Raw genomic sequence first — 144,179 nt, forward strand, 5'->3', positions numbered from 1 at the left:
GGGTTAAAGGGGATGGATAAGTGAGGATAAGTGCATTCCTGGAACGTTAAATATATTGGCACTAAGAGGGGAGTTTTTTTTAAATGTGTCTATGTGTGGGAGTAGCGCATTGAGGGGCCAATCCTCAAGATGTAGGAGAGTTGCAGTAGGGCCACGGCAATTAGCCGATGGGGTACCCTTGTGTCTGTGATATGTGGCATTTATTGCCGATATATGTATAATCTCCCTCTGAGGAGACGGAAAAGGGAACATTCGTTGGACTACAGACTATAAACGCACAGTGATTAGTGTTTAGGATAGTGTATCCCTCAACAGACGCTCCTGGCCCCCCGCGAGGTTGTGTGGTGTGGTGGGGTTGTCTGTTGAGGGCATGAGGTCCAGCTAGTGCCTTAGCGAGTGCTGGCCCATTTTAGGTCCCATCAGTGGTGCATCTGCCAGAAGCTGCCTATAAGTAGCGGTCTTCGAATCTAGGTTGTAAAGGGACCTAAGTTTATAATTTCCATTAGGAGTATGCTAAGCCAACCATAAAATGGGGCTTGTTCAAGGATGGAAAACCTTGGCTTTCCCTATACAAAACTTATTGATGGACTTAGTTAGTTATGTAGAGCATGAGTCCTCTACAGAAGATAATTTAGGTGATGAGAAGAGTAACCAGTTAGTGGTTACCCCATCCTCTAATTGATGGCATGGGCCAAGGTTTGCCTTGGTGTGGTCTCTACCCACGAGAAATCATGTATAACCATCCATCAACCTAGAGGGCATGGAATAAGTATGTTGGAAGCTATGGCGGTCATGGCATCAACAAGTGATTATGTTAAAGCTGTAGTGCCATGGGAAAAACTCGACACACAGTGGAGTGCATTTATGGCTGAAACATCCCATGTGGTGGGGCATCGTGCCAAAATTTTAAGTATCACAAGGATGTTAGAAGCCCTAGATGTAAAGGGAAAACCATTGCTTAAAAGACACAGTCCCCAGGTCCTAAGTGCTAAGGATAAGTTTGCTTTTGATGAGGGGCAAAATCTCCTAGATAAAGCCATCATGGAACTGCCTAGGAAGGGGCAAGATATGGAAGATCCTTTAAGAAAGGATCGGAATGACATGCTAAGAGCTATAGGTCGCCCTAGACCACTTTATGAGATGACAGAAAGGGACATTAAAGATAATATTAACCTCCCTACACTAGTAAAGATGGAAATGGAAGAGGTTGGAGACCCTAAGACACTAGGGTTAGGCCATGATTATGAGGATTTTAATGGCCAGTGTTGATCCTGAAGGAAAGGACTAAATACCCTCCTCCTTATAGGGATCTCCCAGTGTTTCATGGGCTGGTTAATGAGGATCTGATGGTGCATTTATGAGAATATGGCCTAACTTACCTTGCAAGCGGGTTTAATGATATTCATCGGATGCTCATATTCTCAAGTACCCTAAAGGGAGAGGCTAGAAAATGGTACTGGAGCCTCCCAAGGGGATCTATTAAATCCTTTGAGGAGTTGAGTGATCGATTTTTAGATGAATATGAGAAGAAGGTGCCTATGACCCAAGTTTTAGGGCAGCTGATGCAAATTGGGAAAGAGTCCTATCCTTCTGTTAAAGAATATGCTAGAGCCTTTGATGATATTCTGAGGCTTTGGCCGAGAAGAGCTACTACATTGTCAGGTGATGTGCTATGTGAGCTCTTTTTGAGTGGCTTAGAGATTAACATGAAAATGCAAGTGGGACTGCGAAATCCTAAGTCGTTAAGGGAAGCAAAGATGCATGCCATTGATTATGAGGGACATATTCAAAGATGTTGGGAAAATTTTTGGAGTTTTCCCCACTCAGTATAAGTGCATCCTAGCTTCCAACCATTTCTACAAGGAGACAGCTCACTTATTGATACCAAGGCAGCCTATGAGAGGAACCTTGGTAGCCAAAATCTCCAAGCAAAAAATGGCAATAGTAGGGATATACCCCCTAGGGATAAAAAGATTCCAAGCCCAGTAAGTCCCATCAAGGCTTGCAACACTTCCATGAGAGGTAGTTGTGACGGTGGAATTGATAGAACCATTAGGTCTACAAGCTTAGATGAGCGTTCTAGTTGTGCTCCTAGTAAGGCTCTTGAGAGACCTTTCCAATTTATAGATGAATCATGCTTTCGAGTAGATGCTATTCCTTTTAGTAAAATCATGGTTCCTATGGCTAAGCAATTGTTGCAGAGTGGATGAAGGCAAGTAAAGACATCTCGTGTAGAGAAGATGCGGCATGCCAAAGGTCCACTTGTACTATATAGAAGCCATAAGGCTGTGAGGCCATCTGGTAATGGTGATAAATCCACAGTGAGTCCATTGGACCAATGTGGGCAAATGAGGCAGTCTAAGAATATGAAAAGAAATATGAGATGGGTTTGGAGGCCCAAAACCCCTAAAAATACTGTTGGTGTGTCTGCAGGGCTAAGAATTGCATGTGGACATGCTTTGATGGATTCCCAAGAGGATGTGACTAAAGGCCATAATGCGACATCTAACAATAGGGACCGTTGCCCTGAGATGCATCTATGTGATGGGTCTAGGCTTGAAGCTCTATCTAGTTTGGATTGTATCATTGACATATGTAATGGTCCAATTAGAGAAGAGTTGAATGATCATAAATCCATGATTCTCCATGTAGGAGGAGTTACTGGAAAGTTGGGACAAGCGATCCGTTTGAATGATGACCAAGGGGATGAGATATATCAACCTAATGGTGTCATTCATTCAGCTCATAGTACCCAAGAAGAGATGGCCACCCCCTCCATCTGATCTCAAGCACTTCACTTTTAAGCTTGTTTCTATTTCAACATCTGCCTTAAAAGATTTGAAGTGCTCAAACACATCACTCTTTTCCTTCATGAAGTATACCCATAGCTTCCTTGAACAGTCATCAATAAATGTGACAAAGTATTTGCTGCCACCAAGAGATGCATTCTGTGTAGGCCCCCAAACATTTGTATATACTACATCAAGTATATTTCTGCTCACTTCTCTATCATGCGAGAAGGGTTGTCTCGCCTGCTTACCAAACTGGCATGCTTCACACACTTTATGCAATTCTGTAACTCTAAAAGAAGGCAACCATGTAACCAATCCTTTGGACCCTTTGCACATTTGCATGTCCAATACATTTATGCCATATTTCAATATCTGCAACTATTCCTTTTCCTTTAGCATATATTCCAGCATCTAAAGTAAACATTCGGCCAACTCTACTTCCTTTTGCGACCAACTTGCACTTATCATTAAAGTCTTCTACAAAACAACCTTTTGCATTGAATCGGACCTGCAATCCCTGCTCTACCATTTGGCCAACAGATACTAGATTCTTTGTAATTAATGACACATGTAATACATCTGTCAGACTCTTTGTTTAGCCATCATACAAGGACAAGGGAACCTTTCCAATGTGCGAAATTGGGTGGCATGTGAATCATCACCCGTCTGCATATAACCTGGATTTTGTAAGTCTTGCATCTCTCCAAACCATTCAACATGACTAGTCATATGATTAAATGCACCTGAATCAACATACCATACATCATCATGTGTCCGCTTTCCTGTAACTGCATTCATCATATGCTACATAACAAACAGACGCTCATTTTTGTCTTCATTATGTCGTGAAGATGATACATAGTTTCCTTGTTGCAATTTACCACTGCGAATATCATCCTTCTTAGCATAACATTTGGTTGCAATATGACCTGTTTTTCCACAATGATGGCAAACAATAGCAAAATTTCCAAAACCTCTATTCTGCCATCCACCTCTTCCTCTAGAGCTCCTCCTGCCTCTAAAGTTTCCTCTGCCTCCAGAAACCTACATTTCACCAAATGTTGATTAAACCTGTTTTGCTAGTTATCACCGGCATGTCCCACCCCACGGCCTCTCAAAGAGGATCTTCCACGTCCCCTTCCTGAACTCGAGTAAAATGCTTGGACATGTTCACCATTTCTTTCAAACGAATCACCTTGCATATTGATCTCTTCAGTAATCATGAGAGAGATCAGCTCATCAAAATCTGAAAATGGCTTCCGTACATATACTGAAGTAACAAATGATTTCCATACCTTCTCATTGTTAAGGCCACTCAGAGTGGATGAAACCAAATCATCATCATCCGGCATTGCATCAATTGCTGCTAAGGCATCTGCAATGCTCCTCACCTTCAACACATACTCATTGTCAGGCATTTTTCCTTTCTTCAAGGCATTCAACTCTTACTTGAGTTGAATCTTTCGTGCCTTTGTATTTACTGAAAATATGCTCTCAAAAATTGTCCAAGCTGCATGTGAAGTTTCTGCATTCCTGATATGTCCTAGCATAGTATTATCAATGACTACAAATAGCCAGTACATCACCTTTTTATCTTGCTCATTCCACTCTTTCTATGCTTTCAACTCATCTGCAGTCGAAGGGATATCCAACTCTAGCTCCTTTTCTTCACCTGAGACAAACTCATAAAGGCCCTTTCCAATAAGGAATTTCGTCACACGGAACTTCCATGAAGGGTAGTTGTTCTTGTTGAGCTTCTCAATAATGGTATTTCCATTGTTCTCTGCCATTATCACAAACAAGGATACAACACAGCAATCTAGTCTTCTGTAATCTTTCACAACACGTGCACAGCAATACACCAAGCAACCTTTTTCACTGATTGCTCAAAAGTACATGTAATCTGCAACCTGTATGTTGATAAACCTTATGTTTGCTTCCTGCAAACACCTCAAAAATTATAGATTCGCAATCTGTAACCTGTGCACCCACTTTCGGTCAATACAGCCAAAATCACAGTGTACCCTGAAACTGTTCCGCAACCTTGCGGCTCTAAAATGGGGCCTAAAACGGCCTCAGACACCCAAAATAACTGAAAAATGCCCTAAAGCCCTAGTTTGCAAAATATACAGTAATCTGCTCGCACACCAAATCTCACAGCAATCTGAGATTTTTGCTTGACCCTGCTTCCGGTGCCTCCACTGGCACTATCCAAGAGAGAGAGTGGAAGAATGGGAGAGCTTCTTACCCGTTGCTTGCTTGCTCGAACCTTGCTTCTTCTCCTTCACTTCAGCCTTCGAAATCAACCTCTCTCAGTGGTGCGGCTCTGATACCATGTCAAGAATCGCATGATGGGGGGATGTGCTTGAGCTGCTGCGCCAAACACACACTGTATACACAAGAGGAAGCTCACTCAAGAACGCATTAAAGGGAGATGGAGGCCAAAACGTTTTCTTACCGGTTTCTCTTCTTCTTCCACACACTATACAATGTACACAGAGTATAGATAAGATACAAAATAAAGGAAAGTGGCCTTCTAAGTCAAATAGTGCATAACTAACTACACTAATCGACTGCTGGCGCTATGTCTTTGCTAGCTGTAGGTAGGTGTAACAAACTAAATATAATAAGTGATAAGTCAGTGACCATGTGAGTGTCATAATGATCAACACCGTGCTAAGTGTAGACGTGCAGACTCATCTAGCCAGGTGGTCCATCATCAATGTCCGCACGTGTTGAGCTTTCCATCTCAACGTCTATTGGGTAGACAACACTAGCTTATCCTCATTTAGTGGGTCTCTAATAGGTACAAGTTTTGTGGCTAAGAGAAATGGTGCATGTGTAGTTGCCATCTACAAAAAGAAGAGGGAATACCCATTAAATATATTTATCAAGAAAAAATCAAACCCTTTAAAACCTCAATTTGATTGCCTCTTCTTTTACATGCTTTAACCTTTACCACACAATTGTTACTTTGTTTTCTTATGCTCAAGAATCTCCAAAACCATTTGAAGAAGCATGACACTACAAGATACAGGCCTCATACCAACGTTTAAAGCAACAAAAATGTTCACCAAAAAATTTTCCCCCGTCGTCGCTAAACACGTCCATATTTGTTAGAATACTAAGAATGCATGTTATGGAGGATCACTAATGAGCAAATAGAAAATCATAATGAGGCAAAAGCATTGACAAGGAAGAACAACTAATATTATCCAAGCATAATACAAGTACAACTGATTGATAATGACCGATAGAATGAGTGTGGGAACGAGTGCCTTTTATAGGCTTATAGTAGGTGGTATTGGTAAGTGGAAATAGGTGGAAAGTGATCATGGCATTCAAAACCGTAGTTTTAATAAACCGTGCATACATGACCTAGTCTAAGGCTTTATTTTATGTATGTTTCTTTGCCTTATTTGTCCCATACAAAGAGGCTATGGTGGATGTGATTGCACATTTCTCAACACCCCTCCTCAATCACAACTGGAAAAGACACTGAGTATACAGAGGCTTTCGTGAGTAGAACCTTGCTAAGTGTAGACATGGAAGAAACAAAAACAACCATACAAAGCTAGAGGTTGTTACAAGACCTCACTAAGTGTGTAGAGGCTGTAGTGTGCAGAGGCTACATGAAGAATTTAGGAGCTTATGGTGGAAACATAAGGCAAGTCCACATGTTAAACTAAAAAAGTCTATCATCAAAAAATGAGCTACAAAAGAGGGACTGTTGAGTCTTATCCTTTTGATCTTAGAGTTCTTCTTCTCCTTCTTCTTCAATGTTGTCTTCATTTTCTTTGACTGTAGCAAGATATGCTCTTTGAGACTTTTTCTTAGCATAGAAAAATTTCTCAATATGCCCAAATTTCTTACAAAAGTCATAGAATATGCTCTTCTTCCCTTTCACATAGAGGAGTTGTTGGCCTCCTCTTGGGATGCTTGTTTCTCCTTTGTTCTTGATCTTCTTTTCCTCTTCCAGGAGAGAGGCTTTGATGTCCACAAGTTTCACCTTTGGCATGTTGATTAATGTGGTAGACACATTATCAAACTCAGGTGGAAGACTTTTGAGAAGTACTCCAATGCAAATATCTTCATCCATCTTCAAGTTGATTCTTGCAAGTTGTGTCAACAAGCTTTCCATATAATTCAAATGAGTTGCAAGTGAGGTATTACTTTGCATGTCGAGCCTAAAAAATTCAATTAGTAAACCATATTTTGAGGATTTTGAATGAGCTCCAAATAGGGTTTCTAATCGATCCCATGTCACGTAAGAGGTTTCACAATCATCAACATGATGAATGTAGATGTAGTTCAAGCTTGATAATAGCTTGAGCCTTATCATCATTTTTATCCCATATAACTAAAAGTGCAGCTTTCCTTGGTTTCTTCACTTGACCATTTGTGATTGACCACAAACCTTTCTTTATTAGGATCAGTTTGATCCTAATTTGCCATGTGTATGGAATCCAACACCATTGAATCGAGATGTCAATGAGTCCTTGCCCATTTTGAAGAAGTTTATGCAGAATTTCCTTCCTCCACAATTTCATGAAAAAGCCATAAAGCAATGGGACCTTCTTCAGCAAAACGGGATCGTGAGCCTATTCCTCAGTACACCGAGCGCTTTTGGAATGCATTACTCCAGTTACGCATGCTTGAAGACGTACCTGAAGCGACACACAAGCGCAAGTATATGTATGGATTACTTTGGCATTACTACGTTGAAGTTAATATGTTCAAGCCTGCAACTCTTGAAGACGCAATTTCATTAGCTCATGACACTGAAGACAAGCTGTGAGGAAGAGACAAGCGTCCATAGCAATTCCAAGCCAATGGTAACTATGGATCTAAGCAATTCAACTCAAATTTTAGAAGATTTAATCAAGGTCGTTTTCCTTCATCATCTTTCCGTAAGATTTGGGCAAAACCACCTGCTTTACCATCGACTACTAACCAAAACCCCAAGCCTATTCCACAGCCAAGCCCTAATGTCCCTAGACTTCCCACCATTGCAAACAATGTAACCAAAGCCAAGCCTATAGTGTGTTATAAATGCCACCAGCCTGGATATCTAGCAGCAAATTGCCATTCGAAGAAGCCACTTGTCCATATTAACTATCTTGGAGCAATGGAAGATGACGAACATGAAGAAATGCCTGATTTCACGGAAGATGAGGACAACATTACTACTCCTTCTTATACTTTACCAGGTATGCCAACTCCACATTCTTTATTGACAATGAAATGTTTAGTGCATGGAAAGGAAAAGATTATTTTGCATGATGATGGTAGTACTCATGATTTTATTTCTGCAAAGCTAGTAAAAGAATTGAAATTACAAACTGTACCTACGCATTATCGCATTAAAGCAGCATTCTTAGGCACTAGGTATAATGGTACACATGAAGTGCATGACTTAGAAATTCAAATTGGTTAATACACTGAAAGAAGAAATTTTCTAGTTGTACCACTACAGTCCAGTGGCATTATTTTAGGTATGCCTTGGCGTCATCAGCATAACCCTAATATAGATTATTCCACACATTCAATTAATATTAATTTTCAAGGAAAACATATTACATTGTATGGTATGCATGCATTTAATGATTTTCCACTGCTTTCGCATACTCAAGCTAAACGTGCATTACGCAAAAGTAGTAAATCTTATCTCGTTTGGGTGAATGAACTCCAAGTTAAAGAAAATCATATGCACCCTAGGCATAAAGAATTTCTTGCACACTTTAAAGACTGTTTTGCCGAAGATCTACCACCTGGCTTACCTTCTTCACGTCCAGAAGACCATAAAATAGATTTGATTCCTGGTACCCAACCACCTTGTAAAGCACCATATAGGCATAACCAGATAGAGCAAAAAGAAATTCAAAGTCAAGTTGAGGAATTACTAAATAGAGGATTGATTAGACCTAGTAGTTCTCCATTTGGTGCACCTGTTCTGTTAGTAAAGAAGAAAAATAATACATATCGTATGTGCATTGACTATCGTGCTTTAAATAAGATCACTGTAAAGAATAGGTATCCAATTCCTAAAGTCGATGACCTTATGGATAAACTGCAAGGTTCTGCCATATTTACTAAAATAGACCTTAAATCTGGTTATCAACAGGTGAGATTAGATAAGTCTGACATATTCAAGACTGCATTTAGGACACAGTTTGGTCATTATGAATTTTTAGTGATGCCTTTCAGATTGACTAATGCACTTGCTACATTTAGTAGAATGATGAATCGTATATTTTTAAAATATCAGTATTGTGTTATTGTATTCTTTGATGATATTTTGGTGTTTAGTCAAAATAAGAAAGAACATTATAAGCATTTGTCCTTGGTTTTTCAGTTATTAAAAGATAATCAACTGTATGCAAATCCGAAAAAGAGTGAGTTCTTTAAAACAGAAATTGAGTATTTAGGTCATATTGTATCATCTGATGGAATTAAAGTTGACCCTAAGAAAATAGAAGCAATATTGAATTGGCCTGTACCTAAAAATGTGCACGAGTTATGATCATTCCTAGGTCTTGCTAGTTTCTATAGGAAGTTTGTGCGTAATTTTTCATTACTTGCTTTACCATTGAACAAACTTCTAAAGAAAGGTATTGTTTATCATTGGTTCGATAATCAACAGAATTCCTTTGACTTATTGAAACATGCATTAACCCATGCTCCTGTCTTACAATTGCCTGATTTTAATAAACATTCTTTTTAGTAGTGACCAATGCTAGCGGATCTGGAATAGGAGCCGTACTTATGCAGGACAATCATCCCATAGCCTATTCTAGTTGTAAACTGAAACCCTCCGAACTGAAATATTCCGCATATGATAAAGAATTATTAGCTGTGGTACAAGCCTTAAGACAATGGAAACACTACTTAATGGGCTCTGAATTTATGATTAAGACCGATCAACAAAGTATTAGACATTTACTTAGCCAACCCCAAATATCTGACCGACATATCAAATGGGCAGCCTTTATTCAGAGTTTTCATCCCATCATTCAATATCAACCCGGTAAAGAAAATGTAGTGGCTGATGCATTAAGTAGAAGACCTGCCATTCATAATATTTCTGTTATATCATTTGATTCTTTAACTCCTATGAAAGATACTTATCATCAGGACATTACTTTTCAAGCTGATTGGAATAAATTAGTTCAAAATAACTTGATTCCTATTGATTCACTATCTTATAATGATGGATTAATGTTTTATGAAAAGAGATTATGTGTTACAGTTCCATTCATATCTTTTGTTTTGAATGAGATTCATTGTCCTCCATATGAAGGTCATAGAGGTATCATATCTACTTTACGTACATTAACTGAAGATTTTTATTGGCCGCATATGGACACTGATGTATCTAACTTTATTTCTGAATGTTTGATTTGTCAAAGAGTTAAGAGACATCATGGTAAACAGTATGGATTACTTATGCCTTTGTCTATTCCATCGAGACCATGGGAACAAATTTCTATGGATTTTATTACTGGTTTACCTAATACTAAATCTAACCATGATATGATTTGGACAGTAGTAGACAGGTTTAGTAAACAAGCATATTTCATTCCATGTAAGAAAACTTTAATAGCATCACAGGCAGCACAATTGTTTTTGAAAACTGTTTTCACTAACCATGGATTACCAAAAGTTATTATTTCTGATCGTGATTCTAGATTTTGTAACAACTTTTGGATTACTTTGTTTGCTAACCTAGGCACAAAAATCGATTTCTCATCTGCATTTCATCCTGAAACTAATGGGCAAATAGAAGCTACTAACAGTACTATACTAGATCTTTTACGTGCTTACACTATTTCTAAACCACAGACATGGGATACACATTTGCATTTATTACAGTTTGCATATAACAATACACCACACACATCTACAAAGAAAGCACCGTTTGAAGTGATTTATGGTTATAGATTGTCTACACATGTTGCATCTTTATCAAATAGAATTCAAAGTGCTGATGATATTGCTAGTATGCACAATACTATTTTTGATGAGGTTAAAGACATGATTGCCAAAGCCCAGCAATCATATACCAAACAAGCCAATAAGAAAAAACAAGCAATGAATTTCAAAGTTGATGACTATGTTTGGTTAAGAATAGAAAAACGTAGATTACAAAGTGTAGATAGACATCCAGTTGTCAAATTAGCACCTAGATTCTATGGACCATTTAAGATCATTCACAAAATTAATGACAATGCATTCAAGTTAAAATTACCACCTCATTGGAAAATTCACAACACATTTCACATTAGTTTATTACGACCATTTAGAGGCCAATTACGTGTACACCCTGTTTATGAAAATCCACCTTTGTTAGACGAAGAAACTGAAATACTTGAACCTGAAGCTATCATAGATACTGACTTTATGACCATTAGAACTGGCCGAAGATATTCTAGATATCTAGTTAAATTTAAGAGCCATCCTGTAGAGGAAGCCCAATGGATGCACGCTAGAGACTTAAATGCTTTCCCCACTCTGTTAGCTCCACATTGAGCTAATAGCAATTGAGGTCAATTGCTATCCCACCCCGGGGGTATGATGCCAGGAGGCATATTTCACGGTGGATTCCGTGAGGTTTTACGGTGGATTCCGTAAACTTTGTTGACCGGGGCTCATACACAAAGTGGATTCTTTGTGCGAGAAGTTGATGGGGACGCCTATCCTTTTCGGGCGTTTCATTAATTTAGTGTGTACATGGGTGATTCCATAGCGGGTGATTCCGCAAAATGCATATTAAATTAATAAACGTTTATGAGTTTAGAGTGCGCACTCGTAATAAATTAAGGTTAGGATTGATTTCTAACCAGTTGATTTATTTATGTAGCTGAAGACTGCTAGGTATTCACTTTTGTCGGTTTAATTGTATTATTTTACTAATGATTGTGAATGCTTCAGTTGATGTGTAGAGATAGCAGCAGTGGCGGAGGAAAGCATTGGAGGATAGCGAGTATTCGATTTATCATTTATATTTTGATGGGTGCATACCTTAGACATGGCGCCTATATTTTGTCGCACCTATTTATTGAGGCGTTGGATATTTATTTATTATTTTGTATGCGCATGGGTGCACGATTATGTTATTTGTACTTGGACATTGTATTGGGTATGCTAGACTCTTTGGGCACCGCCCGTTAGCTTTATTCCTATTTTGTGCTAAAGTAAACTCAAAAGCTAAAAGTTTGCTATTTTGTAATTTGGGCTATTATTTTGAGCTTGAAGATGATTAATACATAAAACACATGCTTTGTGGAGCGCTCACACAAGGCATGCGGGGAGATTGCACCCAATTGGTCTCTTGTTTATGTCGTGCATGCTTTCTTACCTTGAGTTTTGTGCAAAAAGTAGAGTTCTTTTGTTCTTGGGGACCTTCCGGCATTCACTACACAAGTGTACAGCATCTGATCTGCGCACCAGTTTTCTGATCAGGCCATCTGGGCAGCCATTCCACGCGCAGAGATAGGCGATGAAGAGCAAAAAGAGAGGATAGATCAGCCATCTGGTTAGTTGGGGGGGTTGTTTTTAAGTGCCATAGCCCCCCTCTCCATCAAATGGAATAATGGCACCTCCTCTCAGCCTGCGCGCAAAAAAAACGCCCCCCTCCCCCCCCCCCACCCCACGAATTTGTTTTTTGTTGGGGGCCCCAAAGGAAGCCCCCAAAAGGCATAACCTTTGGGACTTTTAAAGTCCATTCTCACTTAACCTTGGGTCTCGGCCTCCCGTCCGGCCTATCTCCCGCGTTCGGCGTTCGATTCGCGGTCCGAAAAATCTTGGGCATTCATCTTGAAGTCCCCCACTGCTCTTGAGCATCTCCCAGAGTCTCTCTCTCTCTCTCTCTCTCAATGCCAGGGTGAAAAACGAGCTCTTGTATGGTCTCCTGGCCGTTAAACCCCTTCCCGGCCAAGGTCTTGCTATCCCCAATCACTCACTTGCTGACATTAATCATTTCAAACACTCCTTTTTTCCCGTTTACCATTATTTGTGCCCTATTTTACCTTGTTTTACAGCAGTAAACCCTACACTTTTTCAATATGATTTCTTAATCCTAATCTACACTAAATGCAACAAGAATCGAAAGCAAATAACTGAAATGATTTCCCATTCTTTTGCAATCATCAAACAACCAAAATAACCAAAATACTTACTTGTATCGAAGATAAAAAAACCCAAACTTCCTATCTATCTCAAGCTCCGTTTCAGGGATGAATCCCTTACTTTGATACTCGATATGAGGCACGCAAGTGCTCAAGCTTGAGTCCGTGGTCCCGGCAACGGAACCAAAATGTAGAGGCGATCAATTGCTAAGACCCACGGACCGCTTATTGCTTCAAGTATTCCAAGCCGAGCACTAATGGCTACCTCTCACATAGCCGACGTGCTATCCATCTCTACGGGTGTAGTGAGCTTACCTCCATGCTCGATCGAGTTACCTCCTCTCCCGAACACTTCGGTAGCTCCATGATCCAATTGCAAGCTTCACGCAAGCTCCATCCTCAAGCTCCACGCTCCAAGCTCCATTGCCGCGAGCAAGAGAAGAGAAGAGAAGAAGAGAGGATAAGATGGAGAGCTTCTCCTCCACGGTCCCTCACCCTCACACACTCACTCCCTCACACTCTTACACTCCCTCTCTCAAGCATAAGCTCAAGCAAGCAAGCAAGAAGAAGAAGAAGAAGAGAGCTACTTTTGGCCACACACAAGAATGAGCTTCTCATTCACTTTTTAACTTTATATAAAAAGCCCTAAATCCCTTTTGGACTATCATCCCCTTATCCCCTTTTTTACATGGCCGGCCGTGGCCTAGGTCCTTTTTTCCATTGTCCTCCTATCTTCCTAGCTACTTCCTACCACCCATCTACCTTTACAAATTGCACGGGTGAGAGCCTGTGTAGCCAACGCTCTTAAATTAAATCATGAGGCGCCTTGCGCTCTTTTACAAAAGTATTGACTTACCCTTTTTCTTGTGCACCTTTTTCCTTAATTTAGGATTATTTTGCACTTTTTGTGTTTCTAGATTCTTCTCTGGCATGCCTTCGTCCTCCGTTTCACTTTTGCCTTGACCTTGTCTTCTACTTCAGATTTTTCAAATTTTCCACCTTGTTCGTTTGAGGGTTAACATTCGTGGCAAAATGCCGCACTTAGGTTTTGACCGATTTTTTTTACTACCATCGCTATTTGCGACGCAAATAGTGACACCGCTAATATGCATCTCAACTAGCCGTTGCTATTCCCCTATATCCTTGTAGTGTGACATGACACTCAAATATCTTCAAGAAAAACAAATACAAGAGCTTTAGATGCAATTAAAGGAGTGTGACTCAATGCCTAAGAAGCTCCAAGATTAGACTAAGGAGAGAGAGACCACCATGAATGAGATTCAAGACAAACTCAAGGAGCAAGACTTAACTATCAAAGACCATAGGGCATAAGCAACCAAATTGAGCATGCAGCTAACAAAAACTAGTCACTAACTCACACTTGTAGTCAAAGTGATCCAAGGAATGGTAGAAGCAAGTCTACATGAATGACAAAATTTGGAGCATCAACAGGATATAGAGCTAATGAAGTACCTCATATGTAGGTCTATAAGAGACTATCTCCACCAGCTTGATAGAGGTTGTAAGCATAGTCTTTTGTCTCATACTTGGACAATCTATATGGTGGTTTGTTGATGGGTTTTGTGTTGGGAGCCAAATTGATTGGATGGTCCACTTTTGGAGGCAAAGAGGTAGGTGGCTAAAATATGTCTTTATACTCTTTCAAGAGCTTTCATAAACAAGGATCTATCTCTTTTGAAGAAGAGGATTGATGATTTTCATCAACTTAAGAAAGAAAAAAAGTAATTAATATGCAAGACATAGCATTAATCTCTTTCTTGAGCTTATTAAGGTTGATCAATTCTACTTGTTTTCTCTCAATACCATTGAGAATAGCTTGCTATCCATTCCAAATGAACTCCATTTTTATGCATTCAAGAAGATTTACATGGCTCAATTGTTTGACTCTCACTAAGCTCATCTGTAATTTAAAAATTTATATATCATAATGCTAAGTAGCTAAAAAAGCCACATCTTTTTTGCAAAAATTGTCACTCATTTGGGATATAATTGAAAAGCGTATCTCCTTCAATGAATCATCCAAATGGAACCCACCTAGATCAAAAGGGAACCCATCCATAAGGTCATAGAAGTCATCATGAATGTCCTTTTCAAAATCGCATGACTTATCACTAGTAGATGTTGCCTCTACTTGAAGTAAATTCCTTTCATGAGACCCTTCATTTGAATCTTCTACAATGATCATATTTATATTTGCATTCTTTGCCTTGCACTTGTCCTTCTGATCAAGAGACCATTTTTCATTGCATTTGAAGCATAATCCTTTGGAATGCATATCTCTCAACTTGTCACTAGATAGCTGCTTGCCATGAGCATTGTTAGATGAGTTCTTAACCACAAAATTAGTCCGCTTTGACACTTTTTGCTTCAACATTAGGCCTGAAGATAGCACTCCATTTTGATGGTTATGCTATAAGAAAAGTTGGGAACTTGCTATAGATATTAGAAGCCTCTCTTCTTGCTATTGGCTAAAATAGTGCCTTAATCTAAAGGGTTGATTTATTCAAGAAACACCCCTTGTTTTGGGATGAAAATTGGTCATTTAACTCCAATACTTTTGTTTTGTACCACTTAGTTAACTGGATTACCTCATGAATGATAGCAAGCTACATGGCCCCTACCTTTGATCAAAGCACCATGCCAATACCAAAAATTTATTTGTCCAACTTGGTTGATGTCTTCTTTCATACTGATTTGTGTTATTATGCTGAGAGTTGTCATAGTTGGGAGGTTCTTCATGTAGAGGCAGTTCATGATTCACTAATCCATGTGGTACTCGACTGAGTTGAGGATAAATTTGCTTGTAGAATGGGTCACAACCATGTGGTTCATCTGTTGTAGGAGAAAGGCGAGAAGATTCATGATGACCTTGATTCCTTAGAGAGACTTGTAGTTTCCCTTTCATGCTATACTTTGAATGGGAATACACTTATTTTTTATTTAGATCTCTTTCCCTAGATGGGATTCCAAATTCATAAGTAGATAAAACATGGTGATTTGTTTGTTTTATAAAAGTAGAACCATTGGGGGCTGGAGTAGTAGTCAATTTGCCACCCTCAATAAGTTGATTGCAAAAATCAAATGATCAAATTTTTCTTCCATGGTTTGCATTTGCTAATGAATCCCCATACTCAAGCTCCCAACTTCATGTGAAATTTGAAGTTGCTCATTAAAACCATGGGGTATGTTTATGTGAGGCTTGTGTTAGCCATATGCTCTTGAATATTTGATGCATTATAAGAGCTTCCTTTCCCATTTGACAAATCCTTGTCACCCCCTTCTATGCATTGATTCATGGCTTCAACATACGGATTTGGCTCTCCACTACTTGGTTGTACTTCCCTATTATTATTGTCAGTCCCCAAGTCTTTCTTTTTGTTTTAAGCCATAGATGCCTTTGTGCAGTCTTGTAAGTAGTTGAATAGTAAAAGGTTAATATCTCCCTTGATATTCCACTAACTTGAGAAGTGAATGTCTCAAAACGAAGCTTAGAAAGTGGAGAAAAGGGAAATTTACTAACCTCTCAATTTGGATATTTTTTGATAGGTGAACAGACTAAAATAATAACCCCTGTCTATACTGTCCTAGCAATAATTGTCAAAAGAACTTGAATATCTCTCACAATATTGAACCTAGTAAAGAATACGATGGATCATTTGAAAGCTGGTATCAAAATCTTCAATCTATAATCCTAGGACCATCGAAGAATCCATCTTGTTGTTTCAAAACTGACAAAATTCATATCTATCCTGTTTTAACATTATGAGCTTAGTAGCGCTCTATTTTAGGCTATTTTCCCCAAATTTCAGTCCAAAAGTATCCAATTACTCAGCCTTTCTTTCCACAATAAGCTAGTCATCCATCTTTCTCTCCAACATATGCTAAGCATGATAAATTCCTGATTTATTGATTATAAGTCATCTAATTTACTTGATAGCTCCTTTGAAACTTCCTTTTTTTGTTTCAAATTCAGTTGGCCCAAGTGAAGCATCTTCAAATCCTTCTCCTTTCTTAGGGCACATTTAAGGTTTTCATGTTTCTTCAACTCCACTTTTAGTCGAAGATGTTGTGTTCAATTTGTTGATGAAATGATCCTTTTTTAGCATAGTCTATGATCTCTTCCAATAAGAGCTCTATCTTAATGAGCCGGATAAGCATTGTAGCCTTATGCACAAACCTCTTCTAATTAGTTCTCCTTTAGCATGTAGGTAAGAGTCACCCTTTACATAAACAAATTATCGAAGATGCTTCATAATCTAGATTGATTGTTGGTGATTGTCACATCCTTAAAGGACATGCACATATACATACACATGCATAATTTACACGAATGAATGTATTTTATAAATCCATTCATAGATAACATGCATATATGCACATTTTCACATATGAGTTGTTATTATCATGGATATTGATTTTTGCTCTCACATAAACATACCCACTACTTGCATGTGTGCCCTCACATAAACATCTAATTCTTGCATTAAGTCTCTTTTACCTTTATCAAAGTTACTACTAATAATATAACTTAATGGAGCAAATTTTGAAGGGCATTAGGATGCCTATAACTACTTGACTTCCACTATGAGATTTTAATATTGGCTAGGAAGGCTTAGGCTTTGAAGTATTGTTTGTTCCTTAAAATGCCCACTATGCTCAAGTGACTACAAATTTAAAGCTTAAGGTTCATCTACCACTTTCGTACTTCTTAAATATGTTTACTAGAGGTACTTCTTTCCCATAGTATATCATGTAGGTGCCTGAGGCCCTTGTGATTATGTCACTTTGTCATTCAATGCTTTTACTAGATTTCCTCACATTTGAAAAGTGTACTTAGATATGTGGCTTAACTTACACATTTGGAAGGATCATGACACTAGCTCATGTGATGTTTTATGTTCTCTGTTTTTCCCTCTCTTTACATTGCAAGATTGTTACTTCCCAAGATGCCTTATCATTAGCTATGAGAGTAGAACTGTTGGCGACCTCCAGTTCCATTATTACTTTTGAGAGAGTATTTTAAAAACAATCTCAACTGAGCCAAAAGGAGAGGGCAAAAAGTTTAAACAGTCTTGAACTCATTCTTTTAATGGAGGCCATGCTCATAGCCATGAGCTCTAAATAGTCGGGCTACGCCCATGACCCTATAAACTCAAATTTAAGCCAATCACAACTAAGTGTTGATTATGGTCAATATTATTGGCTTTTCCATATAACTAATTACGTCTTAATTATGGTCAATATTATGGGCTTTTCCATATAACTAATTACGTCTTAATTATGGTCAATATTATGGGCTTTTCCATATAACTAATTACGTCTTAATTATGGTCAATATTATTGACTTTTGGATCTTAATTATTCTCGGTGCTAGAGACTTTCAATTGATTAACTAGGCATGTAATGGGAGTGGACCCACTCCGGTGAAGGACGTGGCAGGGGGGAGGCCTCCAAGTAGGTGGGAGCATGGGTGATGTGTGAAAGAGAGGGAGAGAGAATGGAGCCTTGCACCGAATCCCGACCCCAGGCATGCCTCGTCTCTCAGGCCTCCAGAAGCAAGTGCTGAGCCTGTACCGTTCATTCCTGCGGGTGGCGCGTTCCAAGCCCCCGGAGGTGCGCGCCAACATCGAGGCCTACGTGACTGCGCAGTTCAGGAAGAATGCCCACTCCCTCGACAAGAAGGACTTCCAGCAAATCGAGTACCTTCTTCGCCGTGCCGCCAAGCAGCTCGACACACTCAAAAGCGCAGACACCACTGGTTTCAAGGTCTTCGACTCGTCGTAGCTCAAGGTCTGTGATAGCTTCTGTCCCGCACAGTGTTTTTTTTTTTGTTTGTTTTAGTGTTTTTAAAAAAAGTTTGCTTTTTTGCTTTTTGGATTTTTTGTTATGTAATTACACTCATTTCTATGCTTTTTCCACAAGTAGAAAAGTAAATGCCATCCTGCAAGTTATTTGACGAGCAATTCATAATGAGGAGGAATTAGTATTGTTGCACCCACAATTACTAACAGATTGACGGTAGGAAAGAAAAGTGCCAAAAAGAGGCGAAAGTGTTTTGACATCAAGCTAAAGAGCGAAGGATTGAGCATGCTTCAAGGAACCACGACAGAATTTAGTGCAGAGGAAGCAAAGTAATGAAGTTGCTGTATACACAGAGAACTTAACAAAAGAACCAGAGCAGATGAGCTCAGCAATAATGAACTTGGGAAATGGAATCCATACCCTAGACTCTCTCTCTCTCTAGTAGGATCCGATATGCTTGGTTGATATGATAATGCCATGGAGAATAGGTGGCCTTTAAGTAAGCACAAATAGATTGGTCAGTCATAATAAGGCCATAATGCAGGTTGGTCAGGCTGAAATATGCTGCCATACAAAAAATGAACTGCACCCAAATATTGAGCCTATAAAGTGTCCCTACAACATGTGAAACATACTATACTAACAACGTCTCTTAGATCATGGGTGATAAGTACAATGAGATTTACAATGATGAAAGGCCCACCATAGAACATACAACAATGACAATTAGGTAAGACCATGGATACCCAATTAGTGGGGTGATCAAGCTACCACCAAGGTGCCTCAGAAAGACGTTGATGTTGAATAAATGGGAGTGTGATTATTGTAAAGAATAGTCACTAAGCTCTTTTGTACGGTCTCATCATTTGGAGTTGTCTTCTCCTCCCCTCTCTCTCTAGGTTTCACACAAAGCTTGCTCTATTGGTTTCTTTAAAATACCTAACATGGCACCTCCCGCTACGGAAGAGAATCACGAACCCGGAGAGAAAAGAAGTTTGAATACTGAAAGAGGCCCCAGTTTTGGGGCCTAATGTGCAAGATTATTAAGGTAAATTGTGCATTTCAGTTTGTGTAATTATTAGTTGCTGTAATTAAGTGCTTGATTAGGTTCTACCACCCTATTCGAAGAGGAAGATTGGTCTCATGGTTCCATTGTCAGGATACCGCTCAATCCCTTGATTTGGTGGGCCCGAGGAACATGATTGCGAGCCAAAGCTTTGTGTTAGTGCTGGTTTTTGCTCTTAGTTGAGAAATTACAGCAATATGTCTTCCTATAGTGAGATTAATTAGTGATGATGCCTCAGTATGAACATTCACATAGGAATGAAGGAAATGTAATGCGTGATCTTAGACAAGACTCAAACCATGGACAAGCTGAAAATGTTGTTGTTGGGCAAGATGTAGGGCCTTCAAGGCATAATGATGCTGATAACTAGGAAAGAAAAGAGGAATTTGATGACCAATTCAAGAATCGGATGAGGGCAATAGCAAATCTCTTTGCTGAATTGGCAAAGGATCCTAAGTTTACCCGATTTTTGAATGCTCTGAAGGACAGCAAGGGCAGGAAGACGAAGACATGTTCTATACCTTTGGGACAGCAAGGTGCACCAAAGGTAATGCCAAAGCCTTCACTTGAAGCATCCCAAAGATACTAATGAAGCAAAACAATTGGTACCTACGGAGCAAGGAATGCAAATGCAAGGCTATCATGGAAGTGTCAATCCAATGGATTTAGGACAATTAGGCATGCACGCTATGATGGAGCAATTAGGATAGTTTGGTGGAAGCATGATTTTTCATGCTATGGTTTGACAGGGACTGCATACTAGAATGTATGGCACAAATCCCTATGGTATGCAATAGCCAAATGCATGGTGTGCAAGGCCTAATGTATTCGGGTATGGCTGGAAATGTTCAAAATTCTATATATGGCAGCATTGGCTTGATGCATGGGGCACAAAGTAGCATGCTTGGTAATGCATCTGCACCCCCAAATGCTTATGGGGCTCAATGAATGAGTGGTGATCATGCAAATGCTGTGTTTGGTATTGGTTTTGATGTAAATTCAGCGAATGCACCCTTTTTGTAGTAGCCAATGTATGACAACTTGACACCCCAAGGGGTAGCAAAAGACTATGATGAAGGTGGAAAAGTAGTAAAGTTGCACAAGATAGGTTGAAAGCTTTGACTTTCATTCAGCAATTTGATGCAACCTATTTAGGGTGAAACTTGATGGAGTCCTCGAAGAATCAAAAGGCAACCACTTTTGTGAAGGGGAATGCATTGCAATGGTGGTCCACTCTTTTGATGCAAGGTAGAGCACCGTCAACGTGGGTACAATTCAAGCAAATGTTTGCATCAAATTGGTTGACAAGTACCTTTGAGGTGGACATCATGATAGCTTGGAATACTTTAGATGCTAAGGAGCGTAAGAATTTGGAGCAACATAATAAGAAGTTTTGGGATGCATTGTTGTCTATTACTTCTTATTGGCCTGTACCCCTTCATAAGCAAGTGGAAAAATATGCCTGTGGGCTGTCAAAGAAATCAAGGATTTTTGCATTAAATCCACTGTCTCTAGCATGTCTCAGCTCATAGAAATTGCTCCTACAGCAGATACTTTCTATGTGGGAAGCATTTGGGCTTCCTAGAGAGTGGGGAGAAGTTGAATAAGAAGTTTAAGGCTGAGAATAGGGGCACATTTGAAAATCAGCGTGAAAAGAGGCTAAAACAGCAAAGAAAGACTTGAAAACATTGGTGCAACGTAGGGAATTTATGGTTGCAATTAAATGCTTTATTTGTGAACAAGAGGGTCACATTGCAAGGTATTGTCCCAATTGACAGTAGCAAGTTGAAAAATCAGAAAATTAGAGAGATCATAAGGGAAAGAAGTCCAAAAGATCAGTGGGACTGGTATCTGATGTTGTTAATGGTTAGCCCAATGATGATACTACTGGGTTGTGTAATGCATGGGGTAGAATTAGGGATTAGCATGCATTGATTTTCTTTGATAATGGTGCACAAGACAACTTCATCTCTGTTGATATGGTAGCCTATCTAGGCATTAGAGAGGATAAGATGGGACCCATGGGGGAAGTTGGAATGGCTTGAAAGGCCATGTAGAGCTTCTTACACCACTCATTGGAAAGCTTCGGTTGCATATACAAGGATATGTGGATAGCGAAGATTTCATCATTGCTTCACTCCAGGGTTGTGATGTGTGGCTTGGTATACTGTGGTGTCACCGTATGCATGCAATGATTGGTTCTCGTGCAAAAGAGATCACTATTCAGCATAAGGAAAAGATACTTACACTTGATGTAAAGTTGAAAAGAGAATCTATCCATGTTGTATGTGCAAGTGTCATTTCTAAAGTAATGAAAATCATCTTACTTGGTTTTTACTAGATCCATAGCACTGTAGTTGTAGCCCTATGACTGCATGAATGCATTAAACTTATGGTACCATTCCCTAGGTGCGTGCTTTAAGCCATATAGACTCTTTTTTAGCTTGCACACTAGGTGTTCCGTGCTAGGGTCTGCAAAGCCCTTAGGTTGCTCCATGTAAATCTCATCATGCAAGTCCCCATGTAAAAAAGCCGTCTTGACATCCATCTGGTACAAGTCCAGGTCAAGCTTTGCAACCAAGGCCAAGACTAAGCGTAGGGTGGTCATCTTGACCACAGAAGAAAAGACTTCATCAAAGTCAACACCATGCTCCTGCTTAAAACCCTTAGCAACCAATCGAGCCTTATATGCCGGCTTGGGATATCCAGGGGTACTTTTCAGCTTGTACACCCACTTGCATGGCAAAGCCTTCTTACCCTGAGGCAAGGAAACCAAATCACAAGTTTGATTCTTATGCAATGAGTCAAGCTCAGACTGCATAGCCCTCTCCTAAGAGTGACAATCACCCCTGCACATAGCCTCATCATAGGTGAGAGGCTCTCCTGTATCTGTAACCAGTACATAATCCATAGAGGGCGCAAAACGGTCAGGAGGTCGTCGATCTCTAGTAGAATGCCTCAATCCAGGCTCTGCTGCCTAACCGACATCCTGTCCAACATTAGCATGTCTAGCATCTAGACCATGGGTATCAGGTGATGCTGCACGCTGTCTAGCTGGCCATGGAGCGGGCTGAACGGGAGCAGGGGGCTCCTTCTGAAAGATAACTCTATGTACCTCAACCACTTTCTCAGGCTGCATATGCATTTTGTCCTCATGAAAGATGACATCATGACTGCGGATCACTTTCCGCGCCTGCAGATCCCATAGACGGTAACCCATCTCTCCTGCATCTCCATAGCCAATGAAAATGCATTTGACACTTTTAGGATCCAGCTCATCGCATGCAAAAGCTGCAAGTATGTAATCATCATCTGAATCAGTGGCCTGCATGACATTAACCTCTTCTATCTTCACACTGGACTTTGCAGGTATAATACTGTGCTCAAAAGACTTTTCCTGCACTTTTTCTTTTCCCTTTTCCTTGCGCTTATCATCGCGCATTTTATGGCACTGCGGCCTAATATGTCCTGCTTTCCCATAATAATGATAGGTAAGATTAGATTTCCGCCCACGGGACTTACTGCGACCACGTGACTTGGACCTGGACTTCTGAGAGTCCCTGCCCTTATGACCATTATCATGCCTGCCATTTCTGCCACCTCTAATGGTCAATGTATGTGAAGAGCAGGAAGCATCATTGTTTCTCCTATTGATTTCCTCAGTCAATAAAGCACTCTCAACATCTTTGATTTTCAGCCCATTAAGCTTGTTCGTGTATATGGCAGTACGGAATACATCCCATGATTCAAGGAAGGTGCCAAGCAGAAACAACGGGTGCACGTTGTCTTTGAACTCAATACCTTGTGACAACAGACTGTTCATGATAGCATGAAACTGACTGAAATGAGATAAAAGGGAGGTCCCCTCCTTCATGCGAGGGTCCATTAACTGCTTCAGCCAATACATCTGTGACGCAGGACTCTGCTTTGCATAGAGCTCCTGAATCTTCTCCCATAAATTCCATGCACTTTGATTCTCATCTTCAACAACATTATGATGGACCTCTTCTGAGAGTGACAAAATAATGGTAGACTTGCATAGCTTATCAACTTCCATCCAAACATCATCATCCATATCCTCAGGTTTAACACCCTTAAAACGCAAGGGTTTAATCTGCAACTTCTGCACCAAAACCTGCCATATTTGGGACTTCCGATACCCATAGTTGGTACCATCTAACTTGGCAATGTTAAAGAGAGCTGTATCTTTTAAATGACCAGCCATACTGTCCCAAATCAAAGCAAAAAAGTAAAATTGCAGGTTGCTGTAATTAGCAGAAAATGCACTAAAACCATTGCTAAAACTGGCTGAAAGGGTGGATTTCACCAAGAGAAGCACTTGTCCACCAAATCATGCATGTGTTGTAGACGACCTTCTTTTTGAAAGGTGGGTTGCCCAATTGGTTTGGACCAACTGACCATTACACTTTCAGCCTTCACTTCTTTAATTTTTGCATCCATGCTTTCTCTATCTTCAGCTTTAATTGTTGCATGAATTCATCCTGCATAAATATTCGAAGGGCTTGCAAGAAAGCATACACTGATTCTTTAGTTTCATCACCAACATATTGTCTTTTCCTTTTAAATTACATTAATAATTACATCATGAAATTCACGTTTGGCAATTCCAAGAATTTCGCCTAAGGTGAACTTAATTTTACTTTCCAAAATTCGTTCTTCTAGGACTTGTTTGAGATCGGTTGCAGATTCTATGTCAGATTGCAATTTGTAGCCTAAGTGCTTGCATTTCTTCTTTTCTTCTGCTTTCTTTGTTTGTGGCGCATCTTCCATCTCTCGATCTGGGGCTGTATTTTTAGCATGCTTTGGTTGCTCGGGCATTCTTCTAGTTACCCGTTTTGGAGGGCCAGAAGGGGAAGGGCTAGGTTCATCTTCTCTTCTTCTCTTTTCCTCAATCAAGACTTCTTTATGTTTGACTTTAGCCAAATTTGCAAAGGCGGAAAAAGAATCTACCGGTTCTTTCTAACCAGTTATTCCTCGAATGCACTGATTGGCGTTGGTCAAATCTTCTCTGCCACCTTTGTCGCATTCCATTTGTTCTAATGCCTGCATCCATACTTTAGATTAAACATCAGCTTTACATGCTCTCAAATTAGATTTAGTTGGTTCAATTTGTAGCCATAAGTAGCTGCATCTGTAGGCATTCTTTATAGCTAAATCTTCTAATCTTTTCTTCATTCCACCATTGCCAAAATTTGGCTCCAGTGGAAGACCAGTTTCAGCTGCATGAATTTTTCCGTCTTTCCAAAAGATGAGCTTTTGTGCTTCAGTCTCATGGAAGGCAGTACATTTCCTTTTGTCATGTTGTTGGCTGTTACATTAGATACAATGCCTCTTATAGCCTTCTCTCATGGGTCTTTGAGTTGATATTCGTCCTTGCTTTTCAACTTTGACATCCACCTTCTCTACTTTGGAGCTAATTTCTGTAAGATTCAGATGAAGATTTCACATGCTTTTAATGAGCTTATCCATGACATCATTTTTAGAAGGAACAGAAGAAGAAAGAGTTGGTTGATTAGTCAAAGGGATAGGGGGTTTTAGAGGTAGAGCAGGCTCCAACAATGAAGTTGTTGAAGTTGAAGTAGAGCCCAATCTTAGTCGCATCTGCTCTCTTCGAGCAATCATGTTAACTGCTTCAATAACATCTGTCCATGCAGTCTTGACTCCTGTTTTGGAGGTAGAATCCTCTAGACGATCAACAAGCTTCTCTCGCAGAATGGGATGTGCAGCCTTAAGGAATAATTCAATCTTTTGACCTTCCATGCTTTGTTGGTCTTCAGTATCAAGTTGCCAGCTAATCCTTTGTTGGGTTTCTCAACCCAATTAGTGAAACTTTTCTTTATCATAAGGCCCGAGTCTTCTAAGAAGAATTCTTCACGTAGGGCTTTCTTAAATGCAGCCCAATCCATGTCTCATTGAAAAAGACTATGGATTCTCTCTTGAAGACCATGCTTGGCTAGTCTGATAAAATAGCGACTCCATGCATGTTGTGGTACACCAAAGAAGAGCATTTTCTCAACAGACAAGCGAATTAAAAGAGAGACATTTTGACCATTAAATTGTTTTAATTTCTGCCCAACTTCTTCTAGGGCCTTGATAACTATGGAATCAATCTTCTCTTTGTCTTGCCTTTGTTGTTGTTGTTGTTGTTGTAACATTTGGATTTGTTGTTGCTGAGTTTACTGAAGTATGCGCACCAACTGTTGTAGAGTATCTCTTGAAGAATCCCCCATCTTGACGTTTTCTTACACCAACCTTCACGTCGGGTTCACCAATGTTGCAATGCGTAGGGTTAAAGGCCACCACAAGGGTTTGGCAAGAAAACTAGACAAGGAAAATGGAGATGTGTCTCCAAGAGATAAGTAGATTACAGTGAATGTTTAAAGGTTCAAGAGGTACTTTACGGTCAATCACAGGGGTTTGAGAGATAAGATTGTATTGGGGTTCTTAGACTTTGGAGATGATAGAGATAAGAGAAGGGTTGAAGGTTTCAAGCCAAGTCCTTGAAGATGTTAATAGAGCTTTCAATTGCATGTTCATAGCAAGGATCCCAAGCGTATTACCTCATAAGTTCTGACTCAAATCAAGCTTGTTTTCTTGACTGTAAGAGCGATCGCAAATTATGAGGTCAAGTGCAATATGCTGTCATGTATCATAAACAACTCTGTATCCCATTATTCAAACATGATGCCATAGCATGAGTCAACTTTTCATGATTACATTCAGTGTAGATTGTTAGAAACAAAAGCTTATGAGTCAAATACAAGGCTTGTAGGCAAAGAGATTTGCTTCAAGAGAACTTCAAATAGAGATCCTGGTAAGCTTAAGTTACCACAGCCAAGAAATAAAGAGAAAAAACTCCTATTAATTCTACTCAAAGCATTAATAAATGGTCTACAAACATTGCCCTGCTATAGAGACACATGATACTTGCATATATTTGACAAGATGTCTTCTGTAGAGCAAGAAATGAATTAAAAGAACACTGCTGTAGCTAAATCTCTGAATATGACTGAAGATATCAGCCCCAAATCAGCCCAAAAAGCTTCCAGAATTCACCTCTGATGAATGCATAAACTTTCCCTAACACGGAGTGCATAGAACTTCCAAATACAAGTGTCTATCACATCATATGAAGCAAGAGAGAAGAAAAAGGACCTGCTGTCCACAGAATCACTGTGTGGGCTGCCTAATGCAGCCCATATACATGGCATCTACCTTCCAAGAAGACACATTGATGAAGTACAAAAGCACCTATAATCAAGAACATGTAACAAGCAATAGGTAGCTTGCAGTAAGCATATAGAAGGAGTGAAGAAGGAATTCCTGTTGCCCTGTCAACCCTGTTATTGGCTACCTATATCAGCCCCAAGCATGTACATAGAGCAATCAAGATGCTCTCTTGAAACCCCTTCCACAATGCCGCCGCCCACACTTCTTTGTTTGGGCTGAGATATTCAGCCCACTTTCTTCACATAAACAAGTCAAGAAGGCTTATTGACATACCTCTCTTCAAGCTTCCATAATGGTAGATTGCAGTAAGCTTCCAAGAGCAAGAATGAGCCCTTTGTGACAAGATTAATCAATAAAGCAGTAGATGAGCTTCAGCCCTTTAGATTACAGGTTTGGAAGACCAATAGCAGTCCCTATTCAACTCTTAAAGGACTCATGAGAGTGAATTTAATGTCTCTCTTGACATGGGAGATCAGACTCAGCATATAAAGGAATACATAGGTCTAGATTAAACCCTTCTCAAAAATCCATAAGAGAGCTTCTAATGAGTATGGGCCGCTGCCCTTAAATACACAGTTCAGCCCTGTTTTACACAGCCAAGAGTGGCCTTCCATTCTCATCAGTGCATGAGAAGAGTAGCACTTACATGTCAAGTGGAGTCTTCTGTAGTTGCTTGTGGTTGCATGGCTAGTTGCTTGTGGTTGCATGGCTTTCTCTCCCTTTGATGTGGCAGTGAAGGAGCTCTCTTCTCCCCCATCTAGGATGCGCCCTGTTCAGTCCTGAGATCTGCCCGAAAAATGCGGCGCTGATCACGCTGGCCTCTTGCCTTCTTTTTTGACTTTTTTGCAAGTATCACAAGTAAGATGTAAGTCATATACAATGTTCTATGCTTACAAACATAGTAAACTTCATGGACTTAAGTGATTCTTCTTTCTAATGAACTCGTGAGTCATGTTTTTTAGAGTAACTTCATTATTGACATATCTAGTCAAGGCCTTATCCAAGCCATATGATTGTCCATGATTACATATACCATGTCATATATAGCATGGCTTACAAAACTCGTAGCAACTTTATGTAAGCAATGCAAGGAAGGTTAAGAGTAAGTAATCAAAATCAATCATCTTGTCAAGGACACATGACAAATTTATTGTATTTTAAGGCAGAGAACCCCCATCTTTATTACACCATGCCATATGCTGGTGGACTTAGGTTTTTATGATTTGTTGCACTAGGCAAGTCTCTATGTTGCATGTCTAGATTTGAAGTGACTAAGTGATATATGTAAAGGATAAAAGCTTTATGTTTAGACCATGGGCAAAGAATCCCATGACAACGTAGCCATGCAAATCATTGCTTGTATATGAAAAAGGATACAGATGGCAGCACCATCATACTTGTTTTGTATGTGGATGATATGTTGCTAGCTGGGAAAAAAAAGACTAGGTTGGATACTCTAAAAAATGAGCTGAAATCAGCTTTCTCCATGAAAGATTTGGGGAATGCAGAGCATATTTTGGGCATGGGAATTCATAGAGATAGAATGCAGCAATTGCTGTTTTTATCTCAAGAAAAGAACATTGAAAAGGTACTGGACAAATTTAACGTGGCTGAAGTTAAGCCTTTTGGGGTATCCTTACCTCCGTATCTCAAGCTTAGCAAAGCCAACAGCCCAAAAGATGACGTGGAAGCAAATGCTATGAAGGGAGTTCCTTATGCATCAGGTTGTGGCTCTCTTATGTATGCTATGGTTGCTACTCGTCCAGACATTGCTCATGCAGTGGGAATTATTAGCAGATTTATGCCAAATCCTGGCAAAGCAGATTGGGAGGTTGTCAAGTGTATTCTTTGATACCTTAAGGGTACACAAAGAAAAAGTATTTGCTATGGGCAGGGTGCACTTAGTTTGTAGGGTTATTGTGATGTAGATATGGCAGGTGACTTGGACACTCGTAGGTCCACCAGTGGGTATGCCTTTACAGTTGCTGGTGGGGCTGTTTCTTGGTGTACTAGGTTGTAGAACACTGTTGCACTGAGTACCACTAAAAATGAATACATATCGGCTACTGAAGCTTCTAAGGAAGCTATATGGTTGAGCAGACTTACAGATGATCTCAGTATGTCTATGGGTATTTTAGTTTTGGGACGTGATAGCCAGAGTGCTATGTATTTGGCTAAGAATGCCATGTATCATTCACGCACAAAGCATATAGATGTGCGATATCACTTCATCAGACAGATTCTGGAAGATGGTCAAATCACATTGACCAAGATTAAAATAGAAGATAACCCTCCAGATGTTCTCACTAAAATTCTAAGCAAAGCTTAGCACGAGCATTGCATTCAACTAGTGGGAGTTGGTTAGCTAGAGGTTCACATCGGACCTTTAAGTGGGAGGTTGTTGGGATAAAGGCTTGGTAACCTCCGTGTATAGTATACGCACATTGTACATGTGAATGCATCATTCATGTGTCCTAAGTATAAATACATTTTATTCTTTGTGTACTAACACATTGTTGGTACACTCTAATTGACTTGTACTTTCATTCTGCTCATTCATTCTTCAGCTGCCATACTCTCACTCGCTGACTCCTGCTCGACTTCTATCCCTCTCAGCTTTGCTCTTATTTCAATAGGCAGATCTTCTAGGTCCCTCCGGAGTGGAATCCAGTGGTAGAATCCCCCAATCCCGTAAGGACCCAAAGGCGCTCAAGGAGCTTTGCTGCGAACAATGAGCGTGCCATTTCCATGGCTGTCCGGTTCCTACGCTCTATGACTCCTTTCTGAGAAGGAAAGTTGGTAGAGGTGAGTTGGTGGGAGATGCTATCCTTCTGTAGAAACTCGGAAAACGCATGGGAGATGAACTCACCACTGCTATCACTCCTCATGTAACCAACGCGACAACCAGTTTGGTTATGAACCAACAGCACCCAAGCAGAAAAATATGTGAAAGCATCTGACTTATGCTTGAGAAAATACACCCACATGTATTTGGAATGATCATCCACTATCAAAAAGAAGTACAGCGCACCGTTCAAGGCGGAAGTGGATGTCGGTCCACAAAGATCAACATGAATCAATCTAAGAGATGGCTTAGCATGATGTGAGGTTTGTTGAGGGAATGGGGTACGATGCTGCTTCCCGAGCTGACGAGCTTTACAAACATCTCGAGCTAGCTTCAAGTGTGCAAGGCCCTTAACCAGCTCATGGTGTGACAACTCATAAAGAGAGTCATAACGAAGATGCCCTAAGTGGATCTGCCAAATGCGCTCATTGTTCGTAGGCTCCCAAGATGTGGCTAAGGCCTGGAAGCTATGGAACACGGAGCCCTTAGCTGTCGGCTCGGTCAGAAAATGTGTCATGTAGTATAGGCCATTAGGCTATGCCTCATCGCGAGCAATCACTAAACCAGTCTGAGAGTCAAGGACCTCGACTGTGGACGCTGTAAAGAAGACTGCTCGCCCTAGTTGACAAAGTTGCTAAACAGATAACAAGTTTACCCCGAGGGACATGATATATATTGTCTAGCGAAGCCAGATTTGGACCCCTATCAGTGGCAAATCTGATGCAACCTTGTGCCTGAATCTTGACTGAGGAGTCGTTTCCTACGTGGACCCGTCTGGCTGCAGGGGCTTGGAAATGGAAAAAGTCCGCTATAGGAGTCATATGATGTGTAGCTCCACTGTCCACAATCCAAATAGGAGCTGAAGTGCTCAGTTGTGACGAGTGGGTCTTTGCAGTAACCTCGTCAGGAGGCAACTCATAGATGTGGACGAGACTCTCATCGGATGTCTCTATGGAGACGATGTGGGCCTTTGCAGACCAGTTAGACAAGCCCTCTGGAGTTGAGAATGTTGTCGACTGAGATGGCTGAGCGGTGGCCGTATGAATCTGACCTTTAAACTGCCCCTTGCTATCACCCTATCTCCCTTGCTAGGGGTTGCTCGACTGAGGGGTAGGGGTTTGTGACTTAGATTTTGGTCTGTGCCTCTTGCCTTTGATCGATATCCGGTGCCAAAATGGCCAGCCTTTTGACTATGTTGACAATACCTATTCTTTTTAGGTACATTCTGCCACCCTTGTTTAAGTTGTGACTGGAAGTTTCCTTGTGATTCCGTGGTTTGATTTTGTTTTTGATTTTAAGTGGAGGTTTGATTTTGTTTGCCCTTCCCTTGTAGCCCCTGCTAAGAATGAGCAACAATAGCCCCCTCTGAGGGAGAGTTCATATGAAATTGATCGAACAACCATGCGTAACGCAACAACTGACGCTCAAATTCATAGAAAGTAGGCATGGTAGACTTTGAAACTATACATTCCACAAAATTGAAGTATTTCTTGGGGAGTTTGTTCAGAAAGAATGTGACTTGATCGTCAAAGGACTTGGGAGTCCCCGTAGTGGAGAATTCAGCAAGAAGTCGTTGATACTCAGCCAATTTGACTTTCAAGTCATTCTGGTCAGTGATTTTAAAGAGTTGGAGCTCATAGTCAAGATTTATACGACGGGTCCTATCTTGAGCCGCACAACGGTCAGTCAAGTGTGCCCTTTGTTTTGATGCTAAGTCAAAATGCTGAAGCTGAGAATGAAACTCAAGCAATAAGCCTTGTATCAGCTCGACAATAGCGGAGGCATTCCTAGCCTTCCATGAGAGGATAATCTCGTATGGAATAAGTGCGGGATAGGGTTGGGGTTCCAACCCCTGCACTAGATCCCATAGGTTTTGGGAGTCAAGGACATGCCTCATCAAGTTTGACCAAGTGATAAAGTTTAACCTGTTAAAACGAGTCTTATCATTGAAAGCATGCTTGGTAGAAGATGAGATGGAACCATGAGGTGTCGTGAAAGTGGGATAAGATGGAGGTGGAGGGTAAGATGGTGGTGGTGGGTGTGTTTGATAAGAAGAATGAGGGGGAAAAGGTGGGTAGGCAGAAATAGGTTGGGAGTGTCCAGTGAGTACCGATTGATGCGGAGGCATTGGAACATGAATGTTTCCATAAGGTGTCGATGGAGGTGGAGACACTGAGAAACGAAAGCCCTGTCCAAAGCTTTGGCTGGGGCACAACAGAATGACCAAGAGGTTCACTAGGTAATGCTATAGTGGTAAGCTGTGGTACCAACTGATCCACACTTAGGAGAGACTGGGGGGATACCCAGGCTGCAATGATCTTGAAAGTGTGTGAGAAGTAGGTGGAACACCACCCGATGGAGGAAAGGATGAGGTCCTAAAGGCGGTGCCTATGTTTCCATAACCCCTCGGTGCGGTGTGATGTGCAAAATGAGGTGTTTGATAGGGGAATGTAAATGGTGTAAAGGAAAGTGGAGAAGCAGCGGAAGAATGTGGTGGGATGGGTGCACCGGTTTTGAATTTGTGGTGTGAAAGATGCAGATGCATTTTGTTCATTTTTACCATTTAATGGTTGAAAATGAAATGATGATGATGATGATGATGCACCATGCAATGTAGAAATAGGAATACCACCGATTTTGTGAAGTAGACAGAAAAGAAAGTAGGTTAGAAGAAGAGGTACCTGACTTTTTCTTATAATCCCCACGACGTGTGTTAACATACAAGAATTGGTCCTTAAGAGAACCTTTTTCGTAGTCAATAGACTGGACTGTTTCTTCCACATGATCTCTACCAGAATATTGCAAAGCAGAAGAGGTAAAAGAAGAAGGAACAAAAAACGAATCTAAAGTACCTTGCATCGGAGTGGATGGAAGAGAATGAAAGAAAGAAACATACTCCGGGTCTTGTTCTCCAAGGAGGGGGGCCCATCCTTGGTGACATCGTCAGATTTACGCGCAACATTTGAAGAGAGAAATTCATGCATTCCTTCATTGAGTAGCTTCTCCTGAAGGGCAACCCTTCGATCGAGCTCCTCAATCTTCTTTCATCTGTAAGCTATGATCAGTTTGTATTCTTCAGAGGTCAGCTTGCCTAGCTTTTTTTCCATGTAATCAGAAGTGTCTTCCACCATGTCCGAACTTTGTGGAGCAAGATGATTGGCCCACTCTTGCTCGGTTCTCGACATAGTTGGTTTTGGAGATTGAATCGGTGTTGTTGTGTTCGAAGTCATTTGAACCTACTGTTGTTATTCCTTCTTGTGTAGAGCTTTCGGATCAAAGGCCTAGGTTTCTTAGAGAATACCAAGCTCTGATACCATGTAAAGAAATACTCTGACACAGAAACAGAAATAACGATCGTACGACAAAGCACAGACCGATAAAAGAACACAGTCAGGGTTAGGGTAACTCAGAGACAGTGAACACAAAATAATTGAAGTGATATAACTGTTGAATATACAATGCCCATGTAGTAAACATAGTATGCAATGAATGAATACTGAACCTCGAACTCATGTATCTCAAGGATCAGGGCAGGGGCAATGAGCTGGAGAGTATGTTGTACTTTGAACGGATCTTGAATCGTAGCAAGGCAGCCTCCGAATGTCGAACACTAGTAAACGCAGTAGTGAGAAGCTAGATTTGATGCAGACGGTAGTGAGGAGAGAGAAAGACTAACAACGTAGGCAGGACAATTTGCAAGAGAGACTAAAAACGCAGGTAGGACAACCTGTAGGAGAGAGAAAGACTAAAATTGCAGGCAAGACAGCTTGCAAGAGGGAGAAAACTGCCAAACGCAGGCTGTGGACAGCTTGGGGACAGCCTATAGAGGAGAGAAAACTGCCAAACGAAGGTTGTGGACAGCCTGGCAACAGCCTGCAGAAGTTGGGCGACAGCTAGAGGGGAGAGAAAACTGCCAAACGCAGGCTGCAGATGACATGGCATGCAGTATGATAGCAGATCTGTGCAGGAACAGCAGTCGCCTGACTGGGATCAGCTCCAAACTGCGAGAAGAGGGCTGGAAATCAGGTGCTAACTGATATAGACTGCAATGGACAGCTTCGGCTGAGATGTCCTCCGCGAACGGGGTGTGGGTAGCAAGCTGAAACACCTGAAATTTGCAAAAACGAGATTGAGGATTGAATGGAGCGCAACATATGTATTTATAGAAAGTTTGGGCCCTCCCAAGTGGGTTTGTGCTTATGGGACACAGAAACTCTCTAGGATCTTGTTTCTTTTAAATAAACAAGGTTTTTTCATTAATTAAGCATGTTTTGGGGCTGTTTAAGTAAAGCTAATGCATTTTTAGCTCAACAGCCTTTGTGGGATTTCATGCTAAGTTTGATTATGTTATCAATGGATATATGTACATAGCATTCACAGCCAAAGACCCTTAAGTGGTCTTATGAAGTAGGTTTGCCAGACCAAACCTCTTCAGGAATGCCACTTTCAATTGCACGATGTGGAGATTAGTTGCAAATATGTATCATGGTTTTAAGTGCCTCTCCCCAAAACAATTGCGGGAGATTAGTCGTGGACAACATGCACCGAATCTTCTCACATAAAGTGCGATTCATTCGTTTAGCGTCACCATTAGATGACGGATTATAAGGAGTTGTAAGCTCTTGTTTAATCCCATTGACATCACAAAACATATTGAATTCTTTAGATACATTCTCTTCCCCATTGTTTGTTTTTATGCATTTTAATTTCAAACCTTTTTGAGTACTAATAAATGCATAAAACCTTTTAAAAGCGTCCAATGCCTCACTTTTCTGCTTAAGCAAGTAAACCTATAGCTTTCTAGAATGGTCATCAATAAAAGATACAAAATAACGGAAACCACAATGAGTTTTTATTGGCATGGTACATACATCAAATGGACTAAATCCAAAATACATGCCTCCCTAGAGGCTCCATGAGAGTGAACTCTTTACATGTTTTGCCAAAACACAATCATCACAAAAGTCAAGCTTTGAGTTTTTCACATCAACTCTTTCAAGTGAAGAAAGTGCTTATAAACCCGTTTGGCTCATGTGTCCAAGACGCTTGTGCCATCACTCCATGTGTGACTGCACTTGTGCAACTGTAATAAACTTTTTAGGAAGTGTCTTGCAGTGAAGATAATAAAGAGTTCCCTTTTTACCACCTCTAGTGAGACTAGCATGGATTCTTTCTGTATCTTCCACATTCCACCACCAAAGGTAGTGAAGTAACCCCTGTTGTCTAGCTGCCCAACAGAAAGCAGGCTTTTCTTAATGCCTGGTACATGCCTAACATCATGAAGAATCAATTCATGACCATTTTCAAGAGCTAGGTGTAAAGTGCCCATTCCTATAATATTGCATGCATGGTTATTCCCTAGGTAAACTTTCCCAAGGTTACCTTCTGCATAAGAAGAAAAACACTCCAAAGATGGAGTTACATGAAATGAAGCATCATTGTTAACAATCCATGATTGTGACAAACTATCATGAGTAGACAACAAGGCATCTATCATATCCCTTTTAGTGATATACATGTCTTTTATTGTCATAGTATGTGGATTTGAAGATGCAACCAGCAAATCAACATCTTTATCTTCTTCTATCTCCTCAATAACAACATTGGATGCCACATTTGCCTTTTTTGTTTCTTTAGGCGTAGAGCTACCCTTCTTCTCATTCTTTTTGCCTTTTGCATTAGCTTGCTTCTTGTGTTCTTGCTATTGTTTATAGTACTTGCAATCGGGCTTTTTATGCCCTTTGCGTCCACATTGATAGCAAGTGACTTGTTGTTTTTCCTTGCTTTTACTACGTCTTTTGTTTTTATTTGTAGCATTTGATCTCTTTTCAGTTCGTCCTCTTACATTGTAGGTTGATCCACTGTTTTCCCTACTTGCCTTGCGTCTAATCTCCTCATTGAGAATAGAACCACGCATACCATTAAATGTCAAGTTGGGGTTGTTGCTCAATGATAGAACCAATTCTTCCCATGAATCTGGCAAAGTCATGAGCAAGAAAATAGCCCTCAGCTTAGGATCAAAAGCTGAAAAGCCTGCATCTTGTAATTGACTCAAAATGCCTTTAAATGCTTTGAAGCTGGTTTAAGACTCATCAAACTTTAAGTTAACTAACTTTCGCATGAGATGGACCTGATTGACAAGAGTTGTATTCTCATATGTAGAAAATAGCCCTCAGCTTAGGATCAAAAGCTGAAAAGCCTGCATCTTGTAATTGACTCAAAATGCCTTTAAATGCTTTGAAGCTGGTTTAAGACTCATCAAACATTAAGTTAACTAACTTTCGCATGAGATGGACCTGATTGACAAGAGTTGTATTCTCATATGTAGCCTTGAGTTTCTCCCAAACTGCATAAGCAGTGGTAAGTCCCTTGATATGAATCAAGATATCATCCATGACAGCCATTTTGATGTAAGTAATGGCTTTTTTGTTCATTTTAGCCCAATCCTCATTTGGCAAAGCAACATGCCTATGCTCTGCCAAAGCATCATCACAATCCTTTAGAAAAAGTATACCGTGCATACGATCTTTCCAAAGATCAAAGCCATTGACATCAAATTTACAAATCTCAAAAAGATTCTTTGTGTCAGATGTAGATGCACTGCTAGCCATCTTCAGCAATAAAAGACCGCAATAAAATGTTGAGTACTTTCAGCCAATAGCAAGGTTGCTGAATATAACAGCAAGTACACACAATTGTACTTCCAATGGTATTCAAGAAGCAGATATTTTACTGCAATTTTATCCCAAGAGCTGATTACGGCATGCACATGAACCAAATCTGATACATATGCATAAATGATAGCTCCCACTTCAATAATACATAGCCGTAACGCCCAAATGCAATAACCTAAGTGCTGTATGTACCACTGTTTCACTGCATAATGAGCATTCGGCAATACACGTGCCAAGAGAGGCTGCCCTTTTACAACATTTAATACATCCCAAGTCCAAATTCCTCACACCAGTGAATCTGCTGTAATTACATTGCCAAAGCACAAATCGGCTCAAAATGCATCACCGATGTAAAAAGTCCCAAATTTTTTGTAATAAATCTGCCCCAATTGCATTAATTCATCATCTTGAGTGTCAAATACAGGCAAATGTTGCAGAAATTTCACAAATTCTGCAAAACCCCCAAATTTCGGGGTCTAAATGTGCACAAATCATAGTGAAATTGGCTCGGTTGATCAAAATTTGACTTGTATATGAAAAGCCCCAAAACTTTTGAAGCAAATGTGCACAATATGTACAATTTTTGGGTCAGTTGTCCCTGTTTTGCATGAGTAGCATCAAATCTAGGAAAAGCCCCAAATTTTCAGGCATAAATCTGCACAGATCTGAGCACTGTGTTTACGCATGTTTAATGAACAGGGCACAGAGTGCAAGAAAATAATTAAAAACTGTCAAAAAATGGCTGAAAAGTGTTGAACGGCCCAGTTGTTGATCTGTCGATTGCTTGCATGTCGTTGCTGCTGTCACCCGTTGACTGCTGGAATGTGCCGCTGGTCACCATTGACCTGTTTGACCTGCGCTTAGTGCAGTTGGCTGTCGCCCGCTTGGTCACAGTTGCGCCTGACTGAAAACGTTGTCGCCTGGTCAGAAATTAACCCCAACTGGTCATGTCTGCTGGTGCAGACTGTCACACCTACCTGTTGCCTGCAGAAAACATGACTTGTATATCACGTCAACTTTGCTCTCTGGTCATATTGACCACTGACTAGTCTCGACTGCTTGTCAACTCACAGGACTGACTTGCATGGTTCTTGCGAAGTGCACTCACTCTTGCCAAAGCTTTGATACCAGTTTGAAGGAACACAAGAGGAAGTGCTTAGGTAGTGTGTGCGTCAATCAAGGTGTATTCAGCAGTGTAGTGCAGAGAGAGAGTGGAGAGTTGAGAGATGGGTGTGTACCAATGTGATGCACTCAAAGAATAAAATAATATGTTTATACTTAAGAGTACGGTACACTTACACCTGCAAGGGCATGTTCACATGTGCAAGTAAATATATACACGGGAGTAGCGTAAGGGCCTTTACACCCAATTAGATTGTGCTCTAGAGATGTGCCGATCGCATAAGGCTGCATGATCCATCGATGATCCAATAGTGGGATCCTCCACTGAACGGAGAATAGGGTGGGTAACAAACTCCCAAAGATCGAAGATATCAAGGATACAATCCACCTTACATGACCAAAGCGAATAGTTTGAACCATGAAGCTAGTTCTCTTTGCGTAAAGAAGGGAGTACGGGCACATGTATAGAGGGTGCCATTGATGGCACATGGAGGCCAATAGCATGGGCCTTCTATGAGACATGGAGAGAGTAGGGAGGAGAGGGTTCCCGAACAAACGGGCTAGGTGACCTTTGTGGTTCACGATCTACGCGATGATCTTGCCACTGTTTGGAGGAGCGCGGAGAAGGCTCCTCATTTGTATCATTAGAGCTACAAAATTGGTTTAAGACATCTTAAAAATCTTGCAAGAGATCTAGAAGAAAATGTACGTTTTGACGATATATTCATTATCAATAGAATGGTCAAATGACTTTAAACACATTCACAACACTGCTCTAGTCTCCATAGCTAAACATGGATGGAAACAATCAGGAGTGGGCCTCTCAGCTTGCTACTATCCAATCTAACATGGGTGGAGAACCATCGGACTACCATAGAGTCCATAGACCATATCAAATTTCTGCCGTTGAGTATGATCTTATCCTTATGCATAGGGATCAACAGGAGGTTGAAGGTAAGTCTAAGTTTTCTCCTTTAGATTTGGTGCACCTAATAAATGATCTTGCAAGACCTTTGGAATGTCCACTACAGACTGCGCCATTCGCAAGTGAAATCTAGCTCAGATTACACATTACTTCCACAATACTTCTTTCTTTCAATGCTAGGTACTAATCCTATTATTTTAGATTCTATGCCAACTGATTTTATATTTTCAGTTGGTTCGCGAGATGCTCATCAAGAAGGGTCTCTTCAAAATAAGCTTTGGTTTGTGAGTAACGAGAAAGAGAGACATTTCTTCATAAACTCGAAAGTAGGTAAGAAGCTAAAAAAAGAACTTATAAGTATTCCTACCCTCCCTTTTCCTTCAAATCATTTTATTTCTCATGGTCAATATGGAGTAGATGCATCATCTAGTGCATTTAGTGGACAAAAGAAACTAACCATGTTTCCCACAATAACATCCATCACAAATCCATTTGGGCTCCCATCGATTCCTTTCTCATCTTCTGCCATATCTTCTTTTTTGCTTCCATTAAGGGTACCATATCATTCGTCCCACACCATAGCGAGGGTTTTTGCCCATTTGGGCACCGCCTTTAGGACCTCTGCATACTCGTTTTCGAGTGGTGTACTTGTGACGAAGACTCAACCTTCCACACACACTTTTGGGTTATCCCTTTGGGAGTCATCCTAGACATACTCGAGTGTGGATTGTTTGGTATCGTAGTCCGATCATTATGTTGTGTTTCAGTTAACATTTGAACAAGGCTATTGTGACCTTGTATCTCCATCTACACCTTCGGTATCATATGGATCTATGTCCGTTTCGGTATCCTTGCAACAATCGATACTCGTTGGATATCAGCAACCTATTTCTGCCTATCCATCTTTATCCCCTGCTACTTCTTTTCAATCACCGCTACCATCACCACCATTACCACCTTATCCTCCATCTTATCCAATCTATCCATCTTCAGAGACACCTCTTGGTTCTAGTTTTATCCACCAAGCATGCATTTAATGACAATACTCATTTTAACGGGTCAAACTATACCACTTGGTCAAATTTGATGAAGCATGTCTTAGACTCTCAAAATCTATGGGATTTAGTGCAGGGGTTGGAACCCCAACTTGATCCCTTTTTTCCATATGAGATCGTCCACTCATGGAAGGCTTGTAACGCCTCTGCTTATTGTTGAGCTTATGTAGGGCTTGCTGCTTGAGTTTCACGCTTAGCTTTAGTATTTCGACTTAGCATTTGAGTGTTGGGCACACTTGACTGTATGCGGCTCAGGATAGGATCCGTCGCATCAATTTGGATCATGAGCTCCAAAATTTTGAAATCACTGGCAAGGATGACTTAAAAGTCAAGTTGGTTGGGTATCGATGTCTCCTCGTGGAGTTCTCAACCATTGGGGCTTGTAAGTCCTATGACAATTAGGTTGCCATGTTCCTTAACAAGCTGCCACGAAAATATTTGAATTTTGTTTAGTAGGTAATTTCACAGCCTTAGATGCCCACATTTTATGAGTTTTGAGTGTCAGCTGTTATGTTACGTACGGTTGTTTGATCGATTTCATAACACGTCCTCGATAGAGGGGGCTCTTGTTGCATCTTCTTAGAGGGCGGAACAGGGCATGAGTACACAAAACTCAAATCAAAATCAAAATCACAAGGCTAGTGAATCCCAAGAGACCAATCAGTCTACACTTAAACCTGGATGACGGAATGTACCTAAGAACAATAGGTATTGTCAACATTGTCAAAAGGTTGATCATTATGACGACAAGTGTCGATCTAAGGCTAGAGTCACACATAAAAAATCCAAGAATCTCGCATCTGAGTCTGGTAACTCCCAATAGGGGAAGCAGGGTGGTGGCAACCCTTAGCAGGGGCAGTGGCAAGGCCAAACCCACACTGCCACTGGTTAGTCATCACTAGCAAACTACTCAACTTCAAAGGGTTGGTCTGAGTGGTTTGCAAAGGCAGACATTGTCTCCTTAAGATATCAAATGTGAGTCTCGTTTATATGTGAGTTACCTCTTAATGAGGGGCATGGAGAGACCCACTCGTCATAGCCGAGTGCGTCAACACGTGTTTGGCTTGTGGACAGTGAAGCTACTTATCACATGACTCCTAGAGTGGACATTTTTATTTCCTGAGCCCTTGCAGTTGGGAGTGTTTGCGTAGGAAACAACTCCTCGGTCAAGATTTAGGCCCAAGGTCACGTTAGTTTTTCCACTGACCTGGGTCAAGATCTCGCTTCGTTAGATGATGTCTATCATGTTCTCCAGCTTGGGGTGAACTTGTTGTCCATTTAGCAAAGTTGGAGCGAGCAGTTTTCTTTACAGCGACCAGAGTTGAGGTTCTAGACTCTCAGATTGGTTTAGTGATTGCTCACGGTAAGGCACCACCTAATGGCCTTTACCACATGACACTTTCTTATCGTGCGGATTGTCGATGAATCGGATTTCCATTGCTTCTAGGCTTTGGCCACTGTACGGGAGAGCCCATAGACTTTGAGCATCTTTGGCATTTTCGCTTAGGACATCTTGGCTACGACTCTCTTTATGAACTGTGATAGCAGGGGATGGTTGAGGGTCTTCCATGTCTAAAACTGTCTTGAGAGGTGTGTAAAGCATGTTAGCTAGGTAAGTAGCATTGTATACTCTGTCCTCAATAGTCTATCACTTTTGCTACAGAATCCCTTAGGCTCATTCATATAGATCTTTGTGGTCCCACATCCATTGTTGCCTTAAATGACGCACAATACTTCTTTTTGATAGTGGATGATTTCTCTAGATACATGTGGGTGTACTTGCTTAAGCACAAGTTCGATGATTTTACTTATTTCAGTGCTTGGTTATTGCTGTCGAGTAGAAGCAGAAGCAGAGAGAGTGGATGCATGTTAATCGAGGTGCTCAATAGTACTGAACATTGAAAGAGAGAGTGTGAGAGTCGACAGATAGGTGTGTACTAGTGTGGTACACACAAAGAATAAAAGAATGCATTTATACTTAGGGTACGGTACACTTACACCCATTAGGATGAGTTCACATGTGTGAAGTAATATATACACGGGAGATACACGGGAGAGCGTAAGGCCCTTTACACCCAACAACCTTCCTTTAACCAACTCCCACAAGTCTAATGCAATGCTCATGTTGAGCCTTTGCAAGACTTTTAGTGAGAACGTCTGCAGGGCTATTCTATGATTTGATCTTAGTCAGGGTGACTAGACCATCATCCAGAACCTGTCTAATAAAATGATACCGAACATCAATATGTTTGGTACGTGCATGGAACATGGCATTCTTAGCTAGGCATACAACACTCTGGTTATCATATCCAAGTACAAGTGTTTTGGTGGGCAGCCCAAAATCCTTGACCAAACGACCAAGCCAAACTGCTTCTTTTGAAGCTTAAGTGGCTGAAATATATTCAGCCTAAATGGTAGAGAGTGCTACTATCTTTTGCAATCTAGAGCACCAAGAAACCGCCCCACCAGTCAAGGTAAAGATGTATCCGCTAGTGGACTTGCAAGTATCCAAGTCACCGGCCATGTCTGCATCACAATACCCCTGCAGATCTAACGTACCCTTGCCATAGTAGATACATTTTCTTTGTGTGCCCTTAAGATACCGTAAGATACATTTCACTGCTTCCCAATGTGCTTTGCCAGGATTTGCCATAAACCTGCTTACAACTCCCATTGTATAAGCAATGTCAGGTCTAGTGGCAACCATAGCATACATGAGTGAACCACAAGCTATTGCATAAGGAACACCCTTTGTAGAGCTAGCTGCCTTATCATCTTTTGGGCAATCTGCCTTGCTAAGCTTAAGATAAGGTGGAAAAGATACACCAAGAGGCTTAGCATCAGCCATAGAAAAACGATCAAGTACTTTGTTTATGTACTTTTCTTGTGGGAGAAATAAGAGCTTCTGCTTTTTATCTCGTGTCACATGCATGCCCAAAATATGTTCTGCTGCACCTAAATCCTTCATAGAAAAGGCTGAATTCAGCTGTCTTTTCAATGCATTAATCTGGCTTTTATGCTTACCAGCAATAAGCATTCATCCACATAAAGTACAAGTATAATAAGGCTTCCATCATCAGCCTTCTTAATATATAAGCAATGATCTGCACTACTCCTTTTAAAACCATGTGAGAGCACGAAGGCATCAAACTTTTTATACCATTGTCTAGGAGCGTGTTTCAAACCATACAAGCTTCTCTTAAGCTTACATACCAAATGCTCCTTTCCTTGTATAACAAAGTCTTTGGGCTGTTTCATGTACAACTCTTCTTCCAGATCACCATGCAGAAATACAGTTCTAACATCCATCTGATCAAGTTTAAGATCCATAGATGCTACAATGGCAAATAACACTCGAAGAGTGGTCATTTTGACAACAGGAGAAAATACTTCCTGAAAATCAATGCCCTGCTTTTGTGTATAGCCCTTAGCCACAAGTCTGGCTTTGTATTTGGGTTTGCCATCCACACATTTGATTTTATAGACCCATTTGTTAGGAATGGCTTTCCTATCCTTGGGCAATGTAACCAAATCCCAAGTATCATTCTGATATAATGACTTCATTTCTTCCTGCATAGCTAGCTCCCATTAACACTTCCTGAAAATCAATGCCCTTCTTTTGTGTATAGCCCTTAGCCACAAGTCTGGCTTTGTATTTGGGTTTGCCATCCACACATTTGATTTTATAGACCCATTTGTTAGGAATGGATTTCCTATCCTTGGGTAATGTAACCAAATCCCAAGTATCATTCTGATACAATGACTTCATTTCTTCATGCATAGCTAGCTTTCATTTTTTCTTGAATTCACATGATAAGGCCTCTTTATACGTAAGAGGTTCACTTTCATCTGTGAGCAAAATGCAGTCCTAAGAAGGATCAAATCTTTGTATAGGTCTTGTGACACGTGTAGACCTTCTTACCCAATGATCTGTGTTATTAGGTAATGGATCCACATTCAAGGGAATGTCAATGACCTCATTGTTTGGTTGCTGAATTGCATGCTCAGGTGGCTGTAATACAATTTCAGGCTACTGTAATTTATTTTCAGCATGCTGATTTTGGTTCAAGCTGATGTTCAGCATCCCCTTGCTGCCCATTTTTATCTGGCTCAATAATGATACGTTGATTGTCATAATCAACATCAAAAGGAGCTGAATTTTCAGTGGCTGATGGCTGCTCAAGTAATTGATCATACTGAAATTTAACCTTCTTTTTGTCTGAGGAGTCATTAGATGTGACATTTTTCAGTAGCTTTGACTCATTAAATACCACATCTCGGCTGCGTAGCACCTTTTTCATGCTTGGAACCCAAACTCTATAGCCCATTTCACCTTTATCTCCATAACCGATGAAGATGCCTCTATGAGATTTCATGCCAAGTTTGGTTCTGCTATCAACAGGTACATGTATATAGCATTTGCAGCCAAAGACCCTTAAGTGGTCATATGAAGCAAGTTTGCCAAACCAAACCTCTTCAAGGATACCACTTTCAAGTGCACGATGTGGAGATCGGTTGCAAATATGCACCGCCGTTTTAAGTGCCTCTCCCCAAAACGATTGCGAGAGATTAGCTGTGGATAGCATGCACCGAATCTTCTCACATAGCGTGTGATTCATTGCTCAGCCACACTATTAGATGATGGATTATAAGGAGCTGTAAGCTCTTGTTTAATCCCATTGACATCACAAAACTTATTGAATTCTTTAGATACATACTCTCCCCCGTTATCTGTTCTTTTGCATTTTAACTTTAAGCCCTTTTGAATACTAACCAATGCATAAAACTTTTTAAAAGCATCCAATGTGTCACTTTTCTGCTTAAGCAAGTAAATCCATAGCTTTCTAGAATGGTCATCAATAAAAGACACAAAATAAGAGAAACCACTACGAGTTTTTATTGACATGGTGCACATATCAGAATGGACTAAATCCAAGATACATGCCTTCCTAGAGGCTCCATGAGAGTATGGACTCTTTACATGTTTACCAAGAACACAATCATCACAAAAGTTTTTACATCAACTCTTCCAAGTGAAAAAAGTGCCTATAAACCCTTTTGGCTCATGTGTCCTAGACGCTTGTGCCATAACTCCATGTGTGACTGTGTTTCAGCAACTACTATAAACTTTCAAGGAAGTGCCTTGCAGTAGAGATAATGCAGAGTCCCCTTTTTACCACCTCTAGTGACTAGCATAGACCCTTTTTGTATTTTCCACATTCCACCACTAAAAGTAGTGGAGTAACCTTTGCTGTCTAGTTGCCCAATAGAAAGCAAGCTCTTCTTGATGCCAAGTACATACCTAACATCATGAAGAATCAATTCTTGACCATTTTCTAGAGCTAGGTGTATGGTACCCATTCCTTCAATATCACATGCATGATTGTTGCCAAGGTAGACTTTTTCAAGATTACCTTTTGCATAAGAAGAAAAACACTCCAAAGATGGAGTCACATGAAAAGAAGCACTGCTGTTAACAATCCACGATTGTGACAAACCATCATGAGCTGACAACAAAGCATCTATCACATGCATTTTAGTGATATACATGTCCTCCGCTGTCATAGCAAGCGGATTTGAAAATGCAACCAGTAAATCAACATCTTTATTCTCTTCTATTTTCTCAATAACAACACTAGATACCACATTTACTTTTTCTGTCTCTTTAGGGGTAGAGTTGCCATCCTTGTCATTCTTTTTGCCTTTTGCATTAGGTTGCTTTTTGCGTTCTTGTTCCTTTTTATAGTACCTACAATCGGGCTTTTTATGCCCTTTGTGACCACATTGATAACAAGTTACATCTTGTTGTTTTTTCTTGCTTTTGCTGCGATTTTTGTTTTTATTTGCAACATTAGATCTTTTTTTAGTTATTTCTCTTACATTGTAGGCTGGTCCACTGTTTTCCCCACTTGCCTCGTGTCTAATCTCTTCATTGAGAATAGAAATACACACACTATCAAATGTCAAGTTGGAGTTATTGCTCAATGATAATCTATGTTTCCCATGAATTGGGCAAGGTCATGAGCAAGAAGATAGCCTCAATTTAGGATCAAAAGTTGGCAAACTTGCATCTTGTAACTGACTCAAAATACCAGTGAAAGCATTCAAATGCCCTGAGACAGGCTTGGACTTATCAAGCTTCAAGTTGATCAACTTCTGCATGAGATGTACCTGATTGACTGGAGTTGTATTTTCATAAGTAGCCTTGAGTTTCTCCCAAACTACATAGGCAGTATCAAGCCCCTTTATATCAACCAAGATATCATCTGTGACGGCCATTTTAATGTAAGTATTGGCCTTTTTATTCATTTTAGCCCAATCCTCATTTGACAGAGCAACATGCTTATGTTCTGCTAAAGCATCATCACAATCCTTTAGAAAGAATATACCTTGCATAGATCTTTCCAAAGATCAAAACCATTGCCATCGAATTTACGAATCTTAAAGAGATTCTTTGTGTCAGATGTAGATGCACTGCCAGCCATCTTCAGCAATACACAACTGCAATAAAGGGCTGAATGATTTCAGCCAATAGAAAGGTTGCTGAATTGTAAAAGTAAGTACACACTCTTGTACTTCCAAGGTGTCGAAGAAGTAGATATTTAGCTGTAATTTCAGTCTCAAGTACTGATTTTAGCATATACATGAATCAAATCTGATACATTTGCATGAAAGACAACTCCCACTTCAGTAATACATCACCATAATACCCAAATGCAAAGACCCAAATGCTGTATTTACCACTGTTTCACTGCATAGTGAGTATTCAGCAATACATATACCAAGACAAAAGCTTCCTTTTTTCAACGTTTGAAGCATCCCAAAGCTAAAAAAAACTCCCACTCAGCAGTGAATTTGTTGCAAATTTCACTGTCTAGTCTCAAATCAACTCAAAATACATCACCAATGTGAAAAGCCCCAAAATTTTTGCAGTGAATCTGCTCCAATTGCATCAATACATCTTCCTGAGCATCAAGTACGGGCTAATGTTGCAGACATTTCACGAATTCTGCAAAAGCCCCAAATTTCAGGGTCCAAGAGTGTACAATTTCCAAGAATTGGCTCAAACAAGCAAAAATTTCACTTGCATCTGAAAATTCCCAAAATTTTCAAGACTTGTGCACTCAATGTCTATAATTTGTGGATTAGGAATCACTAAAACTTGTGTCCGGCACCAAATCTAGGAAAAAACCCAATTTTTAAGGAGCAAATTTGCACAGATTCATGTTCTGTGCTTGCTCGCGCGAACACCTGACTGTGCTTGCTCGCGCGAACACCTGAAAGCAGGGCCTAAATTTGACGGGTCCCTTAGATTTTTTTAATGACAGGCAAATGTTAAAATTTCCTTTCACATGACAGGTGATATAAAAAAGCTTATTAGTCAAATGACAGACAAAAAATGTGAATGATAGGTGACATAGAAAAGTTTTTAATTAAGGTTTTAAAACTATAAATTTGAATGCTCATAGGATCTAAAATCAATGTTCAATCCACCTTGCATATGACAAATGAGTTTTCATTACCTAGCAATACTCCATCATAAGAAGATAAATTCGAAATGCTACAACCTATCATAGGAAAATAGATTCAAAATGTAACAAATCCAACATCATAAGAAGATAAATTCGAAATGCTAGCACAAGCAATAAGAAGATGCATCCATTTGATCACTCTAGTGGCATTGCCCTTCTATTCTTTGCATCCATCCAAATATCCCAAATATCTTTCCAATCGATTTGGGAGCTATCACGTGCATCAATGGATAGTAGCATCAACCCATCTAGTGTGTCAAGACATAAGCTGGATCTCAAGTTATTTTTAATAAGATTTTGTCTAGAAAACCCTCGCTCACAAGATGCTGTACTTGCTGGAATGACTATGCATGTTTGCCATAAACACATCATCCCTGGATATAAATCCCACCAAGTCTTTGTGCTACTACAAAACTCCCAAGCATCATACATGCCCCTATTTCTTGCGACACGATATAGCATCCCAACAAAATCCTCTCGTTCATTCATGCATCTTCGAATATCAATTGTTTGATTATCAACATTAACTTTGTTGATTAGTCTTTCCAGCCATTCTTGGCTCCTTTTGTCTCAATCAATATCATCCATCGGATATGAAGAAGGATTAAATATCTTGAATGCATTGAAGACTGGTAGATCCTCAAATCTACTAGTCAAAGCATTCAAAACATTTTGCACATATGCTCGTGCAACACCAATGCATTCTGAAAGAGAACCTGTCTCATTTCCATCACCTTCAGGAATTGTGTTTAAGTCCAAGTCCTCATCTTCCTTTTTTGAATCACTTGTATTCTTAGCTCCTTTTTTCTTCTTTTTTGACACTTTTGGAATTGCAACATACTTCAATACATGTGTATGTGATATACCATTACCATCTACAAAAACCAACTTTCCATTTTTTGTCATTTTCAAGAATGCCGAGAGATGCTTTGAACCAATACCAAATTGGTCATCATCACACGTGATATATCTCCTATTGAGCTTCTCAAATGTTAGATCAATAAGGGCACCAATCGTTGTTACATCCATCTCTTGCCTTTGAAATTCAGAGTTGAGTTTGTTCAACTCTCCAAGCACATCTGCTAAAAGGTGTATGATGAATTGTACCATAAACGTTATAGCATATTTATACCATTTTTTCTCATGTCGTTTCCACTGCTCAAGAATAGCAGGCATAATCTCAACAAACCTTTCCATCACCTTGCCCCTTGAAAGCCACCGAACTGCATGCATTTGCAACATTTTCATGTCCATGATGTCATACTCATGCATTATTTTCCAAAGTTCCATATGTCGATTTGTTGATCTTCCTAGCCATGAATATACTTTGCATGCAACCTTATCCACAAAGGCAAATATATGTGGATGTGTTGCAAATCCATCTTTGGCTGCAAGTGCTTGTCGATGGGCAATACAATGAATTCCCATGACACGTGGCAACGATGCTTGAAAGCGTGCCACAACTCCTGTCCTATGCCCTGTCATAGCTGAAGCTCCATCAGTTGCAATAGCAACTAAGTTTTGCATGTCTAAACCACTTTCCAAGAAAAATGCATGTATAGCATCATACATGGCCTTAGATGTTCCATTATCCACTGGCAACAACCGCACAAATCTACAAATTGCATGTCCTTTGCCTCCATCATTGATATATGAAACATAGATAATTAGATGCTTTTCCATAGTGCGGTCAGTGCTCTCATCAATGAGCAGTGAAAAGAAAGGACTAGCACGCATCTCTGCATACATTTGCTTTCGAACATGGTCCCTTATAGCCAACATCATTTCCCTTCCTGAAACTGGATTTACATAGGATCCATACTCATCTGATGCTGGCATATTTGGAGTACAAAGCTCCCTTTGAAACTTGCATAACTGTGGATATTTCTCCAATGGTATGTCCTCACACACACAAAAATATACTAGTTTCATGCATGATATGATTCGCTTTTGTTCACTATGGACTATGGTATCCAATCCATGGTCCATAGGTCCTTTGCCATCACTACCAATCTTTGCCTTGGCATTACGAGCACGTACTGCACTAATGTGATCAGAAGTCTTAGCATGATCATTCAATGCTGACAATTGGATGCTTTGAGAGCCTTCTTGTGTATAGGTATTCACTTTGCTGGCATCTTGACACCATTGGCATTTCACCCTTTCTTCATTACATAGAGTTTTACCTATGTATGCCCATGGATGCAAAAGAGTCCATTGATGTCGCCACTTTCGTTTCACCTTTTTAATAGAAGCATCAACATTGGAAGAACTCTCTGTTGCATTTCCCACATTCACACTTACATTTTCTGTAGCATTTGACATTGCTGAAGTCATTCCCTCTTGCATTGTAGAAACATTTGCATTTAGTGCTGACATTTGACCCATAGTTTCATTGGCGTCTCTTGATACCAAACCCCTTGGCCTTACACAAGCACTTTGGTCTCTTGATAAAAAAGAGGCTATAGAAGGATAAGCCTTTCTTTTCCTTGCCAAACCCTTTTGAGATTTGGATGGATCCATGGTCCAGCTACCTACAATACATAAAAAGATCACATAAAGTAATATACTTTATGTTATGATTATAATATATATGCTTTTGAAAGGTTGTTATGTGAAACAACAAAAGGATTTTTTCAACGTGTACCTGAAGGCTAAAAGCTCAAGTCGATATATGTTGGTGAATTGGATAGAGATTTCCAAGTCCCAAGCCTCCCACTCAATCTCCAATAGTATCTATTGTCACACAATAACTATCAAGGATACTCACATCCATCAAACATTGAATCATTGTGCATATTATACTTCGAGTATAACATTATAAGTATTGCATATTAAGCACCATTAGTAAATTGAATCATAATGCATATTATACTTTGAGTATAACATTATGTTTCAAGTATTGCATGCTAAGCACCATTAATAGGATGTACAAAATTATGATCAAGGTAACCACTTGGTTGCATTCCAATCTATTGGAAAGAGTAAATAGATGATAGGCCCAAGGGCACATTACACTTGCATTTGTATTGTTCACATGAATCTTCATTTTCAATATAGCTTCATCTCGTCCATTCTCCATATACTTTTTAGACTAGCAAAATTAGTGTGCATATTTGCATATGGTTCAAAAGTCCAAAAGATCATCTATGATGGATTAAAGACTACATTTTTTCCCATAAGAGTCTCTCTTTGGAAAAGATGAAGCAAAATTTTAGATGATGTGCATGCACCAATCACTCAGGTCGTATGGCTCCTAAGGAAATGCATGAGGTTAGGATGAGAAATCCAAAACAAATCCTCAACGAAAGGGATAGTTTCTATCTCATCTACTACTTTTAAGTTTATTAAAGGAACCTACAAGTGACAACTCTTTTGTTTCTTTTCAAGTGTATTAAAAGAAACTACAGCATGCTAGTTAACTACTCTGCATATTATTTCTTACTTCAAAGATGAGCTTGAAAATTCATTGCCTCATACATTTGATTTTTTTTTAATGCATTAGTTTGAAATATGGTTTTGGGTCATACTTTGGGCTCTAAAGGACTCGCACTTCTTCCAATTATAACGATTAATGAAGCATTACCCTCTCATCTTCTTAAATCTTACTTTAGTGAGCACTTCTTGTTGACTTACAGAATGCTAAAGCCTAATAGCTAATAGCTATCATTAATCATGATTCAACTTTAAACTCCTAAAACAAATCAATGAATTGATAAAATAGAAAAATTCAATGTATCACTAGTAATAGCTTGGGCTTAGTAGGTACTTGTTTGGTTGAAGAGGCCTTTGTGTTATCTCCTAGTTGGCCACTCCCATAGCTGCAGCCTGCCTGCATCCACCTTTAGCAGCCCCGTCCATAATCATCGCCTCTCCATAGCCCCATCATTTCTGCTTGGGCCACATCCATGTCGCTTGAGCACCCAGTGCCTCTATAGCTGCCACCGTGTCCAACAAGCCCTCCACCCCACCTAGCTTGGCCCTCTCGACATTGGCCGCTGCCTCACTATGAATGGATTATGGCACCTCTACCTCCAGGCTCCAACTACCACAGATTAGCAGTGGCACATCGCTATGCTCATCTTCACCACATTAGCAACCGGACCGATTGTCGCACTAGCTGCTTGTAGGCTGCAGCTGCTGCCCATATCTATGCCCTTCAAGCTAGTGTCCTGACTCCCGAATCCTCTCGAGCCTCGATCCAATAGTCAACTTCCAAGCGTTGCACCAGCACGTTGTACCAGGCTCTAGCACGTTGCACGAAAATGAATCAGCGGCACTGCGGCAGGACTCCAGTGTCGCCTCAGGCTTGGACCGTGGTGGCTGCGCTGGTAGCTTGGTACCTTGGGACTCGCGAGTCGCGAGTTGCACCTTGCTGCGGCCAACTTACCTGCAAGCTCGCGCCTTGAGTCGCGAGTCGCCTCCAGGCTCCAACCTTAGCCCTCAAGCTTTAAGGCTAAGGATTTAAGCCTTACGCTTGAGCATATCATGCACATTGCATGATGCATTAGCTCGCAACGCGGGAGAGAGACGTACGTCGTAGCCTGTTGCCTTACACTTCAGTGTTCACGAATCCTGATGTGGACTGGACAGACTACAGTGGACTGTGGAGAGTTGAGAGTCGAGACGAGTCACGACTCAGATGAGACTCGAGAGTCGAGAGTATCTTCTTTGAAGTTCGTGGACGATGGAAATTTCCAATCACACACTGCAGAGTACATCCCTTTTCCAATCTCGAATCTCAACCACATTAGAAGCTCAGATTGATTTAGGGCCGTTGATTCTAGAATCCTAGGGTTTAGGTTTAGATAAGCCTTAAGGTAGTAGTTGAAACTTGAAAGGTTGCAACTTGCAAGTTGCGTGGGTCCTAGGACTTGCTAGCCTCTAGGTACTTACAAGTTACAATACAACTACTAAAAATGAAAGGCAACTCGTAAATATTGACATTCCAAATGACAGGGGCATTTTGATTGGGCATGTCTTGATGATAGACAAAATTTGATCTTTGACTTGTAATTTGACAGGGCATTTTCGAAAAGCCTTGTTTTGACAGGCAAAATAGCCCTTGACAGGAAAAACAGCCGCCAAATTTAGGCCCTGCTTGAAAGAGGAGAAATAAAATGAACTGAAAATTTCGGAAATTTTAAAAGAAAATGGGGCCCCTGACTTGCCCGTATGATGGACGTTAGTCCGTGCGGCCCATGTCGCGTGACCCTTGTTGGATCATCATGCTCGACTGTTGCCTGTCCATCATGCGTGGCCCTTGTCGGCTCATCATGCGTGCGTGTTTGACACCTGGCCTTGTCGCCACGCGCTGGTCCAAGCTGTTAGTCCCCGTTGAGCCGTCCGTCTGACCTGCTCCCCGCAGCCCGCATTGGTTGTTACGCCTGCAGCAGTATTGTCGCCTTTGCAACCTGGTGCCCATCAGTTTGTCAACACGCACCTTCAACAGTACCGTCGCCTCTGCAGCGTGGCTTGACGATTGTTTTTTATCACAACTAGTGCCTGTATGCCGATTGACTATTTGTGAACCAATGCTCTGATACTAGTTTGTCAAGTAGAAGTGGAAGCAAAGAGAGTGCAAGCACATTAATCGAGGTGCTCAATAGTATTGAATAGTGAGAGAGAGTGAGAGTGAGTCGACGGATAGGGGTGTACCAGTGTGGTACTCACAAAGAGTAAAAGAATATATTTATACTAGGGTACGGTACACTTACACTTGCTCTGGTGAGTTCATGTGTGTGAAGTAATATATACACGGGAGAGTGTAAAGGGCCTTTACATCCAACAACTGATGGTTCATAACCAAATTGGTCGTCGTGTGGATACTATGAGGAGTGATTATGGTGGCAAGTTTACCTCCTACGAGTTCTTTGAGTTTCTATAGAAGTAGAGCATTGCATGCCAACTCATATCTACCAACTCCCTTGTACAAAATGGAGTCATAGAGTGTAGGAATATGACATTCATGAATATGGCATGCTCTATGTTGTTCGTAGGAGAGCACTCTAAGTGCCTTTGGGTCGAGGTTGTTAACACATCAGTGTCTATGCTCAAGCGATGGTTGACTACGTCGGTCCCTAAAAAGACTCCGTACGAGGTATTTTTGGATCTTAGCTTGTTATTTCTCACTTCAAAATTTTTGATAGTGATGCTTATACGCATACTCTTGATGACAAGATAGGAAAGCTCACCACTTGAGCTGATCTCTTGATTTTTGTGGGCTATTCTTCGAAGCAAAAGCCTATTGTTTGTTTAATCCTCAGATGAATAAGGTGATTGTTAGGAGGGATGTCGTCTTTGATGAGTGGGACATAGTGCAATCCTTTGCACTGGACTCTTAGTCCTCACCTTTACTCACATCATTTGAGATCGTTGCTATTGAGCCAGGTTTACTACCTACTCCTAATCTTCTTGCAGATACTCCAGCTCCGATGCCTCCTTCGCGAGACCATGTGGATTTGGGGATTCTTCCACTGGATTTCACTTTGGAGGGCCCTAGAAGGTTTGGTTGGCTCGCTTTTCAAGCTTTATATACATTGCTGTTTATAGCTGATTGCATTGTACATTTTGAGTTGCACAGTTGGCAGGAGGCTCTGCAGGACCCTTTGTTGTGCGAGGCCATGGAGAAGGAATTGGATAGTTTTGATCGAAACGGGACTTGGACATTGGTGGATTGTGGTCATTGGGACAAAGTGGATTTTTTGGACTAAGCTAAAGGTTGATGGTACTTTAGACAAATACAAGGCTTGCCTTGTAGTGTAAATTTTCAGGCAAAAGCACAGCATTGACTATGAAGAAGCCTTCGCATCTATTGCTCGATTGATATCATGTCGTTTGTTGGTTGCACTCACTGCTCCACCACAGTGGACTGATCTATTAGATGGATATAAAAAGTGTCTTTTTGAATGGTTATTTCGAGAAGAAAGTCTATGTGGAGTAGCCTCTCGGCTTTTCTTTCGTTGACCGGACTGATAATGTATTTCGCTTGCGTAAAGCTCTTTATGGATTGAAGCAAGTACTGAGGTCTTGGTACCATAGGATAGATGAGTTCTTATGGACTCATGGATACCATTTTACCCCCTATGATCCAAATCTATATGTGTACACCACTAGCGGGGGGATCAACTATATTCTCATGTATGTTGATATATTGCTTATTGACTTAGATTTTGTGGCTCTAGTAAAAATTAAGGCACAAATTTGCTCTACATTCGAGATGACAGACTTAGGATTGTTGTCTTGTTTCTTGGGGATGGAGATTATTAGATTCGAGGACAGTATCATTCTATCACAACAAAAGTACGCCTTATAACTAGTGGACCAATATTGCATTGATCAGATACGGCCAGTGGCCATGTCTTTAGAACCCATTGTCTATTTGTACAAGGATACCTTGGGTCAGCCTTTAGATGCTCACACTTATTGTTTTATTGTAAGAAAATTACTTTGGCTGATTCATACTAGGCTAGGTCTTGCATCCTCAGTTAGTTTGCGTAGTCATGCACCTGGAATATCTCATTGGATTGCTTGTCTTTGTGTGTTAAGATATTTAAGGTGCAACTATAATTATGGACTAACTTATGGTCATGGTTTATGTCACGAGGACATGTATTTTTGAAACCTCACTTAACATGTGGATTAATTTTTAATCACATGATTAAGTAAATGTTACACATGTGAGGTGCAACTGGGGTTAGAGTAAATTTATGAGCCCGGGACTCGAGAAAATCACGTGATGTCAAAGGCAAAAGTTGCTATAAGTTATGTTGCACAGGTACTTGATGGTATTTGGTGTCAATTGTTAGCCTAGGTCATTCATTTGGCAATAAGTGTTAGTTGGTGACAATAGATATTTGGCGTTTAATGGTACCTAACACCGATCTAATGGTCAAAGATGGCACATAGAGACTTGGGAGTGGAAGATATCTAGCCAATTTAATTATTGGCCAATCAGATTATTTTTCTGGGCACCGAAATAATTATTAGATTATTTTTTAGTAATTAAAGACTAAAAATTAATATTTAATGATGGATAATGTTGGAAAAATCATTTGGGAAGGCTGGCAGTTGGCAAACTTGCCCATATAGGCCGGTAAAAGGCTCAAGAAGAGGAAAAACGAGATGATTCTTGTTGTAGCAAGTGTGGGAGAGCTGTGAGCAACCTTGACCAACCTATTTTCAGCCATTGTAGCTAGCCACGAGTGAGTTTTGAGGAGGCGATTGCAGATTTGAACCCTCCAGAGCTGGGCCATTGCATCCAAGTACAAGGTGATTGTAAGAAGTTAGGAATAGTTAAAAATGTTGATAATATGCCATGTCACACTGACATTGGTATATAAGGAGATAAGTTGTAATTTTTCATATCTTCTTGACAAATCAATACATTTACAATCTTTCTCTCCCTTCTTGTTCCAAGCTTCCATGGCTTCTTCATCTTTCCTGTCTTTCTCTCTCCAATTCTAGTCTTTCTCTCTCCTCGTCACTCTATTTCTCTCTCTCTCTGCAGTCTTTCTCTCTCCTCTACAGTCTTTCTCTCTTCTCTTTCTCTTTCCCTAGTTCTCTCTCTGACAAGTGGTATCAGAGCTTGAGTCTTTGATCTATTATTTTCTTTACATTTAGTTTCTTGTCAGTTTCAGGAAACCTTACTGTGCACAGGTACAGCATTGAAGAACCACAACAGTCAAGAAGTACTAGACATGGCAGCTTTCTTGAAGAGCACACAGACCATGGCAGCCTTTCTTGGAGTTTTAAATGGAGCTTGGACCAAAAAAAAATGGAGGCAGACAGACAAAAATGGCAGGTCGTTTTTCAACATTGAGGTAAAAATTCTAGGGTTTTAGTGGAGGAGGACACTGCAGCACTTAGAGGGAGCACTGGAGTGACCAGTGGGCATTCCCAAGAAGAAGACAGGCAGCATTGAAGACTTTTCAGAAGAAACTGAAGCAAAAATGGAGGAAGGTACACCACAAAAAAAAAAAATGAAAGAGTTTACACACTTGTTTCACTACACGACCACATCAAAAAGCTTTACTACCCCTATCTACAGCTTTTCCCTCTTTTCCAACGGCTCTACTGCCTTGATTAACCCTAGCTGGTAGCCATTTCCCTCGCCATTCTTGAAGCACAACGCGTTCCTTTCCCATTCTCACCCCCGTCCATCATCCTCCACATTCTATTCTCCCTCTGCTTCCTCTGCTCCCTTGCCCATGGCCTTGGTTCCATGTCCACACTCGTCGTCAGCTCCTCCACCGACGGACGTGCTTATGTGTGTGGCATATTGCAGGGACCTCTGCAGGGCGTTCAATGCTGGAACTCCGTGGACAATTCCTTAGCCGTGTCTTCCCTGCTGTGTCTCCATTCTCTGGCATCACCAGCGGTCGAGGATTTCTCCATGGAATACGGGACGACACCCTCCGGTCACTTTGCTGGGATTCCAGTAACATCTCCTTGCCCCTCCTAGCTCTCGTTGCCTGCCCTCCGGCCACTTTGCTGGGATTCCAATAACATCTCCTTGCCCCTCCTAGCTCTCGTTGCCTGCGATTGTCACAGAAGAAGACACCAATGCATCCTCCGATGATGATAACGACGACGACGACTGTGCAAAAGGCGAAGAAGTGGAAGCTTTAGAGGACTCTCCTGCACTCAGCCTCCAAAGCCAGATCGTCTCAACTGTCTTCTGCTGACAGGCCTAGGGGCAATCAAGATTGTTGAACTTGATGCAGTCTTAGGAGGCATTGATGTGCTCAGCTCTGTGCTCTTCAGCAATTGAAGATAGGCTCAGCTCTGTGCTCTTCAGCAATTGCGTCAGTTCTTGTGTGGATCTTCCCTGCTTTCGCTAGTCGAGGCAAAGCAGAGATAATCCTACGCAACGCTGCATAGTCCTTACGAGCAACAGCATAATGAACAGGACTGTGTGCATATTTGGCTATGTCCTCACTCGACAACTGAGCCATTTGTCTTCCGCTTGACTGAATTTACCTTCTAAAGACCAAATCTAAGCCCTGCTGAATGAGGCACCACCTTGCTTAAAGCATAGATATACTCGCAATGTGTTTGAGTTGCACAACATTGGGTGTATAAACTGCAAATTGCCACCTCCACCTGTCTGTTCACAATCTGTAGACACGCTTACAACTATCCATGGATCAAGCTCATTCCACAGGGAATCCACAACATTGTCCTTGTGACCAGCACTGCAGGAGGACCACTTGAGCATTTGGAGGGTTTTCCTTCTCAAAGTCCCACAAATTTACAAATAAGAGCTGCATGAATTTCTGGGTGAGAAGACCAAGCGACTTCTCCCTCCTTGACTCAGCTCTAGATTTCAGGATTGCAGCTGTGTGGTTCTGTTCGGTTTCGTGGTGAAGAACAGCAGAGGATGGCCCATACTTCATGTTCAACGAGAGCATGGGCTCGTCGGGAAGAATAGAGACAGGGCTCCTACTCTGACCATTGCCTCTTGCAGCCTGGAATCCTATCACATATATGACAAGCAGGTTCTGTAGAATTAAGCCATTGCTCAAGGTTTATCTTATCTTGTGGAGGCCTTCCACCAACATTCCAAGTCCCGATGAAGACCCTAAAGTGTTGTGTACTGTTGAGATTGAACTTAAAGGTCTGTCTGAACTGACAAGGCCGATGAATGTCTTTGGTGCTGTCTTGTGCAGCTCCAACGGTCATACTCAAGGCCCTGAGCAGAAAAACTGTGCCTTCTAAGGAAGTTATCTTCATCTGGCTCACTTTCTGTTTCAAAGTCTTCATCAGCACCAAAGTCTCCTCCTTTCAACTTCATCAGATCTTCCAAAAGTATATTCACATCTGCAGAATCATTCAGATGAGAGAAGTTCCTATTCAGATCATTGCTTAGGCTTTCTTGAATGGATCCCAGAACAAAGTGATTTGCTGCCTGCAAATCAAACTCATGTAACTACTCCCAGTCGGTGTATGCGATGGCAAAATGCGGATCCTCCTCAAATGAAGCCACATCTTCTTCAAAGTCATACTCTTGAATCCACTCAAATTGACGACCTCCAAAGACAATATGGCTAGAACTGTCATGATCCAGAAGCAACCACTGAAGAATAAAGTCCGACCAATCAGCAACTTCACTAGATAGAACTTGGAAGTGAATGTGCAAACTCAAGCTCATCCGTAGCTTGATGTCTGCAGTGATGGAGTCTGCTGTTGCAAAGACAGCTGCTGCTAGTCTGCTGTTGCAACAGTAGCTGCAGTGATGGAGTCTGCTGTTGCAAAGACAACTGCTGCTAGTCTGCTGTTGCAAAGACAGCTGCTGCTGCTGTTGCAGTTTCTGTTTAATCAATACTGACTGCTGCAGCCGCTGCTACATCAGAGCATTCTGTTGGAGCTGCAAAGGCTGTTGGTGCTGCTGGTGCTGTTGAAGCTGATGTGACTGAGGCTGTGCCTGCAGATGTTGAAGTTGCTGGGCATGTGATTGTTGTGGTTGTGGCTGTGGCTGTAGCTGCTGTTGCGGCTGTGGCTGTGATTGTGCCTGCGACTGTGTGCGACCGTGGCTGAGGATGTGGCTGTGGCAACTGTTGCACAGAGATTGGTGTGGCTGAGGCTGCTGGAGTTGTACTGATTGTGAGATTGGCTGCTGTTGCTGGTGCTAAACAGGTTGCTGTATAGTAGGCCCCTCCTGCATGATAGCACCAGAATGTTGCGGTTGCAATTGTTGTGCTTGTTGATGTTGTTGCTGTTGCTGCTGTCAAAAAGCAGGACAAGATTTCTGAGGTGCTCAACCACGAGTTGTTACTGGACATTTAATGATTGCACAATTCTCTTCAGCATGTGATACTTTGGACATGCCTGTCAGGGTAGTTAAAATACCAGGCACAAACTCAGAAGGAAGCTTTGTCACACGATTGAAAGTGGCTGCGAATGCATACCCAGCACAATCTGCATTCTGTTTTATGCCATAGAAGACAACCAACTCAAGCTATATTGGAGTTTGTTTCTTGGTTAGCTCCATTTTGAAGCAACTATTGGAGTTCTCAATGCTTATGGGTTTTGCTTGATCAAATGGTTGAGAGTATGTAGTAAGGATCAGTTGGGCTATTTGTAGAGCATTTCTTGGATGTATCAAGGATGTATTTGCAGGGTTTGTGCATGTCTAATCAGTGTTCTTACTGATCTTAAGTGCCTTACAACTTTCCCTAGATGAAAGGTAATGATTACAAGGCAAAATAGGGTCATTACAGTGCTAAACAGGGCGCAGTCCAAACAGGGACAGATTTGGAAAAGTTGCTACAGAAATTAGTAGCATCATTCTAACGACAAAGGAACAATTGGAAGTGATACTAGTTATCATAAGTTTCGAGTGGAGCCATCAAACGTCTCTTTTGGACACATATTTCTCGAACTAGAGCCTATTTGGGACCGGCAGTTCACTAACAGTTTACTGTCGACAGTTCTGGAAATTCTTAAACAGAGAGGGGTATTGCTACTTCTAAATTCAAACCAAGACATCCTAACCTTCGAGTCAAGCTATCATACACCTTATTTGGACTTCTATTTTTCAAGGAACAGCATATCTCTTCAACTTGACTGCAATGGCAGCAGCTAAGAACAATAGCTCCAGCTCTAGTGAACAACGTTGGCTTCAAATACAGGCTAAAATGGACAAACTTGGACAAGGTTGGCTTCAAACACAGGCTAAAATGGACAAACTTGGACAAGATCAGCTTCAAACAAGAGCTAATATTGACAAACTTGTAGTTTCGATTCAACAGTGTATTGCTCTTATGGAAAAAACAGCAGGACCTGAATCAAATGCTTATGCTCATGGCCAGCATCTATATGCTGATGGTACACTTGGATCAAATGCTTATGCTTATGGACAACATGTATATGCTGATGGTACACACTATGATCCACATGCATCTTATGAATATGAACAGCAACAATATGCAAATGAATATGAGCAGTATGCAAGTACATCTGGACAGCATGTTAATGCTTATAAATATGATGTACCATATCATAATGCAGAGTATCATCCCATTGAACCTTGGCAGCAGAATGGTTATTATGGTCAACATGCTTATGCTTATGAGCATCCATCTCTTCAGCAAAATAGTTCTTATGGATGTAACAGAAATGGTTATGCTTATCAGTACACTTCTAGCTTTGATCAACAGCAAGCAAGTGATTATGACCAATACAGTGGGATCAATGATCAAAGGCAACATGCTTATGTATATGAGCAGCAAACATCAGTAGAAGCAAATGTATATGCTCAACCAAACTGTTCCTCTGATGTGCAGCAGGGCTATTATCACCATATGCAGTATGAACAGCATGAGCAATATGGTTATGAGTATGGACAGCCATCCGTTGTACATGATGAGCATGGGCAGCCATCTGTTGTACATGTTGAGCATGAACAGCCATCTGTTATACATGAACAACAAGATGACTATGAGCAGCATGTCAAAACTATCATAGAGCTGACCAATGGTGATGAACAGGTGTGTAAATTGCTATCTAAAGCTAAACGTGTTAGACACCTTACTAGTGATACAATACGGGAACTGCATGCTACGGGCTTATGCTATCGTTGTGCTAAGCCACTATCTTGTAATCACCAAGCCACATGTAGGGCAAAGTCTGCCAAAATAATCTTGCTATTTGAATATTATGATGTAAATGATGAAGAACATCTTGTTGAAGATGATGAAGAACATCTTGTTGAAGACCATTCTGGTACGAGTCCACAACAAGAAGTTCAACAACAAGAAGTTAAACAACAAGAAGTTCAGTTCAAGAAGGCAGATTATGGACAGCATGTGGATTTGGAGGACCATCATGCAATGGAGACTTCGTTAGTGAGTACTATCATGATGATCATATTTCCAGCAGTATTTGATTTCGATCTTATGAAAGTTGATCCAATGCATGGCAAAGATACAACTTTTCCTTTTGATCCGGGAGGCTATAGGCTGATTTTGATCTCCTGTATAGATTAGTACTACTATTGAGTATTAGGTAATCTTTTCCTTTATCCCTTGTAATGCTGTACAGAGTACTTAGTTTTATCCATCTCCTCTTTAGCTTGTTTCTAGGTTTGTTTTTGAGGACAAAAACTTTTGGGAAGGGATGGATTGTAAGAAGTTAGGAATAGTTAAAAATGTTGATAATATGCCATGTCACACTGACATTGGTATATAAGGAGATAAGTTGTAATTTTTCATATCTTTTTGACAAATCAATACTTTTACAATCTTTCTCTCCCTTCTTGTTCCAAGCTTCCATGGCTTCTTCATCTTTCCTGTCTTTCTCTCTCCAATTCTAGTCTTTCTCTCTTCTCGTCACTCTATTTCTCTCTCTCTCTGCAGTCTTTCTCTCTCCTCTACAGTCTTTCTCTCTCCTCTTTCTCTTTCCCTAGTTCTCTCTCTGACAGTGATAGGCTGATTTGGATGTCTCAGCTGTAGGCTACAGCATTTAATGTTGTTGTGGCAAGGCAGTAGCTGCATTTGACTGATTTTCAGTCATTCTTTTAAATTTTCTCTCTCATTTGGATCCTTGGAGGCTGAGAAATTGCAAATTTCTCTGCTGTAAATCCTAATTTACAGCAGAAATTAGGATTTAGCAACAACCTTGGGAAGTGTGCAAGAAATTGGAAGCTCCAAGACTTGGATTTTTCAGGGCTGAAGGTAAATCTAAGCTAAATTCAGGCGGAGGACTAGCCAACCATTGAATTTAGGGCATTTCCATTGTCTATGAAGTAGGTGAAGGCTAATTAAGAGCCCGAATCAAGGGGCAAAACAAATTGAAGACTTGTTGGTCACTTTGGACAGCAAGGGGATTTTGGATTGCGAAGGGGATTGAGAGAATCCCATTGTAAATCAACTTCTTCTTCAATAAAGCTAAAGAAATATTGAAAGGAGTGCCAAATTTAGGGCCAATCGGATGTGCATTGTCCAAGATCAGTAGGTAAATATGTATTTTTAAATTTGCATTTATTGTTTGCTTTTGTAATTAAGTTGTAATTAGGGATTTACCACCCATCCACGGAAGGAAGATTGGTTATAGTTTATGCGTAGAAGGGTATATTGATTTTGATTGAGCGGGAGATCTTGACGCCCGGCTTTCCCATGGAGACTACCTCTACACTTTGGAATGAGACCCATCTCTAGGGCCAACCGTAAGCAGGAGATGGTGGTGGCTTCTATGGCTGAGCTAGAGTATCAGACTCTCTTCGATGGCACTACGGAGGCTATCTATCCGAGGAACTTGCTAGTAACACTTCAGTTTCCTTGTGAGTCGCCTACAGTTGTCTATTGTGACAACCAAAGTGCCATTGTCCTTACAGGCAATCCTATCATCACACCTCGGACATGACACGTGGCGGTTTACTACCACTTCACTAGTTAGCAGGTTGAGCCAGACACCATTTGTCTAGAGTTTGTGTCGTCATGTGATATTTGTAGATATTTTGACTAAGACAGTTAATCAGTCAGTTCTACAGTATCTTCTACTACGGATCGACTTGGGTACATGCTCCTCTACTTCTTGAGATTCATGGGGAGAGGGTGCTTCTCTCTTACTCCTCCTTTCAGTTTGAGAGGGGGTGGTTTGTTTCTTTTGATGGTGAGAGTGATGATCCTTATAACTTTTCACTTTTAGATATTTATTTATTATATATTATCTATTACGGGTATTTGTAACTTTATCCGCAGTGTCAGGATGACATGATTGTAAAAGGGTGCTTTGGTAAGTAAACAACTCTCTTGTAAGGGCACTGTTCAAGTGGCAACGTTGCATTGCATTCTGTATGAGTATGAATACTTGCACCGTCCTTTGCAGTAACCCATGCATTGACATTCTATTCATGAAAATGTGCATCTGTGCATATTGATCCCTTTTCGATTACCCTTGGAGTAGTCAACTCTAGATCCACCTTAATCGTGGCATTGGATATGGTAGTCTCCAAAGGCAATTTTTTAAATGGTTGCATACTAGCTTTGCTTGTCTTACTTGCTTACCCATCTTGCCTTTCTCTCTATATATTTTCCATAAGATTGGCACATGCAGACATCCTCTTAGGAATCCCTAGGCACCTATCCTAGTAGTGTGTGGATTGTTTTGCTTGTTTTATGAAGGTAGTGGGGCTATCCACTTGATTTTCCTATATTTGGGGATACAGTGACTCAATGGGATGAAAACTGATTTGAAACCATTACTTAATACTAAATCTTTTGTACAAATTACACCAAAAGCTCTAAAAAAATATTTCTTTTTTCCAAAAAGTCCATTGCTGATTTCGCCGACCTTTGTAAGACTTGGTAGGCCTTTGTAAGACTATTGTTTGCATTAGATCCAGCTTTCCTTGGCTGCCTTTGTTGCGATTCGGGATCTGTTCAGAGTATGACACTCGGAGGTTGCCTTTGTTGCGATTCGGGATCTGTTCGGAGTATGACACACTTTATAGCTCATAACCTTTGCCTTGATCCTAGAGATACTGAAGGTGGAAGAGAGAATGGCAGCAACAAAACGTGAAGCAATGTGCAGGCGTGAAGTGCATGAGTGAAAGCGACAAGCAGAAAGAGAGAGAGAGAGAGAGAGAGAGAGAGTGTGAGAGTGTGTGTGTGTGTGTAGACTCCATAATTTGGTGTGTATCAACAAATGTGTTGGTACATAAAGATTAAAGGATGTATTTACACTTTAGGGATTATGGGTTTTACCCACAAGAGTGCATGCACATGTACAAATAAATAATGCACATGTAATACACGGGTAGTGAACAAAGAGCCTTTACACCCAACAACCTCCCACTTAAAGGTCCGAAGTGAACCTTTAACCAACTCCCAGTAGTCGTATGCAATGCTCATGTTGAGCCTTGCCAAGACTTTTAGTGAGAACGCCTGTAGGGTTATCTTGTGTTTTGTCTTGGTCTGTGTGACCAGGCCATCTTTCAAAACTTGTCTGATAAAGTGGTACCGCACATTAATATGTTTGGTGTGCAAATGAAACATGGCATTCTTAGCTAGATACATAGCACTTTGGCTATCACATCCCAACGTTGGAGTACTCATAGTCATGCTGAAATCTTCGGCAAGTCTGCTTCCTTGGAAGCTTCAATAACTGAAATATATTCAGCTTTAGTAGTATTCAGTGCTATGATTTTCTGCAATTTGGAGCACCAAGAAACTGCTCCTTCGGCAATTGTAAAGATATACCCGCTAGTGGACTTACGAGTATCCAAGTCACCTACTATGTGTGCATCATAGTATCCTCGCAAACTCAATGCACCTTGTCCATAGCATATACACTTTCTTTGTGCATCCTTAAGATATCTGAAGATACACTTGACAGCCTCCCAATGTGCTTTGCTAGGATTAGACATATAGTGATTGACAACTCCCACTACATGAGCAATATCTGGACGAGTAGCAACCATAGCATACATAAGAGAGCCGTAAGTTGATGCATAAGGAATTCTCTTCATTGCATTGGCTTCCATCTCATCCTTTGGGTTGGTCAGCTTTGCTAAGCTTAACGTATGGAGGCAAAGGGACTCCTTAGCTTCAGCCACGTTAAACTTGTCAAGTACCTTTTCAATGTACTTTTCTTGTGATAAGGATAACAATTTCTACTTTCTATCTCTGTGATCCTCATGCCCAAAACATGCTCTGCATTTTCCAAATCCTTCATAGAGAAGGCTGATTTCAGTTGATCCTTGAGATGATCAAGACTAGTTTTTGTCTTCCCAACTAGCAACATACCATCTACATAGAGAACAAGTATAATAGGGCGGCCATCAATATCCTTCTTCATGTACAAACAATGGTCTGCATTGTAGGCTGCGATTAAACCCATGAGATAGGATAAAAGTATTAAACTTCTTGTACCATTGTCCTGGTGCTTGCTTCAGTCCATACAGCTTGTGTTTCAGTTTGCATACTAATTGCTCTTTGTCAAGAACTACAAAGCCCTCAGGTTGTTTCATTTAGATCTCTTCATCTATATCACCATGTAGAAAAGCTGTCTTCACATCCATCTGGTACAGCTCCAAGTCAAGCATTGCAGTGAGAGCAAATAGCAGATGAAGAGTGGTCATCTTCACAATAGGAGAGAAGATCTCCTAGAAGTCAATACCTTCCTTCTGTGCATAACCTTTGGCAAACTAATCTTGCCTTGTACTTGGGTTTCCCAGCAAGTGTTTTTACCTTATACACCCACTTATTTGGAAGAGCTTTCCTCCCTTTGGGTAGAGGCACAAGATCCCAAGTATCATTTGCATACAGAGATTTTATTTCTTCATGCATTGCAAGCTCCCACTTATTGCTGAATTTACTTGACTTTGCCTCTTTGTAAGTGAGAGGCTCACTCTCATCTGATAGCATAACATAATGCAAAGGGGGGTCAAATCTTAGTGGCTGCCTTCTAAAGCGAGTAGACCTGCGTACCCAATGATGTACATTCTCTGGCACAGGCTCTACATCAAGAGGCAAATAAATTTCAGCATTTTCTGGCTGCTGCAAACCATGTTCAGCATGCTGTTCATACTGTTTGTTATATTAATAAGGTAAATTACGGGAAACAGGCACGAGAGATGACCGTCCGGGGCCTTGGGCGCCCGAACGGGGTTTAGGGGAGCCTAGAATTAAAGAGAGTCCAGGAATAGTAGGACTCACCAACAAATGACGGCTGGCAATCGGATTACGATGAGAGTTGCTAGCAATAACTAGGCAAGGTTGGGAGGAAAAAATGATCTCGTGCCCTTTGAGTGTCGGACTGTATTCTCTTGGGGTTCTCTTAATCTTTCAGTCGCTTAACATTGGTATCAGAGTAGGTGCAGGCGTTGGATTCTTCTTCTTGAGAAGTCATCGGATCATTCTGTCTTCAAGAGCCGACGGGTCTCGCTCCGTTTACCCGTCCCGTTTACCCGTGAAGCTGTTCTTCCCCGGTGCCCTTGTGACACGTCTTACGAAATTTGACGTGAGGTTTATTTTCGCCACGTCACTTATCATTTGGCGAAAAGATGTTGTCCTTCATGTCTAACGCCGTATCCTGGATCACGTGAATTCCGTGAGGCGCAAACAAATAAAATCGACGCTACCCTCTGGCCTCTCTGTGACTAGCTGACTGCACGCTATCCTCTACTGTCTGGTATCTCTGTCGCCAGCCCCGACTACACTTGTATGACAAGTACAGGTTGGGTAGAGAACAAATTCAGGAAAGGTGTATTGATGGTCTGCGTGATCATTAAGAAGGGGACTAAATACTAGCCGTTTCTGCCAATAAGCTCCATTTCCTGCGTGACCGGCTTAGTTCGGAAGATAAAAATTGTTCCTCACTCTTCGGGCTTACTAATAAATCCAACAACAGCTGCCCTGTCATTATAACCAGGGAAGTACTTTACTTTGTATACAAATTTCTTATCTTTGCTTTCCAATTCCAGTGTATTAATGGCAGAAAAAGAGAAAGGAGTAATGGAAGGTGCTAGTTCTGGGGACCACCCTATGGTAGATCGCTATGAAACGGAGATGCAAGAAGAACAGTGGGAATAATTCTTTGCCACACGAGAACAATTTGATGATCTAACTGCTCGTGTGCAAGCACAGGGGGTTCAAATGGAATTAACTCAAACACTCACTGAAATAAAATCTCAATTAACTTTATTACTAGAAAGGGATAAAAATAAGATAGAAACCTCGGATATTCCATCTTCATCGAAAGATTTAGATGTGTCTATGCGAGATTCTAAGAAACCCCACCACAAGTTGAGGGATAATCTAGTTCTAAAAGATATGAAACCCCCTCAGTTTCAAGGGGAGGAAAAAGATAGAAATAAAGAAACTATCTTTAATTTTCTCCAAAAATGGGAAGATTTACATAAACTTAAAAATACTCCACCACATCTCCAAGCACTGGAGGCCAGTTTAACTTTGGGGCCAAAAGCGTATAAATGGTGGCGAACTTTAAAGGAGGCAAATAAAATACCTGAAACTTGGGCTCAATTTGAATCCGTCTTTTTGAAAGAATTCCTTCTTGAAAATGAAATGGAAAGAAATTGGGAAGATTGGGATTATGTCAGACAAAAGGGAAGACCCCTGCTGACATATTTGGAGGAATATCGTGAGATAATCCTCAAATTGGAAGGAATAGATGAATTTCAAAAGACAAGAGGATTCATTAGGGAACTAGATAAAGCGTGTAAAAAGGAAGTAAAAAGGAGTTCACCTAAGACGCTGGAAGAGGCAATTAAATTTGCATTAATCAATGAAGATAGTACGCGTCCAGGTACATTCACTAGTCTCATTGATACGGAGCCCAAGTCTAAGGAATTGGAAACCTCAAAATTTGTGGGCAAATTTAAAAGGAAAATGCCATTTTTTAAGGGTAAAAAACAACCTTTTGAAAAGAAACAATATGTAAGGCCAAAGTTAAGTCCAGATGACTTTGATAAGGCCAAAAAAAAAAGCTGTGTTTCAATTGCCTATCCCCTAACCATGCTGCTTGGAATTGCCCTCAAAGGAAAAAAGGGGAAGACAAAGGAAAGGATAAGGACAAGGGCAGGGGAAAGGAAAAACAAATCCATGTAGTGCAGACCTTAGAATTAAAGGGGCATGAAAGGTATAAATCTTTAGAGGTCTTGCACATGGATGTACAACATAAGTGTTGTATGTCAACTTCTATGTGGCAGCCTACCTTTGGGCCATATGATTTAGTTAGAGTGCATGGATTGATAGCTGGAAAGAGGGTTAGAGTCATGATTGATGACTCTGCTACCCATAATTTTATAAATTATGCACTTGTCAAAAAATTGAAACTTCCCCAACAAAAGAGTGGGCATCAATATGTTGTTCGTATGATGCAAGGTCAAGATAATAAAATATGGGATACAATGGCATCCAATTTGGAAATTGAGATTCAAGGATATAAAGATAAACTTGATTTCCAAATTATGAACATGGAAAGAGCCGATATTGCTCTAGGGAGGGAGTGGCTATGGGGATTGGAACCATCCTTAAAACGTAGTTATCATCATAATACACTGGAATTTGAAAGGGATGGTAAGACTTTTGTCATTCAAGGTGAACATGAAGTATCTGATAATCCTTTATTGTGTTCCACTGAGGTTTAGAAGCTGATAAAGAAGGAAGCTTGTGAGGTATATATGTTATTGTCTCTTCCTGTACAAAACACTTTTACTTTCTGTAATATAAAGCAACAATTTTCTTATGTTTGTGAGTTGAATGTAAATAATGAATTAAGTAGTTTGTTAGATGACTTTAAAGATGTGTTTCCTTCTGATTTACCAAGTGGCCTTCCACGAGATAGGGGTGATATAAATCACCCAATTGACACAAACAAGGATACTCCCTATTTCTAAACCACCTTATAAGTTAAGTGAAACGCAACACCAAGAAGTTGAAAGACAAATTAAGGATTACCTTGATAAAGGGTTTATACAACCCAGTAATTCACCTTGGGCTCCGCCAATTTTATTAGTAAAGAAAAAAGATGGTTCTATGCGACTTTGTGTTGATTATAGAGCACTTAATAAAATAACGGTGAAGAATAAATTTCCTATGCCCAGAATGGAAAATCTTTTTGATCAATTACAAGGGTCAAAATTCTTCACAAAGATAGATTTAAGATCAGGCTATCACCAAGTAAGAATTAAGGCACAAGATGTTCCTAAGACAGCATTTCGTACTAGATACGGGCATTATGATTTTTTGGTGATGCCTTTTGGCCTCACTAATGCACCAGCTACCTTTATGAAGCTGATAAATAGTGTCTTACGACTCTATCTAGGACATTTTGTAGTAGTCTTCTTGGATGATATCTTGATCTTTAGTAAATCAAGAGAAGAACATTTGGAACACTTACAATTGGTATTCCAACTGTTAAGAACACATTCCCTTTATGCGAAGAAAACTAAATGTGAATTCTTCGCACAAGAGGTCAAATATTTGGGGCATATTATCTCGAAAGAAGGAATCAAGATGCATCCAGAAAAAGTAAGGGCAATTATTGAATGGCCATCTCCAAGGAACCTGAAAGAGCTGCAGATCTTCCTAGGTTTATCTGGATTTTATTGTAGATTCATTCAAGATTATGCCAAAATAGCTGTTGCAATGACAGACCAACTTAAAGGGAAAGGAAAGAGCTTTAATTGGGGAACAGACGAAAATGAAAGTTTTTAAAAACTTAAGGTAGCTATTGTTACAGCTCCAGTATTATTTATTGTGGATCCCAATAAACCATTTGTGGTTGAAGCTGATGCTAGTGATAAGGCGATAGGTGCAGTGTTATTACAAGAAGGTCGACCAGTTGCTTTTGAAAGCAAGAAATTAGACCGTGCAAAATAGAATTATTCTGTTTATGAGAGGGAGCTGTATGCAATAGTACATGCAATGAAGAAATGGAGGCACTATCTGTACGGTGCCAAACTTTTGATTTTATCGGATCATGAAAGCATTAAGTGGCTTAATGATCAATCGGATTTACACGGGCGTAAAGCCAGATGGGCCGAACTCCTCCAAGAGTTCGACTATGAGATAAGATATAGAAAAGGAAAGTATAATATAGTAGCTGATGCACTCAGCAGAATGCTCATCATAAATGAATTGAGTTTTACTCAATTCACTTCGGACTTGCTTGAATCTTTAAAAGGGAAATGCCAGGTTGATCCGGCATATTCCAACATATGGGAAGCAATAAAAAATGGGGATCCAAATGAAAGTGCTTCTACTGAGGAAGGAATATCTGAGGATGTTCAACAAGGAAATGGAGCATCAAGGGTTGCTCAAACCGGATTCAAGTGGAAGAATTTTACCATTGATAATGGTTATTTACTCTATAAGGGTAGGGCATGTGTCCCGAAAGATACAGAAATTAGGCGCCAGATACTCTTTGAGTGTCATGATACCCCTAGCGCGGGACATCCAGGAGTTAATAAGACTTATAGTCTTATTAAAAGGTAGTTCTATTGGCCTGGAATGAATAAGGACGTCCTTGACTATGTGGTCAAATGTAATAAATGCCAGGTTAATAAAGCTGAAAGATTGAAAATGGGAGGACTTCTCCATCCACTAGAGATTCCTTTAGGAAAATGGGAGAGTATCTCCATGGATTTTATTGTTGCTTTACCCAGAACACAGAGGGGGCACGACTCTGTGTGGGTGATTGTGGATAGGTTAACCAAAATGGCTAGGTTCATTCCAACTTCAACTGATGTTAAAACACCAGAATTGGCTAGATTGTTCGTAGAGAACATATATCGATTGTATGGCCTTCCGGCAAATATAGTTTCTGATCGCAATAGAAAATTTGATAGTCAATTTTGGCGTGCGGTATTTAGGAAGTTGGATACTAAACTTAGCATGAGTACGGCGGATCACCCGCAAACTGATGGGCAAACTGAAAGGGTTAACCACATCCTTGAAGATATGCTTAGGGCATATGTAAGTAAAAGGTAAACTAATTGGGAAGAGTATCTACCAATAGCAGAGTTTGCATATAATAGTGCCAAGCACTCTTCCACTGGATATAGTCCATTTATGTTAATGTATGGGTTTCAGCCCAGAGCTCCTTATGCAGTAGGACTGCATAAGGAAAAGGTTCAGGCAGCTAAGGATTTTTTAGAGGATATGAATAGTATGTTAAAATTTGCTCAAGAAAATATTAAAAAAGCTCAAAATCGAGCTAGAGCATATGCAGATCCTCACCGAAGAGACATCTTCTTTGAAGAAGGAGAATTGGTCTATCTTAAGGCGCCTGAACAAACCAAAACCATGAAAACAGGACAATGTCGAAAGCTTTCACCTAGTTATTGTGGTCCTTTCACAATACTTAAAAAGGTGGGAGAACTAGCTTACAAGCTCCAACTACCTGCTGGTAGTAAAATACATCCAGTTTTTCATGTAAGTAAGTTAAGGAAGAAGCTGGGTGATTTGGATAATTTAATCTTAAATGATAATATTGAGGAGCTATTAAATAATCAATCTAATCCACATGAACCAGAAAGAATATTAAATGTTCGTAACAGACGAACAAGGAATACTATTTATCAAGAATGTTTGGTTAAGTGGAAAGATTGCTCAGAAGAAAGCTCAACATGGGAGCGAGTAAGTACCCTAAGGAAAAGGTTTCCCAATTTACAGTTAGCCTTCCAAGTATCGTTTTCGAGGACGAAACCGATTCTTAAGGGGAAGGAAATGTTATATTAATAAGATAAATTACGGGAAACAGGCACGAGAGATGACCGTCTGGGGCCTTGGGCGCCCGAATGGGGTTTAGGGGAGCCTAGAATTAAAGAGAGTCCAGGAATAGTAGGACTCACCAACAAATGACGGTTGGCAATCGGATTACGATGAGAGTTGCTAGCAATAACTAGGCAAGGCTGGGAGGAAAAAAGAATCTCGTGCCCTTTGAGTGTCGGACTGTATTCTCTTGGGGTTCTCTTCATCTTTCAGTCGCTTAACACTGTTCAATACCTTCATCTTGTGGACCAGCACCCACATCTTGCTGTCCAACACCTTCATGAGCATCTCTTTGCTGCCCAACTTCTTTTGGCTCAAAGATAACCGGCTGATCATCAATTTTCAGCCTGCAGTAAAGCATCCCGAGGCCCCTTTTCTAACATAGTGGGTGGGTGTACATGCTGAAGTTTGACTCTCTTATAGTCTTCATCAGAGGCCAAAGTATTTTTTAGCAACTTTGCCTCATTAAACACTACATCTCGGCTGCGTATAATTTTCTTGGACTGAGGTAACCATACCCTATAGCCCATTTCACCTTCATTACCATAGCCCATAAAGGTACCCTTGGTGGACTTAGCATCAAGCTTACTTCTCATTTCATTTTTGACATGTACGAGGGCATCACAACCAAGGACACGTAGATGGTCGTATGAGGCCGATTTGCGAGGCCAAACCTCCTCAGGGATGCCATTCTTTAAGGAGTTGTTAGACGAACGGTTGCAAATGTGTATCATGGTTTTTAATGCCTCTCCCCAAAATTCATGAGGGAGATTAGCAGTGGACAGCATGCACCGCACTCTCTCACATAGTGTCCTATTATATCTTTTTGCCACACCATTTAAAGAACATCTATATGGAGCTCTAAGCTCCCTTTTGATACCATGAAAATCACAAAAGGACTTAAATTCAGCAGATGTGAACTCACCCCCATTATCTATTCTGAGACATTTCAACTTTTTCTTTGTTTGAGTGGTCACAAATGCATGAAATGACTTAAATGCAGCGAATACATCACTTTTCTTTTTCAACCAATACACTGGAACAGTCATCAATGAATGAAAGAAAATATGCAGCACCTCCCATAGATTTTATAGGTATACTACACATATCAGAATGCACCAAATCCAAAACATTTTGTTTGCGAGAGACACCAGAATAATAAGAATTTCTCACTTGCTTACCAAATTGACAATCATTACAAAAATCGAGCTTTGAGCCCTTAGCATCAAGTCTTTTTAAAGAGGAAATAACTTTGAGCCCTTGGTACGGGCATCAAACATGGCATTTTTAGCTAGACATATTGCACTTTGGCTATCACAACTAAGCACTGGATTACGGGAAGAAAGACCAAAATCCTTGACTAAACGACTAAGCCAAATAGCTTCCTTTAAAGCTTCTGTGGCTGAAATATATTCAGCCTCTGTATACTCAGTGCTACAATTTTTTGCAACCTTGAACACTAAGAAATAGCTCCACCAGCCAAAGTAAATACATACCCACTTGTAGACTTTCTAGCGTCAAGATCTCCTGCCATGTCTGAATCACAAAACCCTTGCAGCTCTAGTGTACCCTTTCCATAGCATATACATTTGTCTTGTGTACCTTTTAAGTATCTAAAGATACATTTCACTGCTTCCCAATGTGGTTTGCCAGGGTTAGACATGAATCTACTAACAACTCCCATTGCATGGGCAATGTTTGGACGAGTTACAATGCATAAGGTATGCCTTTCATCGTAGTAGCAACTGCATCACCTTTTGGGCAATCAGTTTTGCTAAGCTTTGTATATGGTGGTAAAGGTACACCAAGAGACTTAGCATCAACCATATTAAATCTGTCAAGTACTTTGCTGATGTACTTGTCTTGGGAGAGAAACAACAAGTGCTGTTCTCTATCTCTTTTAATGCGCATGCCCAAAATGTGTTGAGCTGGTCCCAAATCTTTCATCGAGAAGGCTGAACTCAGCTGCCTTTTAAGTGTATGTAAAGTACTCTTATGCTTTCTTGCAATTAGCATGCCATCCACGTATAAAACCAGCACAACAAGGCTTCCATCATCAGCCTTTTAAGTGTTTAAGCAGTGATCTGCATGACTGCGTTTGAATCCATGGCTGAGCATAAAGGTATCAAATTTTTTATACCATTGTCTAGGAGCCTGTTTCAGCCCATATAAGCTGCGTTTCAGCTTATAGACTAAACGCTCTTTCCGTGGAATAACAAAACCTTCAGGCTGTTTCATGTACAACTCTTCATCCAGGTCACCATGAAGAAAAACAGTCTTCACATCCGTCTGATCCAACTCTAAATCCAAGATTGCAGTGAGAGCAAGCAAAACACAAAGCATAGTCATCTTCACCACCGGTGAGAAAACCTCTTGGAAGTCGATGCCTTTCTTTTGTGTATAGCAACCAGACGTGCCTTGTATTTGGGCTTCCCATCAATACATTTCACCTTATAAACCCATTTGTTAGGAATAACCTTCCTATCCTTAGGCAAAAGGTACCAGCTCCCATGTGTTGTTCGCATATAGAGATTTCATCTATTCCTGCATAGCAAGCTCCCACTTTTTCTTGTTTTCACATGACTATGCCTCTTTAAATGTCAAAGGCTCACCTTCATCAGTCAATAAAATGCAATCCAAAGATGGTTGAAACCTCTGTGGTTGCCTTCTGACCCGTGTAGACCGTCTTATCCAATGATCCGTGTTGATAGGCAATGGGCCTACATCCTCAGGTATGTACACACCATCAATTGGTGGCTGATTTTCAGCATTTTCTTGCTGTTCTAAGGTGTTTTCAGCATGTTCTTCTTGTTGTCCTATTCCATCATGTGCATCAATTTGTTGTCCATTGTCTTCTGGCTGTAGCACAATAGGTTGCTGCTCATTTTCAGCATCCAAAGGGACAATATCTTTAGCTAATGGTTGGCTATTCATGCTGAAACTTGACCTTCTTACCTTTTAAAAGCATCAACCACTCTTTTTTTGCTCTTTAGTACATACATCCATGACTTTCTATTGAAATCATCAATAAAAGTGACAAAGTATGGTGCATCCCCATGTGAATTAACAAGCATAGTGCACACATCTGAATGTACTAAGTCAAGAGCATTGGAATTCTTAACAACACCAGAGTAATAAGGAGACTTCATATGTTTTCCATATATGCAATCATTACAAAAGTCAAGTCCAGAGCCTTTTACATCAAATCTCCTTGAAGAGGAGAGAACTTGAAGGCCTTTTTGGCTCATATGACCAAGTCTTTTGTGCCAAAGTTCCATCTGTGAATGAACTTCAGCCATAGCCAAAAACTTGCTAGGTAATGCTTTACAATGCGAATAGTAAAAAGTCCCCTTTTTACTACCTTTAACAATCAGCATAGAGCCCCTGTGGACCTTTCAAGATCCACCACCAAAGGTAGTAAAATACCCTCTTGCATCAAGCTATCCAACTGATAGTAGACTTTTCTTTATGCTAGGTACATATCTGACATCGTGCAAAATCAACTCTTGACCATTTTCAAGGACCAAGTGAATGGTATCTACACCCTCTATTTCACATGCATAATTGTTACCCAAGTAAACTTTGCCTAGACAACCTGAAGTGTATTAAAAAAATGACTCCAAAGAGGGAGTGACATGACTGTCCACTATCTATGATTGAGACATCCCATCATGAGCTGAAAGTAAGGCTTCAATCACGTTCTTTTTAGTGATGTGCATATCACCTGTTGCTGCCATAATATCTGCATTATTACATGAGGCTGCAACAAGTATCTCTCTAGTGTCAGAGAGTTCTTCAATAACCATACTAGATGCAACATTTGCTTTTGCAATTTCTTTTGAGGGAGAGCTGTCAACATCTTTCTTGTCATCGTTCTTTTTCTTTCCTTGCTGTTTCTTTCTTTCTTGCTCTTTCTTGTAGTAGCGACAATCGGGATTTTTATGCCCTTTACGTCCACATTGATAGCAAGTGATATCCTGTTGTTTGCCCTTGCTTTTACTCATGCTTTTGCCTTTATTTATTGCATTACCCCTCTTTTCTGACTTGCCTCTCAGATGATAAGTTGAACCACTGCTCTCCACTGGACTTTCTTCTAATCTTCTCATTGAGAATAGAGCCACTAACACCATCAAAGGTTAAAGTAGGATTGCTGCTCAATGAAATAACCAAAGACTCCTAGCTATGAGACAGAGTCATCAACAAGAAAATGGCCTTCAATTTATCATTGAAGGGCTATAAACTAGAGTCTTGTAATTGGCTCAAAATCCTTGTGAAAGCACTTAAATGCTCTGATGTGGGCTTAGACTCATCCAACTCCATGTTTATGAGCTTGCGCAGAAGCTGAACTTAATTTACTGGAGTTGTATTTTCATAAGTATCCATAAACTTTTTCCATATGGCATAAGGTGTATCAAGACGCTTAATGTCCGTAAGTACATCATCAGATACGGCCATTTTAATGTATGCAATGGCCTTCTTGTTGAGTCTAGCCCAATCCTCATTTGTCATAGCTGCAGGCTTGACTTCCAAGAGAGCATCATCACAATCTTTGAGAAACAAAATGCCTTGCATCCTGTCCTTCCACAGATCAAAACCAATGCCATCAAATCTCTTGATTTCAAGAAAGGATTTTGTGGCATTGCTGCTTGAAGCATTTGCAGCCATTGTTCAACAATGTACCCAAAATAAAACTGCAACTCATAACAACAAACAATGAGCTGAATGTTCAGTTAATATCAGCCCAAATTTTCAGGCAATGAGAGCAAGGTCTAATCCAAGTACATGTACAGCAGTAGGACTGATGACTTTCAACAGTATAACTGAAATTTCAGCACATACTCTAAGCATACATCACTGCCAGGTGACTCCCACTTTAGTAGTATCACCAAAAGTACATTTGCAGTAATCCCAGATCTGCAAATGATCACTAAGATTGCTGCAAAATGACTGCTCAGCAATAATCAACTCAATGGAAGCTGCCCAACATATGTATTGCATACATATGTAACCAAGTACTTCTGCTACACAAAAGAAACCAAGATTCTCTGCAATTTCTTCAATATTTCACAAGTGGGGAATGAATCTCACTGCTTACAGCACCAAGATTGCATCAACAATGTTTCCAATGTACATTTCAGACATCATTTTTGCCAAAACTCTCAAATTTCAGCAAAACTCCTAAAATTTTACTGACAAATCTGAACCGATTGCATCATTACATGAACTAGAGACCATAAAACTGGCAAAATTGGCAAAGTTTGCCAAAATTTTGCAAAACCCAAAAATTCTCAGGTCAATTGTGCATCAATGTCAACAAATTTGACTCTGCTAAAGCAAAATTTCATTGATTTGAGAAATGCCCTAAAATTTTGGAACCAATGTGTACAATTTCTGCAATCTACTCGAGGCTTGGCTCTCCTTGGGCGCGTCGCGGCATGGGGCCGTAGTGCGTGTCGCTTGGGCATGGTTAAGTGGCTTGGGGCTTCCCCCAGGAATAGGTGAGAGGGGATGGTGAGTGCATTCAGTGAGTGAGAGGGGGTATGGGTAGTCTTTTTCATGGGGCGAGAGGTGAGTGGGGTGTTGGCCCGAAGCGAAGGGTTTCATGCATGAGCCCTTGTGTAAGCACTAGCAACTTTCAAGTGCCTTGGGAAAAAAGCTCCTTGCTTGTGGGGGGGGAGACACCATGGTGGACTGTGGAATTGTGTCGCGTTACCGTGCCGTGTCGCGCTGAGGCGCCGTGTTGAGTTGAGGGACTGTGCCGTGTTGTGGTGCCATACTGTGCTGTGGTGACAAGTCGTGCCGAGGTGCCGTGTTATGTCGGGGAACCATGTTGAGTTGTGGTGTTATGCGATGTTATGGTGGTGTGCCATGTCGAGATGGACCATGTTATGTTCCGTGGCGCGTTGCGCGTGATGGGGTCCGAGATGGATCCCTAACACTTGGTTTTTCTGGTCAAATTGTCATGTTATGTATAACTAGCATCAGATATGGAAAAACCCCGAAATTTCTGTGCATAAAAGTGCATTGGTCTTAAGACCATGCTTGCACACACGAACTAGGGCTTAGAATAAGCCCCTTCACCATAAAATTGAAAGATAATCTGCTGGTCGTTGCCTGACACGTGACGTGGTTGACTGCGCCTCTCCTTGTCGTGCTTCCGTTAGGTCCGTCATGTGTGTTGTCGTCCTTGGCACGCCAGGTCCGAATCGTCGCCCGTTGGTCCCCATCGTGTTTGCTGGTCGTCACCTGGCACGTTAGGTCTTGTGGACGCCAACAGTCTTGTTGGTCTACGTTGGTGTTGCTGGTCTCTATTTCTTCAGCACGACTTGTGCGACCTATGTCGATTGCTTCTTCCTCAGCTCTTTACTTCAGCTCGACGTGCCTCACGCGTCAAGTGTTGTCCCTTGGCTAGATCCTATGTCGCGACCTGTAACACTCTTGGGAAGTGCGAATGCTATAACCAAGGGCTGATACCGGTTTGTTGCACTTGAGTGCTGACCAGAATGTGAGCTCAGACGGAGCAGAGATAGAGCAGAGAGCTTAGAGAATCATGTTAGAGAGTACTAGTGTGTTGCACGGTACACAAAGAATACAAATGTATTTATATGTTAGGGCACAAGTAAAGGGTGTGTTCACACCCGTAAGTTTATATACGCGGGAGTTTACACCCGAAGGAGCTTTACACCCAACACTTTGGAAGCAATGAAAGATGCCTTTGGCCCTTGACAATCTATCAGCCCAAAAGTTTTCTTTCAATGTACAAAACAATAGAGAACGATCCAATAAAGAAGAAACTTAAAAAGTGCCCAAAATGCTAGTTGTCTGGGAGAGAGAAAACTCACAAGCCTTTCTAGATGGGCAGGGATGAAACAAAAAGCATTGATGCTGGATCTATTATTTTCTTAGGTTGTTACACTTACATTTCTATTTCCTTGCTTTTTTGAGCCTTAGTCCTTTGATGCTTTGATATTTATGACTACTCACAGTTACAATTCAAGATTTGCTTGCTTAAATTAGTTATATTTATGCACCATTGTTTTGAGTTTCCATTTATGCTTCAAAAAGTATTGGGCTGTCAAAAGATGTTTGCCATTGAACAAAACTAGATGCCAAAATTGTCAGAATGACAAAATGAATGGAAGCTATCAATTGTCAGAATGACAAAGAAGGCTGATGATGGAAGCCTTATTATCCTTGTGCTTTATGTGGATGATATACTTACTATTGGTAAGTATAAGAGCTAGGTTAATGCACTAAAAAGGCAGCTGAATTCAGCCTTTTTCATGGACTTGGGTGTAGCTGAACACATTTTGGGCATGTGTGTGATGAGAGATAGAAAGCAACAACTCTTATTTCTCTCACAAGAAAAGTACATTAGCAAAGTACTTGATCGTTTTTTAATGGCAGTTGCTAAGCCACTTGAGTGTTCCATTACCACCATACCTTAAGCCTAGCATGTAGATTTGGAGATGTAACCAGCAAATCGGTATCTTTATTTTCTTCTATCTCTTCAATGACAACATTAGATACCACATTTGCCTTCTTTGTTTCTTTAGGGGTAGAGTTGGCGTCCTTCTCATTCTTTTTGCCTTTTGCATTAGCTTGCTTCTTGTGTTTTTGCTCCCTTTTATAGTACCTACAATCAGGCTTTTTATGCCCTTTGCATCCACCCTAATAGCAAGTAACATCTTGCTGTTTTTTCTTGCTTTTGCTGCGATTTTTGTGTTTATTTGTAGCATTTGACGTCTTTTCAGTCCGTCCTCTTACATTATAGGTTGATCCATTATTTTTCCCACTTGCCTTGTGTCTAATCTCCTCATTGAGAATATAATCATGCACACCATCAAATGTCAAGTTGGGGTTGTTGCTCAATGACACAACCAATGTTTCCCATGAATCTGGCAAAGTCATGAGCAAGAAGATAGCCTTTAGCTTAGGATTAAAAACTGGCAAGCTTGCATCTTGTAATTGACTCAAAATATCAGCGAATGTATTTAAATGCTCTGAGGTGTGCTTAGACTCATCAAGCTTCAAGTTGACCAACTTTCGCATTAGATGGACCTGATTGACAGGAGTCGTATTCTTATACGTAGCCTTGAGTTTCTCCCAAATTGCATGTGTAGTGGTGAGTCCCTTGATATCAACCAAGATATAATTTGTGGCTTCCATTTTGACGTAAGTAATGGAATTTTTATTCATTTTAGCCCAATCTTCATTCGACAAAGCAACAGGCTTATGTTTTGCCAAAGCATCATCACAATCCTTTAGAAAAAGTATACCCTGCATATGATCTTTCCAAAGATCAAAGCCATTGCCGTCAAATTTGAGAATCTCAGCCATTTTCAGCAATTAAAAAAAACTGCAGTAAAATGCTGAATACTTTCAGCCAATAGCAAGGTCGCTGAATATAACAGCAAGTACGCAAACTTGCACTTCCAAAAGTGCCCAAGAAGCAGATATTTTACTGGAATTTCAGTCCCAAGGGCTGATTATAGCATATACGTGAGCCAAAATTGATACATATACATAAAAGACAGCTCCCACTTCAATAGTACATCACCATAACGCCCAAATGCAATAACCCAAGTGTTGCATGTACCATTGTTTAACTACACAATGAGCATTCAACAATACATGTACCAAGAGAAGCTGCCTTCTAACAACATTTGATACATCCCAATTTGCTGTAATTTCACCATCAAAGCACAAATCGGCTCAAAATGCATCACCGATACGAAAAGCCCCAAAAGTTTTGCAATAAATCTGCCCCAATTGCATTAATACATCATCCCAAGTGTCAAATATGGGCAAACGTTGCAGAAAATTTCACAAAATCTGCAAAACCCCTGAATTTCGGGGTTCAAATGTGCACAAATTTTAGTGAAATTGGCTCAGCTAAGCAAAATTTCACTTGTACATGAATCCTCGTTAGTGAGTGGGGGGCATGCTTGCAAAAATTATGAAAAAATATATGATGAAAAATGCCCAAAACTTGACGAAAATACAGCCGTTGACCTATGCTGCCTGTGCTTGACCAACTTGACCCATCGCTTGCCTGAAAACATTGTCGTCTGGTTGAAACTAACATGTCGCTTGCCTGCCCAGTTTGAAACTGACGTGTTGCCTGCAATTCACCAACTTAGATTTCAGTCTCTTGCTGACATTGCATCACATGCAACCCCCTTGGAGCTGTGGTTTACCATCAAAATGTGCTCATCATTCCTTGGGTTCTTCTGATTTGTTGCCCGGTCATGGACCATTCAGGCCAGTTGTTTGTACGGTTGGCCCAAGATTGCTTCACTTGAATCAGGTCTCTTGGTGGAGTTCACTGCCACCTGTGACATACTGAAGGTGAAGCATTTTGTGTAAATGTTCCTATTTGAATAAGCACAAGTGAATGGAATGTGTGGAGCTCATTGTCCAAGCTTGTGCCATTGTCTTGCCATTTGCATACCTCTCTAAGCTCTCTCCATTCTTGTGTTCATCCTTCCGTCTCCATCTACCATAGACTTTGTCTCTGTTCGGACTATGTTCTTGTGTGCATCCTTCTGTCTCCATCTACCATAGACTTCGTCTCTGTTCCTACTATATTCTTGCATTTCTCAGTGCTGCCACAATTTCTATGGAGATTGAGCAACTAATCTGTCATACTTGGTCTCAGTTAATATTTCTAATTTCCTCAATTGATGTATTTTGTAATGGTACTGGTGAATATCTAATTGTTTACTTTCATTTTCATATGTTCAGGTCTCATGATATAGACGTGGTTGATGGTCAATTGGTCTTGAGAAAGTCGAGAGTTGATGTGAGCTGATGATTGGTTGTAGTAACTCAAGTAATTGGAATTCTTTCTCCTGGATAGATGGTTGAGGCCTCAGTATCAATCAAAGCTTAGAGGTCTTGAATATCTGGGCAGTTCAAGAGTAAATAAATCACACTTTGTGGAGGTCACGGAGACAGCAAAGAAGGATTTCTGAAAGACAATAAAACTGCAGCAGCAGTTGAGAATCAGTCTCAGAAGGCTGATTAGATATTGGAAATATTGGATGGTGGAATGTTGCAGTATTCCCTTACTATGTGGTTGACCTCATGGAGTATCCCTTTTAAAAAACATGGAGGGAGACCCATTTCACTAAGTGGTTGGCCTCTTTACAACAAGTGGTAGGGTAGACATAAAATAGACGATATGGTGCTCCACGCATGGGTTTTTCTTCAAAAAAATTGGTTTACCACACCAACGCACATTACTGGGTCTCCTTGTCATTAGCAGTTCTCTTCTCACAATTATTGCAGGAGAAATGGTTGGGGTGCTCATATCTATTATCCTGCTGCTAGAACTTTTTGAAAGGAAGTAATGCTGACATAGCTTCCTTTGTTGTGAGATCCTTTGGCAACTGCAATATGTGAATCGGGGTACTCCGCTTTGTTGAAGTGTCCATCAAGTGATTCAATTGTATCAAGCTGAAATTTCTTGCAAGAATGCATCAATTGATGAAGTGTTTTGCTTTAGTGCCAATTTTTTTCTAGTGCTTTTCATGCAAGGGAACATAAGCACTCAGGACTGTCATCTGTACCGTGTGCAAAATGCCTTGTTACTTTGTTTTCTTCTATGTAGTGAACTACCTTATCATGTATGTGTCAGCACAAGTATGTTTTTCTTAGTGCATGTATAGTTTTTACTTGCAATTTGAGAAGTTTTCCACATGATCAATGAATATCTCTATTCATTAAGGGTTTGCCTTTGTGTGTGAAGAGTTATTGATGTTTTTTTTGGGTGAAAACTTTCAAACACCATTGTACATACATGCCTCTCAAGGTGTTCTAACACTTATGGGTGTTTAGATAGAAAATTCAAACACGTATCAAAAGATGACAGCCAACCTCATCTACACCAACATTCGTCATTAGGACTCCAAGGGCCAAGTTTGAGAATTGATATATGATCATGAGAAGCATATACTCAACCATAGTTTGAATTGTATAGCTAATGTGAAGCCAATTGCATATGCTTACTAAATTTAACCCTCAACTATAACTCTCCTTTTTTATAGGTCCACAGACACTCCAAGTAAGCCTAGGACCACAAATTGAAGTTGGGCAAGCAATAGTACATGATTGAGGTTGTAGACTTTCACATGTATTCGACCTAGAAAAGATCAATCTAATGGTAATCAAGGAAGTAACCTTCAATGGCTCTCTCCTGTAAAGAGGGTACATAGAAAGTCTTAAAATAGCCACGTTGGTTATGGAGTTTGATGATACAACTTGGACACAAGATTCTTGATGAAATGATACGAACGTGGGCCTATATTGCAAACATGATTGCTAGCACTCGAGTTTTTGTTTGTGTTTCATGATAGAGGAAGTTTAAAGCTGAAAGTTTGAGTCATGGCATGTTCCAATTGGTGCGAACTATGTGCATATTCACAAAGGTCTTTTGAGAGTGAGAACTCAACTTAGGTGATGTGAGCTTATACACATAGATTGGTGGTGACTTGACCTTAAGGATGGCATCTACTAACCATAAACATGACAAAACCTTGCCTTTTAGTAGTTTATATTTCTCTATTGTCATACTTTAATCGATATGCTTGCTCATTAGTTCGCTCAAAAGCATTCCTTCATTTCAAGTAAATCCCTAAATCATGCATTGCAACAAATGTATAGTAATGGATTTATGATCATTCACCAAGCAACATTATACCAAACAACATTCGGACACAATCTATAATGATGTCTTATCAAGTTTATCGCACCTAAAACTTATTTTTTGTATGCAAGTGTGATCTTCAATGCCAAGTAACATGTGTTTATTTAGTAAAAAGTTGTGAACTCCATTATGAGGTCTCAAAATCTCATCTATAATAGTGTTATTAAATATTGCCTCATTCAATGGTATGCTAAACATCCATGCAACTAATATTTTGCAAGAGAACTATGAATTGTGCACAATATTGTACTAAATGTGTGACATCATGTAAACCTTATAATAGCATGAAAGATAATCAAAAAGTCCCATCTTCAATACTATTGTCCACAAGCTTGGTTTGAGGCATTTAATGTAACATCATGAAACATCCATTGTGATCAATTATTAAATATTAAGATTTCATCATTATATATTCACCTTCTTTGAGGCCATAGACTTGGCCTAGTAGAAGCCAATGGGTGGCAATGCTCCTTTTGGGCTTTGAGAAGGCCAATGATAGGGTTGAACTTCTTTGACGATACCATGGCACAACAAGTCTTCTCTTAGTGATGGCTTAGTGGTTTTTTTGCACTATATAGATTGGCCACTAGTAAAGTGATCATAGGGGGGCAAAGAGGTGCACATTTTTAACTGGATCAATATGTTCGACACAACTATCCACTAGCTTCTTACCTCTTTTGACCCTTTGGGGAGGTGACCTCTTTTATTTCTTTGCTTGAGAGTGAGTGGCTTACAGGGCCTCAAGCTACTAGTGCGGGCTAAAACAGTAGCTGGAGCCAAAGTATGTAGATGACATAGCTCTCTAAGTTGAGAATAATGAGGTGATGTTGCATAGAGAGAGAGAGAGAGAGAGAGAGAGAGAGAGAGAGAGAGAGAGAGAGAGAGAGAGAGAGAGAGAGAGAGAGAGAGAGAGAGAGAGAGAGAGAGAGAGAGAGAGAGAGAGAGAGAGAGAGTAGTACTAGAGGTGTTCTACATAACAATAGGTGCAAAAATCCGTTGGTGCAAGTCAGTCAGTTTTCTTACAAACCCAGATTCTAACACCAGGTGCGACTTTTGAGTTGGGTTTTATATGGGCGAGTAAGGTTAGGCAATGAAGTGCCTTGGGTTCCAAGTGGGTCTTGACATCACAACCCAATAATTCATCCTCGTGCTTGACTCCATCAAGCAAAATATGACCTACTAGAGTGTGGTCAGTCTCTCCCTAGCAAACAAGGCCCTAGTGGTCAAGTATGTTGTTTTGGTGACGACCTGATACATTGTCTTCTGTTATCATGTCTCTTCATCGGGTGTGGTTTAGTTATGCTGCATGATACAGAATTGCCTATGGCCTCTAGTGGATTCCCATGCTAAGGTGGGTTGGGAGACCATCATTGCTTTGAGGGGGGCCTAGGGATAATTAATCCAAAATATCATATTAGAGTTAGCTCTATTGGCCACACTAGTAGTGTGAGGGCTCACTCTAGGTGGGCAGACATGGAAAGTCCTCAAGGAGGGATTTCATGAGTGCAAACATTAGCTAGGGAGGGAGTGGGTCTTTGAGATGGATCTTCACTACAACACTGGCTGTGTTACCTAGATCTTCCTTCTCTGTATCCTACTAATAGCCCATTTCTTACAATCAACATATCCAAGATCATGATAGGGTCCAACTAGGGGAGTGCTCTCACATCCAAGGGGTTGCATAGGTTGTTCACCATGTTTCTTCTATCAAGGTTTGGAGGGATATCTATATGATTTCCCCTAGGATTGGTCAGCCCCCCTCACAAAGAGCCAACATAGCTAGGGGGAGGAGTGGACATTAGAATTCTGACCTATGGGCATCCCCTTGTAGTAGTAGGAAAACTTGATAGTGCCCCCTAAGCACCTTCTCAATAGATGAGGGTGGCCAACTAGCCCTCAATAGAGGATAATAGGGTGTGGCATGCATTGATATCCCTTTGACGAGGATCTATGTCATCAACCCCCAAGGAAAGTCCTTCTAGTTGGATCCATACATATGTTGGTCTAACATACAAGAATGCCACCTCTGGATATGGGAGACTCTAAACAAGTAGGAATGGGATCTAGGATAGTGGTTCCAATCAGTAGCTAAGAAGTTTCAATGCTTTGCCTTTACAACCATGATTGGCAAATATGTTTTGATGCAAGCTGATATGGTATAGGCACCCTCATGTACCATATATTAACAAAGCAAAGTATCATGGATGCTTTTCACCAAACCTTCTAGCAACACCTTTGGGATAGTTGGTGATTGAGGAGAGTGTCCTACTTGATTTGGCTCCTCATACATGGGGCCCTAGCAATCAAGAGTTAATTAGCCCAAATGCAATATGATATAATCTATAAGGATTGCCCACAATAGTACGTTTGCGAAGACTCTAAAGCAACTTTGGTCATGTGAGGCAATAATTGGTGTGCAAAGGAGTTCGCCATCTACTCCGTTGAGTGGCACCTAGCCTAGGGTGTATTTCTTGGGGGGCATTTCTCTTGCAGACAATTAGCCAAGGCTACTATCTATTGTCTGAGGTAGAGATGCATGACATGATCGTCATTGTCATTACCAAGGCAAGCTCGTGTTGTGGTCAAGTTGGAGGCCTTGCCCCTGCTAGGTATTGGAGCCTATGATATCATGATTAAAGGTCTGAAAGATCATTGGGAGCCTCACAGGGTGGCATGTCTGAGAAACACATTGCCAAATGGTTCTTGGTGGCAAGAGCCTCATTGTATATGCAACCTTGGTAGACATCTAAACATCCATCATCCACTCACTTTGAGATTATTGACATTAGTTGTAGAGAAACTCCCTAGCCTCTCAAGAGGTCCGGTATATTCATTCTTCTTATCACGTTGAAGCTCTTCATGCCTCCTAAGCACCGTATGGGGATAGTTGACTTGCATTTGGTGGTTGTGGTTGATTTGCTACAAGTAGGCTTAACATATGATATTGTTAGAGTGTGCAATAGAAGAGAAACCTGAATGCAAAGAGAAAAGGGGAAGAGAGAAGACAACATGAGTGAAAGAGGGATCTACACTAAATTTGAAAAGAATACAACGATGGATTGATCAATTGTTGCATGCAGCCCAAAGCATCAGTGAGGGCACTAGATCATGTTGGAAAATGATGACAACACTAGAGATGGTGACGAAGATAGAGATGGAGTACGTGGCCAGTAGCCCATGCAAATGATGAGACAGAGAAGAACAAACTCTAAGTGTGCACCTCGAGAAGAGGAAGAAGAATAATCTATCAAGAGTGCCATCTATAAATAGCTAAAATGCCTCTCAACTAGCCGATATGCCAATTGAGCCATTAAATGTGGCGATCAACTAGCTAAATTTTTTGACCAACACCTATAGAGACCATAAATGTTGATATGGCATGCAATAAATGTTGGCAAGGTTAGAGAAGTTGGGAAGAAGAGATGCTTAGTGTAGAAATAATAATATTACCCTGTCACCCTGACATAGGTATAAAAGGGAGAGACTTGTAAATTTTCACATCTTTTTGGAACATTAATACATTATTGACTCTTACCTCACCTCCTTGTTCACAACTTCTATGGCTCCTCTTCTTTTTTTGTCTTTCTCTCTCCTTTTCTAGTATCTCTCTCGTCACCACTCTTTCTCTCTCTTTTGCACTCCTCTCTCTTCTACAATCTTCTTTGACCTCTTTCTCTCTCTTTAGTACTCTCCTAACAAGTGGTATTAGAGCATCGAACTTCGATCCATTTTTCTCCTCTTTTTCTTCATATTTAGTCCTAATTTTCATCATAAAAAAATAACTTCAGACAAGTACTATAGGTACAAGACATGGACAATGACTAGCAATGACTTATAGGACATCTACAGTTGAAAGAAGACAAATATAGAGATCTTTGAAGATGGAAGGGATAGATATGGCGATGGATGGAAAAAATAGCAGGTCGTCATTAAATTTTCATGCAATTTTGAAGGTAACATGGTCAAATAAGAGTTAACCGGACTTAGAAGAAGAACAAATAGTGGTTACTTTTTAGAAAAGAGCTTCTTCTTCTTCATGTCAGAACTCCCTGGAACCTTTATCCATTTAACCTCATCTTTCTCCATGAATCTTTCTTCTCTTCAAGAATGGATGGTATAGGAAGCTTCTAGGGATCAAAATCTACAGGTTGCATACCATTTTGTTCAGTTGTTGTTGAGACGATGCCACACGGAGTAGACAATAGCCTGAAATTTGCACTGATTTTTTTCAACCTGTTTTTCATGATTTCTTTACCACTTGGAAAACATTGATGCTTCTAATCCATCATTGGCACAATAACTTCAAGTCTTCGATCTGGACTCTCAAATGAAGCTCTATTTGTCATCCTTTTGCTCTCTTGAAACCTCGGCTATGTAGTCCATGCATAGCCACGAAAGCTTCAACTCAAGCTTCAATTTCTTTTCAATTTCTTGAAGATTCTTCATCATTTCAGGCCTAGAATTCATTTAGTAAAGATTCTTGAAGAAATTGCAAGGATTGAGCAATAATGGCTAAAGATTGAACTCAAGAGCTTCTATGGAGTCAAAACTAGGGGGAAACATGCTTAATGCTTCAATCTCAAGCTTCTGAAGCTTCAAGATTGTTTCTAAGCATTAAATGCACGAGGATTGAAGATTATTTCATCAAGATTGAGCAATCGAAGGCTTCAACAAGCATTTGGGGGATCATTCAAGCCTTCATCAACCTAACAAAAGGTATTCCTATTCAATTCTTAGTCTCTCTCATTCATCCAATTGCCAAGCTTCATCCAATTGATTGAGAGTTTAAAGAATTGTAAAAAATTCATCAAATTTCAGCCTATCATTGATTAAATAAACCGATTCATGGAATGCATTATTTACTTGATTAAATCAGTAAATTAGAAGCTCTTGCTTGAAGTTTCAGCGTAACATTCAATCCAATTGACTAAAGCTCAACTGATTGATAAGATTGCTTACTCTAATCCATTAGTTTACTAATGGTTGTTTATTCATGGAAAAATATATCATAATCCATTGTAAAAGTGTAAGTTAGTAGTGAGTCACTCCATGGTAAGACATTTTCCCCATTCATTTTGCCTAATTTCAATCCTTTTGCAATTCATGGAAAGAGTTGAATGAAAATTTCAGTAATGCATATTATGTTGATTGATTAGAGTAGTATGCTACTGCCATGTTGATATTCCCCTCGAGGAAAAAGGTGGATATTGAGGGAGATAGTGGGACAATAGAGAGAGGTGACCCTCCCCCACTATTAAAGATCCCGAAGGGGGTGCAACAAACCAACCTGGGGAGAACTTTGCCCACCTTTTGATGATTCGGAGCAGGTGTAGGGAGCCTATCCTGACACTTTATCCCTCACACAGATACAACAAGTGGAGAATTGAAGATTGAAGTACTCCTAAAGACTCAAGTACCTTGAATATCAAAACATGGTGAAATAGGGATTTTAGGACACTGCAGGTTATATACAAGTCATTATACGTACCATCTTCATCACTAAAGTATATGTGCAGGTGCTACAGGTTTCCCATAGGTCCTATTCAGCTTCCCATAGGGTTTGGTAGCCATCATGTACTACTATTTTTCTCTCACAAGTGGAAACATGGTACTTATAGGTTCAAATAGGGTGCAAGTCTAGACAATTCAACGTCAGAGATTGAATTGTAGAAAATTTTGTCCTAAATCTATTACAATGTGCTATAGCTCATCTTGAAGAGGGAATTTTTGGCTTTGTTTTAAATAAAAATTTTGGGAATCAAAGTTTTCTAGCTCAAGTTATAGCGAATTTTCTGACAGGGGGTACTGCAGGACTGCACTACTATGGTAGGCCATAAGGGAAAGAGTAAGGCCTAGGATGAATATACTTAGAAAATTAGAGATTCTATGCTGAAAATTACATCTCAAGAGAGCCTTTAAGAGCCTCATATGCAAGGAAAAATTAGTGCAATTAATAATACTATGTGTGAACATGAGAGTAGGCATGTTAAAAGGTATATGGAGCTATTATCTAGAATTGAATAGATGGTATTGTCTACTAATCAAATGAAGTCTTCCATTGAGAAGTTGGTGGATTCCACTACCTAAATGAAGGCTTAGATTGATAAATTACTAGAATATAATGCTCAAATAATGACTCAATTCTCCCAATGGATGCAAATGCAAATGGAAAACAAGGAAGTTAGGGAGAAAGCTCATTCAAACAGTGATTCCTCAATCTCACTTTAGCCACGTAACCAAAATGGCCATGGTCATGGAATCATTGGACGACGGAACATTCCCAATAGTCAATATGAAGTAGGCGAGACTTCACAAAGGCATGATGACTATTTGGGTAGTATGAATGGTGCTAATTCCTAAGCTTATGGGTTGAATCCCCAACCTCGTAGAGGTCCTCTACCATTGGAGAGGTTTCATACTAGTTCTTAGCTACCTATGGGAAGAGTACCATCTTATTTTAGAGGCTGAATGCCTACTAACCAACCCTTTCATGAAAGGGAGTTGAAGGATGAAATCATTTTGGCAAAGTACAATGGGCAGTCATCTTTACCATCCGATCTAGAGGAATAGATTTCAAAATGAGAATCCTATTTTGATATATTCCCTAGAACTGATGATATGAAGACTCATTTTGCATCTTTACAATTGGAAGGATTTGCGCATATGTGGTGGAGATACATCAAGAAAGAGAACACACTTTAGAGAATTGGGATGCATTCAAGACACTTATGGCTAAAGTCTTTGTTTCTCCTCTTGAAAAAGGAAAATTGGCACAGAGACGGTATGGATTAAAGGAAAGTGGCCTAAGTGTATGGGATTATACAAACATTCCTCAACCTTACCATGCATGTAGAGAAAATTAGTGAGATGAAGCTAAACTCTACAAGTATATGTATGGTTTAGAACCTTATTTATTGTAGCGTGCCCGCTCCTCAAATCGCGGGACACATCTTAGCAGTCCATCGAGAGATATATCTAGAAGACGCCGCCTGGCACTCCCAAGGAATGATACGGGGTTTGCCAACTAGGGTCTCTCGAGTCTGCCCTGCAACGAAACTTATGCGGCCGTTCCCACTAGGATCAACCTGAGGTTCGGGTTCTTAGCCAACATTGTCTAGGGTCATAGACCGACTTCCCTAACATTTCTCGTTAACATTTCCTTTGAGGAAAGCTCTCGGCTAACCGAGACCACCATTCCGTAGGAGAGACCATTGGTCACATCCACCACGCTTCCCTCGGGGGTTGTTTTAATTATCTAATTACCTATCATGTTATGTTTGACACATAAAAACAGCTTCCTTAATTAACCCGTTAGTCACAGGTTCCTTTACGTAATTTAGGGCACAGACACGAAGACAAGATGAAACAAGATCAAACACTTCCTTAACTTGTCTTCAGATTAATGTTTGTCTCCCGCCTATACAGGAGAATTAAGTGTTCCTTTCTGCCTCCACAGAAAAATCCTTCCGTCTCCCAGCAACAAAACCCGAAGGTTTATCCTACCAAGATTCCGCCTTGTAACTAGTATCAAGGCCTCGAGATCCCATCTCGAGTCATGTAGAACACTTGTGTAGGGCTCGGAGGCAATGGGATTTATGGCCAGAGCTTCCATTGGCACCCAAACATCCTCCTACGCCAAGTAAATTCCACGGAGAGACCTCTCGCGGCGGGTTCGGTCCACATTCCCGGCGCAGATTCATAACCCCCTTTGTTAGGGTTTGGCGGTTCGCGGGGGGTAGCTAGCGCCATCCTTCCTTAATTATCCCTTTAGGAAATCAACCACAACTGAAGCAACCAACTTAAAAACAATTACTAGGGAAAACATTCCTTTGGTTTCCATGGCAATCAGTCATCTCAGACCCGGCCATGCAATCATCAATCACACTCCACTTGGGTTAACATCCAGATCCACATTAACAAATAGTGGAATGCACAACCACTTGCTTCAAGGCATCACAATCCCATTGCATGCACAACCATAATTTAACTTGGATGTATCAAAACACTTTTACAACCTTTCAAACAACCAATCATAACTTGGGTCAACAATCCTTCGTAAAAACTATTTCAACAGTTCCAAGCAACACGCTTAGCATGAATCAACTACCCTAAAGTTCTCTCTCTCCCTTGGGTTAGGGCTTGTACTTCGTTGACCCTAAATTATCACTACCTTAGGCTTCCCTATACTATAGTCAAATAGTTCCCGGACAGTCCCGTCATCCTAAACTTGGTAGGTCAATTTGCTTTCTTGGCAATTCACAATTGCCCTAAATCCATAGGTCTAATAGACTGTATCTTGGACTCCATCTAAGGTCCCTTTGTCTTGTGCGGCCCTTGATGGTTGCGACTTACTTGACAATCTGTCTAGTTTATTGTGTTTCACAACCATAGAGCCTTTAATGGACAACTCTTTGTTGGAAAAGTAACGACTAAGTCCTTGGAGTTGGGTTCTTAGGTTTTCAAGGTATGGCAATAAACCCTCCTTGTTGGTCATCAGTTGGACATCAACTTTAAGTAAATGCAACATCTTCTAACCTTCTATCTTTGAGTGCGATACTCTGCAGGATTTTTACTCTTTATCTTTTTCCTTCCTCCTGCCTAAGCCATGAATGCAATAAACATTCGTACGTAGTGTATGTTAATCAAAGGCCTATGATTCATTTAACTCTCAAAGAAATATAAATTATGATTGCCTTATATCTTCCTAATGCAATTGTGATACCTTCCTTTTCTGTCATTGCAACCCCTAGTGCACCCTTATCTTTCCATTCCCAATGAGTGCAATATAACATGAATATCCTCCTTGCTAAAATAGACAAACAAATACCTAGTTTGATACTACCTGTTAAGCAATGATCCTTCAGGAAAGGTGACCTCCTATTGCTTGCTTGTCTCTCTCTTCCTCCGTTGCGTACAAGGTGCTAGAGTGGAAGAGGGACACCCCTTTCCTTCTCCCTTCCCCTCTTCTTCCTCTCTTCTTCTTCTTCCTCTCCTTCTTCTTCTTCTCTCTCTCCCTCTTCTTCTCCTTCTTCTTCTCTTCTCTTCTCTCTCTTCTCCTCTTCCTCTTCTACTACTTTTTATCCTCTTCTCCTTCTTCTCTTCTCCCTCTTCTTCTTCTCTCTTCTCCCTCTTCTTCTTCTCCCTTCCCTCTCTCCTTCTCTTCTTCTCTCCCTCTCCTCTTCCTCTTCTCTCTCCCTTCTTCACCTCTCTCTTCTCTCCTTCTACCTCTTCTGCTTCTTCTTCACTTCTTCTTCTCCTTCTCTCTCTCCTCTTTGTCTCCTTCCCTTACTCTATTCTCTCTCTCCTTCTCTTCTCTCCCTCTTCTTCTCCTTCTTCTTCTCTTCTCTTCTCCCTCTTCTCCTCTTCCTCTGCTACTCTTCTCTCTCCCTCTCCTTCTGCTTCTCTCATTCCCTTCCTCTTCTTCTCTTCTCTCTCACCTCTTCCTCTCCTTCCCTCTCTTTTCTGTTTGCGGGAAGAAAGGGGGGCCGTACTGTTGGGCCATTGGACAGGTTGATGGGTCAGGGGGTGGTGCCTGCTGAAGCCGGAGGGGGGGAAGGGTTTTGCCCTTGGGCTAGAGGAGGGGGCCGCTTTTTCCCAGAATGAGGGGGGGGGGAGGAGTGCTCAGTTGCTGCCGACATAGAGGGGGGGTCCTTTGCCAGTCCGTAGGGGGGGGGGGTGCTTTATAGGTGGAGGGGGAGGTGGCAAGGCGGTGCCACCCGCCACCTGGGGGGCTGCATGCGCCCCCATCTCCCACACTTCACCCCCCTCTCTCTCTCTCTCTCCCCACCATGCACACGGTAGGGGGAGAGAGAGGGAGAGATTTAAAAATAAAATAAAATAAAAGGGGGGGGGGGAGTTCTATGGGGGAATAGTACGGGGGTCACAAGGGGGGAGGAGACATTACATTTATCAATAGCTAATATTATGGTGCAAAACCCTGCCAATCTTTTCAAAGCTATTGAGCTTGTGGAACATTATGGAAGAAAGAAGGGAGTCTTCATTTCAACCTATTTATGGATAGCTAAGGACTGTTTTAAAACATGGATAAGTTGGTAATGTTTATGGCAGTAACCATGTATCAAGTGGGAGCTTAAGAGTGCCAGCTCAACGCTTCAAGATCTCAAGGCAATTTTAGGACAACAAACAATCCAAGAGTGGATCTTAAACAAGAGGACAACAAGTTTAGATCTACTTCAGCCAATGTGAATCCAAAGTCTATCCCTATGGACCTCTACAAGGAAAGGAAAGAAAAAGACTTATGCTTTAAATGTGGAGAAAAGTATACAACTAATCATGTAACAAAGTGTGTATACAAAAGTGCAAAAGCCAAGGTCCATAGTATGTTAGTCTTTGAAGATTTAGAGGATGACACTGATGAGGTCAGTGCATTTGTAACTACTACTGAAAATGAGGATGTTGAGGAGGAAGTTGGGCAAGAATATTTTCATGATCCAGCAGACACTTTTCCCTTTGATCCAGATGGTAGTGTTCCTTTTGATCCAGGAGGAGCTCATGATGAGTTGCTTGCTACCACTAATTGTTTCATTTCCATGGATGCTTGGACATGCTCTAAGAACCCTAATATACTTTGTATGAAGGGTAATATTCATGGGAAGGATGCATTTATCTTGATAGATAGTGACAGTACACATAGTTTTGTGAATAAGTCCATTGTAATAAATTGTAAGTACACATAGTTTTGTGAATAAGTCCATTGTAATAAATTGTAAGTACACACAGTTTTGTAAATAAGTCCATTATAAATAAATTGAATTGTCTTCCCACTAATTTTCAACAGTCCATAAGAGTTCAAATTGCCAATGGTGAAGAAAAAAAAGCACTCAAATATGCCCATAGGTTTCTTTAAAGCTGGCTGAAAATTATAAAGCAAAAGTGGATGTGATTACTTTGGAAATGGGGTGGCCCATAGATGTTGTGCTCGGGTGTAGTTGGCTGATGACATTGGTAAAAATTACTATGGATTTCTCATAGCTGTATATGGAGTTTATCTTTGATGGATAGCTCATCCATTTGTAGGGAATCTCTAGTAAATCAGATTTTCAGTTTATCATCATTCAACAACTTAAGGAGTACAAGAGGTGCTTACATATTTTTGTTTTGCACTTGAATAAGGAGGTTGAAGATTAGTCCAAACATTGAAAAAATCATCCAGCTTTGAAAGCTCTTCTTGAAGAGTACATGGATTTGTTTGAAATACCCACTTCATTGCCTCCTAAGAGAGTAGTGGATCACCCTATTGATTTGGAGCCCAACTCAAAGCCAATTAATAAGCCACCCTATAGATTGTCTAAGTGTGAGCATGAAGAAGTAGCCAAGCAAATCAAAGAGCTTCTTGAAATGGGATTCATTGAACCTAGTTCTTCACCTTATGCATCTCCGGTCTTGTTAGTGAAGAAGAAAGATGGATCCTTTGGGATGTGTATTGACTATAGGGATCTAAACAAGATCACAGTAAAGAACAGGTACCCAATACCCAAAATTGATGATTTGCTTCATGAGCTCAAGGGGGCTAGATTCTTTACAAAGATTTCCTTGAGGTCAGGGTATCATAAGATCCATATGCAACGAGAGGGTGATGCAATTAAGACTACCTTTAGGACTGATTAGGACTATACCATTTTCTAGTGATGCCATTTGGGCTTACTAATGCTCCAGCTACCTTCCAAAGTCTGATGAACAAGATTTTGCAGCCTTTCCTACTTCAGTTTATCCAAGTCTTCTTTGATGACATTTTGATTTATAGCAAGACTCTTCAGGACCACTTATCACATATGAGGAAGATTTTTGATGTATTGAGGCATCACTGACTCTTTCGAAGGAGAATAAATGCTCTTTCATGAAGACTAAGGTGGAGTACTTATACCATATTGTTAGTGAAAAAGGGATCCAGACTGACCCCAAGAAGGTGCAATTGTGTTAAATATTAGCCAACACCTACTACCACTACTTCACTTAGAGGAATTCTTAGTCTATCCTCATTTTATCGGAGATTCATTAAGCATTATGTGGCTATTGCAGCTCCTTTAACTGAAAGGTTGAAGAAGGAAGCTTTCTTTTGGAATGCACCTGTAGATAGTAACTTCAACCAGTTAAAGGAATTCCTTACTTCTGCTCCTATTCTAGTATGCCTGGATTTTTTGAAGGAGTTTACCATACAGTGTGATGCCAGTGGTGACCGAGGCATAGGGGCTATTCTGTTATAGGAGCATAAAGTGATTGCTTTTGAAATTCGTAAGCTTATAGATAAGGAAATGACTATGGATGTCTATGACCAAGAGATGTTGGCTATCTTACATGCGATAAAGAAATGGCACCATTATTTATATGGTAGTCGGTTTAGAGTTCAAAGTGATCACAAGGTCCTAAAGTATTTCCTCACTCAGTCCAATCTTACTCCTAAGAAGCATAGATGGGTAGCTACTTTGCAAAAATATGATTTTGACATCACTCATACGAGGGGCAAAGACAATGTAATGGCTGATTCTCTTTCTCATATGTGGGCATGTAAAGTTTTAGCTATAATTGAGCTACATAGTGATTGGATTGAAGAATTGCAAGAAACCTATCTTTTGGATTAAGAGCTTAACCATGTTTTTTAGAAATTATAGTAAGGTCTCATGGAGAAAAACTCACATTATCAACTTAAAAATGACATAATCTGGTTAAATGGCAAGATTGTTATTCCTGTACTTCTTTTTTTACATGGAAAATTATGGAGGAGTTGCATTCTTTGCCTTTAGTTGTTATAGTCATGAAGGGAGTGGACTACAACATCCTACTAGGACGACCCTGGATGTGCAACGCGAGAGTCGTAGAGGACTGGGGCAATGGTCTTATCTTCTTGGGCAATCAAATGGAGGCCGGAAGAGTGGAGATGGACACATAGATGACTACACATGTCAACCTGGATGCCATCTCCACCATGCTCAAGGGCGATGGACAGACTAGGGGATCCAATGGGGTCCTTATCAAGTATATCCCGTGCCCCGAGGACGAGCAAGACTGCTTGCATGTTCTTGCTACCATTGGCCTACAATTCTCAGACACTGAGGAGTACGAACAAGCCATCAAGGCAATCAGAAAACCTGAGGACACAACCTTAGTGCCAATCTGCATGATGACTAGAAGCCTACATGGAAGATCCGACCTTGTTGTGTTCCAAGTCCCAAACAATAGACGAGAGCTCATGGAGGTCCTGGGGCACTTGACTGACAAGTTGGCTGGAAATCCAGCAATCTCAAGCCACTCTTTACTCTCTTACAGGAGTATATAGACGTATTAGCTCAAAGGGGTAGGCCCAAGTGTGGCGACTCACAACATATCCATGACACCTGACGCAACGCTGGTCAAAGCAGTGACCATATCCCATGAATCCAAAGCACACCCATGCTATCAAGGAAGAAATTGACAAGCTAATGAGAGTAGTATTCATCTACAAAATTGAACACATGGACTGGGTTTTGCCCATAGTCATTGTATTAAAGAAGAATGGGAAGATTAGAGTGTGTGTCAATTACAAGAAGGTTAATGCAGCTACAAAGAGAGATAAATACCCACTGTTGTACACCAAGCATATGCTCGAGAGAGTGGCTAGCAAAGAGGCCTACAATTTCCTGGAGGGCTTCTCTAGATACAATCAGTTGCAAGTACATCCTAATGATAGGCATAAAACCGCATTCGCCATAGAATGGAGCATCTTTGCCTACATAGTCATGCCTTTTGGGTTGACTAATGCATCAACCACCTTCCAATGACTGATGTGTACAATATTCAAAGACATGCCAAGGAAGGAGCTAGAGGTCTTCATAGATGACTTGTGTGTTCACTCTACTTGGCGAGAACACTTAGACAAGTCTTTGAAGGATGTCAGCTATACCGTCTCTCCTTGAACCCCTTGAAGTGCTAGTTTTGGGTGAAGCATGGATGTTTCCTAGGACACATGGTTTCAAAGAATGGTATTGACACATATTTCTCAAAGATCAAGGTCATTGTTGATCTTTCATCCCCAACTGATTTCAAGGGTGTTCAGTGCTTCTTGGGACACACAGGATATTATCAACTGTTCGTGTTGAACTATGCATTGATTTCTAGATCTCTATACAAGTTGTTGATCATATTTGAATGGACCGAGGAATGCCAATGCGTGTATGAGGAGCTGAAAAAGGCTTTGACCATAGCACCGATTCTAGAGCCTCAAATTGGACACTCACATTTCATGTGCACATCGACGCTTTGAAATTCGCCATAGGAGTTGTGTTGTACCAACTTGGTGAATACACTTGATTATCCAGTGAGCTTTGCTAGTAGAAAACTCACTGAGATTGAAATGAATTACTCGACAATGGAGAGAGAGGGCTTGGCCATGGTGTTTTTCGTAAAGAAAGTTTGACATTATCTTTTGGCTACGCCTTTTACTTTCTTTGTTGACCATCAATCCTTGTTGTATCTTGTTAACGAACCATGTGCTATAGGACACATTGCTAGATGACTTCTTCTACTTTTGGAGTTTGACTTCTCCGTGGTGGTGCATAAAGGGAAGCAACATTACATGGTTGACTATCTTTCTTATATCCCCACGTGAGAAGTGGCTAGACAAGGCATTGTGGATGAATTGCTAGACGCGCATCTATTCTGCTTGTCCAACGAAAAATATTTGTTTAGAATTGACATGACACCATATTGGACAGATGACATAGTTCAAGTGCTTGAACACGGACTACCGAAACGACCGATAGAAAAAGCTTGACTCAGGCGGCTCATCCTAAAGATCCAACCCTATGAATTGATAGCCGGCCAAATTTATAGGTTGGGGCAAGACGAGTTACTATGCAAATCTGTGTGTGAGTACGAGATGCATGACGCGCTGATAGAGGCACACGACGGAATTGCAAGAGAACATTTCAGCAGAGATGAGATAGCCTGCAAAGTGTTGCAGTCCTAGCTGTGGTGGCCCATTCTCTTTCGAGATGCGGCATAATTTGTGAAGCATTGTGATGAGCGCCAAAGGACTAAAGTTCTGATTCATAAGGATCACATGGAGCTAACTCCAATTATTGCACGACAACCCTTTGTAAAATGGGGAATTAACTTCATCAGATCCATTAGTCCTATGGCACAGTATTCACAAGCCAAATACATCATTGTGGCTACTGATTATCTAACAAAGTGGGCAAAAACTCGAGCTACAAGAAAGAATGACACTCGAACCACTACTAAGTTCCAATGGGAGCAAGTGATCTCATGATTTGGCTGCACCCCATCAAACTAGTTAGCGACCAAGGCACACACTTCATCAATGAAGTGATAGCTCATCTCCTGCCCTCCTTTCTAATCATCCATTGGAAATCTTCGCCTTACTACCCGTAGACAAATGGTCAAGCCAAATCCACAAATAAAATCTTAGTAAACATCTTGAACAAAGTCATCTCACGCAGTGATTGGGATAAGAAGATGATGGTGGCCTTGTGGGCCTACCACACGGCTTACAAGATGGTTGTAGGTCAGACCCCCTTTAGATTGACATATGGTACAGATGCAATCCTTCCCTTGGAATTCTTCGTAGCAAGCCTTAGAATAGCCCTTTAAGAAAGATGGGATGGGAAGGAGGCATCGACAGAACATTTGAATTGAACTCGAACACTTATTGAAAACTTGGCTTCTGGCCATCCATGTACTAATATACAAGAAGGCGAGATGCAAACGCTAGTTTGACAAGCATGTCAAGCCGTGCAACTTTGAACAAGGTGACTTAGTACTACTATACTAAGTCAAGGGTTCTAGGGGCTAGGACCTTTTAAGGTTCGAATCATCAGCCGAACTGGCAATGTAGAACTCAAAACCCTAGAAGGTGAGGTCATAAGCTTCTTGAATGGCAGTTGCATAGAAAAGTACTTCCCTCCCACACACCCATTGCATGAGCCCCCAATGCTAGCACCCCCTATCCACGTACAAGTAGTCACTATCACTGAGGTGGATGGTGACGATGAGGAAGAAATACCACCAGCTTACCTATGCATGATGGTGTCACTACTAAACACATATGCACCATCAATGCATTGATCGATATGAGAGAGCTGTTTTTAATATCTTAGCCCATGACCATTGGACCCAAATTGACAAACTGCAGTTGCAACTCACTAATGCTAATCTCACCCCTTATGGAGGCGAACCCTACACACTTTTGGGAAAGTGCAAGGTTGCATTTTCTATCGAGTTTGAAAGCGTGCCGATAATCTTCTATGTGTTTCCCAACACTAAGAATATAGACACAGAATCACTGTTAGGATGAGCTTTCAAGAAGCAAGCTCATTGTAATGTCGACTAGAGTCATAGCATATCCAGCTAGCCATGGGCAACGTTCATGTTGTTATAACTTTGAGCAACAAGGGCGGCATGACTCTTTCCAAGTCTGCAAAGCCACTGGTAGAGAAACCCACCATCAAGTCTAAGGAGGGGGGTAGTGACTCATCACAACCTACCAAGCCACGATGCCAGCAATCCACTAGAACCAACGCTGAAGCCCATGAACCCCAGTTCAAATGGGTAACTAAACCAAGACCACCACCTAAGAATAGAAACCCATGGCCTCGCAAGACTAATCATATGTACTACCCAAAACCTAGGAAGCCAAGACGAAACTATAAACATCGATGTATGGTCAAGCCGTGATGGGCCCCTAAGGCCTTATTGCAAGCATAAGGCTACTATGTGGGTAACACCTGGATTTGGCTACCTAAAGCCAAAACAACCAAAGACCCTACTCAAACGCCACTCTCAAGCTTGACCACAGAAAACATCATCCTAGAGATACTCAAATCACAAGAGAATCAGGCCGCTAAGTCCATAGAACCTCCAAAGCCTAGCTCAACAAGGGCTGAACTAATTTATCACCCAAAACCACATCCTATTGCTGCTGACAAACCGCCCAAATCTAGCCCCGGTGGTGCCCCTCAAATCTCCGATGCATCTATTAGCAGGACACCCGCAACTATAGCCAACCCATCGAGCTTGAGGCCTAATTACAACCTAAGGAGAAAACCAAGCTACGACCAGTAGTAGCTATTGAACTCTCTAGTTCTATTAAAGCCTCAACCACCTACTGGGCTTAGACCCTCTTATGAGCAGTGATCAATTCTAACCTTGGCCACCAACTTAACTAAAAATACTGGGGACGGTTTGGTTGCTTGCCTTCGATTCTCAGACGCTACTTTCATGACATTGGCTAAAAACTACGATCGACTGGACTTAGGCCTCTTGGAAGAACCTATAGCAATGAAAGTACAAACACTCCCTTGCTCTCTTGGGAGGAGTCAGAATTTGTATTTGTTAAGTCTTTCGAAGCAGCTAAGGAGTTAATTGCAATTGAGATATCCAAGGAACAAGCAATCAAATAGCACCTCACTACGTCGTATAGCAAGAACATGATCATGGCCACAAACCACGAAATCAAGAACTTGAAACAGCTTGCCGACAACGACTTCCCCTTCTTGCAAAAATGGTACGCCCTATGACTACAATGGGAGCTAGAGGGATGCCAAATAATGACCACTGCTGAGCAGCCACACACAATCAAGACATTGGAATACGGCCCAACCTGTGTAGCTCCAACTTCATATCGGGTGTTGACTATCCTCCTCCGTAATCGACGCCTCAAAGAACACATTAAGGGACATCCTTATTTAGATCACATCCTCATTGAGGAGGGGTTGCATGTTGCTAGCCAAGTGGACTTCGGTGACTTGTTTCTTGATGTCATCACTTACATTATGCATATAGGCATCCTCCCTTTCGATATGGATAGCTATGCTAAGTTAGAGTATAATTTGAATTTCTATGCCTAGCTCATGCGAAAGTAAAACACTAAGATTGTGCACTAAATGCCCTTCATCCTCTAACCCTTTAATCCTAGGGAGGATTCTTCTTATTTTAGAAGGGCAAGGTGAATCAAACCAAAAATATAAGGAAAAAAATAAAGGAAATGTGCACATTGCAAGGGTAGAATGCAACAACTTATGATTGAGAGAAAGGTCAATAAAATTTGAAATCAATAGATTAGTGGGAGGAAAAAGTCTACTTTTGCATTCAAGCGTTTCAGCTCAACAAGTATGTAGTCGTTTCCTGTTGCTTGTAATTATTCTAAAAAACACTAATAGTGAATATGGCTTCATGTCAGGTACCCATCATGGCAAGCCAAGAAAATACTAGAAAATTGCATTTTTCAAAGGAAGAACAAGCAAAATAAGGACTTTTGATGGAAACACGAGCCTTCAAGCATTCAAGTTTTGGCATTTCAACCTAGAAGATGTGGTCATTGAAGAGTGGGCTGTGAGACAGATCATTGAGCAATGCAATCTGTAGAAATACGTGGAAGCAGTAAGCCAGGGGGTGGACTACTTCCACTATGTAGCATTCTTGAGGACTTTCCATAGGAACCGTGGCACCATAACTATGCATGAGGGATGTCAGGTGCAGATTGAATTGAACTCGGAGTAGGTGGAAAAGGCATTGGGCTTGGCAAACAAAGTAGAGAGGAAGCTGAAAAGAGATGTATATACCTTGCTAGGAATGGACAAGGTAAAGGTCCACACCAACGACGTCATTAGCTTGGCGGATATCCCAGATCCCGAAGTCCAACTCCAAGCCAAGATGGTGCACGGGTTGTTCTCTAATCAGAGGTACAACACCATCATGAGTCGCATCAATGTCCCCTTGCTAGAGAACATTGCAGTAAGGTTGCTGGATAAGGTGAACCTCAAGGGTTTTGTTAGGAAGACCATTGAGACCTTAGCAAAGGCTTTGGCAACAGGAGGACACCCTGCTGGAGGAGAATCTCCTGCCACCAAGGCTAAAAGGAAAGCTTTGTCTTCAAAGGATGCAACCATCGGATTTGGTGGGGTCCTCACCGCGATCATCAGGGAAGCCTTGGGACAAGGGAATGAAGAAGCAAGAGAAGGATTAGATGAAATGCAAAGCAGGTTGCCACCTCACCAGGAATAGAGGCACAGTCTTGGAAAAGGACATTGAGCAAAGAAGAATAAGACATGGAACAACAAGAGCAAACTAGCCGAGGAAAGACTAAGAAGACAAATAAGAAAATTGCACAAGAACAGCAAGAAGAGGAGAGGAGGAAACAAGAAAAGACAGACTTGCTAAAGCCCCGTAGAGAGTCCAAAAAGATCGAGGAGGAAAGAAGGAGAAAGCAAGAAGAGGAGGAGGAGGAGTTGAGAAAAGAAGAGGAAGACATGGTCCTCACCACACGCAGGTCCATTGAGCAACAGTCCAGGCACGACAAGCTGGAACCTATTGCGAGCCCAATAAAAAACGAAGGGCCCGAGCTCAAGTGCCCACGTGCTAGAATTTGTACCACCTGCAGAAGGTAAGTGCAAGTCCCCAATCACCCCCATTCCCACTCTCCTGATGCCCATCACCACCATTGCCATCTCCACTCCTAGTTCTACAACCAAGGTGGACCAACAACCTAATGGCTTGGGTCCAATACTTTGTAAATAAAGAAATGGGCCAAGGAGTAGGAGAAGGAACCCCCTGGTAGGAACCAAAAGGCCGACAGCAGCAGCAGACACCAAGTCGAGGCAAGACCCAAAGAGGCAGAAGTTGGCAGGCTCCATGACATCCATCTCCCAAGAACAAAGAGGCCAGTTGAAGACTACGACAAGGATGTCAAGGAGCTTCTCTCTCAATTAGAGAAAGCCAAGGAGGAGAAGAGAATTGCGGTAGCAGAGCTAGAAGCCAAAAAAGAGGCCATGGCTACATCCCAATTGGAGAAAACATGCCAAATAGCCAATGACCCAAACGGAAGTTCACGAGTTGAAGGAGTAGCTACAAGCTAAGGAAGATATAGAAGTGGAATGGCAAGCGCGAGTGAATGAAGAAAAAAAAGTCATACGATGCCTACAATGGCACAATGGAGAGATTGTGGCACGCTACAAATATCTATAAGCTCAAATGGAGAAAATCATTAAAGCCATGGAAGAGTTGGAGGAGCTGAGGGAGAAAAGAGCTCGAAAGTACAAAAGAGAGGTGGAGAAACTAACCCAAGAGGTTGCCTTAGCATAGGAGTAGCAAAAGCTAAGGGCAGAAATGGAAGGTCAAGAATGAAGGCTGACAGTGCTAGCCTAGAGGCAGGGGAAAATCCTCGAAGATATGAACAAGAGGGTAGAAGAATGGGCCAATCAGAAAAAAAAAAAGGATCAAAGCCTTGGCCTGCCATCTTGCTCAAGTCGAAAAGGAAAAGATAATTACTGAGTGCAGAGCGAAAGCCATCCAAGTGAGCTTCCACACCCAACAACTCGCCTTCCTGGATACCCTATTCGACGTCACCTAGGTAGAGGAGGGAGAGTCCATAGAGGCAATGAAAAAGAAATTGGGAATGGATCATAAGGCATTGAAGGCAGGACTGCAGATGCCACCACAACCTAGTGGAGTTGACCCAAGCCTGGAAGAGCAACTCCATTATCTCCTATTGGCAGGCCTACTAACCTCGCAGGAAGTGGATGCACTCGAGTTCTTGAAAGAGGAGTAGTAAGAACCAAGCTAAGAGAGGGAGGTGGATATGAACTTTGAAGTGGGATCACATGAAGAAGAGCTTGTCCCATCGCCTCCTTCCCTGCTGATTGAATAGCAACAACGTGCAGATACCTCTGCAGAAAGAAAGGTGGCACTAAGGGAAATAAGAAAACAAATGGTGGAGGACACAAGGAGAAAATGGAATGCCAAGGGAGTGAGGGGACCCCAGGCACCTATCCCACCATGTGAGGATGATGCCCTAGTGAGCTTCCACACCAATCTTATAATCTGGGAAAGGCAAGAAATGTCTAGGAGCCCCTTCAATTTTAACTTTCTATTCCCCACCACCTTGCGTAGGGTCTTGCCCACCAAGGTGGTGGAGGAGGTAATTAACATTGGAAGCCCACTTGGACAGAAATGGATGGAGGAGAAAGAGTAGAGTCCCACCTTATGGGCCACTGAAGATGTCGAGTTTTGGTAGGATAAGGTTTTTGAAGTACCAAGGTCTCTGGCCGGCTACACATGTCAACCTAAATGAAGGAGAAGGGTCTGCGACTCCAACTTGGACACTTAGATGGCCTTTTGCAACACTCAACCCTTCGAGCGGAATGACCCAACCTTTATGCCTTACCCTCGAAGGGTGGGAGTGGATTTTGACTCTAGTGTCCACGGCCGCTATGACTTTCCTATAACTTACAATCCTCATTGTACTACACATGAAAAGGCCCTCGTCTTCACATAAGAGAACTTGTATGATACTCTAATCCAATTCACTAACAAATTCTCTTCATGCCCTGACCATGGCTTCATTACTACTTGTAATTACCTTAGACTGATTAGGATACTCCTTAGACAAGACCCCATTCCAAAGGAGTGCAGCCTCCCAATACTCCATTTTGATCCTAATACTATAGATAGTTGTGCTATGGCCTGAGCTGCTCTATTACCTTCATTTTGCTTAGCCCTTCTAGAAAACATGAATGATAGCCGCTAAAATCATCCATTCCTCTCCACCACCACCCTTCAGGTCCGTTTAAATCTCAAGGAGTATATCCAAAGCCACCAGTTTCTTAACAAATCTATTAAGCCTCCTTCTCCACCTCACTTCGATGACAAAGATTAAGCTTTTGTCACGACTACATAACTTTATATTTAAAAAAAAGAAAAAAAAGAGAAAGAAAAAGAAAAAGATACACGTAGCCACCACAAGTTGCACATCGATCACAGTCACTGCACCTAGGGGTCCTTAAGTTAGGTGTGTCTGGTGGCTTCGGTCGGCCGGCTCTGTCCCTAACCCCCTAGCCTCATTTTGATTCCCCACTTCACACTTAGGACACATCAAGGGTAGGACACACCTAGGGAGGTAACACTCGCCACTTGTCACCCTAAGCTATACGCACTACACCTCCCTTATGCACAAACTAAGTCCTCAAGTGAGCGACAATGCCCAGGCTTGCTCCCAGTCCCACTAGCATGAGCACAATGCATCACATGACAATGGAGAATACCCCTAGGTAGTGCACCTTCTTTTCTTTTCAGGTACAAACAAAGGCCCCAACCACCAGCTTTGGAGAGCCGATTATCCATGCAATATACTCCCAATCTTATGCGACAATGTCACCATGCAGGCAAAACAAAGCAGGGGCACACTGAGGCAGCTCCAATTAGAAAGTGAATGAAGAAGCTCATTTGGAACAGTACAAGAGAAGGTAATCACGGAGGACTAGGAGACGGATCCATCTAACACCATATTTAATTTTAAAGATGGATCCGCCCATTAGCCTCTCTGCACACTAGGATCCATCCAATACCATACTCAATTTTAAAGATGGATTCACCCATCAGCCTCTCTCCATGTAGGGATTCATTCAACTTTATCTTTAATTTCAAAGGCATAAATCCCTCCAGCACACCTTCCACCAGGGCTTGTATAAGGGTATTTCAAGTCCATAAATCCCTCCAATACTAGGGCTCATTCCAAACTCAAGGACCTTTCAATTCCATAAATCCCTCTAACAGGTCCATAAATCCCTCCAACATCAGGGATCATATCCAATGCAAGGGCCTTCCAGTTCCGTAAATGACTCCAACACTAGGGATCATATCCAATGCAAGGGCCTTCCAGATCCATAGATCCCTCCAACATATCCAACTCAAGGGCCTTCCAACTCCATAAATCCCTCTAGAACACCTTCCAACTCGGCTTGTATACACACTCAAAAGCCATATGGCTACCCTCGCAACACTATTCGAATCACCACCCAGTAGTGCCATGGGAGTGGCGCTCAAATAGGAGGGGGGTAATGTTTAGTGCAAAGCAACAGAAGTAGAAAACAAGGTATCAAGAGGAAAATCATAAGGCGGAAAAAAGGAAAAGGTGCCCTACAAGAGAGTGGGCCCACCAGGAGTACAAGACGCAACCATAGAAGCCACAAGAAGCCAAAAGCAAGAAGGCGCACCTTTATATATAAAGGCATAGCCAAAACCTCTGTAAAAGAGCACCAAGCTCCCTCGTGTGTAATTTGTAACGATGAAGGGGCTGTAGGACTAAGCTAGAAAGAAAGGAGGACAATGGAAAAAACGGCCTAGGCCATGGATGGCCATGTAAGAAAAAGGGGACAAGGGGATGACCGCCCAAAAGGGATTTAGGGTTTTGTATATAAAGTTCAAAAAGTGAACGAGAGATCATTCTTTGGTGTGTGGCAAAGTGGACTCTTCTTCTTCTTTTCTTCTCTTCTCTTTCTTGCTTATGAGTGCTTGAGGGAGGGAGTGTGAGTGAGTGAGGGAGTGAGTGAGGGATCTTGGAGGTGAAGCCCTCCTCCATCGCCTCTCTTCTTCTTCTCTTCTCTTCTCTTATCTCGTGTGTGGCTATGGAGGATGAAGCTTCAAGGAAGAGACTTGAGGATGCTTGAGCTTGCATCATGAATCGTGGAGCTATCGGAGTGATTGGGAGGAAGAAACTCTATTGGGCATCAAGGTAAGCTCATTACACTCATAGAGGGGGATAGTGCACTAGCTATGTAAGATGTAGCCATTAGTGCTCGCTTGAAACACTTGACCAATAAGCGGTCCATGAATCTTGGAGGTTGACGCCTCCACAACTCTTCAGATTCTATTTGTACCTCTGTGGGGGACTCATTAAGAGAAGAACAAACTCTTTGTTATGTACTTTTGTTTTGCGTCTCCCTCTGCTTCTATCTCTGTCTCTGCCTCTACATTTGTATATGGCTCTACTGTACGGCCATGTAATAGGGAGAACAGTACATCTATGCTTCTATCTCACTATGAGAGGTGACTTCAGAAGTTAGTTTAGGTTCAGGTATGAGGTATTCACCCATTGATGAGACGACTTTGCTTCTTTCGACAGTTGGCTTATAGTGCCCACTATCAGAGGATGTGCCTCTTTTTTCTTGGGAAAGATTTGTTTGATGGTGGCTTCTTCAATTCCTGATGTTCCATCTGTTACCTCGTTGGAAGACTATGTTACAGCTTCGATGGAAGTGGATCCATTACCTTTTTGCAATCTGTACAACTTCACTACCACTTTGTTGGGTCCTCTGCCTAGGGTTAGGGTTCCTTTGAACCAATCCATCTGTGCCCTTGCTTCAAACAACCATGGTCTTCCCAGCAGTAGAGGGTATGAGGTCCCATAGGAATTTGGTTTTTGACCACCATATATGTTAGCCACCCAATAATCCCTTCCTATGAGGGTTGTCTTTAAATATCGGAGAATGCCCAAAGGCTTAATTATGCTTTGGTTTGCCAGTCTGATAAGCCACTACATAGACTGCATTCCTTGCAAGGCTAGATCCTTCATTATCACATCCATCTTGATGTTCACTGATGGACCTCCATCGATGAATGCGTTTGCAATAAAGCATCCTTCAATCCACACGCCAATCTCTGGGGTACTAGGATCCAAGAAAGTGTTAGCCACATCCACTTCTTTCACAGGCTTTGGGGCTTTGTTGGACTTGGTTGATGTGGAGGGAGCAATCCTTAGCCCTCTTCTCCTTGTTAGTATGCTTTTGAATTTCTTTTGACAGCTAGGAGACAACATTAACAAACTGTCAGAATGGTAGATTTGGTTTGAAGGTGTTTAGGTCTTTGACCAAGTCATATTCTATGATAGGATCTACAGGCTTTTCCAATTGGTTAGGGAATGGGGCAAAACCCACTTTTATCTTCCTTTTCTCTTCCAGGAGTGGCAACAACTGCACCTCTTTTTCTTTAGGAGGTACTTCGGCATCCACTATCTCTTGAACCTCTAGTTGAGTCTTTGCAACTATTTCTGTGGCTCAATGTGGCTCTACATTGCTTTGTACTATAATGTTCTACTTTGCACTATTCTATTTCTCCTTGGAAAGGTTGAACTTTACTGTCCTAGAAGAGGAAATGTTCTCCTTTGGAATTGTAGTTTCTTCTTTCTTTGCACGCATTATCATGGCAACCTCCAATTCTACCAAATTGGAAGCAGGTTCTTGGGTCTCCTATTGGGTATCAGAGGTAGATTTTACAGGAGTTGGACTTGGAAAATATTTTGTAGTGTGTCCTTCTCCTTTGCATCGACTGCATAAGGGTTTGTAATCCATGGACCTTCTAGCATTTGGAAAGTTTGGTGATATGTGTCCCTTTTCTCCACATCTATAACACTTGACCTCTGATCTCTGGCCACCTCTACATTGTCATCCTCTATAACTTTGAGAGAGAAACCTCCTTGGGCCAAAATTAGGACTGAACTCCCTAAGCTTTGGTCAAATGTCTTCTGTTGTCATTTTAGATTCCAAAAAGTTAAATCTTGCTTCTTCATCTTTCTTTCTTCTTTCATGCATCTCATTCAGAGAGAAAATATCCTATGTATGGTTCTTCCTCAAACAATATGAATAGAAGGCTCCAGGAATGGTTGGTTTTTGGGTATATTCAATGACTAAATGTCTCGCTTGATGGAACTTTCCACACCAGGTGTATTAGACTGCATCACATCTCTTCCATCTCTTGTAGGATTGGATATGTTGGTTGTATTAACCTTTAGCGTCTGTAGTTGTTTTGTAATCACATCCATAAGCTCCTTCTTGATGCTTGTGATAGAATTGGATAGGTAGTCCTTCAAATTTTCACCTCCTGGAGTATTTGTAGTAGGGTTTTGGAAAGCCTTTGTAATCATTGCATAAACTAGTTGGGTTGATCCAGAGGGTCCTCTATTCTGGTTCTGATTCAAAGCTCCTGTTGAGACTAAGGGTTGTTAGTTCCAGTTGGTAGGGTTCCATTGTTGTTATTGAGTCACCATAGGGGGAATTGTTTGAGGCCATTGTAGTTGTGGTTGAACCATCATTTGAGGCACTGTCATCTGCAGCCCCGTTTGTGGCCAACTATGGATTTGGTGCACTATACTGCGGCACTATTTGCATTTGATAGGGGTAGGAAACTATCCTTGAGACTGTATTTGGTGGGTATGTCATTCTTGACATGGAAGAAGGTAGGACTCCTCTTCCTGAGGTCATTGACAACCTTGCTTCAACTTCATCATACAGTCTTGCACCTTCCACTGTAGCTTGCAGATTGACTAGTCTTCTCAATTCTACAAACTTGCGAACTGCTGGCATTGTTAGCCACACACACTATCATAAAATTTGCTACTTGAAGATCAGGATCTTCATTGTACTCTCCCTTAAAAATGGGCAATAAGACCACATTCACTGGCTTGTCATCAATATTTCTAGGACGAGGATTTGATTAGGAAGGGGACCTTGAGTTGCCATGGAGACTTCTGTAAAGAGTATTGCTAAGGCGTCAAGGGAGGCTTTTGTTCCTACCTCGTTCTTAGCTTTGATGATTTCATTCTCTCTTCTCACGTACCTTTGACTTGCTCTAGTGCTTGCCTTTTGATTGCAGCATTCATCAGGGAGTTAGCTCCACCCAATTGGTTTGTACTCCACAGAACATAATCAGAGAGTGCTTTGGTCCTAGAGGACTCTCTAGCCAATATTTCTTCTACTTTCTTCTTTTCAACATCTCTGAATTGAGCTTTCAGACCACTACAGAGGGGAAGATATTCGGTTTTGAAGGTATTGGAACTCATTCTTTTGAGGATCGTTGTGGTGCCATCATCATAGTAATTCCAGAATTCTGATGGTTTCAATAGTTTATATTGCGAAGAATACTCTATCCACCAACTTTTAGTGGGTTTCTGATTAGACAAACATGAGATTGTCAGTGCACCATGCGTCCCATGTCCTGCTGTTGAGTATCCACGAATAAATTCTAACTCTTTTCTGTCTTGTTTTTGTGAACCTCCACTGATCACGACTCCTAAAGCTTCTTCTCACAATTTCTCACTTGATGATGCCTCAAAAATTCTCAATGAATGATAAATCTCCCATTGATGATCATTCTCTCTATTTTCGCGCTTCATTTTACTCCCAAACAGCTTGCTACCAAGATGCACGTCTCTATTGCTTCAATAGGAAGAGGAAATAGTCCACCACATAGAGCATGCATCCTGATGGTAATATGTCTTTGCCATTGTGGGATGAAATTATTGTAGAAAGTGGCTTTGGAAAAATGAGAATCTCCAATTTTTTTGTGGTAGAAGGAACTTTTCAAGCATCCATTGAATTCTTCTCCTCTTGGCAATGCCATTTTCTTCATTTTCAGCTCCTCTTCTGATGCTTGTTGATGGCAGTTTTTCCCCAGCTCTGCTCACCAAAAACATAGAGCCCCAAGACGAACACCAAGAAAATGGGGATTCTATTGCAAGAAAATATACATTGTATTATCAACAAATATCTTTTTCATATTTGATATGTCTACAACAAGGAAAAGAACACCAAGAACAAGAAATCTTCATGTGACTTTATAGAAACAATTCTCCCACAGCTTTATCTTGAACAAAATTGATTATCCTCTTCATATTCTCCATAGAATTAATCAAGAAACCATAGAGATGCAAGATAATACACCACTTTGAATGGGAATCATCACATAGTATTCTTCTTCAAAGGTTCCATAGCTTTCTCTCATAATCTCTCACTCATCACAGATACATTGTTTTTCATAGATTTTGCTATCTCTCACACACACTCTCTCTCATACATGCTCTATCTATAGTACAATGAGAAAATAAAGAATAATCATTCATAACCCCTCTTAGGTCATGGATACCCCTCCCAATAGGTATGTCTGATATGAAAGGTCACCAGAGCCGCTATAGTGTCTCTTCGTAGCTAGTCAGTGTCACTGTCACTTCAGTCTTTACTTCAAGTCTTCAAGAACAGCTACTTCTTCCACTTCTTCGAGCTAATTTGAACTTATATTCATCTCTTCCCAAGATTGGAAAACTTTCCCAAGCCTCACATTCATCCCATATCACACTTACAGAGGCATATAGAACAACATAACATAATAGAAACAAAAGCTCTATAGAAGCTCAATAGAGGGTTTACAGTATACCATATAGAAGGTCATTAGAAAGCCTTTAGGTCACTTAAATCTCTCAAAACCCATCAATAATAAATCAATAAGATTCCAAACACTCTCAAACTTCATTAATAATTATTCCAATCCCTCATACATAAGGAAAACAGAGCAAAACAAAAGGTCAATAGACTCAATCAGAACCAATCAGACACTAACACGACATCAATAAAACATGTTAGAACATCATATCTCCACTATAAAATATCATGAGCTCTCAAAACCTAATCAAACTCATCCAAAACACTCATAAAAACTTCCAAAAAAACTAAAAATCATTCAAAATCCATAAAAAATCAACCATTCAGTCCACAAAAAATAACAAAAATCAACCAATAAATCAAATTATCTCGACACTCAACATGAATAAAGACTCATAGGTAACAAATCGTGTAGAGATAAAGGAAGGCTCAGATAATTTAGCTCTATCATTTGTGCATGAACAAAGGTGAGGGCACTTCTTTCAAGATTTCTCCTTAGGATTTGTCTCCTTCCAATGGTGGTTGGCATCTAGGCTTCTGTGAATAAGCTTTAGATCCTGGAAAACTCTCATTTTCTCTTTCTTGTGGTTGAAATTTGATTTCTTTCTTCTTCTCCCATCCTCCTATAACTATTGTGGAAGCCTTCATGGAGCTAGATCCATTGGCTCCTATCTCTCCAAGATACTTGTCATGCTCCATCGAAGAATATCTTGGGTCCTCGATGTGAGAAGGCTAGTGTAGAAGATATACTTGAGGGATGGAAAATGAGTCCAGAGAATTTCCATATCCTCTGAAGATATCATCCAACCAAGTGATGTAAGCTCATCCCTCATATCCTCCAACTTGTTGAAATGATCCTCCATGGAAGGAGAGTCATCAATATCGAGCATTGGAAGTTTCTTCTCCAAGGTGATCATGTGGAAAAATGTCTTCTAGTGATACAAAGAACCAAGTTTTGCCCACATTTCCACTCCTATTTGCAACCTGCGCACATGCGTTAGGAAAGAATTCTATAGGCTTATGAAGAGGAAGGGTTGGGCTCTAGACTTGGGCTCTAGACTTGACTTGATCCCATAAGGAAGCACGATCAATCATTAATCCCACTCTAGATCCTCCACGGGATGAGAAATAGGGTGGGTAACATAATCCCAAATATTGAAGGTGTCAAGAATACACTCCACCTTGCATGTCAACCAAAGTGAATGCTTTGTTCCAACCATCCAGTCTACTTGGGGTAAAGAAGGGAGAATAAGCACATGCATTGATGGTGCCATTGTAGACATCCTAGGGACAGAATAACGTGCAACATGAACACATACAGAAAAGGAGAAGAGAGAAGACAATATGAGAGAAAGAGAAAATTTCACTAAATTTGAAAAGAATGCTTAAAAAAATGATGGAATGATCAGTCCTTGCACGTAGCGCAAAGCATTAGTGAGGGCACCAGATCAAGTTGGAAAATGATAACAACATTGGAGAGAATGATGAAGATGGAGATGTAGTATGCAATGCCAAGAGAAGAATGCCAAAATCCAAGTGTGTGAAAGCGCTCTCTAGTGAGTGGAAATGCTTCTCAATTGGTTGATTAGCTACTTGAGCCACTAAAGGTGGCAGTTAGCCAACTGAATCTAGTCAACCAACACTTATAGAGAATGTAAATGTTAAGATGGTAGGCAATAAATTGCAATAGGGGTTGACAAGGTAAATTCTAGTTTGTAGGGGTTGATTGACGCATGGAAAAACTAAGAAATGCACGCTAAATTGACTAAGAAAAGAAGTGTATGCTTTGAATAGAGTTGCCTTTGCTGTTAAAGCACATCATAGACATGTTAGAGCTCCCAATGTCCCCATTTGTAGATTGAGGCTCATTAGGTAGGAGATGACAATGCATGGTAAACGTGACTACTAACACATACTTCTACGATGTATCTAATTTCACACTCACAGTAAATCATCCATGTATTATAATTACTTGAGCACTATATCTAAATTCTACATTTAGCACTAAGATTAAGGTTTTTGAGTTCTTTTGTTGTAAATCCATCATCTTTTGTGTGATCAATCATCAACTTATCTATGTAGCACATTGAGACTACATCACATGATGCAAGGCAAACAATCGTGAATCTCCTAGACATGGTTCTCAACATGCAAGCCAATTGTGGGGTTTTTAATATTTCATATTGCACATGTGCTTCCTTGGTCAAGTACTCATTCTTGAAACTCCCACTTATTAGATGTGGTTTACTATAACCATTGCACATATGGTACCCATATTGGCTATCTAGCTAAAGTCTTCTAACAAATTTCATACCATTTTGTATATAACTCAAGTCTGGCGATATTCATGTGCAATTGTTATATAATTGTTACTATGAAAGGGATTCTCAAAACTATGATTCTTTCACTTGTAATCCAAAAATATGCATCTTTGGCTTTGTCTACACGCTTACTATTTATCGTTTGGTACATGCATGTAGAGATAGGTATGTTAAATGCAAAAACTCTTGCTTCACAAATATTGAGACTTCTTTATCGGTCTTATCATGTGTTGCTATTGCTTTACAAATGGAATTTTGGTCAAGATATAAATTGAGCATGTGATTTCCTCTTCTTAATAGTTTGCTTGTCATGTTGTTTGGTCTACGTAGGGGACATATTGATTGTTCGATTAAAGTATACTTTTGCACTTTGTATGATTTTAAAAATAATTATGAGTCTAAACAAGTCTTGAATATAATTAAGTGTGAGTTGGAGCTTCACTACCCCTCTCTCTCTATGCTTGTAAGAGGTTGGAGGGAGAAAAATCTTTTTCTAAGCATTTTTTCTTTCTCATTCTATCTCCCTTGAATTGTGCATTGGTGTCCATGGTCTACTAGATATGCTCAATGTCCCACCCTCATAAGATGCCACCAATGATTCATGGTGCTTTAAGTTTTGTAAAACCCCCCTTATGAAGAGAAGCCATGTGTGAGGACAAACATTGAGTGGATCTTGACTTGCATGTCAGATGAGGCCTATGTGACCAGATGGCAAAAAGGTGAACTTTGTGAATCTAGCTTTTGGGTTAGATAGAGTAGTTATGCTAATAGCAACTCAAGGCGCAATGCATCGAGTTGCAAGGTCTGGGAGTTATTAGAGACCTACAAAAGGAAGTCCCCTCTAAAGCCATTGTTAATCTATCTTTCACCCAGTCAGAGTTCTTCCAACTTCTAATATTTTCCTCAAAATATTAATGAGCTTCGATCACCGCACGCCCACGTAAAAGCTGTGCAAAGTCATCTCCGCGGTCGACTAATGACGGTGGCCAAGTGGTTACCCGCACGCGCAATAATGAGTCCATCCGCATTGTGCAAATGAGGCCAGGGATTAAAACCGGAATTCCACGTGAGAACTCCCTTCTAGGGAAAAAGGGGAAATTGAAAATGGTGAGAATTTATACAAATTTTTTTACTAATTATCCCTGCCGATGCATGCCTGGAGGAGAGGGAGTATGAGAAGAAGTAAACGTGGCATAGGGAATGCATGAGGGGGGAGGCATGCATAGGCCACATGGTGGCTACCTCTCCCCCCCCTGAGGCTATATGAACCCCCCTGTGGACAAAGGGAAAAAAAAGGGAGGCTGCCGTGCTGGAGGAATGAAGGGAGGTGGCTATCGCGCTAGGGAACAAAGGCACGAGTATAGGATTGTTGTCGTGTTGAGGGTCACGAGTGAGGAGGGGAGGCCGAATGCTGCCGTGAGGGACCGCTGCCTGCTGTGGAGAAGCCACCAAGTTCGCCGCCAGGCTGCCGTTGCAGCCACGTTGCCGCCATCACGATCCTCCTCACCATCAACATAATCGCCCCCCCCCCCCCCCCCCCCCCATTTGTCGTCATCTTCCCACCAATCATTGGACCTCCGTGTTTCCTAGGAGACAGAAGCTCTTTAGAAGCTTCTAAAGGCAAGGGCCTTAAGCCTTGTGCACAGTGTCCTTACCCAGGTCCTAAAAAACCCACAGCTTGTAAAGGGTACTCTTGCGTAAGGGAGAAGCGGATAGTTTTCGAGGCTGTTTATCAAGCTTAGAAGACCGCATAAGGGCGAAGGCAAACCCGGAGTCCAAACACACTACATCTATGATGGCTCCTAAGAAGATGCAAGGCCCACCTGCGGGAGGTTCTTCCCCAAACATACACATGGACATCCCCACGGATCCACAAGCCCAGGTTTTACGATTTTAATCCCACGTATAAGAAATGAGTTATGCACGATAACTTTCATGGAAAGGAATCACTTATGCATGTTTCTAATTCACCTAGCATAGTTAAAATGCATTTGGGGAAAATTGCCTACTCGAATGATTTACTAAAATTAATGCATGACAAGCAATTGGGTTATTTGCATTTCCAATGTTATGAATGTAAATTACCTATCCATTTTACAAGCTTAGTAGCTTATTGCCTTGCCATGCATTTCAAAGTGACAAGCCTAAAACACATATTGCCTAGAGTTAAAAAGATGAAAATTATTAAGTGCATCTTTGTTTGGCCGTGAAAGAACAAGCGTATCTTGCTATGGCTCACATGGAAAGAATTGTTAATGTCCATTGCATAGCATGGAAATGGGACCATAGACTTGCACGTTGCATGCAAAGATGTTTGTCAAACGGATTAAAGGTTGCATGTTACATGAACTTCATTAACAATGTTGTATTTAGAAAAGGGTTGCATGTTACATATTCGTCATGCGAAAATATTCATTCATCAAAAGTTGCATTTAGGAAGGGTTGCATGGCTTATCAAAAGCATGAAATTCAAATGCTTAGACAAAAAGGTTGTAGACATAGTTCCTTGAATCCTCATAGGTTTCATGCAAGTTATTCTCGAAATTATCATGCGTAATGACTTTAGCAAGAAAAGTTAGGGTTATTGCAAACCTTTTGGTGCGTAGAAGTAATGAATCACATGTTTACATGTATTATGACGTCTTGAAACTATTTACATCCTTAGAACAAGTTTAGCATCTCTAGGAAAGGATCGTCCTTGTTGCAAGACAAGTAGGACAATTTACCCAAATCACTTGTAATATTATAACCGTTAGGGATTCGTATAGGCATAACTAGTCGATACGATAAACACCTCAAGTATTAGCTAGGGCTTGGCACGTTTTGAAATGCAGCCTAGTATCGTACTTGGACGCCAAGTCGAAATCCTCAAACCCATAGGTCCTACCCACATTCATGGAATGTTTGGATCAATTGGACGCCCATGCAAACAATGATCTAGGGTTCTACCCTAAGGATCGACTGACCTAATGTTAAAACTTGGATTGAGTTTGGAAACCTTAGGACCGAACGTTGTCGACCTAGTACAATTAGGGTTGGGTTGGGTAAGAAGACACCCTAAACCCTGCATCTTGTCTAAACAAAATTCCTTGACCAGGAAACGCCGTTCAATGGGTGAAATGATCCCATGAGTTAGGTGTGACACTTGTGCAACAAGTTGCAACATCGCATGACCTTGTGGTTTAATCACAAGTTAGATTTGCCATTCCTTGGAATGAGGTTGGAAGGTTCTAGCGCAAGTCTAACTTGCAAGAGGGAAGTTACGTTTTGCCTAGTAAGCAAAGGATCAAACAAGTTAGAGTGACATGGTCGCCAGGATTCACCATCTTAACTTAAAGAAACCTAAGGTGTTGGTTAATTTGGGTTGACAGGGTATGACCCTAACCCAAGGACAAAAGGGGTAAACAAACAAACCCTTGAGAATCTTGCCAAGTCGCAATTGATCCCGGATCGAATGCTGGATGCATTCGGAGAGGAGGATTCACTCCTTAGCACTTGGCCAAATAAACGACCACTAGATTGATTGTGTTTGTAGTAGTTTAGGAGCACTGGTTGCATTGTTTTCTCAAGGAACTAAAGATGTAAAGATAATTAATGCTTCAGGTTGAAGGTCTGAAGGGATAGGCAGCATCAGTTACCCCTGGCTGTCTACCTGACCCTAACCAAGGGGGTTGTTAGCCGCGCCAGGAACATGGACCGAACCCGCCGCGAGAGGTCTCTCCGTTGGGTGCTACTTGGAGCACGAGGACGCTTGGGTGCCAGGGGGTCTCTGGCCGTAAATACCTTGCCTTCCGGGCCCTGCACAAGAGGCCAACGTGACTCGGGATTGGATCTCGAGGCCTGCATACTAGTCTACGAGCGGAATCTTGGATTAGGAATCACTATGGATTGCTGGATTGCCTTTGGGCAGATTATGGATTGCCTTTGGGCGGATTATGGATTAGCCGACGGGCTGGATTATATGGATGTATTCCAAAGATAATAAGATAACCTGTTGAAAAGGAACTTGTTTGACACTGTTTTTCTATGTCACGTGCTAAGATTACATGAAAGAACCAATGTCTAACTGGCTAATTAAGGAAGCTATTTTATGTGTGTCCAACTAAATGTGGTAGTAATCAGACAACTAAAGCAACCCTGAGGAAAGTGCGGTGGATTTGGCCATAAGTCCTACGGATGGGTGGTTCCGGTTGGCCGGGAACTTTTCTCAAACAAAACTGATAGCAGGGAGTTTTTCGCGAAGGAAATAAACAGCAAGGAAGTTGACCTAGAGTCTAGGATCCTAGAACCGCGATTTATGCTGTTTTAGGGAAACATAATGGAACTATGCCTTACGGGCAGAGAGGTCGAGCTTTGCAACCCTCTCATTTCCCATTCTCCTTGAACCAATTGTAGCACGAATCTGCTTCAGCCCTGACGTTTTTGCGTAAAGTAGTTTGCGACACTAGCCATCGTTCTAGGAGTTTGACCACTAGGAAAACCCTGATTGAGGTCGGTCCTAAGTGGGAACGGCCAAAATACTTCCGCTACATGGCAGACTCAGGAAGACCTAGATCGGAAACCCTATAACATTCCAAGGGAGTGCCGGGCGGAGCTTTCTAGACTCTCTTCCGGATGAGCTGCTAAGACGTGTCTTGAAATGGAACAGGTGGACATGTTACAGTTTTTATCAGAGCGAACCAACGAAGGATCTGTCTTTACAAGAAAACTTAATAAGAAGAAGTAAAGAAAATGTTGCTGTTAAGAACATTTTTTAACTTATCGATGCTGTCTTGCAGAGTCATGAAGCATGGAACAGATTCATGGTGTTCCAGGTCATGTTTATGATCGCGATGCATGCCTCGGATTATCGACGAAGGATCGATATGATGAACATCCTAGATATACAATCCATCGTCTCTGTACATGGAACGAAGATGGGCGGGTGATTCAGGAATCTATTACATAGCTGCCCACCGATTTACGTGCCTTCAAACCAACCTAAAGAGAATCAAGTGGTTGGAGGAGATCGTGAAGCTGTTCATCTTTGTTGAGGCTCATGTAAACACAACTTTACATGTCGGAGGTCGAAAGATCAAGCTGAACACGTATATGTACGAGGAAGTGACCCGAATAATCCCCGCTGACAGGATCAAGGTGTTGGGACGCTATGAGAAGAACGGGTATCAAAGGAAAGGATACCCTAATCTTCCAATGACTTATTGATTCCTAAAGACCCATGAGCCCTCAAGCCCAGGCACAACCCCAAGTACAGATTCCTAGTCCAATCCCTACACCAAGTACGGCCGTGATTCAGGAGAAGAAGTTTCTTCTCAAGCAGATCAAGCTGCCAAAATTTGATGGCAAAGGAAGGACTGAGATTTGGATCGAGTCCATGGAAGATTGCTTTGAAGCAGCCGGTATTGCACCCACCAACCAGGCAATGCTCGCCAAGCTGAAGCTCATTGGCGAAGCCAGACTTTGGTGGAAGCAATGGGGCAGAGACCAAGGCATCTCGGAAGGGTCCGTTACCTGGGAAAAGCTGAAAAAAGTTGTGCAAGGAAGACACTTACCACCTGCGTACCGCACGCAGAAGATGAATGAGTTCTATGGAGCTGAAATAGCTTGGTTTGACTCTTGACACATACTACTCAAAGTTCGTCTCTCTTTTGAATTATGCGCCACAAATGGATATGACACAATAGGTGTTGAAGTTTTGTGCCGGATTAAACCCACTTGTAAATACCTGCCTCAAATCAATGCGCCCAACAGATCTTCAGAACGCACTCATTCGATCTGCGCCCATAATTTAGGAGGTGCAGACCAAGCCAAGAAACAACAAGACTTGGTCTTATAAGGATTAGAACAAAGGAGTATATAGGTCATTGGCAAAGAGAGTTTAAGGTCAAAACCAGGGACAAAGGAAGAAAGCGAGGACCAACAATTTCAGTAACTTTGTTCCTACCCAAGGTAATGGCCGCAACCTCCGTTGCTTCCATTGCAATGAGCCTGGTCATTTCAAAAGGCAATGTCCCAAACTTGGTGGAGGACAACATCAAGGACCATTCCAAGGAACCGCCCGTGGCCAAGGAGCCGCCACCCGAGGCAAATGAAGAACCGCCTGTGTTGCCAACAGGGAAATGTGCAAAGAAGCAGACCCAACCATGGAAGCAGACGTTGAGAGGGCAACAGTCCATGCCGCCCTTCACAAGAAAGGTCCAAATCGCTAGTTTTCGGTGATTCAGACACCATCGGATTATCAAGGTAAAGGCTTCAAAACCTTGATTGATTGTGGCAGTACGCATTCCTTTATCTCACCAGCTTGTGCAAGAAGATTAGGAATAGCCACAATAGAAGCACCTACCTTGCTTATGGAATTAGCAAATGGTCGTGAGGTCACTTGTACCAGGTAAACTGCTAAGGTGGAATTCTTTCTGGGAGGTAAGATGACTTCGGTCAGATATAGGGTCATGAACCTAGATATCCATGAGTGTTTGCTCGGAATGGATTGGCTTAAACCTAATAATGCCCACATTCATTGTGGAAAGGGCCAAGTTTCCTTTCGAAACTCTGAAGGGAAATTGGTCACAACTCAAGGAGAGGCTGGAAAGCCGAAAATTCAATTGGCCAAAGCATCTCGGATTATAAAGGGAGTTAGAAAGGGACTATCTGTCAATTTGATTAAGCTCAATAAGCTAAATCAGAATCAGGAGTCTAGTGAAGAACCTTCATGGCTAAAGGAGTACGCAGACGTATTTTCTGAAGAGTTGACAGAACTTTCGTCTCAAAGGGAAGTTGATCATGAAATCAAGCTAGTGCCGGAGTTGCACCAATTGCAAAGAGGCCTTATAGAATGTCCATCCCAGAAGAAATTGAGCTGAAAGAGCAACTCAAGCAACTGTTAGATCAGGGCTACATCCGTCCTAGCAGTTCACCATGGGGAGGTCGAGTGCTATTCCAGAAGAAGAAAGATGGAACGCTTCGGCTGTGTATTGATTACAGAGGGTTGAATCAATCAACTATTAAGAACAAGTACCCTATTCCAAGAATAGATGAACTTTTTGACCGTCTTCAAGGTGCGAAGATCTTCTCTAAGATTGATCTCAAGTCTGGATACTATTAGATAAGGATCAAGGAAGAAGATATCCCAAAGATGGCATTCAACACAAGATATGGACACTTTGAGTTCCTAGTCATGTCGTTCAGGCTGTCAAATGCACCTGCCACCTTCAATAGGTTAATGCACGATATCTTTAGGCCATATCTTAATGACTTTGTACTCGTCTTCTTCGATGATACCCTAGTCTACTCCAAACAGGAAGAAGATCATGAACCACAGCTTCGGATTGTCCTTGAGACAATGAGGGCACACAAGCTTTATGCCAAGATGAAGAAGTGTGCATTCTTCAAACGTCAGATTGAATATCTGGGATTCATCATGTCAGCGGAAGGAATCTTAGTGGATCCGACCAAAGTCACCGACCAAAGTCAGAGATGTTCTGGAATGGCCAATACCAACAACTGTCAAGGAAATACGCAGTTTTCTTGGATTGACATGATGGTACATGATCTTTATAAAAAACTATGCTTTGATTGCAGCGCCTCTGACGGATCTACTGAAGAAGCAAACATTAATTGTATGGTCACCTGCTGAACAATCTAGCTTTGATAAACTAAAGCAAAGTTTGGTATCAGCACCTATCGTGAAACTTCTGAACCTCAGTAAGGAGTTCGAAGTAGTAACTGATGCTAGCACGCTTGACTTAGGATGTGTGCTTATGCAAGAAGGTCATCCTGTAGCATACTCTTCAAGAAAACTGAAGAGCCATGAGAAGAATTATGCTACCCATGATCTAGAGCTGTTAGCTGTCATCCATGCTCTAAAGCTTTGGAGACACTACCTGCTGGGCAACACATTTACCCTAGTAAATTGATCATAAAAGTCTCAAGTGGATCTTTACCCACAATGCGATCAACATGAGGCAACGTCGATGGATTGAAGTGCTGGAGGAGTATGACTTTGAAATCAAATACCGGCCTGGAAAGGAGAATGTAGTTGCCGATGCACTCAGTCGCAAGGCATTCCTAAATTCTCTAATCTTGTGAGACCCATCAACAGCTAGATCTCTAGCCATAAAGGTATCCATGCCAAAAAATCGAATACTTGAGCTAGCTAGAGAAGAAGCATGCCATGATCCAACCTATCAGAAGATGCTAAGGGAGATCCCTATCAAGGATCAAGACCCGAAGCAACAGGCTAAGTATCAAGAATTCTCTATCAATAGTGGACTTGTCTACTATAGAACAAGGTTATGTATACCAGCAAGCCAGTCACTCAAGCAAAAGATACTTTGGGAAGCTCATGACTCCCCTTTCTCAGGACATCCTGGCAATGCCAAAACCCTCAATGCAGTCAGGAAGAGCTACTATTGGGAGAGGTTTAAAGGTGACGTTCTCAAATATGTCATTGAATGTTTGTCTTGTCCACATATTAAGGCGGAACATGTCAAAATACCAGGAAAGTTGCAACCACTTGACATTCCCCAAATGAAATGGTAATTCATCAGTATGGACTTTGTTATTGGCCTACCCCAAGTTCAAGGAGGATACAACTCCATTATCGTTGTGGTGGATATGCTCACCAAGGTTACACATCTTATTCCTATTAAGACAAACTATAAAGCCTCTGACATTGCAAGGTTATTTGTCAAGGAGATATTCAAACTGCATGGGTTACCCAGAAGAATCATTAGTGATCATGATTCTCTCTTCACATTACACTTCTGGAGAGCTATCTTCGAAGCCGTTGGGACTCAACTATGTTTTAGTACAGCTTACCATCCCCAAACTAATGGCCAAATGGAGCAAGTCAACCAAGTCATTGAGGATATGCTAAGGGCACACTGCTGCCGTGAACCAAAAAGGTGGATTCAATACTTGGCACTGGTTGAGTTTTCCTACAATGCTTCTTATCAACAAACCATTTAGATGACACCTTTTCAAGCATTGTATGGGTGTGACTGTCGAAGTCCTTTAAACTTCTCGGATCCAACCTTGAGGGTTGAAGCTTCAAGGCAGATGCTGGAAGATATGGATGACCAAATGAAGTCAATAAGACAGGACATCCAAACCGCGAAGGATAGACAGAAGGCATACGCAGATTTGAAACGTCAAGATAGAACCTTCGATGAAGGAGACATGGTCTTCATTCGCATATGCCCAAAGAAGAGTTCCCTATCCTTCGGAGAATGCAAGAAGCTAAGTCCAAGGTATTGTGGACCCTATCCTCAAGTGCCTAGGACCCAATGCTTATAGACTGCAACTCCTGGAGAACCTAAAGGTTCATAATGTATTCCACATCAGTCTACTGAAGAAATATGTACCTAATCTCGCGGGAGGTTCTTCGTCGAACATAGACATGGACATCCTCATGGATCCACAAGCCCAGGTTTTATGATTTTAATCCCATGTATAAGAAATGAGTTATGAACGATAACTTTCATGGAAAGGAAGAACTTATGCATGTTTCTAATTCACCTAGCATAGTTAAAATGCATTTGGGGAAAATTGCCTACTCGAACGATTTACTAAAATTAATGCATGACAAGCAATTGGGTTATTTGCATTTCCAATGTTATGAATGTAAATTACCTATCCATTTTACGAGCTTAGTAGCTTGTTGCCTTGCCGTGCATTTCAAAGTGACAAGCCTAAAACACATATTGCTTAGCGTTAAAAAGATGAAAATTGTTAAGTGCATCTTTGTTTGGCCGTGAAAGGACAAGCGTATCTTGCTATGACTCACATGGAAAGAATTGTTAACATCCGTTGCATAGCATGGAAATGGGACCATAGACTTGCACGTTGCATGTAAAGATGTTTGCCGAATGGATTAAAGGTTACATGTCACATGAACTTCATTAACAATGTTGTATTTAGAAAATGGTTGCATGTTACATATTTGTCATGTGAAAATATTCATTCATCAAAAGTTGCATTTAGGAAGGGTTGCATGGCTTATCAAAAGCATGAAATTCAAATGCTTAGACAAAAAGGTTGTAGGCATAGTTCCTTGGTGTAAATCCTCGTAGGTTTCATGCAAGTTATTCTTGAAATTATCATGCGTAATGACTTTAGCAAGAAAAGTTAGGGTTATTGCAAACCGTTTGGTGCGTAGAAGTAATGAATCGCATGTTTACATGTATTGTGACATCTTGAAACTATTTACATCCTTAGAACAAGTTTAGCATCTCTAGGAAAGGATCGTCCTTGTTGCAAGACAAGTAGGACAATTTACCCAAATCACTTGTAATATTATAACCGTTAGGGATTCGTATAGGCATAACTAGTCGATACGATAAACACCTCAAGTACTAGCTAGGGCTTGGCATGTTTTGAAATGCAGCCTAGTATTGTACTTGGACGCCAAGTCGAAATCCTCAAACCCATAGGTCCTACCCACATTCATGGAATGTTTGGATCAATTGGATGCCCATGCAAACAACGATCTAGGGTTCTACCCCGACCTAATGTTAAAACTCGGATTGAATTTGGAAACCCTAGGAACGGCCTAGTATAATTAGGGTTGGGTTGGGTAAGAAGACACCCTAAACCCGGCATCTTGTCTAAACAAAATTCCTTAACCAGGAAACACCATTCAATGGGTGAAATGATCCCATGAGTTAGGTGCGACACTTGTGCAACAAGTTGCAATGTCTCATGACCTTGTGGTTTAATCACAAGTTAGATTTGCCATTCCTTGGAATGAGGTTGGTAGGTCTCTAGCGCAAGTCTAACTTGCAAGAGGATGAGTAGACATCCTCTTACATCACCTTTCTTGGGTAGACTTGCCAAGTTAAGGGAAGTTACGTTTTGCCTAGTAAGCAAAGGATCAAACAAGTTAGAGCGACATGGTCGCCAAGATTCACTGTCTTAACTTAAAGAAACCTAAGGTGTTGGTTAATTTGGGTTGACAGGGTATGACCCTAACCCAAGGAAAAAAGGGGTAAACAAACAAACCCTTGGGGATCTTTCCAAGTTGCAATTGATCCCGGATCCAATGCTGGATGCATTCAGAGAGGAGGATTCACTCTTTAGTAGTTGGCCAAATAAATGACCACTGGATTGATTGTGTTTGTAACAGTTTAGGAGCACTGTTTGCATTGTTTTCTCAAGGAACTAAAGATGGAAAGATAATTAATGCTTTAGGTTGAAGGTCTGAAGGGAGAGGCAGCATCAATTACCCCCAACTGTTTGCCTGACTAACGAAGGGGGTTGTTGGCCGCGCCAGGAATGTGGACCGAACCCACCGCGAGAGGTCTCTCCATTCAGCGCTATTGGGAGCAAGAGGACGCTTGGGTGCCAAGGGGGCTCTGGCTGTAAATCCCTTGCCTTCCGGACCCTGCACAAGAGGCCAACGTGACTCGCGATTGGATCTCGAGGCCCACATACTAGTCTACAGGCGGAATCTTGGATTAGTAATCCCTGTGGATTGCTGGATTTCCTTCGGGCGGATTATGGATTTCCTTCAGACGGATTATGGATTAGCCTACGGGATGGATTATATGGATGTATTCCAAAGATAATAAGATAACCTGTTGAAAAGGAACTTGTTTGACACTATTTTTCTATGTCAAGTGCTAAGATTACGTGAATGAACCAGTGTCTAACTGGCTAATTAAGGAAGTTGTTTTATGCATGTCCAACTAAATGTGGTAGGTAATTAGACAACTAAAGCAACCCTGAGGAAAGTGCGGTGGATGTGGCCATGGCTCCGTCCTATGGATGGGTGGTCCCAGTTGGCCGGGAACTTTTCTCAAACGAAACCGATAGCAGGGAATTTTTCGCGAAGGAAATAAACAGCAAGGAAGTTGACCTAGAGTCTAGGATACTAGAACTGCGATTTATGCTATTTTATGGGAATGGAATGGGACTATGCCTTACGGGCACAGAGGTCGAGCTTTGCATCCCTCTCATTTCCCATTCTCCTTGAACCAAGTGTAGCATGACTCCGCTTTGACCCTGATGTTTTTGCGTAAAGTAGTTCACTTGGGTTCGACGCTAGCCGCTGTTGTGGCAATTTGATCACTAGAAATACTTCCGCTATGTGGCAGACTCAGGAAGACCTAGATTGCAAACCCCGTAACATTCCAAGGGAGTGCTGAGCGGAGCTTTCTAGACTCTCTTCCCGATGGGCTGCTAAGATGTGTCCTGAAAGGGAATAGGTGGACACGTTACACAACTACCCTTAACCTCTTCACCTATCATTTGTTTGGATAGCCATCTAAGCTTGATAGTAGGAGTGTGCGGGTGGACAGAGCCATCTTTGTATCAGTTAGTTGGAAATTAAAGCAATCTCTATTTATCTCATATTTTCTATGTGTTCTCCATTCCTTGCTTAGATTATGTCTATTGTGCCGTATAATTTCTACATGATATTAGAGTCCAAGGGTCTTTGAGGAGTAAAAAGTATGCCAGATGCAAGGGCTTCAATACTGAAGAGAAGAAATATCATTTGCTACATTAGGCAGTAGTGTTGGTATATTTGGTGCTGTTGTTGTTGTTGTACTGATAATTCAAATACTAAGGATTCATCCACCAACCTTTAACAAAGACAAGTTAGATGGTACACATAAACTATACTTTGTGGAAGTTTAAAATCATAACTATCCTTGATTCTTATGAGCTTTTGGAGACGTTGCTAGAGATTGACCTAGAACCAAAACCCATCCCCTTGACCCATCAAATTTGAGTGTCGTGATTTCTCCAAATGAAGATCTTTTGTGAGCTTGAAAATGAAGGAACACAAATGCACTATATGCCTTAGTTATAAGTTGTTCTGATAGTGTTTTGACCTTGATTCAGCGCGTACAACCAATGCATCAGAGGATTAGAACGTATTGAGGAGTTAGTATGAAATGTGAAATAAAACAAGGATTCAAAACTTATAGAATAAACTAGCAAGAGAGAAGTTTGTTGAAGGAGAAACATGCATTACTCCCATCAAGAATTTGTGTGAGAAAATGGTTGGTGCTGGGATACAAAAGACTATGATGAGCTAGCTTGGAAATGTCTTCATATTTGTCCACCAAATTTTGATAGATTGGTAGCTACTCTAAACAATCAAGTGACCCCAAGCTTTGAAATTTTAGGAATTTTGTGCACTATTAATGGAGGAGGAGTTGAGGCTTAAAGCTTGAGAAGGTAGCAGTAGTGGAGATGATGCATTCTCTGCCAATGCAAAAGGCAAAGGTGGTTCCTCTACCAATGGTATGATAAAAACAAGAAGGGTGGTAAGAAAAAGTTTTAAGGAGAGTGCTTCTATTGCAAGAAGAAAGGACATGTAATTGCAAATTGTTGTGTCAAGAAGGAAAATGAAAAGAATGGCACCATGAAGACTAAAGGAAAGGAGACAACCAATATGGTTGATGGAGTTATTCATGGTGGCAACCATTGAGGAAGTGTGTTCCTTAGTGCAAGAAATATCTACCTTTCACTCATGGGTATTGGATAGTGGAGCCTCTCATCACATGACCAATAAGAAAGGTCTACATAGTTCTATGAAGCCTATGTAAGAATACATTGCTGTGATGGTTGGGAATGATGCAAAATGCATTGTTGAGAGCACAGGTACTATTTCCTTTGTTACTCCAAATGATAAACTCAAAAATATTTCAAATGTGTTATATGTTCTAGATGTTAAGAGAAATCTACAGTTAGTTGCTTCTATAATTGATCTGGGCCATGAGATGAGCTCACTAAGATAGGTGAAAAAATTATTGACAGTGTTGGAAAAGTTGTCGAAAAAGGAGAAAGAATGAACAACATGTATGAGCTAAGTGCTCTTACAACCACTGCTGGTGTGGGCGTGAGTAGAACTTTGCATGAAAGACCTAGTCACATTGGTTTTGCAATGTTAAAGGAGATGCATAAGCAAGGTATGGTTGCTCACCTACCTACAGTAACGGACATGAAGGAACCATGTGAATCTTGTATGATGGGCAAGCAATAGAGAAAGACATTTTAGATCAAAGGCTCCTCTAGAGTTGGTGTATGGTGACTTATGTGGTAAAATACCTATAAAATCTTTGGGAGGATCTTCTTATTTTATGTTGATCGCATCGACAACTACATAGGAAGATGTGGGTGTACTTTCTTCATAATAAGGCTCAAGATTTTGGTAAGTTTAAAGAATGGCTAAAACTTGTTGAGAATGAAATAGGGCAAAGTGTGAAGAAGTTTACAATAGGTGGTGGTGGTGAGGTCAAGTAAAAGGAGTTTGAAGACTTCTGCAAGAGCAAAGGAATGCCTCATATACCTCTTCTTAATTAAATGGCATTGTTGAATGTTGAAATTGCAGTATTGTGGAAATGGCAAGGTGCATGCTTAAGGGCAAGGGATTGCCTAACTAGTTTTGGGTAGAAGCTATAAATAATATAGTCTACATTCTCAATCAGAGTTACATAAATGCTGTTAAGGAAAAAACTCCTCATGAGACCTATTCTAGTAAGAAATCATTTGTCTCACATTTTAGAACTTTTGGATGTGAATGTTATGCACATCAAAGCATAAGAGAAACAAGTTAAATCCAAAAAACACAAAATATATCTTCTTGGGTTATAGTGATGATGAGAAAAAGGCTTACAAATTGTATGACCAAGAGGCAAAGAAGATCATTGCGAGCCGTGATGTGGTGTTCGAGGAGTAGCCACATACAATGGAGGATGAGAATATAAGTTCTTCCACTTTATCATCTAGCAAAGAAGTAATCCACTATGAATCTATCCCAAGAGTTATTTCTACTCAAGGAGGAGGAAGCAACATCTTTGGATGATGAGGAAAAAATTTATCAACTTGCAATCATGCCATCCGAAAATCCATTGCCACGATGGGTGAAGTAGCTCTATGATCATAGCAATCGTATGCCTACCACAACTAAGGAAAAGGTAGATGGACCAAGGAGGTCACTGAGAATAGAGAAGCAAAGAAAGGCTTTTTCTAATATAGTCAATATGGCCTTGATAGCTGAGATTATGAGAGAATTAAAGGAGCTAGCAGACTTAGAAGAAGCACTTGTCAATCCAGCATGGAGAGCAGCTATGCAAGCTGACTATGATAGCATAATGAAGGATGATACTTGGGAGCTAGTGGAATAGCCAAAAAGTGGAAGATTATTAGCACCAAGTGGGTTTGGAAGGTAAAGTACAAGGCTGATGGTAGCTTAGAATACCTATGGAGGTAAATGTGAAGTTATCCATTGAGGATACATAAGCACTAGTAGACATTGGGAGGTACATGAGGTTGTTCAACATTCTTATCTACTTGTGTAACACTAGGCCAAATGTTCCTATTGGTGTTTTGAGCAGATTCTCAAAAAAACCACAAGAAAGTCATTAAAAAGAGAGGATGTGGGTGCTCAAATATTTTTAGGTAACTCTATGGTATCACATATAGTTTCAGAAGTGCTCTTATAGGGGGAATTGTACTCAGATTGGCTAGTAGACAGTGATTCCAAGAAATCAATTTTTGGATATTGTTTTGCTTTAAGTTTAGGAATCTTCTCTTGGACTAGTAACAAGGAACCAACTGTGGCATTAAAGTAGAGTACAAGGCAGCTTGCTTTGCTGCATGTGAAGCAATATGGTTAAGGAGGATCCTATGGTATATGGGAGTACAAGATAAAGATCCAATAGTGCTAAGATGTGACAATCAAAGTCGTATCACCATTGCCAAAAATATTTCTTTTCATACATGCACCGAATACATTGAGATCCAGTATCAGTATGTGCATGACTTGATCGAGGATGGGATGGTAGAGTTGGTCTACAATCCAATAATGGAGAAGAATGGAGCAGATATCTTCACCAAAGCTCTTACAAAGGATCTCCTTCAAATTCATATTCAAAGACTCAACATTGGGCTGAGAATGTAGTTCACTTGTGGGTGGGCATTGAGGGAGGTATTAGATATGCACAATGCCCCACCCTTTTGCAAGGTGCCACCAATGATCCATAGTGCTCAAAGTTTTAAGGCCCTTGTTATGAAAAGAAGATATGTGTGAGCATGGACATTGGGTGGGTCCTAACTTATATATCAGACGAGTTCTATGTGACTAGATGGAAAAAAGGTGACCTTTGTGGATCTAGTCTTTGGATTAGATAGAGTAGTTATGTTGGTAGAAACTCGAGGCACAATGGATTGAGTTGTAGGGTGTGGGACTTATCAGGGACCTATAAAAGGAAGACCCCTATAAAGCCATCATCAATCTATCTTTCAACTAGTCAAAGTTCTTCCACCTACCCTTAAACTCTTTGCCTATCTAAGATTGATAGTGGAAGTGCACAGGTGGACAGAGCCATCTTTGTATAAGTTCATTTGAAATTAAAGTAGTCTCTATTTTTCTCATATTTTACGTGTGTTGTCTACTCCTTGCTTGTTCTGGTGTTAGTTTCTACATGGTCATGGATTCTAACCTAATCATATTGTGCTTTTTTTCATAAACATATCCAAAAGAATAGGTGGCTTGAAAAATTGGTACATCTCTTAAATGTGTATAATATCTTGCCTTTTGTTAGTATAATATCATGCCTTTTGTCAATCCTAGTGATAATATGATGCATGTTTGATTGGATTTGAATTTTGGAACCATTCTTACAGAGAAAAAAATGCTTATATGGCCCTAATCAAGATAACAATCCTCTAATTCTCCTACTTGGTGAAGAGGCCAAAGATGTAACACCTAAAATTTTCTTTAGATTGATCACATGATATATTATTTACAAATGTGGCACAAAAATCTTGTGTTGAAGGTAAAAGGTCCCCAAGAACACGAGTGATGAAGACGTGAATGAAAAAATAAGGTGAAATTACTATCTAGATTATTCAGGTAGTCTTGTGCTAATGAGTTCTCCATCATATATTTCTATCTAAACACCATAGGATTAGGGTTGTATGATCAACAATGTATCACATAGAGCATCATTATCATGGATCTTTGTGATTTTTTCTTTGAATGACCACCTTCAAATCAATGATTTTATTAATATTTTGTAAGAAACTTAGCCACCAATGATTAGATGGTTGTTGCATATAATTTTTTCATAGCAAAGACAAGAACTTTTTGACAATATCTTGTGTGGAAAAGGGATTTTTTTTTGGTCATTTTTTCCTATAATGTATAACATCATGAGCTTTTGGTTCAAGAGACATTATGATTACATACATTGTTGAATACCAAAAATAAGTAGCAATAGTTCCTTGGTATGCACACTTTAAGGCTAGCTGGTGATTATCAAGGTGTTGCTTCAAGGGTGCGAGGAGTTAAAAAAGATGAGAGAGAATGTGAAGAGTAGTTATTGCTGGATGTCAATCGATGTTGATGGATATTCACATTTTTTAAAAGTTTTTTCTTACATCTAGTTTGTGCTCTTCCTAAGGTTGTGACTATCTTAACTTTGCAATGATGATATATTTGTGTAGGTGAAATTGGGAGATGAGTCAAAATCCAAGCAAGACTAGGGTGCTATCACAGATTTGAGGATCTAGTTAATGGTAAGATGGTGGTGTGGTATGGTTTGGAACTCAAGGTGACATGTTTTCTAAGCATGCTTGGGGGTGCCTTGCCCTTGATGCACTCTAAGTTTGTGAGGTGGGGTAAGAGGGGCTAGGGGGTTAGAGATGGAGCCATCTAGCCATGCCATTGGGCATCTCTAATCTTGAGAACCAATGCAATGGGTGTGAATGCACCTATTCAGATCATTGGCCCTCTTTTCCTCTCTCTCTCTCTCTCTCTCTCTCTCTAAATGCCAAGGAAGGTACAAGACAAGTAACCCTTTCTCAATAGATAATCCTTCATAAACTCCTATGTCTTGATGGGGATGATTTGATATACAATGGGTGAGTGCAATAGACAAAACTATTTTCAAACATGTTCACTAGGAGAGAAATGACATAGGATGGGACGAGCAAAGCATGGAGATGGAGTCATACCATTGGAACATGATCTATCCCTATGTTTATATGAAAAAGTAATGGAGGTAGATTGTCTTGTATTGTGTGGGGGCTTGTTGATGGGACCTAAATTGGGCCAGCAGCACTGGCTATAGCACTAGCCGGGGACCTCTGACATGCACAAGACAACCCCATGGCCTCGCGGTCAGGAGCATCTACAGAACACATTGCCCTGCCATTGTACTTACATTTTGCATTTGTATCGTGCTTATAGTCCAACCTTTAACCTTCTTAGACTCCTTAGAGGGAGACCCTGCACATTTTGGTGTAATTCACCACGTAGAACAACATAGGAGGCACCCCTCGGTTGATTACCGTGGCCCCACTGCAACCCTCCTACACCTTGGGGATTGGCCCCTCGATGTGTCGCTAACACATATAACACGTACGAAACAGACTCCGCTCTTGGTTCCAATATTATATAGTTCTAGGAATGTACCAGTCCTCACTTACTTGTCCCCTTGGACCCACCGTCTAGACCTACAACTTGGGTGCCTTATTCTCTCCAGCGTGGGTAATTTACACTTCAACCAATTGCTATGCATACCAGGAATAGATACCATGTGTATGATTCATGCAAGAGTGTATGATTGTGCACAAACAATTATGGTTTGAAATTAGCCTATGTCGTGCAAAAACAACCCTTTTAATGAATTTTCGCTAATACACAATGCTTCGTCGAAGAAACCTAGCACCAAGGCAACCCTCATGCTGCTAGATCCATTATTTTCAAATAAACCGAATCCTAAATGTTATGCATAAAGAGAATAATCAGAATTTGTATTATTTCAGTGCTTAAACTATTGTATAACATCATCCTCCCTCTCACCGTTTAAATTTTGCTGCGGGGCATATGTGTAGAGATTCTTTTATGTCATTTTTTGTATGTAAAAGCAATAAATACGCACTTTAACACAAAGGAAAAGGGCAAAACTGAGGCTTAACCTCATACTTCAGCCTCGTCAAACATTCACATACATATATCTTATTTTTCTATTTTTTTCGAACGTAAGAAGCCATTTTTTATATTTTTCTCTATTTTTATTTATTTTTAATAAAAAATAGATATTTTTGGTTTTTTTAAATGACTGATCATTTGAACTAAAACTCAACATTTTTCCTTATTTTATCCCATGTCCACTCATTTTTCCCCACTAAAAATCAAAGAAACTATCAATTTTCATCAAAATTAGTTTTTTTTCAGGTTTTGAAAATTTATAATTGTTGTAAATCAATATTGGTTCTGCATAATAGTGATCGCAGCCCTTAGACATAATGCAAGGAACATTCAAATAAAATTTCAATCCATGTGCACACAATTTAGACCATGAACGATAAAAAACAAGCAAAATTCTTTCATAAGATAGAGCATATCACCTTTTTGTGTGTTTCAGATTTTTTGAATATTTAATTAGGGCAGTGTATCGACCAACCAGCCATGGATTTCAGTATAGATCTTCAACCTTTAGCCTCCTTAGCCTCTTGGAACAATCCGGTGCCTCTCGGATAAGCATCCATCACCCAATTCTCTTCTTGATTCTTACCACATGAAGTGCCTCTATGTAGGAGAGAGAAAGACTGGTTTTTGATCTCCACAACCAGGTAGCCATTCCACACACGATCTGGAGCGATAGCGAGCAAAGATTGAATGTAGGCGAGGCATTCGATTAGTTGGGGGGGTTGTTTACAGCCCCCATAGCCCCTCCTCTTCATCAAATCATGGCGCCTTCTTTCTACATGGCCGAAAAAAACGGCATCCCCCCGTCAAATTCGTTTTTTTTTTTGTGGGGCTCCCAAAGGAAGTCCCCCAAAAGGCATGCCCTTTGGACTTTTAAAGTCCTTTTCCACTTGACCTTGGGTCTTGGCCTCCCTTCCGGCCCTATCTCCCGCGTCCGGCGTTCGATTTGTGGTTAGAAAAATCCTGGGTGTCCATCTTGAAGTCTGCACTGCTGGGCATCTCCTAGGGTCTTGTTTGATATGCCAAAAAATTATGAAAATTTACCAATTAGTGGGTCTTTTAAGCACTTTCGGGCATTGTCACTTAAAATCGTACTGATTGCCACCGCTGCCTTCGACAAAATCTATTTTTCCCTTGAAATTTGAAATTTTTGGCTATTTTTAAGCACTTCTCAGCATCATAAATCATCTGTCATTGGTGACCACAAGGTAGGGGGACTCAGCCCGTCGAATCTCACAAACAGATCTGCACATAAACACAACTACAAAGAGCATCAAGCTGATACAAAATAGATAGACAACAAAACACATCACGCTCTCACCCTACCCCTTGTCAAAACCAAGGCATGATTCCACAAAGAGTAGGCCTAGCATAATCTAACAGAAAGTCTAAAGCTAGTCACTAACCACCTGCTCCAACACAACTAAGCTAAAAAGAACAAGCAAAGAGGTCATCCTAAGTGGTGGTCTGAACTACCTACCTAACTAAGGACAACTCAACTAGGCACCCCTACTAGGCGAGGACTCTTATAGCCTGATCTACAAAACTTTTCTTTTAGCACATTTCTCTTTTAGCCTCTTATTTTCCATACTCGGGCATGTAAAAAGGAGGGAGCTGAGTGTAGTGACCCAAGGAGAATAGGGTATCGGCCTCAGGTCCTGTCTCGGTACCCAAGAATCTACCAAGCCCTCCCAAGGCGACACTGAAACCTTTTCTAATGCTCGCTTTTATTTTCGCTCCAACCTTCCTATATTCTTATTTTCTAGCTAGAAGCCACCCCTAGGAAGACAAGGCATCGGCCCCGTGTCTTGTCTCGTCCCCAGGAACGTACTAGGCCTTCGCAAGGCAATAAACAACAACTCAAGGATTTTTCTTTCTTTCCTTTTCTATTTTTATAGGGGTTAGAAGCCCTTTTTACGCACCTCTGTATATTCATATATTGTCTTTCAAATATCTAGGGTTTTGTCTCTTTCCATCATTATTTTAGTAGGCTTCTCTAACAGTCTCACAACTAACTGGAACTCCTAGAATGGTAGCCTAGCAGGTCAGCAGAACAGGGTCATGAGAATTGCCTTCTAAAACAGGTCTTTCAGTGCTTGACAATGCCTTTGCAAGAGGCAATGACTACCCAAACCTCCCCCAGACATACAAAGCCTAAACCTGGGACTTCATGCCTCGAGTGCCAGTCCCCAACAAACAAAAGAAAGTAACCTTTACATGCACATATATCATTAATTGCTTAAGGGAAAAGAATAGGAAAGGAGACAAAACCACCTGGAATGGCCACAAGAAGCTCCTTCGTAGCAAAGGCTCCCTCCAACGACTTTGTCAACCTGTATGATGCAATCACTACAACAAAAAATCCATTAACTGTACCTGCACCAAACAGATATGTGGCCCTCTTGGCCTAAACAAATAGCACATTTCACTACAAACTAACTGGTCCTCTTGGCCTAAGGAAATAGATCATTAAAACCTTAAAACAACTGGCCCTTTTGACCTAAAGCAATCAAGAAAACGAAGAAGGCAGATATACAAAAATACGCTCCATTCCAAGGGGAAAAATAGGGCTCTCAACCCTAAACTAAATGCATCAAGTTGTGACCATACCTCCTGCATATATAGCACAAGGCGTACACATAATATGTTGTCTGATCAACCTATGTGTCCAGGATAATAGTGGTAGATGGGTCTGGGCCACTCTTCGCATTACCCATATCAACCATCGCTTGCCATATAACGCGTGGTCTAATAACATTCCCCACAAGCGACCAGGTTCCGTCTCATTATCAATAACAATATCCAGACTAGGACCACAGTTGAAGAAGAGGTCCTCTTCATAAGCAAAATTAGCTAAGGAATCCGCAAACTAATTCCAATAACGTGGAATGAGCTGAAGAGATACACTCTCAAATTCATCAAGTAGGGTTATAACAGTTCGATGATACATATGAGAAGGATGGGATTCCGAACTGTATATGTCCCATTGAGTTGATTTAAGATCAGTTGGGAATCCCCCTTTAGCAACAACCGCCGAATACCACCTTTCTTGGCAATATTCAGTCCCATAATCAAGGCTTTATAATCTACCATGTTGTTAGTGAATCCTACCCCGAGATAAACAACTAATTTCATTGCAACCCTACGTCGGGGATCTCCGATAACTACTCCAACACTCCATTTTTTATTAGGACCCCGGGATGCTCCATCAAAGTATAACGTGTACGTCCATAATGGGTTTACACAGTCAGCCATCAAGAACTCCTCTATTCGTAATTATGATAGTCAAAATTCAATGTATTTAGAGGATGAACTGACGGCTCCATCCCACCTTCTTCATTAAACTCAACAGGGATGCTTGCCAAAATTTGTAAACAGTGATGGCAGAAAACTTTGATCTCCCACACAAAGGTACCGTCTTCTTGCTCATTCATGTTGTATCCTTTGCTCCACCAGATAAGCTTCCCCTGATGATATCTTTGCTCAAGATATGGGTGCTTCAACTAAGGGTTTAATTGCCCCATCAACTAGTTTAAGCTCTCCTACAAGTCTCAAATCAACCCCAGCATAGACCTGCAATGCATTTACCGTGTTAGTATATTAAGAAATAATAAGGTTCAATCTTATTAAGATTAACCTTATTCTTAAATTCCACTCCCTCTAGATCGACTAATAAAGGGACTTATTTTTACCTAACCGAACTATCTTGTAAGGGCCATCCCATCTAGGTTCCAGCATTCTTGGAAACAGCTCCCTTACGTGCCTCGTATTATAGAACTAATTTCCCTTTCTTAAAGGTATATTTCTTCGCTTTTAGATCATGCAACTGCTTCATTCGACGTTTAGCCACTTCCTGGTGCAACAGACTCTATAGTTTAAGTTCATCCAAGTGGGCGATAGTCGTAAACCGCTTGAATAGGGCATCTTCATCACCCAAAAAATGATTGATTGCAAATCTTATGGTCGGCAACTCAATAACTAAGGGCAAGACACACTCCTCCCCATAAACTAATTTGAATGGGGTGTGTCTAATGGCTCGCTTGAACGTCATATTATACACCCATACCACCACATATAATTTTGTATCCCAATCTCGCTTCTTTTCGGAGACTATCTTGGATAGGATACCCACAGGCTGCTTATTGGTACTTTCAACTTGTCCATTGGCTTGTGGATTATAGGGGGTCATCTTATTATGCTGAATTTTCCATGCTTCAGTCAGACTTCTAATTACCTTGTTCAAAAAATGGGTTCCACGGTTCGATACTATTTCCTTTGGTGGACCAAAACAGCAGATGATCTGCTCAAGTAGGAAACTGGCAGTCTCTTTTGCATTGTCATGCTTTGTTGCCCATGCTTTTGACCACTTTGTAAAGTAATCAGTTGCTACTATAATGTATCTTTTCTGAGTATTAGATGACGGGGTAATAGATCCCAAAAAATCGATGCTCCACTTCTCAAATGGAAGGGTAGCCATAATCGGTGTAAGTGGACGCTTCCTATTCTCTCTACTGTCATGTCTTTGACATGCATCACATCTCTTGACATAGTCAAATGAATCCTCGAAGATGGACGGCCGCCAATATCTAGCTCTTAAAGCCTTTTATGCCGTTAAAACCACCCAGCAAAGTGCCCTCCACAAGCGGAGTCATGGCACTCTTCCAATATAAATGGAACCTCGTCAGGCATCACACATCGGCGATAGATATCATCAACACCTTGCCAATATAGTGTTCCTGCGATCAAGAAAAAATTCAATGCATGCTATTTAATTTTTCTCTTCTCTGATTTTGATAAAGTAGCTCCATTTTCCCCCGTAGAAAGATAGTGCATTATAGCAGCATACCAGGAGGGAATAGATGCCGTATCAATTTTGAATAAAGTTTCCATGTCACTTTCTTCAGCCGAGACCTCTTTTGGCTCTTCGAAATCCACAAGACACTCTACAATGCCCTGAAGCTTTGACGGCTTGCTCTTAATCTCGTAAACAAATTCCTGCAAAGTGATTAACCACTTTGCTAAACGATCAGGCGAATATAACTTATTTAACAACAATCGAAGCCCTTCTGCCTCCGTATACTCATAAAGAATGTAGTACCTAAACTTTTGGTTGCAAATACCATCGCACAACTTCTCCATATAGGTGTAGTTAATTTTCTATATACCCAACTTCCAACTAGCAAAAGCTATTGGATGCTACCACTTCTCCTCCCAAATTTGGGAAAAGCAGAAGCTAACACTATACATGGTTGCTGCTGAAAATATATAGAATATTTTACCCCTTTTAGATACTTTTAAAATAGGTTTTTTGGCAAGCTCCTGCTTCGCATCGTCAAAAGATACTTTGCAAGCATCACTCCATGCAAACTGACAGTTAAAGGAAAATAGATTCGTTAGTGGCAATGTTCTTTCTGCCAAGGCATTGATAAATCTCCGATAGTACCCTATCGATGACAAAAAGTTATGCACTTCCTTTGGAGTACGCAGTGGACTCATTGCGACTATGACTTGCAATCCCTACCAAACTGACCACATGGCCTAACAATAGCCCATAAGGCACTCCAAAGACGCACTTTTGCGGGTTGAGAGCTATGCAAAATTGTCTGCAACACTCGAAACACTTCCGCAAAATAATCAACTGCTTTTCTCTTACGATGGCTACCCCCAGGTCATCATTGAATACTTTCAACTCCTCTGGGGAGATGTCACCAAAGGTCTTATCGGCTGTCCTTTGCCACGAACCAGGTGCATTACATAACCCAAATGCCATCACATGTGCGCAAAGGTACCAAAGTCAGTGATAAATGTCATTTTCAGCTTGTCTTGCTCAGCAATTGCCATTTGGTTATACCTTGCAAAGCAATCCATGAACGAATATATTTCCCTATCCGCCAATTGATCCAAAGTTTGGTCAATAAACGGCAATGGGTAGTAATCTTTAACAGCCTGTTTATTTAGCTATCTAAAGTCTACACAAAGACGGATTTGATTATTCTTCTTCTTTCTAATCAAAACTGGCAAACACCATTCAGTATGCTGAACTGGGAAGATTAAACCCACCTTCCACAACTTATGAAGCTCTTCAAACAGCCCGTCCCTTAGTTCAAAAGGCATATACCTTACTTTCTGACATACATGGTGGGTACCTTCCTTTACAGGAATAGTATGCACAGCGAGACTAGGAGGAATTCCCCTAAGTTTGTCATAGCTCCAAGAAAAGATATCGCGGAACTCCTGAATCAGGGACACATAGTCCTCTCTCTCTTTCGGTTGAGCATGGAACCTAATTTGATTGGCCGCGAATCATTAGGTGTGCCAAGGTCCAACTCAATAACGTCCACATCTCTTATTTTATCTTGAGGCTCTATCGGCTCATTCAAGGTTATCTGATAAATATCCTCTGTAGAGTGGACCCTTCTTTAGATCCATCAGTCGATGACGTCTCACTACCAGATGGATCATCTACTGTTTCTAGCTCAATGGAGGATAATGGATCTCTCTAACTCTGAGGAGACTTAGGATAAGCATCCACTATTACACGATGGGCACCTTGACCTAGAATCACTTGACTAGCAGGTATATCGACTTGACAGTCTGTCCGTAGAATCCATGGCCTGCCTAGCAAAACTTGATAGCTAGGACGTCCTGCAAACCTTATCACCCTAAAGTCCAGATAGCATTCCATGCTCGCAACTATAACGTGGACTTTAGTGATGCAATCTTCCGGTTGTCTTAGACTATCAGCAACCATCCTAAGAAGTGTGGAGCCATCTTTTTGGATCTCTAGACCTAACCTCTCCATCAAATCTGAACTCATGATATTGACAGAGGATACATATCTTTCAATCGGCTTTGGTGCCTCTTTTTTAGCCTTTACCTTCTTTCTTGGTAATCCTTTATCCTTATCGGGATCAACCTTACTACCAACAACAGGCCTTAAAGGTCCACCTTCCATATCAGGATTCAGGACTCACCTTTCCATGGCATCTTGCTTAGGGCTTCCCTCGACAGATTTTACAACTCCTTTGTCACCCTCTTTGATCTTTTGACCACTTGTTATGGCTCGTAGATTAGAAGGTTCAGCATCATTGACACATACGGCCTCAATAAGGGTGAGTCCATCGCCATGAGGCAACTCCTCTACAGTAGCCTTTCCTCGTTGTAGTATTTGTCTTGGTCCCTCATCTTGCTGGAGATTATTCCCTTGTGCGTGATGGTTAACTGGACATATTTGTTTACTCCCTTGTTGGAGAGAACTGATCTTACTCCAACAGGTAGTAGCTAAGTGGCCAGACTTTCCGCAAATATCGCATTTGACATTCGGGCAATTCCTAGGAAAATGTTGGCCACCACACCACTTACAGCTGAATCTTGAGGGGGCACCTTCCTCAAGGCGTCGATTCCCTATCAAATTCTGTTGCTTCTTAAGAAAATTGATGTCCACAGCTATTTGTCTATATTGTTTAGAAATCATATCAGTATAATGTCTTATCATGTCCTTAACTTCACCAAGGACATTAGAGGCACTCAACTCATAGCCGCGATCATCTATTTGTCATCCCATTGGCGTAACTACTTGATTAGGAATTGGCCGCCGCTGACCTGTTGGGACAACATTAGGATTCATTGTTTGTCTTCCACCACTTATTAGACTAGCCATGGGCATAGTCATACTAGGAGGAGTGGGTAACATAGGAAAATTCGGCATGATACTCCCTCTCCCATTCGCGCTTGACATGGGGTCCCCTTGACTCCCATTGGTCAAGGCCAAATTATTACCATTTCAATTTATCCTTGCTACATAAGCCGCTTGCAAGCGTGACTCTATTCCTTTTGCTTGGGTAATAGCAGTGTCAATGTTGGCCAAAGTGACACTACTAAACTGCACTTGGATATTGAAATCCAAGCCATGTAGAAAATATTGCAACTGTGCAGCCACCACTGGAATGGAAATATAAGTATTAAGTTTGCGAAGAACTTGCTTTAGTTTCTTGGCATAGGCCTGGACATTCTCATTTGGCTCTTGGCATGTTACATTCAAGACATGCAACCAATATTGTCCACCCTTCTCAGGGGCAAACTCTCTACGGAAAGCCGTAAAGAATTGGGCACTGCTAGTTATGGTTCCAGCTTCTAGACCGTGATACCATATTGCCGCTCTTCCTTTTAACGTCACGTTGAAGAGCATGATTAGGTGTCGTTCGTCTTGGATCCGATAGTTGAACATGAGAGTTTGGAACTCCTTAATATGGAGTTCTCCATCTTCCTCTGCTAACCCATGGAAAATGGGCAACGGTGCTCCTAATGCCGGTGAATTCGGTGTCCCTGCTGCAATTGCGATGGGTTGTGCCATGGCTACAACCGGATTGACAATAGGACTTTATGTAGGTGCAACTACACCTCCACTTGAAGTGGGTTGATTAACTGGAAGAAGGAAAGTACTAAGACTTCCACTTGCACTCGAAGAGCTACTCGTAACACTTAGATTACTAGAACCACTACTGCTTATGCGTAGTGGGCTACTCCTTTGAGGAGAATAATGTCTTACAATCTCCAACCGCCGTCTAGCCCTCTCAGCACGTTCTGCTTTTTGTATTTTGGCTTGACGATCCTTGTCAGAGGACAAAAATCGAATATTTGGTCCCTAAAAACCCTAGATTCGAGAACCACCACTTGTTGGCAGTTCTCGACAGATGCACCACTGATGGGACCTAAAATGAGTCAGTATTGGCTATAGCACTAGCCCGGACCTCTGGCATACACAAGACAATCCCATGGCCTCGCGGTCAGGAGCGTCTACAGAACACATTGTACTTACATTTTGTACTTACATTTTGCATTTGTATCGTGTTTATAGTCCAACCCTTAACCTTCTTAGACTCCTCAGAGGGAGACCCTACACATTTTGGTGTAATTCACCACGTAGAAAAGTATTTTGCATTTGTATCATGTTTATAGTCCAACCCTTAACCTTCTTAGACTCCTAAAGGGAGACCCTACACATTTTGGTGTAATTCACCACGTAGAACCACATAGGAGGCACCCCTTGGCTGATTGCCACAGCCCCATTGCGACCCTCGTACACCTTGGGGGGGATTGGCCCCTCGATGCATCGCTAACACATATGACACTTATGAAATAGACTCCGCTCTTGGTACCAATATTATATTGTTCCAGGAATGTACCAGTCCTCAATTACTTGTCCCCTTGGACCCACCATGTAGACCTACACCTTGGGTGCCTTATTCTCTCTAACGTGGGTCATTTACACTTCAACCAATTGCTATGCATACCAGGAATAGATACCATGTGTATGATTCATGCAAGAGTGTATGATTGTGCACAAACAATTATGGTTTAAAATCAGCCTACATTATGCAAAAACAGCCCTTTTAATGAATTTTCGCTAATACGCAATGCTTCGCTGTAGAAACCTAGCACTAAAGCAACACTCGTGCTGCTAGATAACCGCATCCTAAATGTTATGCATAAAGAGAACAATCAAAATTTGTATTATTTTAGCACTTAAACTATTGTATAACATCATCCTCCCTCTCACCATTTAAATTTTGCTGCAGTGCATAGGTATAGAGGTTCTTTTATGTCATTTTTTGTATGTAAAAGCAATAAATATGCACTTTAACACAAAGCACAAGGGCCAAACTAAGGCTTAACCTCATGCTTCAGCCCCGTCAAACATTCACATACATAGATCTTATTTTTCCATTTTTTTTGAATGCAAGAAACCCTTTTTTTTCTTTTTTATCTATTTTTCTATTTATTTTTAATAAAAATAGGTATTTTCTAGTTTTTTTCTGATGATTGATCAGTTGAACTAAACCTCAGCATTTTTCCTTATTTTATCCCATGTCCACTCATTTTTTCCCACAAAAAATAAAAGAAACTATCAATTTCCATCAAAATTAGTATTTTTACGGGTTTTGAAAATTTATAATTGTTGTAAATCAATACGGATTCTGCATAACAATGATTTCAGCCCTCAGATATAATGCAAGGAACATTCAAATAAAATTTCAGCCCATGTGCACACCATTTAGATTATGAACTATCAAAACTAAGCACAATTCTTTCATAAAATAGAGCATACCGCCTTTTTGTGTGTTCCGGGTTTTTTGAATATTTAATTGGGACTGTGTATCAACCAAGCAGTCATGGATTTCAACATAGATCTTTAGCCTTTAGCCTCCTCAGCCTCTTAGAACAATCCGGTGCCTCCCATACAAGCATCCATCACCCGATTCTCTTCTTGATTCTTACCACATGAAGTGCCTCTCTGGAGGAGAGAGAAAGAGGAGAGAGAAAGACTGGTTTTTGATCTCCACAACCAAGCAGCCATTCCACGCTTGGTTTGGAGTGATAGGGAGCGAAGATTGAATGTAGGCAAGGCATCCGGTTAGTTGGGGGTGGTTTTACAACCCCCATAGCCCCTCCTCTTCATCAAATCATGGCGCCTTCTTTCTGCACGACCGAAAAAAACAGTGCCCCCCCTCCCCTCCCCCCACATCAATTTCTTTTTTTTTGTGGGGCTCCCAAAGGGAGTCCCCAAAAGGCATGCCCTTTGGACTTTTGAAGTCCTTTCCCACTTGACCTTGGGTCTTGGCCTACCTTCCAGCCTGTCTCCCCCGTCCGATGTTTGATTTGCAGTCAGAAAAATCTTGGGCATCCGTCTTGAAGTTGTGCACTGTTGGGAATCTCCCAGGGTCTTGTTTGACATGCCAAAAAATTATGAAAATTCACCAACTATCGTCTAGTGGGTCTTTTAAGCACTTTCAGGCATTGCCACTTAAAATCGTATTGATTGCCACTACCACCTTCGACGAAGTCTATTTTTCCCCTGAAATGTGGAAATGTTGGCTATTTTTAAGCACTTTTCAGCATAGAAAATCATGTGTCACTTGTTTTACAAATTTTACAAGCAATCATGGGTAGTTATTGCATATGGAGATGAAAGATTTTTTTGGAAGGTTATTAAATATTTTGATGAAGTTTGCAAAAGATTTTGTTAAATCTAAGGGTTGAAAGAGGTATATCTTCTTGGGAGACCATGCTTGAATATTGGGAAATTGTAGTAGCTATGCAACTTAGGGTCATAATTATGATTGTGCCGCCTTGGGTAGGGACAATAAAGTACATTGGCCCTTTCATGTGGAAGTAAGTAACATAATTCAAATGAGGCCCTCTCATTTGCTTCTAGTACAACATAGCACCATTATAGATGCAATCTTCGTACTTCCCTAGGCTTTTGTTGAGGCATATCATTCTAATTTCTTGGAGATTGTATGCTTCCTCAAATGCAATCTTCGTACTTACCTAGGCTTTTGTTGAGGCATATCATTATGATTTCTTGGAGGTTGTATGCTTCCTCAAATGCAACATTGTCTTGCATATATTGGCCCTTGTTTGATAAGAGTTTGGATTGTTTGTGAGGGTAAGACTTGTATGAATCTTGGTTCCTAGTGAACATTGCAAAACACTATGTGTTGATGCTATAATTTTGCAACTCTTGGTAGTGCCATAGTATCTCTTTAGGATTCTCCTCTAGTTCCTTCGTAGTCGATAGTTTTGATGGAAGATTTTCCACCTTTTGTGGTCACACTTGGAAGACTTTGAAATATGATTGTAACACTCTTGTGCACTTGGGGGTATTTGAGGTTCCTTCTTTGAGCCGTGAGGCTCCACAAACTTCCCATCCTTGGGTGATTTCCATTTCTAATAGGTTATCATATTATGTT

General features: G+C 40.9%; 2 protein-coding genes across 2 annotated transcripts; one reads left to right on the forward strand and one right to left on the reverse strand.

Annotated features, from left to right (window-relative positions):
- Nucleotides 1-18,379: 18,379 nt before the first annotated feature.
- Nucleotides 18,380-82,013, forward strand: LOC148030912 (LYR family of Fe/S cluster biogenesis protein). Its single transcript, XM_087685635.1, has 2 exons — nt 18,380-18,730; nt 81,199-82,013. The coding sequence occupies exon 1, from the start codon at nt 18,470-18,472 to the stop codon at nt 18,722-18,724; it is 255 nt and encodes an 84-aa protein (XP_087541761.1). The 5' UTR covers nt 18,380-18,469; the 3' UTR covers nt 18,725-18,730; nt 81,199-82,013.
- On the reverse strand, nt 47,783-48,697 carry LOC148030913 (uncharacterized). Its single transcript, XM_087685512.1, has one exon. The coding sequence runs from the start codon at nt 48,695-48,697 to the stop codon at nt 47,783-47,785; it is 915 nt and encodes a 304-aa protein (XP_087541638.1).
- Nucleotides 82,014-144,179: the final 62,166 nt, after the last annotated feature.

Source organism: Lygodium microphyllum, chromosome 9, assembly GCF_053477565.2.
Source record: "Lygodium microphyllum isolate KBCC chromosome 9, Lygodium_microphyllum_v1.1.10, whole genome shotgun sequence".
Lineage (NCBI taxonomy): Eukaryota > Viridiplantae > Streptophyta > Polypodiopsida > Schizaeales > Lygodiaceae > Lygodium > Lygodium microphyllum.

Coding starts and splice junctions, on each gene's coding strand:
- LOC148030912 (XM_087685635.1), top strand. CDS start 18,470: ATGCCTCGTCTCTCAGGCCTCCAGAAGCAAGTGCTGAGCCTGTACCGT.
- LOC148030913 (XM_087685512.1), bottom strand. CDS start 48,697: ATGACAGGGCATAGGACAGGAGTTGTGGCACGCTTTCAAGCATCGTTG.